Source organism: Varanus komodoensis, unplaced genomic scaffold (assembly GCF_004798865.1).
Source record: "Varanus komodoensis strain SLA01 unplaced genomic scaffold, ASM479886v1 scaffold84, whole genome shotgun sequence".
NCBI lineage: Eukaryota > Metazoa > Chordata > Lepidosauria > Squamata > Varanidae > Varanus > Varanus komodoensis.
In genome coordinates, this window is record NW_025336531.1 from 149,476 (window position 1) to 269,428 (window position 119,953).

Sequence of the window (119,953 nt, forward strand, 5' to 3'; positions counted from 1 at the left end):
TAGAGCAGAGACTGCTGCCTTTCTTTCCATGTTGTGCTCATTTTCATCAAATCCAGACTACAGAATTGCCTAAACGGATCCAGTTTGGTGCAGTGGTTAAGAGTGTGGGGCTGAGACTCAGGGGATCTGGGTTCTTGTCCCTGCTCAGCCATGGAGCTCACTGGGTGACTTCTGGTCAGGCACAGACTCTCAGCCCAACCTTCCTCACAGGACTGTTGTTGTGAGGATGAGATTAAACAGAGGAAGAAAACTAAGCTGCCTTGAGTTCCTTGAAAAAAGATGGGATATAAATATACTAAATAACACGCCACCTTCACCTGGCTTTCTTGGAGTGTGCCTGACTCTTCAGAGACCTGCCCAAGTGAGTGCTCCTGGGCCACTTCCCTTGGGCCTGGCACCTGCTGTAGGCAGCGATGCCCCGGCTAGAGGAAGAGTAGGCGCACTGGCCACCCACATCTGAATGGAGTGCCAGAGGCCTTCCTCCAAGCTGGCCCGGGCCCCGTGCCTTGAGGCAAAGAGGGCTCCAGCAGGGAGCCATGTCTAAGCCTGGGGCACGGTAATGTAAGGGCGCACCACGTGCTTGGCTGGGTGGGTGGGTGTGGTGAGGGCCCCTTGGCTCTGTGGTCCTCTTTCTGCAGTGCACCGTTCCTTGCATGACCCATGTGGCCAGATCCTGAGGGGTGCACAGTTCCTCTCAGCCTCAGGGGTTTTCACTAGGCTAGAGAAAGGTGAATAGAAGTGAGCGGACGACAGGGACTCCTTGCTCTTTGTGCTCAAAAGACTGAACGCCTTGGGCACATTAAAGACTCACACGTTCGCTTGGGTATAACAAGCTTTCAGAGACAGGAATCCGCTGTGCAGATGGTTATTTTGAAAAATGTTGCTTTAGTGTAACTGGGGGGAAAGGGCAGTAGCTGAAATAAAGGCTTTTTGCCCACAAGTGCTTCCCCTCCTGCTGCCTCTCTTGACTCTTTCTGCCAGAGGTTTTTTTTTTTTTAATCAAATGTTCTCTGTCCTTTTAAATTACTATATTGTTGTTGCATTTTCACTGCTAGGAAAGGGGAAATTGTAAGATTTTTTGGCTCAAGGACCAAAACAACTGGCTTTGAGTACTATGATGTACCTTGAGAGGGGAAGGGTGCAAGGAAGGCATCATTTGCTGCTCTGCCTCGGGCAACAAAATGTTTCGGGAGCAGCCCTGGACATGGCTAGAGAGACTTCTGGAGCAGGAAAGAGTAGTTGAGATTTGAGGTAGTGAAACAGCTGGGCATACAGGTAAATCTGCAGATGGGAAACATGTTCAGGATTATGTCAGAATGTGTAATCCTAAACACATTTACATAGAAATAAATCATAATGAGCTAAATGGAATGTATCTCCAGGTAAATATTTGTACGACTGGAGTGCTACACCTTATTAAATTTGCACAAAACTGAAACTTGAGGTTTCCACCCAGAAGATAGTCCAATATCTGAATTTAGAGGAAAACTTGGGGATTTATAAGCTTTGGAAATTTAAAAGAAAAAAAACAAAACAATGGTAGCCATGCTGGTACACGACAAATCCAAGATCCACAGCTAGACAATACCTTTATTAGATGTTTGGACTGGTCCAAACAAGGGGATCCAATTATGTATTTTGGTACTTTTAAAAGTTGTAGAATAAGAAGATCACTAGACACTTATTGCAACATTAGCTGAAGATTTTAGCATTTCAAGAAACTGGAACCCAAAAACTATGTTGGGAGAATCCCAGAAATGATAAAAATTGTTTTTTTAAATAAAGTGAAGTGCCACCTTGGGCTGTGGCTCTCCTGGTGCCTCACCTGGTTACAGAACAACAAAGCCCTGTCCCCCAGTCCTGTCCCCCAGTGTCTGTCCTGTGCTGCTGTGCCTGCTGATGATGGGGCAAAATGGGAAGAGCAAAGGAGGATTTACTCAGAAGTAAATCCCCTTTTGTTTAATGGGGGTGCCTTCCTAGTAATTGCACAAACCTCAGCCAAAGGGAATGGGTTATTCTAGTGTAGCGTATCTTCCCACACTCCTTCCTGCCAGTGTGTCCTGCCTGGTTTGCAAGTAAATGTTTAATGTGCCATTCAGCTGTTTGCGCAGTCCGGAAGCCCCAACCACCCCCTCTTGCTTTGGGCCTGAAAAGCAAGGAAGTGTGTGGGCACCTGCCAGGTAGGTTTTACGTGGGCACTCTTTGGGCACCTACATTTCTGTCGCAAAAGCAAGCAAGAGGTGAATTACCTTGCCTTCTGTAAAATTCAGATGATAGTAATTATTTCTAATTATGTACACATACTTACCTATGGAACTTGGCACGAGCATGAGCTGCAATCTTTTTGGTCCTATGGGCCAGCGCTGTGGATATGCCAGGTAAGCAGCACTGCCCCTGAACACAACCTCTGCTTCAAAGACCCATCTTGCCTCCTCTGTCAGGGGGTTATTTCTCCCCTGGCGCTTCTAGCCTCTAGTGCTCCCTGCAGCGTCTAGTGTCATCGCCAGGGTGGATCCATTGAAATGGAACAATAGCCAGCCTAACACACTCTGTCCCCCAGTTAATTAAACATCACTACCACCAGTCCTCCACCTAGATGTGTTTGCTGAACATACTGGGCGAGAAAGGAAAGAGGGCAGCTGCAAACGAACGCAAACAAAGGCTGCAGCAGATCCGCATGCCGCTCAGCAGCGAAAACTTGCCCTGGTGGAAAGCGAGGCGGGTTGGAAACACACGTACTGGGCTTGCAATAGGTGCGAGCAGCGCTGGAGTTGCCACACAACACTCCGTAAAATAACACTAGCTATTTGCTGCTGGCCTTCTCAACGTCCCCATGGAAATGCATTCCATAAGCAAAGGCATATTTATTTATAGCCAACTCTCACCCAAAGCAAAGACTAGGCATGTTACGCATTGCTTATGCTGGGCTGCCTTTCAAGTCCCATTGACTTTAGTGGGAGAGCTTCAAGCACACGCTTAGCTTTGCTGCAAAAATCGATGGGCCCTGAAAGGTGCTTAAAAATAGGTGGACTGTGACACTTGTGCCCCACGCCAAGCTCATTTCTAAATTAGGAAGCTCTGCAGCAGCCTTCTCAATCTGCAGCCCTTCGATGCCTATCAGCACCAACCAGCATGACCGTTGGACAGGGATGCTGGGAGTTGTGGTCCCATTCAGAGGCCTCAGGTTGGGGAAGGCAGTTCCGGATGTCCTGGATATGTAGGGATGACATAGAATAGAAAATATACTCCAAACATGCTCAGAAACACAGCCTATAGGTGTAGGAGAAAGGGAGCACAGAAATAGTAAAAAATTAGTAGCAGGAACCTTGCTATTGGAAACAGATCCTGAGCTGAGCATTGCCACAAATTAAGGCCTGCCTAAGTTAACATTGTCTGCCAGGTATCATTATGATACCTTTGGTTTACAGATTTTATTTATTTATTTATTTATTAAAACATTTCTATGCCGCCCCATTCGCCGAAGCCTCAGGGCGGCTCACAACATAAAATTAAAATACAAGAAATAACAATATAAAATAAGTTGCCCTGGCCAGATAAAATAAGCAAATAATATTAACAATTAAAATGACGCTTAAATAAAAAGGTCTTCGCCTGGCACCGAAAAACAAATAACGACAGCGCCAGGTGGACCTCTCTGGGGAGCGCAAACCAAGCCAAAAAGAGGTATGAGGCAGGGCTGGGGCATACTGGTGTGGCAGGCAAAATGTTTCTCCACAGCTAGCAGGCTCAGTGGCAACGGTCACTACCAGGCACAAATCTGAGTGGGGAGCCCCCAAGACTAGTGCAGGGGCCTCCAGAGCCCCATGTCAGTTCAGGGGGGCCCAGCCAGGTCACAAGGAGCCTGCACCACATCGTGTCCCATGCAAAGTGAGGGCCAAATGGCACAAGCTGCTGAACAGCACTGGCTTTCCCAGCATGCTTTATTTCTATCATAGAACAGGTACAGGAGGGTGGGAAATGCACCAAATTTGACCAGAGCGGCAGCAGGAACACTGGGAAAATTTATGAAGAGCAACACACATTCCTCCGCACTGCTTTTATAAACTTTCCTCCACCCCACAGGGTAAAAGATACAGCTACCTCCCTCTGTTTCCTCTGGTGGGCCTAATGATGACATGGCTCGGCTCAGGGAGACTATTCCAGGGTCCGAGGCTGAGCTTGCTTCAAGCAGGTTGCCAGTGCTTAGTAGCACATGCTCCTGACTCCAATCTGGTTCTGCCCCACAGGAAGGCAGAATCCGCCCCCCCCCCCAGCCCCCAGCCCCCAGCCCAAGGAAGAGCTAAAGCACCATCTTCTCCCAGGAACACATTGAAATCTGCCACAGGTTCTCTGGTTGTACCTAGTGCCCTGTGCATTCTCATGGTTTGCTGTGTTTTTAAATCTAGCCTTGTGTTCCTTCTTGTGGACAAACACGCATCTGCAGGCTGGGTTATCCTGGGGGAAACGGGCTCATTCTGGCCAAGGGTGTATGAGCACGTGTGCACACACGCGTGCATCTCAGCTTGTGAGCCACAGAGCCTGGGTAGTGGGAACCGAACAAGGATAGATGGCACCACCATGTGGCAATCACTGTGATTTTTTTACTTTGAAAATCACTTGCTGCACCCCAGATACTGAATCAACAAGCACTGACAATAGATTTGGGGTAACTTGCAGGAAACAAGGACACAATAAGAAATGTGACTGAGCTACAGTCAGCCCAGATTGCACAATGCTGGTCACTGGCATTTCCCCTTCAGCTACTGTAATTAACTGTATTTAAAGAGAAACGGGTTTTTTTGAAGTTGGATAAGAAGGGATGTCTGTAGTTTCCAGCATTTCATATCATATGTCTCTGGTATGAGCAACTAGCACACAGATACCCTAATAACTTGGTATCATTTTATCAATTCTTACAGATTTGAAACTCTAGTCAAGCCATGGGAAGAGGTATAAAAATAAATAGAGCATAAACACCATTAAAAACAAAACAAAAGCAGAGAAGCAGGAAGGACTGTCATCCAAAATATGTAAGATTAACAAGATGTTACAGTGCTTTCTGGCGTAGCAGCAATAAACCTTCTGACTGTGATTTTAAGAATATCTGTTGTACTAGGAGCTGTGGATTGTAAAGCAGGATTATATAATTGCTATCGAAGTTAATAATTGTGTGGGCCGCATCTGATAACAATAGACTGAAATGTGGGTATAAAAAAAACCAGACCGTTTGCTCTGAACCAGCAAGCAGACTTTGTTGAAGCAGTCTTCCACATACATAGCCAAAGTGGCTGCAGATGCTGGTCTAAATGCGAGAACAATCCAGGAGCATCCAACTGCCTGGAAGGTGTTCTGGATAAAGAGGTGGCCATTTGTGGCCATCACTTGTTACATATGGCTAGAGGTGAACAGAGACCTCTAGCATATTAAACTGAAGTAGGAAAATGTGTCTCCCTTCAAAACTCATATAATTTGGAAACATTTCTTTTGCATCTGCACTGTTTCCTCGAGTGGCAGAAGCTTTGACCGAGTGGAGTAATATCAGCAGTCACAATTTCACCATCCAGTTCCAATGAACAGCAAACTAAGTGGTAAAGATGATTCCAGGCTGTACCACTACAAACAGCAGGTGGTGTTCATCTCCAAATTTTTATCCACAGCAAAGCAACAGCAGCAACCTTGCACATAAAAAGCAAGCCTGTCAGGGAGAAAGAACTTTTTAATGCAAATACAACTGAGGAAGGGAGCAATAGAAAACAATACAACTGAAATCCCCCCATTGCAGTCTGAAGTGGAACAATCTAGCCCAGAAAATTCATTCCACTTCACCTTTCAGATTTCCAGCCTTAGGTATTCTTTGTTAGGACTCACTTTAAATTGATTATGAACAAGGAGAAATTGCTTAAGTTGAAGGGAATGCCCCGCATTCTAGAGCATGACAGCTTCTCCAAACACACTGCCTATATGCCTGCATTTTAAATTACCCCTTCTTGATGGCAGTCTGTAGACAGTGTACGGCAACCATCAAACTCAAATGTCACTTATTTTTGAAATGTTGATTGGGCAGCTCAATCCACATGTCAGTTGTCTGTGGTACCGGAAAAGAGAAAACCTCATTTAGTCTTTCATGCCACTTGTCAATGTCATTAGACACCTGCTGATTTTTTAAAATTATAGTTATGCACGTTTCCCACTCTCATATTATGCATATTCCACACACGGCTTCATAGCAATCCATACTGTGCTGTCGCAGACGTGTTCTCAATCACAGCCTCAGTCTGAGAGGGCGGAGGGATTTGCTCACACTGAAGGGAAAGCCATAACGCTTCTTCGAAGGGAGACAAAAAGATTATGCGGAACTACAAGCCAGTAAACAAGACTGAAAAATAGCAAGAAAACCCCAAACCCTTCTGTGACCTGTGCAAACACAACTTAGCTCAGAAACCTGATACTTAAACAAACACATTGAAAAGCTCCTCTTACATATGCCCTGTCCTCTTAGTTATGTCTCAGACAATGCAAGAACTAAAAGAAGAACACCTTAAAATATTTGGGCCTAGGATATTTTCAGCTTGAAAAATAGAGCAAAGCAGACAAACTCAGCAAAAAAACGCATGTCCAGAAAGACTGGGTTCAGGGAACACAATTAACACCCACACAAGGGCTGAACATGGGTTATGTGTGAGTTATCATGTTGCTTGAACCCAGTGAAGCAGCAAACCATGGTGAAGAGTTCGGCATCCACAACCCATGGTTTATTTCATGGGGTGTTTGTGATTAATAGCTGGACTGAGCAAAGCAATAGCCCACATTTCAGCAGTAACCAATGATGATTCAACCACAGCTCATATTTAAGCCCTGACTCTGAGTTATGTTGTCTAAACCCTGTCAAATCCAGGCTAAAATGAGCGAGATGCATCCTGAGCCTTAGGGCAGAGTGCATTCCTAAAATACAGTCAAGCGAATGCTCTCGCATCAGGATACATAAGATGAACCACCTTTTGAAACCACTTCCTCCTTGTATAAGGAAGTTTTTCTCTCAAGTGCCTCAACTCTGTATTGACACGATCCTGTGAATCTCAGCATCTTTCCAACATAATCTTGTCATACTAATAAAAACTCAAATCTGGATAGAGACCCCAGAAACTGACCCATGAGAGGGAGAAAACAGAGGGCTTAGGGGAAACTCCATGATTTGCAAAACCATAAAAATGGGGAGGCCAGAACCACCACAGAATGTTGGTGGTGAAGGGGTGGGAGAAGTGCCAGGAAAGTGGGGAGGTGGAATGGCGAAAGAGGGCCTGGCACACTGAACAGAAGCATTCACGCTGCCACATTTTGTTGCAGGCTCCACTGGTTTCTGAAGCAGTGTTCTAAGGTTTTCCTTTAAGACTTGCATATTAAATTGCATGAACTATGAGCCACGGGTCTCTTTAAAAAGAGAAAAACTGAAAAATGATCATGCCATAAAAAGGCTGAACAATACAATTACAATTGCATTGTAGGGAAGTAGGCACAAGGATAAACCCATGTTTAACAGCAGCACCACAAAGTGAGGGGTGGGCTAGAAATTTCAAACCAGATGCTAATCACCTGCACTGATTACAGACTCAGCCATTTAAAACAGAATATTGTCAAGAGCTGTTTGTGTTAGATCTGGAAGCCCGTGGCTTTGCGCACAGCTGCCCGTGTGGTGAGCCACCAGGCTGGAACATTTCCCAAGTCAGCAAAGGGTTCCTCGTTATGAAGGCAGCTTGCTCCCAGTTCTCACTTTAAAAAACCCCAAAAAACTCTTCAATAATCTCTCTTTCTCTTACACACACACACACGCATTCACCCACCCCTCTCTATGCAGACCAATGACTGCCTATGACTCATCGTTCTCACTCTTACTATGTAATACTTTAATCATCCTTTCACTGTGAAAAGCATTAATCCAGGATCTACAATGCTGTTCTTACATTTCAGCCTATCCCTTCCTTCAGATGAACCACTGCAGATAAGTGGCCTATTTTTGCCAACACCAGCCCCTTTATCAGCCATTTTTTGCTTGATGGATTTTCGGGAGATTGCTGGTACTCAACAATCATGATTTTAGCTGCCATCAAAAAATTAGTGATCGGATCTCTTCTCTTTATTCTGTTCCTAATCCTTTAATCTTGATAGTGCTACTGCTATCCTTTGGTCAACCAGGAACCATATTCTGTGATTTTAAAAGGACAATTTTAAGGATCCTCTCCTCCAGCATTTCAAAATGACTGGGACAATGAAGATAGGTCCTACAGATCCTGGTTACCCACTGTGGTAGCAGATTCAATTTACAGATAACTCTGAACAGTGCTTTCAAAGTTTCAAAAGAAAAATGGTTTTGTTTCTTCATATACATACTTCCAGGATTCCTGGATCCATTTCCCACTGAGCAGTTCTTATCTCACTGTATATATACTCCTACTGGTTAGCTCACCAATTCACCAGTGATTCTAATACATTAGTCATACACTCTGTGACCTAGTTACCTATTTTGTTTTAGGCATAAGATAAAATCTTGTACTGAATTGATTTCATGCATAGACATACAGGGAATATTCAGGATAGACTAAGCATCAAATACTTTTTACCTATTTAGGATTATATACATAAGCATCACCAATTAAAATGGGGCACACAGAATCTATCTATGCATGTTTTGCAGAGACTTAATTGATGTTGATACTTATTTCTGCACACCCATTACTGGAACTCCAGCCTTAGGCATAAAGGCTGTAATCCTAAACATACTTACTTGGAAATTAACACCTGTTAGTCTATGACCTTTATTTGGTGAATCAAAGCATAACAAGCAAGGGGAAGCATTCAAGATCTTGAGATCTCTTCATCAGGCGAGCACTGCAGAAATAAGCAAAGCCAGCATGGCTCCCTTTGCTTTTGATGTGACTGGGAGAATATCAAATTTACCAATTTAGCAGTGTAACCTTACAACAAAGTAAACAAATCTGAAGCTGGGCCTTTATTCTGTGAGGAATCATCCAGCTTCTAAATAAATCTACCCAAACTTCTATGAACTTTCTTTAACTGTCACCCAAAATAGGAAACCAGTGTGATGCAGTGGTTAAGAGTGTGGGACTAGTACTCAAACGATCTGGGCTTTAGTCCCCGCTCAGCCATGGAGCTAATTAGGTGACTTTGGGCCAGTTACAGACTCTAGGTCCAATCTACCTCACAGGGTTGTTGTTGTTGTGGGGATAAGATAGAAAGCAGAAGAATGATGTAAGCTGCTTTGAGTTTGTTATTAGAAGAAAGTGGGATATAAATCTAATAAAAATTATTCCTAGCTTTATGTTAACACACTGGCTAGCTTCGCTCTACCATTACTAAGAAAGCCTGTGTGTTTTACCCACAGAATTCTAGAAGTTCAGCTTTGAACTCTGATGTTCAGCCTTCAGCATTGATACTGTTAGGATCAGCTCAAGCTGATTGTCCAAGTCAACTCAGAGTATCTTGCAGGCATGTAAGAATATTTTTTCTTTAAACCTGGGGTGAACAACCTGCCAGGGCCCCAGCACAGCCATGTGTTATTGTAACATACTTGAGATCTGAGCTACCAAAGACAGTGGCTAGCCAAGCACTTCACCTTTTGAAACAATGACCTCAATGCATTTCAAAGGCAGAGGATGAGCTACAGATATTACTAGATATCCAATATTTTTGGTGGGGCAGCAGGTTCTTATGACTGTACAATATTTCTTTCAATAAGAATTCTGTATGGGTCAAAAGCTCACTAGTGCATTTTACTGTCATCGCCTATTCAAAACCATCATCTTCACAATTTGGGACTGTGCTGTTCTTTGCAACAAATGGAGCACCAGTTCTTTTATTTGCAGCACAAATCCATTTTTCTACTCCAGACATTGTGACACCATCTGTCAGTTGCTTTAAGACAGCAATCAGAGGCATACTTGCTCCAGCATGCTTACAGGTCTCCCTGGAACACTGCAGGTCTGAATCAGAATTAAGTAATGTATTGGATTGCGCTGCAAGGTGACATTATCACACATACTTGCTCTCTGCTGAGTAAAGATGCTGCACAGTGAATAAAATCATGCCTCGGGGTGCTCACTCATATAAACAAAGCTGAATGGCATGCAGGCCCCTCTCTCTTCCCCACACTCCCAACCTCCCCAAGCAGCTTCGCAGACTCTACAGCTGTAGAAACCTCAACGATAACCTGCAGACAAATCAAATGGCGTTCAGCAACAAGGAATGGAAAACACTGGTATGCAGGGATTAGAGCACAGTAAATGCTTCAAGAGAAAGCATATGAGGAATTCAAAGAGACTAGACCAATATTTCACGCTACCTTAAGTTTAGCCAAGATCTCAGAGCATCAAGCACTGAGCCAAGACCTGAAGCCTAATTCCACACTAGATCAATTCAAAAGATGCAGGGAGAATCCGTGAGAGTACACGGGAGAGTTCTGCTTGGCTCCCGCTATATTAACCTAAAGACTAAAAACTTTTCAAAGCCGCTGCCAAGCCACGAATCCACAGGGCTTGTATGCACATCCTGCCACCTATTGACAGATCTGTGCTACACAGGATGAGAGCTTGCTTTACACTCTCCTATCCACCTTTCTGTTTAGGGACCAGCAGCCCATTTTTTAATGCCATCTCATTTAAAATAAAGTATGTTTATTTATTCTCCTGGCAGTGAATGAAGAGGACCGAAATCTTAAAGAAGCAAAGGAAAGATGTTGTGTGCAAGATGCCTGTAGGGCTTTGGCACAGCGAAGTAAAGTGCAACATGGTTTTTGCACACAGAAGGCTTAAAGGACAATTTGACTGTGTCAGTTTCCTTCATGCACAGGCTCTTGTTTATTTCGGTTCTTACCCAGGTGCAAGTGGGACAGGATTTGAAAGCAGGGAAGCCAATGTTCTCCTTTTATAGCAGAGATGAGCAACTTGTGGCACTCCAGATCTTTTCACCTACAATTCCTATCATCCTCACCATTAGCTGTGCTTGACAGCTTCATCAGCTCTGTACTACAAGCTTGAATGAAAAATTCTCCAAGCAAGGAGCACAGCTTCTTCCATCCTACCCCAGAAACCCTGCCAGACTTATCCCACAGGTGTTCCTATCCCAGGAAACTGCCATCCAGACAAGTGCTGGTCTCAGTGAGGAAGCAACTCCTTGCAACTAGAACAAGAACTGAGGAACAGGACAAGACATGCTTCCTAGCGATGGGGAAAGAAGAGGTAACCACTCTGTCTGGAAGCAAGATTTAATCAATTCATTTCTTGTAGAAGGGTGCGTGATCCACTTCTGCTCCAGAGATCATGTGGCAGGCTGACCCAGGGCAGAAGAGAGCCTGAAAGAATTGTGTTTCTTAAGTAGCACAGAGAGGCTTAAGAGAATAATAGTATCTTGTCTGAGACATGGGCCATCCTCACACATCTCTACTGTGCTTCATTTTGCATTTAAGGAACAGTACTCTAAGACAGATCTTTATCTTTCCATCCACCTCAGCGAGATAGTTTTTCAGTACTTCACATTACATTTTTGTAAGCCAGAGAGGTCACATAGAAAAAATGTTCACCTCCCAAAATGCAAACTTGAATATTTACTACATTTATACCCCACCTTTTTTCTTACAAAGAACTCCAAATCATTCCCCTCTCGCTTCCTTCAAATTTATTCCCACAACAACAACCCTGTGAGGTAGGCTGGGCTGAGAGTCTAGGACTGGCCCAAAGTTACCCAGTTGGCTTCATGGCTGAGTGGGGACTAGAACCCTGATCCCCAAGTCCCAGTTCTGTGCTCTTAACTGCTATACCACCCTGGCTCGCTCGCTCGCTCGCTCTCTCTCGCTCTCTCTCTCTCTCTCACACACACACACACACACACACACACGCGTATAAAATGTTCAACAAAAATTTCCAGGCAGGATTGGACCAAGAAGCAGTTTCCATTCTTGAGCTCCTGGAACAGAGATGCTGATCCTCTGTGGAAACAATTTTTGCTGGTTATGCAGTTCCAAAGCTGGGCCAAGAAAAATGCCTTGAAAAGCATCCAGACTACTTCTAGGAGCAACATATGCTCATCCATAAACTCTCCCAAGTTTATCAGCCTGCTGAGTTGGCTGGATAGACTCCTCCAAAACAGGATCACTTGACTGCACGACAGACCCGGATGCTGTTGTGTGCTTGTACGAAGTTGCTCCATGTTTAGGAATGGCAGAAGCACTCCAACAACTCAGACTGGCTTCTTTAGTTTGTCCATATCAAGCTGCATCCTGATCAATTGCTGTTGCTTGCGTTGCTTTATGTCCCGGTAGGCTTGGATAACTCGCTCTCTCTCCTCCTGTAAAATCCTTTGGCGAGCCAGAGATGCATGAGCGGCTTTCTGAGTGGAGGGTGCTCTACCAGAGCCCAAGAGAGACGTTAGCAGAAGCTGCCTCTGGCCAGCCTGGAACACAGGAAAGAGACTGGCTGAAGCTTGAGATGTGTGAAGAGGAAAGGAGTTATGAACTGAACCCAGAATATGACCATGAATGAGCAGAGAGTCAGCTTTAGGAAGCAGTTCTCCAATAGCCCAAACTTTGGAAACCACTTTATGTAAGCTAGGCTAACACAAGTTCATGGCCTCTCCCGAGTTTTCCTGCTCATTAATTTAAAAAAAAGAAGATAGGATGGGGCAAAGGCAGCTCACTGGTAAATTAGGAGAGAGCTAGAATACCTTGCCTTATTTACCTTGTCTTTGATGACACCTTTTCTTGGTTTTACTGTAAGGGTGGGGGGTTGCAAAGCAACTTCTCCAAATTTCACTGAATCTGAAGGAATGAGAAAGAAATAAAACTAAGTCAGATACTGCAGAGATGGAAGCCGCTCTAAAATACACCCAACTTTTGTCTATTGACTTGGTTTACACAAGTTGTCAGTTCCTGGTTAAACAATCCAGGAATCAGTGGGCTGTACAGGAACAGTGCCCTGTATAAGCCCGCTTGCCACTTTGGCTTTGAGTCCACTTGCAGAAACAAGCCAGAAATACCCTGTTCCTAGATTGTGGTTCTTGTGATGTGCTAAGCCATGTTTAACCCAGCAAGAAACCATGGTTTAAAACTCTGGGTGGTTTAACCCTGAACAGCCCACAGTGCCAGGTTCAAATGTCACAACATCAAGCCGCAACCAGGACATTTCTGGGTGGTTCTGAAAGCAGGTAAGTTGCCAAGAGCCAGCGCAGAGTCTTAGAGACATAGAATATGGCTGGAAGGGGCCAGAAGGGCACTGGGTCCAACCCCTTGCTCAGTGCGGGATTCCAAGTTAAACCATCCCTCTCAGATGCATACTTACTTGCAATCATAAACAAACCATTTTTGTTACCCACGGGTTGTGTGAAATGAGCTTCTACATCCCATAAACCAAACAGACTATCCTGCCCAAAGTCTAGTCTAGAACGCAACCGTTTTATTGTAGCATGGGCCAATTTTATTGTAAAGACAGAACCAGCTCCATCCTTTGCATTATCACCACCATGCATTGCATAAATGTTACTAATACTGCCAAGCTTCATTTCAACTGGCACCATTCTAAATCACAGGATTCAGCACAATGTGAGTATACCACATAAGAGCTTCTTCTTTAGCTGGGATTGTTACTTCATAGATTTAAGAACAGTGGCACTAATTTCAGAAAAGCAGCAGAAACCAGCACCCAACTGCTTCCTTCTTATAGAAACAGGAGAAAATTTGGTTAGAGGCAACTACTTGGTTTGCTAGGAATTTTTGAAAATGAAGACACTGTCATTTCCGGAACCCTGAGACTGTTGGAAGCTGTAGTCTAGCACTTCTGGGGGGCACCAGGTTGGGGACAGCTGGTCAAACCCATCCTCCACAGTGACATACTAGAGCAGTTGCTCAACACCAAAGGGTGCCTCTGGGCTTCCAATCTTACACAGAACTAGTGATGAAAAACAGTTGCATTCCCCCACCCTGGTGCATTTGTTCTAATACTCCCAAGTTAGGTTAGTGGGGGCGGGGTGATAAAAAAGTAACAAAATCCTAAGTAATGATTTTGTTAAAATATTTGCTGAACAGAGTAGATAAGCCTACTCAGTAATGGCAAGTCAGCTAAATCACATGGTCAGAAGTTGCTGTGTGCTAGAATTTTGACAGGTTTATTTGTAATTGTTCTAATAGAGCAGTTATTAAGGAATTACAGTGGTTAATTGCTAGCAGGATCAATTCAAGGTGCTGGTTATCCTATTTAAATCCTTAACTGGCTGGGAGGTCTAAATACCTGAACTGTATCATCCTCCCAATGAATTGGGATAACTTGGGAGAAACCCTTATCCAAGTACCATTTATGGGAGAAATAATGTTATGTATTTACAACAGAAAAGGTCTCCTAGGCGGTGGCACCCTGGCTTTCGACTACCCTCCCAAGGGAGAGATGATTGGCATCTGCCTGGCCTTGACACTAATCAAAATGATCCTGTTGAGCATGGCACTTTAAAACTTTTAAATACTGTTAACTAATTTGCTTGGTGGCAGAATCATTTTTGTGTGTCTCCACAGAGGTCCACCTGGTGCCAACACTGCCATCTTTTTGGCATCAGGTTCAAACTGCCCTCTACTCTTAGTCATTTAATGACATAGGATAGGCAATCTGTTTTAGGTTGAATTTAGACCTGTTTCATCAGGTCAAATTCTTTGAAATTGTTCTGGATATTTAAAATGTTAAATTTTGCATACTGGAATTTTACACTGTGTTTTAGTATATCCATTTTTATTACTGTACTGTTGTGAACTGCCCAGAGCTTCAGTTATAGGGTTTTACAGAAATAAAATTAACAGCAACAACACCTCCTCTTGCCACTTCAACCTTGTTTACTGCACTGCATTTCCATTTGTTGTGCTCTTTGTACCACCCTGGGATTGCTTCTGGATGGAGGAGTTATACATTTAAAATAAACAATCCAAATATCATAAAGTATGCATCATCATATAAGCTCATGTCATCAGCCTTCTCTGGGAGCAGCACCAACAAGCAGTTTAGCAGAGCGGTGCTGACCAGTGGGCAGCCAACATCAACCCTTCTGTCTCACCTCTGAGTATCTGTCAGCAGAAGCACCTTTCCATCTTTTGGTTTTCTTCGGCTCAAGTTCATTTGCCTGTTGCACGTGACTTGCTTAACGGAAGCAGCTTGCTGCTCCGTGTGTGCAGCTGGGCCCAGTCTCCTGTGGCTGGGCGTCAACTGCGCTTGGACAAGCTCTGGCAAGAGGCCTGTAAAAAGCAGCCCTGCTGTGGGTGGCGGTGGTGACAGTAAAGCAGATGCTGTTTTGGGGAGGACCTAAGGACAAGAGGAACCCCCGAGCATCTTGATCAGTCGGGTGACACAAGAGTCCTTGGTGGGAGACTGGCATTCCCTTAAAGGGCCTAAGTATATGCTTCAAAAAGAGGGCATGGGGAGCTAATCAGTGTGGTGATGAGTCAAGAAAGAGCTGGCACCAGGAGGAGGAGAGCCAAGTCAGGTATGGGGAATATGGCCCAGACAGCCAATGGACCACAATACTTGATGGAGCCCTCTCCCTACCTGAACCTACCCAGACACTACTATCCACATGAAAGATCCTCCTCCAGCGGCCACCTCTTGGGGATGCTTGGAGGGTGGCAACAAGGGGGAAAGCCTTCTTAGTGGGGGCACCCCCAGTTACTGAATATTATCCCCCCTGAGAGCTACTTTGTCACCCTTTAGGGTCCTGGGCAAGACTGCCTTCTTTTCTGAGGCATTTAATAGCATATTAAATACTTTTACATTGATTTTGCTTTATTTTTAAAAATAGTTTTAGTTGCTTGTAATTTTGTGTACTGATGCATTTTGCGCTGATGTATACTGAAAAGTTAAATCACTGCCTCCTACCTTTCAGGAACTCCTTTTCTAGCATTGCCATTTTTTTCTCCTCTTTTTGCTTTTGGATTTTATCCAGCTTCTTCTGCTGAAATCTAGAAGGAGAATTTGGTTCAGCAAATGATATAACTGGAACTGTGTACTTCCATTTCGTGAGAAGAATGGGACCCCAAATAAAATGAAAAGATCCCCAAAGCACTTACAGTTGTGCTAGAAAGGAACCAATGTGCCATTTTATCAAGTATTCTGGAGCACATTCTGCTGGATGCAGTGGGAATTACCGCTGGCTCAACTTGTGCGGAATCAGGTAGCTTATACTTTTTAGACAGGAGGAACCTTCTACTCCCAAGCAAGTCAGGTAAGGTAGGTTGGTGAGGAAAGAGATGACCATCACAATAGCCCATCTGCTGACTCTTTGGTCTCAAGTAAGACCCACCCAAGCTTCTAGTATCTCTCTAGTATCTCAGATTTTCATAAATTCTGTCCTTCAGTTTGCTCCATATAAAAATATTGTGAATTTCAGAAACTTATAAGGAAACCAAAAAACGATAACAAGCATAAAACAAATAGTTCATATTGCATAAATGTTATCAGTTGCAGTTAATACACATGGAATTTATAAGCCTAGGAACGACAGGTATACAAGAAAATATACTGCTATCCATAGAAGTAGTTATGTATAGGTTTCAACAAAGGCAAGCCAGATATTCCTATCTTTACTCATGTACAAGAGGCATCTAAGTACTACCTTTTCAAAGGTTGAAACAGTCTTTAAATCCTCAACCCATAGAGTTATCCAGGGTGGCCAGTGTTCTAATATCAGTTGCTTGGCTATCATTTGGCAGAAAATCCATTTAGACTGACCTTGTGTTTGGTTCTAAGAAGCAGGCGGACAGTTAGGTAAAACATGTACATCTGCAAATATTAAAGAGGTTTCCAGTGCCAAATTTATCCATAGTATAAACCTCCACTCCGAAAGGATGGATCTATTGGATATTGCCAAAACATATGGGTGAGGGAAGCATACATTTTTTTCCAACAGTTAGTCAATTTAGCCAAGCCTTTACATTGAGGAGATGTTGTGGGGTCTAATATACACAGAACAGAAGCTTCTTCTGGATAAGATGAAGCTTAAGGTCCCTCAGCACTTATAAAATAGATGTGAATGCAGCATGTCATTAAATAGGCAAAACAGGGCAGTCTAATTCACTACTCTGATCTTGCTCAATCGCCGGGTATCATTTATTCACCAACACTAGCTAAGTCTTAATAAGTGCTTCAAAAAGCAGAGGAGAGTCTGAAGCAGCAAAAGCTGTAGGGCCAAAGCTGGATTCTAAAACACATTTCCACTGAATATATTACCATTTGACCATTGCAGGCAACTCCTGCATCACAAACCATGGACAATGACAGGCAGTTAGCAGCTTCCTCTGGTTGGTCCAGTGTAAAAATCTGCTTATGTGCCCAGGTCTACCATCTTACCTATTTGCTCATTAGTTCTTGCTCTTGGTTGCCAAACAGTCTCCTTGCCTGAGATGAACTCAGAAATACTGCTGAGGACGTCAAGGATTTGGCCCTAGAGGACTGGGGATGCCCAATGGCAGCACTGACTGGAAATCGTGGGAACTGCAGTCTGGAGGGTACCAGACTGTGGAATAACCAACAGAGTGTTCAAGAAGTTGCTTGTATTCACATGCATACATACTCAAGTTAAAATAAACTTTTACAGGTATTGAGAGTTTAGATTCTCTGCAATTGTTCTCTGAATAGTCTTCCACCTGTAAACCAGAGCAATTTGGATTCAATCCTCATCCACTGGGTGAAGGTTTCATGTCAAGAGTCATATTTATAGACTCCTCTATTTCCCTAAGTGAAGCGCCACAAATTAATCCATACTCAAACTTACTCTTTTTTCCTTTTGGACTTCTCTTGAATGGGCTCTTCTTTCTCAGGTTCACGCTGTAGCTGGTTTTTGGTAAGGAACTGCACGTGTTGCGTTTCCCGCTCCATCCGCCTGACATAGGAAGATGCCGTTTCCCCTGTCCGCCTTCTGAATTTTGGCACTGGTATGTCACTCTCCAGCATAGGCATCTCTTTGCTTGCTGGGAAAAAAAAGCATAAGCTAGTAACCTGATCTGACTCATCAAAAGAGAGGAGAACTCTAACTCCTTTCATTCTTCAGAACACTGTCTTTAACTGAACTTAACTCAAGCTCTGTCTCTAATGTCTCCAACACTGTTTGTTTGGACGTGGTCCAGGCTGGAAAAGCACATCAAACCAGTTTTTGTGACCTGTAGGATACAAGTGACTGTTATCTCTTGTCTAGCTCACATGGATTTCCACAGGCCAAAAATATCATAGCTGTGTAGCTAGCTGAGAAGAGTAGACAGCAATCAACTATAGGATTAAGTTACACTTGGATCCATTCACTTTCAGATTGTTAATGCCCATATTTTTTTATTTAAGAGCATCTTCTATGAAATGTTCTCTAACCCTCTGTGAAAAATAGGACAGAAGTTGTTGCTTGCAATAGACGGTCTGCAGTACAGGAGCACTCTTTGCGCTGTTACTACTTCCCCATGCCTCCCTCCCCAAGCATAATTTCAACATGGAATTGCAAAACTACACAGATATATATTATGCACATGTAACATTGTGGTAAAGGCACAATCCGTAATTCATATGTCAAAGAAACATGGCTGGGGACTGCTTTTTACCCATTTTCTTTTTCTTCTTGCTCTTAGGGTTCCTCAGTTCATCACGGCTCCTCATGATTTCTCTCAATCGATATGGAATTTCTTGCTCATTCAGGCATTTTGGTTTTGAGTTGGTTTTCTTCTTCATTTTGCTTAGAGTTAAAAAAAGGAGGGAAAGAAGTCTGGGCCATGTCCCACATTTTGTCTTAGAAATTACAACAGTTAGCATCAATTGTAACCTCAATATTTGTTTTGGTAAAATGACATAAGCACAATCTGAATCAAGTAGTGTAAAGGACCAGCTCAAGTCATGGGATTAGAGCAACCTTCCTTAACCTGTTGTCCATCAGTTCTGTTGGATTCCAACCAATATTCTCTGCACAGAAGAGAAGGTGGGAAGTAGAATATGGCATCAAGATACCACTCTTTCTTCCCAACTTAAACAGCTCTCCGTGCTGTTTGTTTTTCACAGAACTTGCAGGGGCACGTGACTAGATGGCTACTGCACATCTAGCAGCTGCATGACACACAAACATTGAAAAGGTGACACTTTTTCCCAGAGTTGGACTGCAGCAATGGTGAAAAGTCCAAATCTCTATTTTGCACTTTTTCTCTATTAGATCTGCCTCAGCGTCAGAGTAGGAGATGCAAAGACAACAATCCCAATTAAGGGACAGTCAACTACGGTGAAGTAAGTCACCTTTGCTTACTTATCACGACAATAAATTATGGGAATCATGTAGAAGTGCCTGAATCAGTTGGACTCCCAAGAAAAAAATACAGCCATAAAAACAAAGCCAACGAGTAAGGCAACCAATAAGCGATCATGAGGGCGAAGAATGCGCCTTATCAACCAAGAAGTACTCAACCGAAATCTCACATCAGCGGTAAATTTACTGGGCTGCATTAGGGAATCCATGTTCCGTCTCTGTTCGAGATCTACGGTATGAGGAGACTAACACTGGCCTACCTTGCAGGGCGGTTGTAAAGATACACGGGCAAAATGTACCGGGGGTGTTTTGAAAGTCTTGAAATGCGATAAACGGGATGGACACTGACCTGGCGCTTGGCACCACGCCCCTCCGCGAGGCAGCAGACACCGCCGCAGCCCGCTGTTTCGACTTGCCCATCCTTCCCCCGGCAGGCCGGCGGGCGCCACGTGCGATGCCCCCGCTTCCGCCCAACGCGCGCCCTCGGCCGTCAGCGCGGCGCTCCGCGCCCCGCCCTCCTCCGCTCCATCTCCCGTCTCGCCAGTTTCCCCGCCCAGAAGGCCCTTCCATTGGCTCGATCGGTCGCGTTGTCTGGCCACGCCTCTTTTGCACGGGAATCACGTCCAGCGGGACCCGCTGCGGCTATTGGATGAGGGGGATGTCAGTGCTGGTGTGCCGGAAGACGGAGAGCCGCTGCTGGGAGAGCGCGGGGGGAGATGCTTCTGGGCGCTGTGCGGAGTAGCCGCGGGCTGGTGGGGCCTCGGGGTGGCGCGGCTGCTGGGCAGGTGAGAGAGAAGGGCCTAGGGCGGCACGCGCTCGAGCAGTGAGGGTCAGGGCACGCTAGAAAAATAAAAGGAGCGCTGTTTAGCCACGTTGGAGCACAGTCTCCATCATCCTCAGCCCCTGTGGGCATGACGAGTGTTCTGTTGAGGCACATCCGGAAGGCACCCGGTTGAGGAAGGCAGCCAATGGGAGACGGTCTGGTTAGGCAAGGGGAGAAAACAGGATGGAGAACTAATCTCTTATCAGCGCTCTCTCTGCAGTGGCCGGTAGCCTCATAAGTAATGTAGCCACCCAGAGCTGGATCTTAAAAGAGCAGGGGTGGGGGAAGATATGGAAGAAAATACTCCTGAAAGAGTGAAGCACAGTACGATGGACAGTTTATATACCACGTTCAGTATTCATTATTCAGTGTAATGAATCGGTCATGTCAAATTCAGACTTACCGTGGCAAATTAAAACAATTATTTAATTTTTCCAATCTGTGACATATTTTTAAATATTTCAAAAAATAATCAAAAATCAATTTTCCAATTACTTAGCATTGTCACTATTAAACACCAAGGAGAAAGTATGAGGAATTCAACAGGACTTGTTGGGTTTTGGCTCTCTAAGAACAACTTACTGTTTACACATGGCACAGATGAGATCTGAATCCAGATCTGCCATATGTAGCTCTCTACCTTGATGCTCCCCTCCTAATTTTGAAAGCAAATGTCTGCTGAGATCTGCCAAAATCAAGATCTTGGTCCTTTTAAATGGACTTCTGACAGGCTTTTGAAGTTTAAAGTGGTTGATTGATTTAATTTGGCTTTATTGTCTCCTGTTTAGTCTCTGTTCAGTTTTCTTTTTGATGATGTTGTTGTGGTAAATTTATTTTCTTGCAAATTTTGTATTGAAATTACAAATTTCCAGAATAAGTAAATTTATTCTAGCACTGCTTAGATTCTGTGGGATTGACTAGGTATACTTGGAACAGGAGAAGAGTGTACAGAACATTTTTTCATTAGAACTGAAATATTATTCTGCTTTTGTACTTGCTAGGAGACCTTGTATCTGTTCAGGCATCCCCATGACAGTGGTACTGCAATGCCCTCGCTCCTGGACAGGTCCTGTCATTGGTTAGTTAATACACGGAGGCTTCCTGCAATATTGATAGAGAATGGACAACGTGACATCCATGGAGATGCCCAAGGCAATGGTTCACAAAATGCTCCCTCCCAAATGGACAAAGGGTCTAGTTCTGAGGAAGTGGAGGCCATCTCCCCAAAGGACAAAGATGCTCTTTTTTCCAAACCACCAACACTTCTCCCTCCCACAAATTGTTGCATGTCTGGATGCCACAACTGTGTGTGGATTGCTTATACAGAAGAACTTCTGAAATATTACCAGGATGGTGGTGATCAGGCATTAGCAGCTGTTGAGGAACACATACAAGATGAGAATATCAAAATGATCCTGAAGATGGAAATCCGATTCCGCATGAAGAAAGACTGAAACTGTTTACCTTGTGCAATTACATAACTGCTTGTGTACCCCACAACAATAAAATTCTATTTATTTCCAGTCCTTCCTCAATAAGAAGCTTCAGGCTTCTAAGTATTTATGAATTTTAGGGTTCCCCTATTGGGGGAAGACCCAACTAAGAATCCATAATATTTTAGATATTAAATATTCTAGTTTAAATTTAAACTACTGTGCTTGAAATGATGTGGTTCCTGTTCTCTATGACTTGTGAACTATGGTTTGTTTTGTTACTTGCATCATTTTGCCCTGCAATATAACTGAATCACAGTGGCCTCATGGATGGTTTTTGTTTGTTTGTTTATTTATTGGGGTAATTTTTACCCTGTCCAATACCCAGTGGGTCTCAAGATGGCTTACAGTTCAAATCCCATAAATACATAGATGCCCAAATAATACAATACAAATGATCCACGAACTGAGCATAAAGCATATTTAAAATTCAACATTAAAAGTACAGAAGAATAAAAAGGTCTTGACCTGGCACCGAAAAGCATGTAATGGTGCCAGGCAGACCTCTCTGGGGAGCACATTCCATAGCCGGGGTGCCAGGAGCAAAGAAGTCCTAGTTTCACTGGGACAGCCAAGACCAGCTTAAGTCTTTCTGTGTCACACATGTGTTCATTTTATTGTTTTCCTGATTATCTTTTGTAGAACTCACCACAGTGAAAATGGGATCTTCAAAAGATCTGCCCAGATACCGACCAGACCCAGAGCTGTGTGGGTTGAGCAAGGTTGTTGTATTATGTGCTTTCAGACCACAGCTCTGGCTTTACCCGCAAAGCCGTATAGCATTGGCTGAACCGTTAGAGATCCATTAGCCTCTTCCTCCATCAGTGTCTAAGCATAAAGGCTTAGGGGGATTAAATACAGGTCATTTCCATGCCATAGTGTGAATAATGGATGGTGGAAACATTTCTATGCTGTGATCCAGTGTGAACCTACGTCAGGACCATAGGAAGCTGCTTCAATCTGCATTCGGCCCTTTGTTCATCTAGTACACTTTTGTAACTACCTTTCCTTTTTCCCTCTGCATCATGTCTGATTGTATTACCTTTAATATCTATATAGCCATTTAAAATTTAAGGTGCTTTTATAATGATTACAAAAAGCAAAGGTGGCCATGCTTGGTCATAGGAAACATTCCAAAACCCATTCTTAGGCCACTCCTTCTATTAGGTCAACTCAGGGCAACAAAATAGTACAAAGGCTCAGAGGCAGTGCGCCTAAGTGCACAGTTGCTGAGGAACTGGGACAGGATGGTGCTGTGGTACTCAGGTCCCGCTTGAGGGATCCCGTGGGCAGCTAGTCTGGCCGCTGTGTGGACGGATTTCTAATCTCCTGGTCACAGTGGGGTTCCAACCCAAGCAGATGCTCTGTGTGCTACTTCCCAGTCATGCTCAAAAGTAAAGTCCGACGAGGATGGGATTCGAACCCACGCGTGCACAGCACAATGGATTTCTAGTCCATCGCCTTCACCACTCGGCCACCTCGCCCTTGGTCCCATCCAGCAGGGCTCTGCGTATGTTCTTTCTCCAGAACACTTCATCAGGCAAAGCCACCTTGTCTGATGAAAGGATCTGGAGAGCCCTTAAGATTGCATACTATTCTGTGACCTTCAATTGCTCTAAAAAGATAATTGCCCTAATAGTGGATTTTGGAACAATAAGGATTATGAGCTACACTTCCAGTTACTGTCTGTGTTGATTTGTTTTGACATCCGGATGTCATCTTCATAGCTAAGCATGAATTTGAATCTGGGTCTGTGTGGTATTTGGTCCAGCACTCTACCCTTACAGCACACTGGCAAAAATGACAGGTCCCTGTCCAGAAGCACTTACAATCTAAGTTTCTCAGCTTGTTTGTTTGGTTTTCCCTTCTGCAGATGGTTTATAATAAAACAAATAATGATGCTACATTGATCCAAAGCACTTATTGCTGCTTGTGGTTTTCAAAGAGAAGAAAAGATGAATTGCTTTTTTATAGCTTATGTGGGGAAGGTATGGATGGAAAGAAGATCAAGTGTGCCAACAGAGGGTAGAAATGTATACTAGAAAACCACCAGTCAGTATGAAGAAGATGGCGCTTCCTTTTTGGGAAGTTCAAAGCACTTTCTGTGGTAATTCTTTTTCTTAAGCTTTTATAACCCACTGACGTCTCGGGACGGCTTACAACAAAATACTTACAGCCGCCTGTAGAAGAGACCTGGGACAGGTTATGGAAGTGCATGCCTTTGACTATCCTCCGCTTTCTCATGAAGGGCTCACAGCTGAGAGAAGACCAGGGATGTCGGGGATGGATTTTGCACTCACTTCAGTAGTGCTGTCAATTTCCGTGCCTTACTTTTGCTCCATACAAATGAATGGCCTGTATTGACTTCTACAGAAAAAAGAAAACTTGCATCAAAAGTGGGGGAGGGTTTCCTTGCTTTGAAGGGCTGCCCAATCTAAGTCCGCTTTAAAGATAAAGAATCATCACAAGGGAAAACAGAAAGGCCTTGAAGTTGCCCACTGACTGAATAACAGACTGTGCAGGCACACGGACCACCTGGCCATAGTGTCCCCCACAATGGTAAGAGATATTTCAAAGTCGATTGTTTTTACATTTGCATCTGTAGATGTAAAAGAGCATGTGGACAGTGTATGCAGAGCTGTGCCGTCTTTTTGGGGGATCCATCAGTGCCACTCCCTAGGCTAGAAGGGCCCCCATGGTTTATTGTTTATTTGCTCATTAAATTTATATCCCATCTTTTTATTTTTTTAAAGAACTCAAAGCCACTTACATCATTCTCCTCCCCCCTCCCCCCGCCAATCTTACCCACACAACATCAACCCTGTGAGGTAGGTTGGGCTGAGAGTCTGTGACTGGCCCAAGGCCACCCAGTTGGCTCCATGGCTGAGCAGGAATGAGAACCCAGGTTGCCTGAGTCCCAGTCCCATGCTCTTAACCACTACGCCACACTGGCATTCTGTGTGTACTGGCTGAAACCCCAGTACACACAGAGATGCGGACTGAGTTAGGAGTGCTCCGTATGATAGTTGTTGAGGAAATGCCTGTTAGCATGACACACACAGAGGAGAGCCTGAGGAACTCTGGGCAGCAGTGCTGCTTCCTTTGGTTGCCAACTGAACAGGCAAAACCCATTTGGCCTGCTCCTATACCGCCAGTGGCTACATGATGGCAGGAATCAGCAGATGAAACTTTTCTCTGAATGAACAGAAGTGCGATTACCTGCTCATGCCTGCTCAACAACCTGCTGTTAAAGGAATCAGTTGACAATCCTAAGAAGGGGAAATTCATTAAAGGCAAGGTAGCTAACAATAGACTTCTTATCTGTAAAATCCATGAAACCCATTTCAAAGTGTGGTGAAAACCTGTGCAAAATGTAGCATTTCCTCTGGTCTCTTCTAGAAAAGCCACATGAAGCATCATTGTCCCCTGCCTGCCAGCCAGAACAATATCACTTACAATATCCCTTTCTAACCCACAGTTTCAAAGCTATTCAGAGACAGCCTAATCTCAGGAGACTTTAATGGAACTACCGAAGCTTCTGCTAATTACTGCTACCTAGACTTTAACAAATAGGATTAAGCCAAGCAAGTTTTATGCTAAATGAATCCAGGTTGTTCTATAAAGAAACCCCTTTCCAGTTTTGCTTTATATTTAATTTGGTGCAGTGACATAACATTGGGGTACTAAAATTTAAAACTAAAAGTAAAATCCATAGGAATGTTAAAAACAAAGAGAACACCATAAACCTTTAATCCATTATTTTATGGGATGTTCCCACAGGCAGCCTTTCATATATGAATCTCCTTACATAAATATACTTGTTGTGTAATGCGGTGCTGTGGAGCATGTGGTCCTTTAGCTTTTGGACCCCAATTCCCATCATCACTCACTAGTGACTGGGGCTGATGGAAGTTGGTATTCAGCCACATCTGGAAGCCCACAGTATCTTCTGCCCTGTTTTAAGGCTTACAGTAGGACTGAACTTCCTCATTAATAGTAATCTGAAAGTTTTGTGCTGCAGCCTCCCTTGTTCAAGATTGACCATTTTAATTCAGTAGGTTGCAATGTCCCTGTGCTAATTTTTGAATATTGCAATTCATTACTAACGGGGTCACTGCTCCAGAAATCGGCCCAAGAGTATTCAAACCTTCCAGACTGCTGTAAGGGGTACACGGTGGCATGCTGATGAAGTAACATTCTGCCTTGCGGCCACAGAAATAGTGGCAGATATTTTATCCTTTTACAAAGATGTTGTTGAAATTGTTTCCCCTACCTTGGCACCTTCAACCCTCTTCTGAATACACAGTCCAGAAACAATGTGCCTATCATTGCGGATGACACTGGATTAAAAGCAAGACTCATAATCCTATTATGAGGAGCTCCATAAATCTGGCAGCCCCTTTGAAGCCTCAAGCTGTGGCAAGCTTGAGGTACCCACACAGGACAGAGCGGTTCAAAGCAGGACACCTTTAGGATTTGGTAAGTAACGGCGTCTTTTAGTTTTTAGGTGGCCTATAGTCACCAGACTGTTTATTCCAGGTACTGCCCAGCTTCATCTGGGTCCACTAGGTGTGTTCCTTGAAATGCATATGCCACTAGAGGAGGAGTCCCCATAGGCGCAGTGGGTCGCATACTGTGTTTCATGGAAATATTTGCTCAGCTGTGCAACATCACTGGGTAGCTTTAGACAAGTCAACACCTCTCAAGCTAACCCTTTTCATCTCATTGTTAGGATGACTGAAATTGATGCCATGCTATGCATGTTTTAATTTAATAGGACTGCTCAAACTGAATTTGGGAGAACTGCTAGCAAATGATTAGGCTGCAAAAACTGAATAGCTTGTTGTTGCTTGACCATACCCATGGACATGGTGAATAACGATAAATAAATACCACTGGATACTGGAGCAGAAAAGTAGACATGAATGTTTTGATTAATTTTTCTTAATTAAAAATAGTAACGTAAATATAAGCATTTGTTTTCAATTTAATTTGAACTTGGATTTAAAAATAGCATTCTCAAAACAGCAGGAGAGCTGGCAGTCTTCTTCTTTTATAGAATATAATTCCCTGATCAGTGTGATTCTAGTGGGAAGATTTAAGATGGCTGAAGCTAGGAGTAGCAGAGGTGACCTTAGCATGAAAGGAGATACAGCAGTTCTCAGCGGGGACTGGTAATGCCAGATGAACGAAAAGGAAGTCCTTTCTCCTCCCCAGTGATAATCCTGTGAGCAAGTGTAAATATTAGCAGAGGTGTTTAAAGGGCTGAAGGATATGGAAGGGAGAAAACTGTTAATCGGATTAGCATTTATTTAAGGATTTGAATGTGGACATAAGAAATGCTATGCTGGATCAGACCAATGGTCCATTTATCCATGTCCTAGCTCAGGTGCAGAATGTCTGGCCCTCCATATGTTGCTGGATGACAACTGCCATCAGCCCTCACCATTGGCTGTACTGGCTGGGACTGAGGGGAACGGCACCTAGGGAGCCACCCCATCCTAACTGGACAGGAGCCACTTGCCAGTTATGCATTTTGCAAGACAGAGCCCTGGGTCTTCTGCTTGCATGTCTACGCCAAAGCAAATGTAGGGCTTGCCCACGGGCTCTCTGCACTGTGAGGCCTGCTGGTCCCCCTTTTTGCCCATACTGCAGCGAGCTGCCGCAGCCACAGCCACATGCGCCCAGTCACTGGAGCAGACAAAGGACTCTCTGGACAAGAGCATGCTTGCGTGCATCTGCCCTATTCGTCTTACTCCAATTTGGAGTGGTGAAAGTATATTATTATTATCATCACTATATTGCATTTCAGTCCTGCCTTTCTTCCTCTTGCAAAGATGCCAGCACAACCACTTGTGAGGTAGGTTAGGTTGAGAGTCTCTGAAGCCCAAAATCACCTAGTGGGCTTCATGGCTGAGCAGGGACTACAACCCTGCTCTCCAGAGTCCCAGTCCCGTCCTCTTAACCACTACACTACACTGGCTCTTGATACAGTATGACGGAAAAAGGCTTACAAGAAGCCATGCCTTGCCAGGGCCTAGAATAACCCCGTCCCACAATATTTCCTAGATTCCAAGCTCCTATTTAATACTGGTTCCAGGCATTGCAATTGATATACTATCATATGTTAGAAACTGGTCTTTCTGCATCAAGACTGTCCGGTTCACACACTGGCCTGAGCACAAGTGTGTAGAGCCATCACAATAAAACAAACTAAAGCAAAGGAGTGTGGAATTGTACCTCAGAAAGTCCTAACAGCCAAAATGCAACACTGGCCTGAAGTGGTGATAGTGGGAAAAGTATTCGGTGTACTAAGGGTGTCCCCTTGTCTGTGAATGAAGAGAGTTTTGGCTCTAGGTTGGTACAAAAATGAAACAAATAAGAATTCACCCCTGCATATTTGAGGTCTACAAGATGGCACACTCTAAAAAGAATTGTTAGTAAGAAAAGGAAAGATGTGCCTCCTAATCTAGAAAGCTCTTCTCTAGGGATCTCCGTTCAAGTCTGAAATAAACCCTTTGGAGATGCAGAGTCCAGCAATAGTATATTGTTCGCTGCACATTAAACTTACGCTTTATTTTTCTCTTCTTTTCTTCATAACAGATTAACCCACAGGAATCCATTTTTTTGAGGGGGACGCGGTGGCATCCCCTCACAACCATGAGTCTCGAACCTCCCAAAGCTGAGATCAAATCCGCCACCAGAGTGACTGGAGGGCCTGTCTCTCCCAGGAAAGGACCCCCCAAATTCAAGCAGAGGCAAACCAGGCAGTTCAAGAGCAAACCACCGAAGAAGGGTATCCAAGGGTGAGAAATGAATGTTTTCTTGAGGGAAGGGGGATTGATGTTGTTTTCCTCCAGAAGCAACCATAGGCCTCTTTATCCACCACTGTTATGGTCAACATCCCTACTGTTCCAGGGGTAGCTTTAAAACCAACCTTTTAGGCTCAGGGCTGTATACCCCAAGGCCAGTTGAAGAAGATACATAAACTTGCTTCATTGCTTCCTTCACACAAGTAGAATCACCTGGGAAGCAGGGAAGGAAAGTGGGACTGTCTTCTCTGAGCCCACCTCCACCGTCGTGTCCCCTGCTAGCGCTGCTTCCTTGTTGTCTGCACGTCAGGGATGAAGGCCTGTGGCAGGATCCTGGTTCTCCAGACAGTGGCCCTCTGCTAGATTTGGAACTGTGCCTCAGAGCTTCGCCTCTAAACTGTGGAGGGCGTTGATGCGGTTGTGCAGTGAAGAGGCGACAGAGGGGGTAGAGCCAGCTTAGGTCCTGTCTCTTATCCTCATGCAGTTCCAACCACGTGAGCTCTGCTTAGTCTGCAAACTGATGCCTTGGTCACTGAGTTTTGCTTTTTCTGGGCAAATTGCAGTAGCATTTCTTTCTCCTCCTTCTCACCCCATCCCCAAATGGCTCCCGGTTTCCCCAGGATATTTAGATTACTCTGAATGAAAGAATTTTCAAGGACTTGGACAAACAAAGGAGGAGAATGCGCAAAAGTAAAGGATCAAATCGTCCTGACGATCATGGTCTACAAATGGCAGATTGCCAATCTGTGGTGACGTGGCGCTGCATCTGATTCTACCAAGCAGATACAGAGCCATCATGAATGCAAGTGGCACAGGCTACTGTCCTTTTTAAGCACAACTGAACACAATGTAAGGGCATCCCCAACACAGTGTTCTTTTCCCAGGAGCTGGCAGAGCTTTCAATTTGCACCCATGAAGAACAGAATATTTTCCTAAAAGTCAGCATGTCAGCCTGCTGTATGAATCAATCAGTTGCTCAGGAAGGCTCCATCATGCTTGTAATATTCATTTCTGCCAAAAAAATTACCTACTTAGAAAATTTCCCTGACAAGCAGTAGATGGGCTCACTCTCCAAGGGTGAGTGTACTCATTTGCTTCTATGAGCACCACAGAAGCTACTGACTGCAGCCACTCTTAGCCATGTGCTTCTCATCATGGTCTCTTCCAAAGCCATGGAGAAGCTCATTCCTTTTTCATAAGGAAGTCCCTTTCCTGCACCCAAGCGCAGAAATGGAGCACCTCTCAGCAACGTGACACCAGCTGTACCAAGGAATCCCAGGAAAACTGCTGGCATAAAAACCTCCTTAGGCGGCATTTCTGATGTACATGACCTACTTCTACAAAAAGTGTCCATAGGATTGGGCCGGAAGTTTCTGCCCATATCTGTACACACAGGAAGATTGTTTCAGGTCAATGTGCATCTTCTAAGCCCCTGCCTCAGGGGAAACAACAGCCATACCTCAAGGAAGGGTCAAGGACCCCAGGTTCAATTCCTGGCATCTCTAGGGAGGGGTGTGCAAAACCTTGGAGCGTCCCCACCAGACTGTCAGTAGACGATACACAGCTAGATAGACCAATGACCAGATTCTGCACAAGGAAGCTTCCCGTGGGTCTACAATGCACTTTTCTTGTGTGCCGGGACTGAAGTCAATGTGCATGTAGCACAAGGGCGGCTGCAGCACTTTCTTCAGGTAGCGAAAGCACAAAAATGGCCAGTTCCGGGCCTGGTCCTAATTCTGTTACGATGCCACTGGCACTGATGGTTTCTAATTTAATTTGTGCATATGCAGATCCTCAACACATACACATAACATGTACTTTATGGAGATCATATATATTCAGTTTTGGTTTTACATCATTTGTAAATATATAGCAAGGTTAATCATTTAGTTGGGTGAGTGGGGTGGTGGTGGAGGGAGAGCTGAAACCTTTGTGCTCTATCTAATCATCTTCATCATTGTTAACACCACTATTGCACTGAGTGTTGTTAGCCACTGCAATGACAGTGCGAGTGTAGCCTTTGCATTATGTGTGGGTTGTGTCACTCAAGGAGTCTGCAGTAATTTTGCCCATTTCCCCTCAGTGAACATTCTGCTCTGCATGAAGATAATTGCAGTTTGCAGTTAACCTGAGACATACATAGTAAGCTTTTGTATGGAAAAATAACCATTCCTCTTAAGCTCAATGGAGTTCCATAAAGTGGTCGTATTTGCACATATTGGAGTAAAGACCCACAGGCAAGTGATAAAATTCAAACATTCACTAGAACATTTCCTCTCTCTCCCCCACCCCCCTTTCTTCCTCTGCAGATTTGGTGATGACATCCCTGGTATGGAAGGCTTGGGAACAGGTACCAAGGAATGCTATTTCTTTTTGTTAGCCTATGAATTCATCGCAAGAACTGAAGATCTTTGGTATAAGCAGGCTGCTCTAAGTTACCCCTAAGCCTGGTCCTGCTGTATAAGGCCTGGCTCTTTAACATTATGCCATGCCTGTCTTCATGATTGAAAGCGTTCTTAGAAACATAGAAAACAGAGCGAGTCAGAAGGGATCTCCCGGGCCATCTAGTCTGACCTCCAGCACCAGCCGGCTCCACTCACGACATGCCCACCATGTGGACGTCCAGCCTATCCTTGAAAACCCGCACCGATAGTGCCTCAACCACCTCCCGGGGAAGCCCATTCCACACCCTCGGGGTCCTGACTGTCAGGAAATGCTTCCTGGCATCCAGATGGAACCATGGCTCCCTGAGCTTTGCTCCGTTGGAGCGCATTCTGCCTTCCTCTGCAGGGGAGAACAGGTCTCTACCCATCTCCATGTGACATCTCCTCACATACCTGTATGTCACCAACAGATCCCCTCTGAGTCTCCTCCAGACTGAAGAGACCCAGTTCCCTTAGTCTCGCCTCATACCCCATCCCCTGCAAACCAGCCACCAACCTTGTGGCCCTATGCTGCACTGACTCTAACTTGGCTATATCCTTTCTGTAATGAGGGGCCCAAAACTGAACACAATACACCAGTTGCGGGCACACTAGAGTCATGTAGAGTGGTAGTAATACCTCTCTAGATCTAGAAGCCACACTTCTGGCTATGCAACCAAGGGTGGCGTTCGCCCTCTTGACAGCCGCATCACACTGCTGACTCATGTTTAGCCTGCAGTCAACCAGTACCCCGAGGTCCCTTTCACAAGTGCTGCTCTCCAGCCACTTATCACCTAACCTGTACTTATGACACCTGTTCCTATGCCCCAAGTGCAAGACATTGCACTTATCCACATTGAACGCCATCCTGTTGTCTCCTGCCCACTTCCATAGTCTGTCCAGATCCCTTTGGATCTGGAGTACCTGCTCCTCAGTTGTGGCCACTGCTCCAGTTTTAGTGTCGTCTGCAAATTTGATCAGCAGACTGTTCACCCCTTCTTCCATGTCGTTAATGAAAAGATTAAACAGGATCAGCCCCAGGACAGAGCCCTGGGGGACCCCGCTTGTCACTGGCCGCCATCCCGATGATTCCCCACTAATGGTTACCTTCTGCTTTCGGACAGTCAACCATGCCCTAATCCACTGGACAGTGCTTTGGTGTATCCCAAAACTCCTCAGTTTCTCCACCAGGATGTCATGAGGCACTTTGTCAAAGGCCTCGCTGAAATCCAGGTAAACCACATCCACTGCATCCCCTCCATCTAGCCATCGCAAAACCTTGTCATAAAATTCCACAAGGTTTGTCTGGCAGGACCTGTTTTTGCGGATGCGGTGTTGTGTGGCTGTCAGCCTTCCTTCCCTATCTAGCATCACTAGATCTCTCTCTATTATGAGCCTTTCCATTGTTTTTCCTACAATGGACATAAGGCTAACAGGTCTATAATTCCCCATGTCCTTTCTACTACGCTTTTTGAAAATTGGGACCACTGATGCCACCCTCCAGTCCTCTGGAACTTCACCCGTTCTCCACGAGGTCTCAAAAATGGAGGCCAGCGGGCGTGAGAGAACCCCTGCCAACTCTCTAAGTACTCTCGGGTGTAACCTGTCAGGGTCTGGCACCTTTGTAATGTCCAATGCCCTGAGGAGCCCCTCGACTTCAAGGGGGGTGACTCTAATCAGTGCCCCTAAGTCCCCAGCGTCATCTAATCTCCTATGCGGATATCCCCCGTCCTGCTTTGGGGAGAACACAGAGGCAAAAAAGTCATTTAGCATCTGTGCCTGTTCCCTCATATCAGGCACTGGATCTCCTTCCTCCTTATTTAGTGGTCCCACCACTTGTCTCCCCTTCCTCTTCCTATTTACATGCTGAAAGAAGCCCTTTTTGTTGCTCTTGATATTCTTGGCAAGTCTCAGCTCTTAATCAGCCTTAGCCTTGCGAAGAATCCTCCTGCAACGGTTCTCCTCCTCCCAGTATACCCTTTTGTCTATTTCCCCCAGTACCCATTTCCTACGGAGGTTCCTCTTTTGTCTAATCCCTCTAACCACCTCCTTTTGCATCCATGGCGGCACTCTCCTCTGCCTCCCCACCTTACTGACTAGAGGTATCGTCAAGGCTTGCACCTCCAAAACCTCCCTTTTGAGTGCTATCCACCCCTCCTCAACTCACTTACCTTCCAGTAACCTATTCCAGGAGACTTTCCCCAGTCTGGCCTTCAGTTGGCCAAAGTTGGCCCTCTTGAAGTCCCAGCTTTTAGTGCTCAGCCTGCTGCCTGTCCGCAGTCCCCTGATCTCAAAGCAAAGGATGGAGTGATCACTCGCATCCAGAGCTCCCCTAATCTGTACTTCATCTATCAGCTCCTCCCTATTGGTCAAGACCAAGTCAAGGATGTTTCCCCCCCCCTCGTCGCCTCTCGGACCCTCTGTGTGAAAAACGCTCCCTCAATAGCTTCTAGGAAGCGATGTGACCTGGCTGTCACCACCGAGTGAGTCTCCCAAGTAATATCCGGGAGATTGAAATCTCCCATAATTACTGTGTCTCTCCCCTGAGATATCCTTAGAATCTGGCCTGTCAGGACATCATCCAGGGTCTCAAGTTGACCTGGAGGGCGATAACATACCCCACTGTCAGGTCTCTTTCCCTGTCAAAACCCCTAAGTTTCACCCAGACTGCCTCTGCCGAATCCCCATCTGTGCTGCATTCTGTCTCACTGCATCCTATCCCTTCCCTGACGTATAAAGCCATGCCCCCACCTCTCTTTCTTGTCACTGGTAGCTCTCCGTTTGTGTCAGGCCTTTTCTCCATAGGTTTGTAAGACCTTAAAAAAAATCTGAATGACTCCTGGGGCTGAAAACTGGGGCAGGTCAAGAAGTCGGCCCACATAGACAAAGAGGCATTGGAACGACCCACACAGCTGCACCTGTCCGTATTACCATGTTTGCATTGCTACCATCTACCTTTCCTTCTTTGGCTGAACAGTATTTACAGTGGAAGCTGTGAAGAACTCACACACACGCACCCTGAATTCTCACACAGCTGAGTGTGAAAGGTGGGCTGGGCTGAACTCACAGCCCAGCACCGTACAGTGCATGCACTACACCAGAAATGGACAACCTCTTTCAGCTGAGGATCAAATTCAGTTTTTGCAGAAGCCATCTGGGGAACGCAGAGGGTCTGATTTAGTCCCAGGCCTGGGGTCCGCCCCAACCTCTGCACTACTTAATTTAGGGCATGTTTAGACAAGTTTTACAACTCCCAGTCTTCCCCAGCCAGCCATGTCTTAGCTTCCTCATCCTCAGATCTTTGCATTCCTACCACTCAGAGATCTCTTTGGATAGGTATACTAGCCAAAGAGAGAAATATGAATTTGAACCAAATTAACTGACTCGTGGAATATGTTGTGCAAATGGAAATCAGAACAGAAATGGGTGTTCAATGTTCAATTTGTTTACTTTATTTTGTCTTTTGCTATTATATTTGTAACATGCTGTCAAAGGTATTTGTTAGTAAGCTTAGATATACAAAGAACAGAATAACTTATACAGGCATATACAAAAAAAAGGTTTAAAAAGCATCCAAGCTAATTTATTTGCTGGGGAGTTCCCAGACACACAGATCTAGAACTACAAGACAAATGCCACTGTAGAGCTATTCCATCTTTCCCTCCCTAATTTTCAAAAATTTTATGGGTGAGTCAGAAGAGTTAGGGTAGGGGGCTTAAATATGAAAGATTATATCCTACAGATAAAATTCCATGAATGAAGCAGGGCAACTGCAGAATAAAAACTAGTTTCCTTACAACCCAAGATCCGTGTTACAAAAGAAGAATCTCTGCTCAGGGCTTCACAGCGACTACACAGCCTTTTCTGCCCGTGCCAAAGTACTGCTTTGGTCATGGGAAAGTACAGCAACCAAGTATGCACTGGGTGGCAGACCCGCTGCAGTCAAGTGGCCGTCCCTCTGAACAACGCTGCCTAGGGCTTGCCTAGAATTAGCTGTTTCTGATTATAATCTACCAGGTTGCTGGCTCTAACCTTTGGGGCAGATTCCAGCTCAGCAGCACAATGACTTTTGGCAATAAGCATATGTGGATTGTTCTGAGGCTGGCCCATGTTCGATCGATCCTTCAGTCTTTTCTTTCTTTCTTCCTTTCTTTCTTTCAGATATCACTGTAATCTGCCCCTGGGAAGCCTTCAGCCACCTGGAGCTTCATGAGCTGGCACAATACGGTATCATTTAAGCATACAAAGGCCAGAAATGGGTCTGCACGCATACACCTTCCCTTCAGCAGCAGGACAGCTTCTGTGACCTTCCCTTTATCATTGTTTCGAGCTCTGCACATCAACTCTCCCAGCTATCACCAGCTCTTGGCTCCCAGCCATTTATAAACCCAAATGAATAAACATTAGGTTTGACTTCATGCTATAGCACTTACGATTAACTTTCCCCCTTGTAGTAAAACTTTGCAAAAACACATCTATAAGCCTGAGAAATTATATCTTTACATGGGCAGTAGTTTCTGCATTTTACTGTGACCTTCTCACTCTTTATCTGTGTCCTGGATGATGAAAAGTTTAAAGCAGTAGATGATCTCAAACAATGAAAGCTATTGTAAGATTCCTTATTAAGATAAAATGTATAAGTGGGAGGGTGGGAAAGAAAAGGGAGAGAGACTGTAGTTGCAACAGGAAACATTTAAGATTCAGGGGATGATAGGATTGGAATGCTGAAGTGGAAAGCAGTAACATTAAACATTAAGAGGGAATAGTTTCCATCGCTTCAAGGAGTTTTTGAAGTAGGTTGGCGAGATCTTCACAAATGTGGCAGAGTTAAGTGTGTCTTTCTAGGACACATATGGACTAGATGATATCTTGAGATTTTATCTGGCTCTCTTTTTTCAAATTCAGCTACTTTCCAGCAGAGTGATAGTATAACCCTAGAGATGTTTACTCAGAAATACATCCCACTGGGACTTATTTCTAGGTACATGAATCTAAATTTTTCTCCTTCGCACAAATGTTATGTCAACATAAACTGAGGTTTAGTGACTAATCCCAGCTAACATGCAGTACTCTTCTGATGTGTTCAACATTCCCATCCTTCAGTGCCAAAGGAAGCCCAAGAAGAGAATCAGTGCTTCTCTGTGCACCCCTTCCTTGCCTTCTCACACTGTTTTCTGTGTAATTTACTTCAAAACTACAGTCAGCTCTAACAAATGCACCTTTCAGTGGCATGTCACTACCAGTAAATGGATACTACTGTGCACCAAGAGTTAATGATCAGAGTGGCTAGAATATGAAACTGAAATGGCTCAGGGAGCAGAGTCCGGTGCGACAATGTATAATTAATGAAAAGCAAAAGGCTCTCATTAAATCAACGAGAACATTCCCATACCCTAATTCATCACTTATAGCCAAAGTGCTGGCAGGTAACTTTTCATACACAAAGAGTTTGTCCCCCAAGAGTCAAGGAATGGCACTCCACTAAAGTAAACTACAAGTTGTTGCATGAATTGAATAAAATGCAATGAGGAAAGAAAGTATGCCAAGAGATAACAAGTAAGCTTGTGTGTGTAATATGGATACAGCTCTTCAGTGCCTCCATACCAGTACAACAGTCTGTCTCAACATGCTATGGTAAAATAAAAAAATAATAATAATACGAAATAAAAAGTATCTGTCAAAAGGCATCCTCCAAAGCCCACTAGAATATAGATGTTTTCACTGCCCACTGAAAGGCAAGCAGGGATACAGATAGGCAGTTTTTCTTTGAGAGGGTGTCTCATAAGCTTTGCTCCAACAGCAGAGAAATGTAAGTTGGAGAAAAATTTCCATCAACAGACCAGTTTACATGATCAAAAAGCCCACTGTGCCTTACTTAAGCCATGTGGGTTGTGATCCTGACAGGCCATGCTGCAACACCTCCCTCTTTTTTCTAATCCTGCTTAAAAGCACGGGAGAGGTGGCACTGATGGAACAGGATACAGTTGGAGTGGAGCTGGGAAATGAGCCCCAGCAAAGGACAGTGAGGAGAATAATAGAGGGCGCAGCATAAACTATCAAATTTTCCAGTGCAAAGAGACCCTTTTCCCCTAACAAAATGCACATCCTACCCTGGGGATTAACTAATCTTAAGATAAAAGGGGGTTTATAACACTTTGAATGTACTGTCTTCAGAAGATCATGAATAAAATCCCCTTTGTCTCTGGTGATGGGAGAGTAAATACATTTGTTCCCTCCCACTGTCATGCAGAGTCCTAGCAAAGGCAATACCTGCTAGGAGCTTAGTGGCCAGTAATAAGCTCCCTACTTCCACTGCAATCAGAATCACACAAGAGAACCCAATCACTCCTGCATGATTATGGAGCCATCTGCTCAGCTGGGGAACACAGCCTCCAAGATAGATGGTGCTTGGAGCCACGAACTCCTCTAGCTTCAGGGCACCAAAGCCGCACTGGGAATTTGATATCGTGCCATTTTCCAGTGGATCCAGGCAGCAGGAAGCTGGAACACCACAGGCTTGCACGCCTGGAGAACTGCAGTTAAAATACCTGCAAGTTAACAAGAGGAAACATAATTTCATTCACTCGTGCAGCACAAAGATCCTGTCTCCTTGTTAAGGTTCTTCCAAAATCCACTTCTTTCTCCACACATACAGATGGAAAGCTCCTATACAAAGAATAATATTTTGGGTAGTAAGGCAATTCCACGCATGGATCCCCTAACGGCAACGAGACCTGTGCATGTGAAAGGAAAACCTCCCATCCTGCACCTGAACCGGCATGCACAGTGGTCCTTACACGACTGAGTCTGTGCATACATTGCCTAGTGGAGGGTCAGCACAGTCAGCTTCGACAGTGCCTGTCAGGACTCACGCCCACAATAGGTTTTGCAAGTGGGAACTGAGGTATGATAGCTGTGCATCACCAAGCAGCTCAAGCCAAAGCAGGGGACCGCAGGAGGCCAGGTACACCCGCCAAGGTGGCAGCCTCTTTTTAAAAAACATCTCAGAGCACTTCATGCGCTGCCTCCTGAGTCGCTGGTATGACCAACACAAGACTAATGCTCCTTGGGATGGCTACCCACTGTCTTGCCCTCAACCCAGGAAAGGCCAGGACTGGCAACACTAACCACATTCATGTTCTTTCTGAACATGGTTGATGTTTATGTTCTTTCTGCCACTTATCTATTCAGTGAGTACTCACATGCGGATGCTATGTGGAGCTGTTAAACCTGTAGGTGAAAATGGGTCATTCTTATCTATGACTAAAGATGAGAATAAACCAATAAAGCAAGTTAGGATCCACTCAGACTTCTTAAAAGTAAGGACAGTAACACCACGATAATCTATTATAAAGAAAAAAGCTATTAAAGAAAACAATATTGGCTGGTACCATATAAAAAATTTCCCCGGTATTGGGTTTTTCTTGCACATGTTAGCCCCAATTCAGAGAAAGGAGTGAAGCTTACATCATCATCATCATCACAAGTAATTATTCTAATTATTTTAGTAGCTTATTTTCTGGTTTGAGTCCTCTCATGAAGATTCTGGTAGGAAATGAAATTAATCAGGCTCTCATCAATCTAAAAGAAGAGTTAGCAAGAAGATATATGGTTAATGGCAGTGGGTAGTCCCAAAACTGGTGAGCTATGATAGTATGATTTGCATCACCAAGGCGGCCTGGTTTTGAACTGACTAATTTGCGCAGAACAATGGAATGTTTCCACTACAGGCTATTGCTGCAACCATACATGGGATGGCTAAAACAACCACAGATGTGTTTATTCTCAATTGTAATGATGATGATAACTAATTCATTTATGTAATGACATCAATGTGATGATTTACTGCAGGATGGGGCAACTTTAGGTCCTCCAGATGTTGCAGCCTACAACTCACATCAATCTTAGCCAGCATAGCCTATGGTGAGGTATGAGAGTTGTGGACCAAAACATATGGAGGGCCATCCCTGCTTTACATAGTAATGGAAGGGAATGTGCAGATCTTCACAACAATCAACATTTCAACACTTTGGGAGGTCCAGGGTGAATATTTTGCACACTTAGACTGAAGAAAGTCCTACAGTTCTCAACTTTCCCTAGCCAACATTGCTAGCATGCATAGCAAAGCACATGCATAGCATTACACAACAAAGGTAGATGAATAGCCTAGTTCTAGCTTAGGAATAAGTTTCAGTGTGACATATACTCTAGCAAGCAGTAGATCCAAGTCTTTGAACATACCTTGCTGACAAAGAAGTTGAGGGCTACTGGGATGTCAGGGAGGGATGGAAGCTGCAACCATCCCGTTTACCACTTTTGGACTTGCAACTCTTCCCCTTAGCTACTTGTTCCCTAGCCAGCCAGAGACATCTGGAATAAAGCACTACTTCCTGGAAATTATTTTAAATTAGTCATAGATCTCTTTTGGAACCCACCCAAATTCTATCCCCTACTGCTGCTTGGTGGTGACCTATTTGGAAACACAGATCTCTTGCCATCTTGTGCAGTATTTGCAGTGTTACAGCTACACAGTCATCATACTTAATTACTTAAATTAAGTTCAACTGTTAAGTGGTCATGAGTTTGCTTCTATAACATTTCATCTGTATTGATAAGGACAATCTTATGCAAGTGTCGAGAAAAAAATAACCCTAGACATCCTACCATAGCTGGCTGGGGCATGCTGGGAATTGTAGGCCTTTTTTCCATTAAACTTTTTATAGAATTGTTCCCTTTGTAAATTCCCTTTGTAAATCCCTTTGTAAATACTGTTTGGCCCAAAAGCATTTTCATATTCAGCCTGTAACTCTAAGGTTCTGGCTCTACAAAACCAAATAAAAGTCTTGTTTTGATAACTAAAGACACCAGAGAAATAGCATTCAGTAGTATGTTTGGAGAATGGGGCCTTGGGCAGTGTTAGCATGGTCAGAACTTACTGAATTATCACCATTTCAAATTTATATTCGGATATCTGTAATTAATGTCAATATTAATGTCAATACAGTAATGTCAATACAGAGATATCTTCATTCTCTCATTCTTCCTAGTTGATCATAGAACGAGGCAAGATGTATATTCAAAGTAGGTTTATACTCACAAATTTGTTTTCCAGTCTAGGTAAGATTCCACGCCACAGCACTGAAGGCCTGCCTGAATTTCATCCATAATAAATTGGAGATCTGGGTCATCCTGGTACCGTAGCACTGCCACCATGAGAGAATCTTGCAAGGAGGCCTTGATCTGGTGTTGTACAGAAACGAGGACGATTCCTCCCAGAGCTTCTAGGATCACAAAGGTGATGATTCCGCCAGTAAACAGCTTAAGGAGACAGGTGTTCTCAAAGAGGGCACCCGTACAGCCTAACAGAGCCATAGTACTCGCTGCTAGACCCGCCAACACAAAAAAGAGCATTGGGTCGCTGCCCAAGTAAGTTATCCGCTCACTTGTCAGTGATTCCTTGTCAGAGAGACCCCAGATTCCTATGGCCAAAATGAGCGATCCTGTAATGCAGAACGTCAGATTCCAGATAAATGTCAAATATTTAATACTGCAGCTAAGTGAGTCTAGAGGGTGATGGGAAGACTTGCGGAAGTGCCATTGTCCTTTCTGATTCCCAGGGCAGCCAGTTTCTTTTCCTCTAATCAGACTTTGATGAGAACCTTGTGCATTCGATGGACAAAATGCATCCAGTCTGTCTGTCTGATCAATGGGAGAGAACCAGGAATTGTAGATTGAGTGTCAGAGACAGGGAACAAAATAAAAGGAAGGTACAATATAACTGATCTCTTGAAAATCTCTGACATGAGGGTAGGCCAGAGAACAATGCACAGAGCAGAGGACAACTTACAACTTTTTCAACATATGAAAATGGCAATATTCTTATGTTATGGCTCAGCTATTGTAATATCATTCATTCCTTTGTGACTCATACATAACACTCAGCCATGGACTGGATTATCAGATTCTATTGATGCGATGTGTGAATGCAGTTGTGCTAAAAAATACTATGGCTTGATAGTCACAAAAAAACTCAGAAAGAGAATAAATCATTTGTTATTGAGTTATGAACTCTGGGTTATTTAAAACATGGGTTGTTTTTATTTGTAAACCCAGAATTGTGGGTTGCTGTAGCAGGCTACAGAGCCAGCAGAAAAGAGCAGTAAGAATGCACAGCCGCTGTACATGCTGTACAAGGAGGAAACAATCAATCCAGGTATTCTGAAAGCAAGTCACAATAGGGTAACAAACCAAGGGTAAAATAAACCATGGCTACTTTTCTGTACAAAGATCTGTGCATGTACATAGCGGTGACAGATGTGATGTATGCTAAAAATATCTCTGTTACAGGTGAAAACTGGAAAACTAAGAAAACTCCTTGGCAACCTAGAAAGGAAGCCAATTTTATAAGAGACAGGACCTCCACTGATCTAAAGCTACCAGTCTTGACACTGGATGGTGGTAGAGTCCAAAGAGGAAAAAACAGTGTGAGAAGTATAGGAAGGCACTTATTTTAAATATTTGTACCCCACCTCTCAATCATGGTTTTCAAGGTGGCTTGTAATTAAAGTGAATTAAAAAATTAAAATAAACTTTAAGATAAAAACAGCAGCAAGATTAAAGGAAACTGTTAAAAGCCTAGAGGAAGAATAGGATATTCAACCCTGTTGACATGAAATATATATGAGCTGAGCAGTGAAGTGGTTTTACTGGAACAATTTGAAATAGGTAATTTTCCACTGCTCTAAACTAATAGATCTCCTTTTTTGCTTGTTTACTTTAGTTACATTCCAAAAACAAAACTTAAAAACCCCTACGTCTTGTTAATTGTGCATGTTATGAAATATCTTGATTTTTTCCAACAGCCAAAAGTAGTTCAATTGAAATATTTGGCATGGGTGTTTGTGTGTGTGGCACAATTTGATTGAACAGTGTGATTTAAAGGTAATGTTTAAACAAATCCAAAGCCTTTCCTGAACATTGCTTTGATACCTTTCTCTTGCCTTACTTAGATGTTAATAGTATAATTCTATTTGTGTTTACTCAGAAGTAAGTCCAACATAACTCACTGGAGCTTACTCTCCATAGTATTTCTGCCTTGGATTGTGACCTAAGGGGGAAAAAATGAAAACTGTCATACTCAGCTTGATGTGCCTGAAGAGCTGTGTACATGATATACATTGTAATGGCCGCCCTGCGAGTATGTTGCTAATAGGTGGCTTTTAAACAAATTTAATGAATAAAAATAATAAATGATATATGTGCTTCCTAGGGATAGATGCCTGAAAAAAGTTTAACAACACATTATATCCAACTAAGGTGCCCAAGTTAACTAAATTCAGAAATGTTCCATCCCATATCACTACTGAGAAGTCAAGGTCAAGAAGCAAAATTATGGAGAATACTGATGGAAAGGGCAAAGTGTATGTGATAAACTGAAACGGGAAAAAGTGAACTTAGAAACAAAACCAAACAATTCAAATTTTGATTATTACCTTTGATAGCAAAGCCCTGGTTTCATCTTCTCCCATCTTGGCAGCTTGGAAGGACAGCCCCTGCAAGAAGGTATTTTAAAAGGTGCTAACTTTCTGTTTCCCAGGCCGTAGTGTGAGTCATCTGAAATAATTCTGCACTTCCCTTAGCTAACCAAGCAGGAAGGCTACTGACGTCATACAGGGGAGGGGAGTCTCTGGACAGACCCCTACAGTCATACTTGTATCATGTGAGAAATCACATTCCGTGGCTTAAGAAGTATAGCTTTGCCTTGCTTGCTGTGAGCCTATCCAATAAGCCGTTTCACAATGACACACAACTGTATGCATTTCATAGCTATATGTAATTCTAAGAGTTACAAATGTATGGGATGGCGGCACAGGATAGCTTAATGCAACAGACAAAATAACAAGATGAAGAACTGATTTATCTTACTCCAACTATGTCCTTAGTTGGACAGAAATCTAGCTGCTGTTGAACAAGAGGCACATTAAATATAGGACTGGTATTTTACATTAGAAGAGTGTACATTACTTCACCACGGTAGTCCCATGACTGAATTGTGATCTAGGTCTCTGAGACAGGGGTCCAAAGCCCAACTCAGCATTGAATTTGCTGAGCGACTACTCCCCTTCTGTAAAACAGAAATACTGGAGACCTACAACCCTACTATATGAAGAAAAACATTGCATAAATCTCCTTAATTATGCCCTAATAATTAAACTGTGCCTTGAATATGAAATGCCTCTCTCCAAGGGTACACTACATTACTAGCAAGCAAGATCAGTCTTCCAAAAGCCTCTGCTTTATCAGCAGGATGGCACACTCCAGGAGATTGTGAGGCAATGGATATAATCCATTCTGATTGGCTATCATTGTTCTGGCATGTTAGGTACTAGTGATGACTTCTGGGACATTTGTCTCAATGGTTCAAAAAGCATCTGCAGACATGCCCAAAAGTATACGGGGCTGCTCTCAGGTAAGCTACCTACATGAATGCAAAACTGTTATCCTAGCCACATTTGGAAGCACTATTGAAACCAGTCAGATTATGGTACAAGTATAATTTAACAGGGGGCTTGGCTAGATCAAAACCAAATGTTGAGGTTCACCAGGCTGGTTGATAAGAACACAGCAGTTTGATTCAGACAGTATGAAATGCTCCAAAGGATGGTTTGGAGAAATAGAAAAGGCTTCATGATTTCCAGCCACCTCTTTCCTAAACTTATTCCCTCCTCATTTTGCCAACCATAATCATTGATGTATTGCTTACCGTAGCTTTTCAGTGGGCTTGTAGACCATAGTTCGAGAGATAATCCTGGTTCATGCTAACTATAGTTTATTCAAATTAGATGACAGTGCAAATTATGGTTAGAGAATCAGGAAAGGGAAGAATAAATTGTTTCAATAAAAATGAGGGCAGAGAAAAAGAAGGGACTGCACAAGCCAATCAGATGCATTCAATCCTCCAAACTACACTGTGGAGAATCAAGAGTCTAATATCTGAATTTAGCTACTCCTGTGGAAGAAGTGAGAGCAATGTGATCAGCATCATGTCTGATTGCTTTTAGCATCCCTAAGGTGGGAGTCTTAGGGTGGCATCTTATGTTCAATTTGGACTCTATCCAATGTAGGTCTAACTTATGTCCCTGCTTTGAGTAGGGATAACATTGGATGCAACCTCTAGCATAAACTTTATTGAATTTACTGGGGCTCCCTTATAATACATATATCAGCCTTCACTAGAATATTGAATCTAGTGACAAAATCAACATTGTACAAAGCAAATAATTCCAGAATTTCCTAAAGAGTGACACATTTACATATTGGTTTCACCCATGCCATACCAAATAACCCAAATATAAAATAATTCTACCTGTACCAATCTTAGTTTAATCTTCTAAGACTGCAAAAAACATTTAGAAGAGAAAACAGAGCTGCTATTTCCAGTAAAAATATTTCTCAGTCTGCAGTGAACTTCTAGGGCAGTGGTGGCAAACCTATGCCACGCATGCCACAGCAGGCACGCAGAGCCCTCTCAGTCGGCAGGCGAGCCAAGTCGCCCCAGTATCACCCCAGCAGCTGAGCATCGGATAACAGCGCACATAGGGGCCATGCGCATGCTCAGAAAGGAGTAGTGGCTCCAGGGGATGACGTCACTAGACGCAACTCATTAGCTGCGACTCATCCAAGCTCTTGCATGGCCGGTCTGCGCGCAGCTAAGGATATATATATTTGCTTGGACGGGATGTGAGTGGTCTTTTCTAAACTAAACGTCAGTTTTCAGGTTTTATTGCAGTGTTGGCACGTTGCAATGAATAAGTGGGTTTACGGTTGCAGTTTGGGCACTCGGTCTCTAAAAAGTTCAACATCATTGGGTTAGGGTGAGAAAAAAGAAGTGTCCTGGCATAATTTTGAGGATTGGAATGAGTTTAGAATTGACAGAAATGAAGAGCAGTGCAGAAAAAGCTACTATGGAAAGGCTTTTTCAAAATCGCCAACTTTACAATGGAACTTTCACCCTTTGTTAGGGTTAGGGCAGGCACCAGGGTGGGGTAAGGGTTTGAAAAACCAGGTATCTTGGCATGATTTCGATGGTTGGAATGTGTTCAGCATGGGCAGAAATGTTTTGCTTTGCAGAAAAAGCTACTGAACGAAGGCACTTTCAAAATCGCCCTCTTTTGAATGGTATTTTACCCCTAAATTAGGGTTAGGAGTGTGCACAAGGGTAGGGTTGGGGTTAGAAAAACCAGGTGTCCTGGCATGATTTTGATGGTTGGAATGTGTTTAGAATGGGCAGAAATGATGAGCTGTGCGGAAAAAGCTACTCAAGGACAGCCTTTTCAAAATTGCCCTCTTTCAGTGGAACTTCAGCCCTATATTAGGGTTAGGGGTGTGCAGCAGGGTAGGGTTAGGGTTACAAAAGCGAGGTGTCCTGGCATGATTGTGATGGCTGGAATGTGCTTTGAAAGTGCAGAAATGATGACCTGTGCGGAAACAGCTACTCAAGGGAGGCTTTTGCAAAATCGCCCTCTTTTCTATGGAACTTTAGTCCTATATTAGGTTTAGGGGTGTGTACCAGGGTAGGGTTAGGTTTAAAAAAATGAGGTGTATTGGTATTGTTTTCAAGGATGGAATATGCTTTGAATGGGCAGAAAAGATTACTTGTGCAGAAAAAGCTACTCAAAGAAAGCTTTTTCAAATTCGTGTGTTTTGAATGGTTTTTTACCCCTATCTTAGGGTTAAGGGCGTGCATCAGGGTAGGGTTAGGGTTAGAAAAACGAGGTGTCTTGGCATGATTTTGATGGTTGTAATGTGGTTAGAATGGGCAGAAATGATCTGTTGTGCAGAAAAAGCTACTCAAGAAAGGCTTTTTCAAAATTGCAGTATTTTAAATGGTACTTTAGCCCTATACAGTAATTCCCCCGAAATTCCTGGGGTTTATGTTCCTACAGCACATGGGAATTGTGAAAAACTGCGAATTTGGTGCCGGCAATGGGCACCAGCCGCCAAGGCGGTGCAGGCGGGAGGCGCGAGCCGGGTTGGGCTGGGTGGTGGGCGTACCTGCGTGGTGGGGTAGGGGTAGGGGCAGGCACACGCAGAGATTGTTTTCTCCAAACAAGTCCAAACTCGGAGGAAACAATCTCCTTGCGAGTAATCCGCTGCATGGTGAGGCACCAGCTTACTCGCAAGGAGATTGGCTTGGATTCGCTTGGAGAAAAATCCCGTGAAAGACTGAAGCCGTGAACGCTGAACTGCGATTTCATGGGGGTATACAGTTTTAGGGTTAGGGATGTGCACCAGGGTAGGGTTAGGGTTAGAAAAATGAAGTGTCTTGGCATTGTTTTGATGGTTGGTATGTGTTTAGAATGGGTAAAAAGGATGAGATCTCCAAAAAAGCTACTCAAGGGAGGCTTTTTCAAAATCGCATAATTTTCAATTGAAATTTAGGCCTCTGTTAGGGTTAGGGGAGTGCACCAGGGTAGGGTCAGGCCAGTGGTGGTGAACCTATGGCACGCGTGCCAAATCATTTACGCAAAGCCCCCTCTGTTGGTATGCGAGCCAAGTCACCCCAGCAGCGGAGCAGCGGATAACAGCACACATAAGGTCCATGCGCATGCTTGGAAATGAGTAGTGGTGCCAGGCAATGACGTCACAAGCCGCGACTCATTAGCTGCAACTCGTCCAAGCTTTTGCATGGCCGGTCAGTGCACTGCCAAGGATATATATATATATATATATATATATATATATATTTGTTTGGACTGGCTATGAATTGTTTGTTCTAAACTAAAACCTCAGTACAGTAAAACCTTGGATTGAGGGCATAATTCGTTCCAGAAACATTCTTGTAATCCAAACCACTTGTATATCAAAGCGAATTTCCCCATAAGGTTCAATGTAAATCAAGTTAATCCAAGGGTCCTCAAACTATGGCCTGCGGGCCAGATCCGGCCCACCGTGCCCATTTATTCGGCCTGCGATAGAGGTTTCTCCATGCAAATCTGAAATGATCTCCTTGCAAGGAAGCCAGTGCCTTGCCATGCACGTGCCCAGAGGCAGCTTGCTTGCAGGGAGATCGTTTTCTCCAAGCAAGTCCAAAAAGATCTCTGCACACACCCGCCCCTGCCCCGCCACGTGCACACCATAAGATCCTTCCATGTCCAGGCACCAAGGTTGTCGAAACCTGATGCTTTGACACTGATGGCTGAGCCCCTGCCACGCTCCATCTCACCCTATTGTATCCAGTATGGAAAGAACTGCTCTGGCTGCCTCTCTGAGAGAGGATATGTGCCTGGAAAGGAAACATACCAGGAGGTGGGAAAGGGAGGAAGCTTTGGTTGTCCACCTGCACCAACTCCTATCGGCACCATAGCCTTCTTCCCTCCTTGTCACCTTTTGTAGGTGTCTGAAAATAGCTGCCTAGGTAAAATGCATGGGGTGAGATGTGGTAGAGATGGAAATCGCTGCCCTTGCTCCAGCCATTAGATGCATGTAAGCCTCCATGAATATAGGATTGGTGTGAGGAGTACTGTGACAGTCCATATGCCTTTCTAGATAGCCATAAGATAGGGTGGAGTCCCAGCTCCAACCTTGGAAAAGTTGGGCCTATGAGCTTGGAGTGCCCTTCTTCCACCCTCACAGATACACAGTTCTTTCTACACTAAATGCACCTCCAAAACCGCAACTTTGGAGACAGTGCTGGTGGGTCATCCCAGGGGGCAGAGATGTGAGGAAGGAGGCTTTGTTGGAACCCAAGGAATTCTGGTACAGGTAGTTCTCAGGTTACGGATGAGTTCCGTTCCTGGGAATGTCCTTAAGTTGAATTTGTATGTCAGTTGGATTACATGAGTAAGCCAAATGTTTGTCTTAGTACAGGTGCATAAGTATTACCTTTCTGTGCATATAAAACACTTAACATTTCCATATTCACTAAAACATCTCAACACAATACAGCACTGTAATAAGGATAACAATAAAATAGCTATAGGTAGTGAAAAGTGAGAGAGAAAATCTGTATGTGTGTAGATGTACAGGATTGTAAAAAATAAAGAAAAGAATCCGTTCTTAAAACAGTTTAGAATCTAAACTTTAGAACATTCTTGAAGTAACATTAAGGCTGACATTAACTGGTGATGATGGAGGTAGACCTGCTGCTGGAGAATTATTTATTTATTTAAAACACTTCTATGCTGCCCCCATCGCAACAAAGCCTCGGGGCAGCTCACAAGAATCAGGTTTTGATTGTGTTGCTGCAGGCAGGGGGTTACCACTGGAGTCGCTTTCTTGGAATAGGCCTCATGGGTCATTTGTACAGCCATTTTCTCTCTTACCATAAATGGCCTTGTGGCAGCGGTGGGCCTGGTTCCAAGGGCACATGCTACAGAAAAAGCAAGGGAACTACACACTTTACACATGCTCCAAAACACACTGGCTTGGGTACACCAGAGCCAACACCGTGGAACAAAAAGCCGTGAATACTGTATCTCTAGGAAACTAGGCTGCCACTGATGATGTGTTTCCAAATGCGTTGCATAGTTTTTATTTATTTATTTAAACCATTTCTATGCCGCCCCATTCGCAAAAAGCCTCGGGGCAGCTTCCCTAGAAATAGCTATATTTAACTTTAATAAATAACTACCTCCAGAGAGAAGTTATGGATATCACTAGGGAACTACATGGTCACTGATGATGTGTCACCAAACAGGTCATGCAACTCCCTAGAGATATTCACAGCTTTTCTTTAGAGAAATTCATATAGGGTTTATGGCAGTCCAAGCATTCATAAATATGGGTTGCTCATAACCTAGACATTTGTAACCTGGGAACTACCTGTAGTTCAGCCCTTCCTTGTGAGTAGGGGCAAACATTATAGCTAAAAGCAGCCATCTGTCCTTTGGAGGTCAGGAGAAGTACTGCACTTGACTAGATGCTCATAAGCATCTGAGTTTAGAGGATTGCAAGCGTCCACTTTAGATGATGGGGGGAAATGGAATAAAAATGCATTCAACCCATGAACCCCCTTACATGTCAAAGGCCTGCTTGAATGAAAAAGATTTCCCTGCAGTCAAAAGTCAGCAAAGAGGAACACCACAGGAAACTCCACAGCCTGAGGAGGTGGTAGGCCTTTTATGCTGGCCTCCAGGTCCTCCAGCTGCACTGCATAATTGTTCCTCAGCTGTTTCCTGCAAGCACCTGCAAAGGTGTTCCTGGTTCTGCAGGCACTTGCAGGGCCACTACGGCCCTAATCCTGAGAACAAGTATCCTATCAGTCAATGTGCCTGAAATTTAATCCCATGTTTAAACCACCTGTTTACACCACCTGCCACTTCCTCATTGATCTGCACTTTTGTTACTAGGATGAGAATGATAGTAGAGGCTGGCTGGCAGAGCAGTTCCTAGAGTGGCTGTGCCTTCCAGGGGAGTCTATGGTAGTCCCCCCTCCTCTGAAGTAGGGCAGACAGCTGAATTTGGCCATCTAGCTCTTTTGTAAAGTGAGCGGAGCTCAGAGCAGGCCTGATTTCTGGCAGCTACCCTCCCAAGCAGGCGATTTGCACACAAAAAAGATTGCCTAGTGCAAGGATTACTCCCCTTCAGCGGCCCAGATCCAGGCCTGGCTCAGATAAACCACCGCTTTCACACTTTTTCCACTCTGCGCAGGATGCCAGAAATCTGTCAGTATTGGAGGGTTACAGACATCGCTTTAGCACTGCACCCTTAAGATGCAATCACACTTGGAGCTGTAGGGCTTTTTCTGTCTAAATATGCATAATACTACATCCTTAATATATTTTTATATAATGAAGGCCCGCAAAGAAAACTCCAAGCTGCCAGTGGATTCCACCTATACTTTTGTAAGCTAGAGGGTGGGGGGAAATGTATTGCTTTCTGTCAAAATCAGATGCCTATCAGATGTACTTTTCCTTTGAATTTGGTGAATGAAGGGAAGCTATTATCCGCCGGTTTCGTGAGAAACTTCTTTCTTTTTGAGGGAGCAAGCCCCTTCACACCCTACGTGCGAGAGACCTTCGGCCCGCCAGAGCCGCGCTCTGGCCAGGCGGAGCGATCCGGAGGAAAGAGGCGGCGCCGGAGGAAGCGCCCTGCTCGCGGCCGGATCGTTTCTGCCCGGAACCTTGCTGCCTCTCTTCGCGTTACCGGGCGGGAGCGGTGACGCGGCAGTATTGGCGGCGCACGAGCGGCAGAGAGGGCGGCGCCACTGGAGCCGGGGCAGGACGTGGGCCGGGAGCGGCTGCGAGGACATGGCGGAGACCATTGTAAGTTGGGCTGGGGAGCGAGGGAGGGGAGGGCTGTGGGGCTCCCCCGCCTCCGGAGTGAGGCCTGTGAGGGGAGGAGAGGCGCCCCTTTCCCTTGCGAGTGTGTCGCTTTATTGCTCCCTCCCGAGTCTTTGTCATGGTGAGGGAGGCGGGGAGTCTAGACCGGCCCCCGCTTTAGCGCTCCCCACTTTATCTCTTCTACGTCCCATTCGGCTTTTGTATCTCCTTCAAATGCCTCACCTTGGCGCTGACACGTCCGCCTTAGGTGGCTTTTGTCTGAGCTTATTTTCCATGCAGGTTTTAGGGAGGAGGAGCAGGAGGAAAGAAGCGATGTCTTCAAGTCTTCAGGAGACGGATAGCCTTAAGAGGGCCAACCTCGTTTCACCTTGTTTTTCCTGTGAAAGGGGAAGTTAGCACTTAAGGCTACTTGCGCCCCCCCTTCCCCCGAGAGTTAATATACTGCTTTTCTACTCCATTTTCATCGGAGTGGGAAATACTACCTCTGCTGAAAAGACAGGAGTCTGCAAACTTATACCGGTTTAACAATAATTCCTTTTCCTCGGGGAATAGTGAAAACTGTAGTTTGTGAAGAGAGGGGCTGGGGGCGTCTAACGATCATCATGTCACCAAACTACAACTCCCAGGATTCTTTAGGGAAAACCCATATAATTTAACCTAGCCTAAAATCGATAAAAACTTTTGGTGTGGATATGCCCTAGTCTCAGTACTTTATCTGTTTCACCCCGCTCTTGGGACAGGGTATATTGTTGTTATTACATTGCATTTATATTTTGCCTTTTTTCCTCTAGTGAAAAGTGCAAGGTGGCTTACATAACTCCATTTTATCTTCATAATGACAACCCTGTGAGGTTGGTTAGGTTGAGAGTGAGTGATTGGCCCAAAGGCACCCAGTGAGCTTCATGATTGGGTGGGACTAGAACCAGGCTCTCACAGGTTCCCAGTCCAACACCTTAACCACCATATTGGTTCTACAGGGCAGGCAGTGGGCAAACGGGACATCTGATAATTTGAGTAAAAGCTCATTGTGACTTTTAACAACTCCATTTAATTTTTATTGACTTGAGTATTAGTCTCTTAGAATCTAGGTTCAGTTTTAGTACTATTTATAAAGATGGCTGTGTTGATAGGACATTTTTATGTCCTATCAACAAGCTATTATGTCTTGCTTGTGTACCAGGGTGAGTAACACAAATGCAAAATAGGGATCCAAGACATCTGGGTGAAGAAACTTAGGTTTTTTCTTCAGAGCCATAATGAAGAGGGGAGAAACTTGGCCCTGTTTTTATATACAGTGAGAAGGTTGAGCTAAGGGAGGAACCTAGAGGTATCAAGGATTGAATATGAAACCTACTCTGTTGAAAGTTTGAGCTCTGTTGCTTGAACCATGACATCTTCCCCTTTGATCCCACCAGCATTTGGAAGATGTTTGAAGAATATGTGCTTATGTGCTGTAAGAGCTATGAAAAAGCCATTTCTATTACTACATTACATTTCTATACTGCCAGTAACTGAAGCTCTCTTGAGTGGTTCATAACATTTTAAGTCATTCATCCAGATTTCAAGTAGGCCTGACTATGCTTAGCTTCCAGGGTTAAGCACTTCAAGCTATATTGAAACCTAGAGGCTGAATTACATTATAGTGAGACCCCATGGCTTTCCAGAGTGCACACAGTATATACAACTTAATACCACACAGGTGTGAATGCAATTGTGGTTTCTTCAGATTGGAGCAGGCTGGTGGGTAGTACAAAAATGAGTATTGATAATGAGGATGCCAACACTGTTTTGTGCTGTTACCTCTGTTACTAATTTATTTTGCTTTAGATTTGTATTCATGTTGTTTTTAGAGTCATTTTCATTTTTACTTGTAAACCACCTTTAGAATTCTTTTCTATGAGGTGGCATATAAATACTGAAAAATAAACATGAACCAATAAGTTATTGAATTGTTATGTATTAGTATCGAAAATGCTCCATGGTGTATTTTCTTAACAGTCTCTGATCCTATGCAGTCAGGTAAGTATGATTTAACATAGAATTGGACAGAACATGTTTTAGAAGTTTATAAAAGTTTAGCTTCCCATCGCTGATGTTAACAAATTGTTGGCACTCTTATCTTTGAGACCATGTTGACCAGATGTGCTTGGGGTGACATGTTGATAATGTTTGTCAGCTATGACAATACAAGGAGCAGGGCCTCTGTTTGGAGTAATTGTGACATACAGTCATAGTTTCTGAAACTGAAAGCTAAGCTGTGGTATGACTTAAATATAGTTCTAGTCAAACCTGTTTTTGATAGAGTTGGATCAGCCACTTTGAAAATGTAAGCACTGCCCTTTAACCTGATTTAAATGTAGATGATTATGTGGTATTCTTTGTGATGATCATGCATGCACTTGTTTTCTTTTATTAGTAGGGCATACTCAGAATATTTTTTACTTTTTAAGATTGTCCAATAACCATAGTTCTCTAGGTGGCATACAAATAAAATAATTTTCAGTAGAGGAGTAAGAATTGTAAGAATGACTGACAGATAAATAGTGTTTAAGAAATTCTCTTGCTTAGCTGCTTCTCTGAATATTTTAGCAAACAGGGTTGTTTTACTGCTTGTAAAGGTTTCAAACACATGTCATAGTTGCAAGATTCTGGCTGCAGCTGACATCTAATTTGGCAAGTTACCTGCTGGTTGTATCAGTGCTTTGAGACTTCTGCTGAGGCAGCAGCTAGAAACTATCTGCCCATCCACATCTGGAAATTGCAACTGCTCAATTTTCTTTTCACCTATGCAGCAAGCATTTTAAATGGGACTGTCTTCTAAGAGACATTTGCTGTCTTCAATCACTTTGTGATTTTTACCCTGATAGAGGAGATCTTCAATTGGAAAAGAATAAACCTGTAATGGAGGAAAACCAACAGACATTGGGAAGAGTTGAGTCATGCTTAGGAGATAAAGATGAAAATGTTTCCAATTGCCCAAATGTAGAATGGGAGGAAATAGGCCATGAACATAATAGTGCAACATGATAGCTGTCAAAGAGGCCTGAAGTGTGATAGGAGAAGATAATGCATGCCCAAGACATTTGGGGAGGAACACGCTCTATGGATATTTCTATAGATAGGCTAGGGAGCCTGCAAGCAAAGATGGGAGAGTTGAAGTGCCTGGTTTAAACCTAGATATAGTGGGTATTACAGAAACCTGCTGAAAGAAGAGCCAGTGGAACGTGGTCACATCTGTATTTAAACTTTATGAGAAGGGCAGGGAAGAGTGTACTGGAGGAAATGTTGCTTTGCACATAAAAGAAGGCATACTTTTAAGCAGACTAGAAAACCTAAAACCAAGCAGACTTTTCCACAGAGTTACTGTGGATAGCAACAGCTAGCTCCAAATTAATTTAGTGCTAGTCTCCAAAACTAATTTAATACTAAGAACATGCTGCTGTTCCTGGAACCAGAATGCTGACCTTGAACAGAAAATGAAATCAGGGAGGCCTCAGAACAGGAAAGTATAGTCATAATGGGTGACTTCACTTAACCTCCACCTTGGTTGGATTAATGTATGTTCCAGGAACAACAAAAAAGTAAAATTTCTCAATGCCCTAAACAATTGTGCCTTAAAACAGCAGCCATGGAACTGACCAGAGGATCCTGAGTGGTGCTGCTCAGGACATAGTATCAGATGTAAATGTTTTTGAACCAATTAGAAACAGTGACCACAGTGCAGTTAGTTGTAATATATATTTAAGTAGAAAATTGCTAAGCAAGACCAAAGCAATAATTGTGTTTGAAAGGAAACTTCTCTAAAATGAGAAACATTTTTAAGAGATTAAAACAGGGAGGCAAGAGGGTGAAATTCCTTCAGAATGTTTGGAGGTTACTCAGAACCACACTAATAGCAGCTCAGCTATTAGGATACTGCTGATTAGGAAAGGCAGCGCCAAGTCAAAGAGGTTGCAAGCAATAGTTAAGAAAGGTCAAAAAAGCCATTAAAAAAAGGTTGCCCAAGAAGCATAAGGAGATGTGAACAGATGATAAAAGATACAAAAAATGTTCTGGTGACAGTAACATTTAGAGTTGTTCACATTTGTGCCAGATGTGAAATCTGGGCAGAACTTTTATTAGTACATTTCTGTAACACTTCTCTGCTTGTTTTTCCCCACTGCAGGTGTACTTGAATGTTGCAATAACAGCTTTAGAGTGCTAGACCTTTTTGCATACCGCAGAAATGGAAGACAAGTTAATTACTGATTCAAGGCCAAGCTCACCTTTCTAGAAAGGGTTATCATTAGCTGCTGTTTGTCAGAGTAAATAGCTGTCTTTATTTTTCCATTTCAGAAGATGCTCTACTGTTTTATAGCCCACTGGACTGGTGTGGTTTAACTCATTCTATTGCAGATGGAAGCCCATTTTTTAATTAAAACAAGAGATGCTGGCAGTTAATGATGCAACCTGATGCAATTATTTATACTGCCTGAAAATTCATGAGTTTTTGTGACGAGTTATATGTAATCTTTTTGTCTGTAATTTGTAAACACAGAGGTTCAGTCAGGAAAATGGACTTTAAGTACTCCAAACGTGTATATCAAATCTTCCATAGTTTAAAAACAATCATTGAAGTTAGGTTATATGTGGTTCATAATTCCACTTCTCCTCCTATCAGTTCTATTGAACTTTTTTTATTTTTTTAAACTAAGGCTATTTTAATATCAAGTTTTACAGATTGTGATTATATTGGTTTGGTTCCATGAATTCCAGCGCCAGTCCTCCGTTTCATATTTTTGTCTCAAAAGCTGGAATGTGATGAGTTGTGGCAATTTCTTTTGTCTTACATTCTTTAAAATACTTGCAAATCCCAACAGATAATCCGTGTCCAATCACCAGAGGGAGTGAAACGTATCACAGCAACAAAACGGGAAACTGCTGCAACATTTCTGAAAAAGGTATTGTGGCTTGGCATTCTTCGATGTTCTTCAAGGAAAGCAACTTCCTGTTAGTCAAAACACAACTGGTTTGTGAATCTCTCCAGAATTTGGTTGGATTTACAAATATTAACTCTGTAAATTAAATACGGCAATGATGGCATAACATAATTAGAATGCAGCGGTTATAGCTGTGCAATGCAGCACACATTAGGCAGGATAGTAATCTCTGCAAAATTAAAGTGAGACTCAATTTTGTTATCTGACTCCTTCATCCAACCCTAACACTAACTTATTCTGACATGTCACAAATGTTCTTTCTGTCAGAGGGATATTTTAAATTTTGAAGGGGAAAGGTTAGGGTGACACCTGGCATGCACAAGTCACACAAGAAATGTGCGACTGATTGGTGCTGAGGGATTAGTAAGACTGGTTTGAATAGCCAGAATGCAAAATAAGGATTGTAGTACAACTGTAGTTGTGACGATTTGTACCTTTTCCATAATTATGCAAGAAACAGATTTCTAATACAACTTAAGGTTGCAGTCATGTGCATCTGTCTTAAAAATTGAATTCTGCTGAATTCAGTGGCACATGCTTCAGATCTAGCATTATTTAGGAGTTTATTATTGTTATGTTTATTGGATACCTTTTTTTTACTTAAAATTGCTGTGCAGCATAAAACAAATAGCAATACTTCCATTTTTAATACACTAAGATAAAGCAAATGCACAATTTAAACATAAAAGCAGTCTAAAGTTAGAATGATAGCATATCCTAAAATTAATAGAACAGTAATGAAAAATAGAAGTAACTCAATTTCTCATATGCAGGACCCCACAACAGCCAACCTTAGAATAAAAAGGAGGGCCTTCCTATTGATAGGAATCCAATTGTCAGTGCCGTTAGCAACTACAGTTTTAGCTTTAGTGAGTCCACAGAGTTATAGAAAGTCTCACCCTTCTTCTGAATCTGGAGGTGTGTCAGGACTCTCCTTTATGCCATTTTGTCATCAGAATCATAGAATTGCAGTGGCTCCTCTTGATTTTGCACTGATCCAATAATCTTGCAGGGACATCTTGCTGCCTTTTGAGTATCTGCAATATTGCAGTGAGAATGAGTTCTCTCTTCTCATCAGAGGAGGGCTGAGGCTCAGCTGCCACAATTTCCATTGGCATTGACATTAGCATAAAGTTGGAAGAACCTGTCTTAGGGAGCAGAGGTAGGATCATGGTGACAATACATTTTGGCTGATTCTCAAGGCCAGCTAACAGTAGCTGACCTCTGTCAATATAAGAAGTTGCTTTTATGGAAGGTGGCCAGATTAATCTGTGTTGAGAGTGAATTCCATGAAGTGCTGCTCATGCTGAGCTCCATTCTTCAAAATAGAATTACTGATTAGGGCAACTGTTCAATTTGGCAGCTCTAATGAGCTTCTATATGGATTTGGGTGTTTTCAAATAAGGGTGGACCATGTGATTCCATGCTTTCTGTTTCTGGAAGTATGAATTGTTCCCACGGTGGACTTAGTTATGGTGAACTGCTGGAATTGACAGTAACATGCAAGTCTAAGGAAGGTACTTGCTGAATTGGCAAGATCCATTCATGCAAAATCTTGTCGTTTCCATGTATTGTCTTGTAGATTCTTTGAGAACACATTTCTGATCACTTGCACTTTCATGTACTTAGCTACATCTACATGAAATATTTACATTGTACATTCCATATAGTCCTTAAGAGTTTATCCTTACAGCAAAAGTTCCAGGTGTTATCTCCTCTTTTCTAGGTTGCAAAAGAATTTGGCTTCAGAAATAATGGTTTTTCTGTGTACATCAATAGAAACAGGACTGGTGAGATCACATCATCTCCCAATAAGTCACTCAACTTGTTAAAAATCAAGTAAGTACTCACCAAAAGACATGGAACCATTTTTAGACTAATGTAGGTTCTGCTTCTGTTTTGGAAATCCTACCTATCATTTTACAACAGTCTCTGTTTGATAAGGGAATAGAAATATTTACTTCACTATCCTATGTGTTGTTATCTATCGTATTTATGTCTGTGTGTACAGTTGAAGAAGAGTGTGTTGGTTTTTGATGTTACAGAATATAGTTAGCAGCCAGATACACTAGCTTACATATTCCATACTTTGAAACTGGTTGGCCACAAAAATCTCTTCAATCCATTCTGTGTTGTTGGAACATTGTAAGATAACTTGTCATTTCAGAGCTACAGGCAGTCCCTGGGTTATGAATGTCTGGGTTACGAACAACCCATACATATGAATGAACTGCCAGAAAGCATGTCAATTTAAAAATTCAAATAAAAGACCTACTACATGAAATTGTCATCATGACAGAGGAAGGCCTCAAAGCAGGCCTTCCTGCTCTACCTATCCTGAAAGGGAAATATCTCCAGCATTGTCTTGCTGCAAAGAGGAGGCCTGGGTGGGTAGAGAGGCTAGAGATATTAACATTTTTCCACTTTTGCAGAGTTTCTGTGTCCCTAAACCGGTCAAATGTAGAGGGCCAATATGTGACCCAACTTAACATACAAAATTCAACTTAAACACGAATTTCCATTTTATCGGGAATGCAATTCATTCGAACCCAGAGTCTGCCTGTATTAGTAATTCCAAAATTGCTTGACATCACTTGATTAGTGTACACTGCTGACAAGAAGTCATGGACTAGCCAGCAGAGCAACTTCTGGAAGCAGATGTGGGGAGCAACAGCAGAAAAGGCTCTCTAGAAGAAACTTTCCAGAAAGTCTTTTTAATTGCTCTGAGGTGTTGTTCATTTTATTTTGTCCTTTTTTAGTAGGTTGCTTTTTTCTTAAAAAGCCTCCTTGGTTAAAGTTCTTTTTATGTTTTAAGTGCAGCTGTAGGAAGAGCTATTAATTGTTTAGCTTTTTGTGTAGGAGGACAGTAGCAGTATTGGACAAACAAATCGATTTGGGGAGCAACTTATTTAAAACTCAAACTATTAAATCCAGCTCACAACACACATGTGGCCACATAAAGTTATCTTGAACCCCAGTCCCCTCACTACCACTGCATTCCCCTCAATTTCACACCTACTGATTTCCTTTCTGCTGCTGTTTCTCTTTTCTCGTGATCCTGCTTCCAGGTTGACTACTTCCTTACATTTGTAGTGGTGGTGAAATTACAATCTCAGTGGAGGTTGTTGGGGGATGAGAGAGGCTTCCTCCCATCATTAAGACCTAGTACTAATTGGACAGTGAGAGAACCTTTGATTTAATATCTGCAGAAACATTTCTAGTCTTGGTGGTTCAGAACTGAAGTATCATTCAGATATTCTTGGTGATGACATCTGGTGCTCAGATTGAAGCAGCAGGAGTGCATATCTCTGGGGTGACTATGTTTTAAAGATTTTTTTCTTGGTTGTAATTCTGTTGTGATATATTTCTGCCATATATTTTAAAGAGAGCAATCCTGTGCTCTGTTAGCGGAGCCTCCAGTATTGGAGGCTTTACTCCTTCCTGTGCTGTGCAAGTGAAAGCCGGAAAGACAGACATTTCTAGTATTTTTTGTCCATCCACGGGAGGAAAAAAAACACCCATTACCCCTTTTGCTTTGAAAAGCATATAAAGAGAAATATGTTATTGCCTTCTGTTAAGAATGGGTAGGTTTAAATAAAGTTTAATTTATTTAGGAAATTGAACACATAAACTCTTCAACATAGTTCTATGACAGCTTACATTAAAAAATAGAGCAACGTAATAAATTCTACAATAACATAGAGCAAAATACAGGAAAATCAGCTTCCACACAAGAAACTGGGCCAGACCAAAAAAATTTAAGTATGCTAATATTGAGATACTTGAGTATTTGAGAGCAACAGGAAGAGAATGATAAAAAGCTGCCTTGAGTTCTTTAAGGAAAAGAAAAAAAGGGGTTGATATAAATCTAATAAATAACCCAGCTACAGAGGCAGTTGGTCCATTGGATGATGGCTGAGTTAAAGGAACTGTTAAAGGATAAGGTGATCCTAGAGAAATTGAATTACCTATTTTTCGCTCTATAAGACGCACCTGACCGTAAGACGCACCTAGTTTTTAGAGGAGGAAAACAAGAAAAAAAATATTCTGAATCAAATGGTTTACTAAACTATTTAATGAACTATAACAGAATACAGTAATACTGTATTTCAACCTTGTAAAGTGAACAGCAGTCAACAGTGGCATTAAGAACCATCATCACTGTCATTAACAAAAGAGAGACTTTAAAGTTCGAGTACTCTTCTAGTTTTCGTTGAACACTAGAGTCAGAATTTATGAAGCTCTCTTGCTCACAATCACTGACATCACTTCCTTAGTAGTGGAATTATTGAAGGAATCCACAATCTACACCAGTTATACAAGAGCTGCTGCAGACAATTCAATAACAAATCTAAAAAAGCCAGTAATGTCCACACTGCCCTACTAGTAAATAATAGAAAAAAACTTCTGACAAAAAAATGAGATATTGTACGGTAAATCAAACGCACAGCGGACTAAGTAGCCTTTGAAGAATAAACTTCATACACGAAGGTAATGCTGTTCAAATATCCACTGATCCTAAAAAAAATGTGTCTGATCAACTAACAGATAACTGATGCATGGAAAGCTTCCTGATAATCACGGGCATATTCCCCATCACTTTCCCATGGGCTTCATTAAAAGACGGGTTGCCATTTGAAAACACACACCGACCTGTGATTAACAGCTCTCACCTGCGCCGGAGGAGGGGGGCGGAGCAGGGCGCGCCGAGTGCATGCCAACCAGGTGGTGCCACGTGGGGCTGGCAGCGTGCCGGCGGTGGTCTTCTGGCCAGCGCGGCGGCAGGTCTTGCCAGGTGGTGGGGGTGAGCAGTCCGTCTCTCCGTGCAGCCGGTGGGTTAAAGGCTGTGGCTCCTCCTCCTCCGCACGCCTCCCCCTGAGCGGCACGGCTCTCACTTGCGCCGGGGGGGGGGGCGGAGCAGGGCGCTCTGAGCGCGTGCCGGCCAGGTGGTGCCATGTGGTGCAGGCAGCCGGCAGCATCCCGGGCACACACACATTCGCTCTATAAGACGCACAGACATTTCCCCTTAGTTTTGAGGGGGGAAAAGTGCGTCTTATAGAGCGAAAAATATGGTAATTCTTTTCATCTCTACGCTGCAGAAGATATAGCATGAGATGCTTGTGCCTGAACTGATATTTTCAGGAAGAGAGTCTGAGGCACATAGTGATGGCAAAAGATGAATTTCGCAACCTTATTAACAAATTGAAAGTCAATGAATTAACAGGCCCAGGTAATATGCAGGAGTTCACAAAGAACTGAAAGGTGGAATGATGATCTAAAAAAGATATTTTACATGCCATTAAGATCTGTCATTGTCAAACATAATGTCAATTGCTAAAAATACATACAGGGAGGTTTGGGAAATTATTATCTGTTCTAGGTTTATTGTTAGAGTGTTGGACTGGGAATCTGGGAGATACTGGTTTTAGTTCCCATTTGGCCATAAAGCTGTCTGGGCAGCTAGGGGCATTCACTCACTCTCAGCCTAGCCTATTTCACAGGGTTGTTGTTAGGAGGCATAATTGGGAAAGGAATTGAAAATAAAATGACCAATGTCATGCTCCCTTATACATATCCATGTTGCAACCATGCTCGGAATTCTGTGTGCAGTTCTGGTTACTGCACTTTTAAAAAGATGCTGTAGAATCAGTAAAAAGTTCTGAAAAGAGCTAACTAAAAGGGACTGGCGCAATGCTCTTTGAGGAAAGCTTACATCATCTCAGATTTTTTTGTTTCGAAAAATGATAAGTAAGGGGGTAGCATATAGAAGAGGGGCCTTCTCAGTAGTTGTGGCCCACTTATGAAACAGTCTTGCAAAAAGCAGTTCACCTGGTGCCTTCATTACAGTCTTTTTGATGAAACTACTTTATTCTTTGTCAAAAATGACGTTATTTTCTAGACTTGTTAACAATTTAATATTGATAATTTTAAAGGTGGTTTGTTTTTATAGTATTGCTGTTTAAATCTGTACTGTTTTATATTATTATCCCTCAGCTGTATACTGATTTCCTTTCTGAATATTGTTATGTGTTTATTTTTATTGTTATGTTTTTATTTTATTGTAATCAGCTTAGAGAGCCCCAGGGCTAATACAGTGGAATATAAGTTTAATAAAATAAATAAAGAAATAGACAGACATGATAGAAGTGTAGATAATCATGTATGGTGTAAAAAAAGTGGACATGAAGACATTTTTCTCTTTGTCTCATGTACTTGAATCCAAACTCATCCCATGAAGCTGCTTGGTGGGAGATTCATGGCAGATATGTCTTTACACAGCATGTGATGAAACTGTGGAATTCAGTTCCACAAGATAAAGTGATGGCCACCAATTTGGATAGCTTTAAAAGGGAGTTGGACAAATTCATGGGGATCGGGCCATCAGTGGTTACTAGTCAGAATGATTGGAGTATGTCACTTTCAACCAAGAATGCGTCTGCCTACAGATAAATTGTTGGAATGCTTCTAAGGAATATCTTCTTTCTGATACCAAAGAGAAGAAACTAGAACCAATTGCAACTCTTTTTGCAGTCTGGAACTCCAGATAGTCTTTTTTTTCAATTCTCTACCTGTGATGAAATGAAGGACTATGAAGGCAATTTATCATTTTATTTATTTAAAATATTGATATACTACTATTCTCCAAAGTGCCATAGCAAATTGTTGCAATTAAAGTAATAATACGTGTTAAAATGAAATGGGACAGGGCAGCGGGTAATTATCAAAGGCTGACTGAAACAAATATAAACATTTGTCTGTGAAAAGTCCACAGCGGGGAGGATATTCCATCTTCTATTCAACAGGAGTTCTATTTGGGAGCAGATGACTTGTTGGCTTCACTGTCAGTTTTTGGTGTTACTTTGTGAGGGGGGTAGTTAGCTTTGGGGGAATAGGTTACTTATCAGCCCCCTGGTGAATCAGGCATCCCTCCATCTGCTGATCTTGGCAGCATGCCAATAATTCTAAAAGAAGAGGTAGGGGAAGGTGCTGTTCAATGCTGGAGACTAGAAACTCTACCTTCTTTCCTTGACATCTCTCTTCTTCCTATCAGAATGGGTGGCAGAGATGGGGAGAGGGGAAAGTTTGAATTACATCACAGTGTTGACTCTAAGAGAAATGTGTCTTTAAAAAGTGCCAGCATTATTTGACAAAAAATGAAGCAAAGAAAGAAAATTCTTGAAGGCTACAGTCCTTTTCCTAGTTACCTGGAAGTGAGCTACACAGAATACATACCCCAAAAACCTTCAAGTTATGGGGTAGCATAGAAATGGAATGAAATAAATACAGGTGGACTTACTGCTGAGTAAACATAAAGAGGATTTCTCTAACTGGAACAGACTAATGCTTGGAATCAGAAGTCCCTTGGGCAGAATGCTGCTTGCAGGCACTGGAGGAAAGGGGTCACTTCTTTCTGCTACTGTCTGAAAAGCATCAGAGAGAGTGGTATGGAAAATGTACTGAGGGCATCAAGGGGAAGGGAGAATTGGAAAACAAAAGGGGCCAGATGGCCTACTCTTGATTCAACCCAAGATAAAGTGATTGTGCTGTTACTAATTTTGTAGAGTGAGCAGAGTGCCTCTATGTACTTACAAATTGAAAACTCAGACATTTAGATGTAATAATTAATTATGGAAGTGATATTCATCCTGTAATAGATCGATCATACTTTGTCTTCTTTTGTAGACATGGAGATATGCTGTTTCTTTTTCCATCGAGCCCAGCAGCCTCTTCTTCTGAGAACATGGATACCTCAGTTTCCCAAGGAGTGCGTCAGTTGGGTGTTCCCCAGGTGGTAGAAGATGAAATTGACCAATATCTAATAAAACAAGATGGGAAGATTTACAGAAACAGAGACCAGCAACTGTAAATATTCTTGTGCTTTGTATTTGGACTCTGAGAATTGTTGTGCAATTAATTTTCTGATACATTTTCCCTTATATATGGGGCTTTGTTATTTATGCCCGCCTTAATTCTAGATAGATAGAAAATATGTGCATATTAACATAATGAATGTAAAAATACGTGGTTTATGTTGCAGCTGTCCTTTTTTCTTTGTCCTGGGGGTAAAGTATCCCATTGAAGGGTGTGGGATTAGGGGAGATCTGGGCATGCTTCAAGGTTCCTTGGAGGGGGACAGGACTGAGGCAAGGATTTTTTAAATTAAATGAAGAGAATTGCTCATTTGACAACCTGTACAGGTAGTAAAAAGGTAGGGACCTCTCTAAGAACGTCAAGCTCATAGTTTGAAAACAGTTGTGATAGAGCATCTACCTCTGTCTCTCATACAGTCCATGCTGTAAAGTAGTAGGTTGGAATGCAGAGGTTGTGTGACTTACAAATAATTAATAATCATCTTCTAAAATTCTCATTAAAAATGCAGTCACAGAAGGATTTGTCAACCTACAGCTAAAAACAAAAAGCAACAACTAATAGCCTCTCTGATTTTACCTGCCAATGAAGGAATCTGATTAGCACTGGAAATTAAAAGTTTATTTGGTCCCAAGCCACTTATGGCTTTGTAGCTTGAAATAACATCTCGTCATGTATTGGCCAATGTTAAGCATATCCCAAAATAGGTTTAAAATAATAGAATAGTAGAGTTGGAAGGGGCCATGAAGGCCATTGGGTCCAGCCACCTGCTGTTTCAGGACACCAGTTTACACCCTCTCACTCAGATGGCTGTCCAGTTTCTTTTTGAATGGCTCTAGTGTGGGAGAGCCCTTGACCTCTCCAGGCAACTGGTTCCATTGTCATTTTACTCTGACAGTGAGGAGCTTGTTCCTTATTGGCTGTCCATTTGTTTTCATCTGGTATCTTAGTACAGCAACTTGGCTTATGTGTCTAGAAGTAATAGGCTTAAATAACTGCAGCAAAATTTAAATTTCAGCTCTTACTTGAGCCAAATGGAAATTGACCATGACGGCCAGGTGACACAGTGCAGGTTTGGTTAGCTGTTAGTACAGCTCAGACAGAATGCAAATGCCATTCTCATGAATCCAGCTGTTCCTCAAAAACAGGTGCTTGCCTCACTTACATATTCAGTGAGAAATCCAGTGCATCCTGAACTTATGGACAGATGGATTTCTCCCCACTGAATTCAGAAAAATGATTAACAGATCACATGTAATAACAGGTATCCTTTAATTCCAGTTGTGCAGATATAGCCAGTTGCCTTTGACCAAAAGTATTCATATTTTGAGGTGACTAGATTTGCTGGTAGATTTCAGTGATGCCTTAGAGTGGCTTTGCATGTTTCTGTATGTAAGGCACTAAAAACAATAAATCCCAATTACAGAAAGGCTAAAGGTATACCTAGTTGTAGGGACAATGGAAAGGTTTATATCAAAGAAACGTGGAAGTGAAATTTAGTGAATAGAGCAGCAGGCACCATGATTCTGGAGATTTTGCCTGTTTTTTGTCTTCTGAATCTTTGTGCCTCTTCTTATCCTTTGACTTGAAATAGCTGCATACCTGCAGAGATGTAGCAAGTTTTAATGTGTCTCAGGTTGAGATTCTGACACAGAGTTGCTTTTGATAATCATATATTCACATGCTGGAACCTTTAAAGAAACTTGAAACATACAAATCTCATGAGGTATAAGGAAAACATCCTAGGGTTTGGCATGTGTCTGGGGAAGTTGTTTTGTGACCACCTGATGGCTACTTGTTCACTGTAACAATCAGTTTCGAGATTAGACCTCCTATTAGTAGTGACTCTCAAAAGACTCTGATTTAATCTTTTAAAATGTATCGTTAATCTTAAAATTTAATAGCTTCACTTTGCCCCTTCATATGGCTTTTCATGTATAGGAATCTTTGCTTCAGTGAATATCAAAAAGCCGAAGCCTTTGAATAGTGAAGTATTGTTAGACTCTTCAAAACAGCAGTTTAGTTTTAAAAGCTGTGCTTATGAAACCTTCAAAAGCAAAACTTCATACTCCTTTTTTCAAGTTAACTTTTACTACATATATTCCAAGAAGATAAAGCTATTATGTTGTTGCTAAGATCAGTAACAAATGAAGACAGAAACCAACAGTGGGATGGATGTGGGGGGCGGGGGGAGATTGCGAGCAGGCTATTTAAGAAAATAAAGTTTTATTACATTATGCACTGCCTCTTATATTCCTTATGCTTAGGTAGTTGGTATTGGAAAAATGCTGCACTGGTCTTTCTTCTATAAGTAACCACCCATCTGTATCCCCCACCCCACAACAACAACAGCCTCCTCCACCAACCTCCTGCTGTGTGAATTCAACAGCTGGTATAATTATGATATCAGATATCCAGGGTAAATTTAAAACTAGTTGGCATAGTAATTTAACTAGCAGATTTAGGCTTTACCAACAGACATATTAATTTCTGTTAAGTTTGATTTTTTTATAAGATCAGATTTACTGGTGATTTGATGACAGATATTTTTCCAGGTTCCACATTTATTAATTTTGAAAAATTGTATAAAACAAAGTGTCTTTCTATTGCTGCTAGTGAATGTGGCTGCTCACTTTTGTTTGTCTTCATACAGTTGTCGACATGGCCCACTGGGTAAATGTGTGCACTGTGTACCACTAGAGGTAAGAATTTAAACTGAGAGTCTTATGGTGAACACTTGTTATAATGTTTTCCTTATGTATATGGAAATGGAAGCAATTTAGAATGTTCTTGAAATGTTAATATGTTCTGTCTGTTCTGATAATTGGTAGAGAAAGTAAACAAATCCCTTGGATATATCTGACTGGGCAGTATCTGAATTTCTCAGGGGTCTGGCATTTTGTTTTTCAGCAGTCATTTGAACAAGTTTTGGACAAATATATATGCATTTTGTATCTCCCACTTGCACTGTGGATCTCCTGCCCTTTTTAGAGCTGCATCTCAAAGCCACTTATTGTGTATTCTTATATTCTGGATAGCTTTTATGAAAGACTTTGTGCAGTAAGGATCATCTGATGGTCCTTGTCAGATGTGCAGATTCTTCAGATAACCTGTGCCAGAGTTCTCCAGCTATGTTTGATTAGTTAGCCTTTAGCTCTGCCAGTTAAAAGAAGAATATTATACCCATGAGACAGGTTGGGTTTCTAAAGCTGTTTTGAGCTAAGCTTCAACTCCATACTGTGCAAGGAGGAGCAGAAAAAGGGCCCACTATTACTGTCAAGGTAGTAACTGCTGTGGAAAAAGAACACAAAGCTTCCTAATTGTTTCCACATTGAATGCCAGCAAAAAGTTCAGACTAAAACATCCATTTGTTCAGTGATCAATGTATTATCAAGCAGGTGTCTGACCTGGTTTTCCTTTGTGTATGTGGGGTTTTGGCAGCCTTTTGATGAGGATTATTTAAACCATCTGGAACCTCCTGTGAAGCATATGTCATTCCATGCCTACATCAGGAAACTGACCGGAGGTGCAGACAAGTAAGAAACTTACAGTTTCTGCAGGGGAATCTCATTATAGATGATAACATAAAACGTGAAAATGGGAAGACTATTTATAGGGGAAAACTAATTCATTTCAAGTTACTAATAGTAAGATGGTATCTTTGAAGCCAGCTTTGCAGATTGGAGGAAAGATTGAGAGCATAATTGTAACTTTTCTCCCTTGAACAGTAGAGCCTAATCCTTCCCAGCTCCCCAAACCCGGGCCCAGAGATTAAGGCAGTTGGCAGCATTTTGTGAAAGGGGTAGCCTGTATTTAAGCTAAGGTGTTGTCATCTCCTCCGTATATTGGAAAACCAAAAGCCTCTCCTTTATTATAGTAGCCTGGAAGTATAATTCTTCTCCCACATTACATTACAAGAATGTGCTAAACACACTTCCACATATGTATGTAGCTTTTTGTTTCCGTTCCATAGCCAAGATGTATTCAAAAAAAGTCTGTGAACAATGGATCACATGAAAAATCTTACTGTCTTCATGTTCTGCGCGTGTGCACGCATGTGTGTAAAGTTTTAGTTGATGTTGCTCTTCCGCATTAACTAAGGCTCTTTCACTGCCATATCCAGGTTACTCTTTGCAGAAGTATCAAATAGACAGTTAACCCCAATTTAAAAGAGAAGCAGGCAGACTCATAGATTCCTCTCCTACTTTTGGCCCCAATTTTTGTGCTGTGAGCTGGGGCACACACTAGAACCCCTCAGCCTGATGAAATATTCTGGTGTGATATCTGTCAATATCGGAACTACTAATCTATATTTTGGAAATACCAAGATACTTAACATGTTCATCTTTTGTGTTTAGGGGGAAGTTTGTTGCCCTTGAAAACATTAGCTGCAAGATTAAATCTGGATGCGAAGGACATCCTCCATGGCCAGAAGGCATTTGTACCAAATGCCAGCCAAGTGCAATCACACTCAACAGGCAGGTAAGATGAGCACCAGCCACTAATGGAGACCCACTGTTCAAGACAACAGAGACATTTTTTATCTCTGCCATTTCCATCTGGAAGTGAATGCCCCTCTTGTGTTTATCCATCACAACGAGATACCTTGGGTTAATTAACTTTCAGAGCCAGTGCATGCTGGCTACCATTTTGAATAAGGCCGAACTGACAGCTGCCATAGCTTGGCATGTTGTGTGAGCCCAGGCTGAGGATGAGGGAACTGTGTGCAAGTTAAATTACAATCTCATAAACTATAGTCTGTTTTAGCATAACACACGGGTAGTTTAACTTTCAGAAGCTCCACCTCCTCAATTTGCATGATAGCACAAACTATGGAAACCCATGGTGGCTGACTGGCTTATAGATTGGATTCTCATAGCACAACAACTCATACTCAAGTTTCTGTATGGACTGAGTTTGGGTTGCTGTCAAATGCTGGATGGTTTTGTTGTGTGAACCCAGCTGTACTAACAAACCATAGTTTGTTTATTGTTAACCCACACTTTACAGTCCAGCAACAAAGGGTTCTCTCAGTGGATGGTTTGTGATTAACAAATGATGGTTTGTTAGTGTGTCTGGGTTTATACAACATAACAGCCCACAGTTCAGTGACAACACACATTCAATGTAGCATACAGGTTGTTTTGTTGTCTGAACCTAGATATTTTATCTGAATCTGCATAAATAATGGTTAATCTTAACTATTGGTCAGGCCAAAAGTAAGTAAATTGGTGTCCTCCTGATGGTTTGTAATAATGCCTTTCATAAGCCCTAGCCAGCATGGCCAGTGGCCTGATGCTATGGAAGTGGTGGTCCAATTATCTGAAGGCCACTATGTTGTCTACTTTAGGTTTGTTTAGGTAAGCAAACTGTCTTCAGGCTGTAGTTTACAATCCTGGGCATTCAGATGTTTTGGCCTACAACTCTTATAAAGCCTTAGCTAGCATACCCACTGGTGAGGGATTCTGGTAGTTGTAGGCCAAAATACCTGGAGGGCCACAATATCCCCACTCTTGGCATAACCCACAGTTAATACAAATCACAGTTCCAGGTTGAACATAACAATACACCATGGATAATTTAAAAAGCTTCTAATCGAGTCCATGTGGCTAGGCTGGAGGGATGGAGGGAGCAATACATACCTGAAGCTCATGCATACAATACTTAAGTATAGCTTAGAGTTATTTATCAACCAGTCCACTGCTTTGGATTGTGCGGTATTATGGCTGGTGGGAAAATCTGTATTTAAAGAAAGTCAGAATAGTAAGAGGAAATTGGGCAAAGCCTTGTGGACATAACCCTCAATGCCCTCCAAGTCCCCTTGCCCTTCCACACTTACTGTTATTTATTTTAAATTGGAGGCTGAGTGTGCTCCAAAGCTAAGTACTGGCTTCTTGTTCCATTTTTATTTCCCCAGAATGCCTCTGAGTCCCATGTGGGCCAGAGAGATTCTCAGAAAATAAAAACTGGCGGGTGCCAGCAGGCCAGTGCTTCTCTTTGGAGTGTGCCCAGCCTTCCAGGATAAAGAAAAAGGAAGGAAAAGGTAAGTTGGGGGTGGCAGAGAGTATCCTGGGAAGAGATTTCAGAGTGACTGTCAGAATGCCCATATCTTGGACTGGGCAGCAGGAAGGAAGGGATGTACATGTGAATGTGGTTTAATTGCAGCCCAGAGTGCTTGATGTAGAGCTGCATCCTGTGTGCTTTAACCCTTCGTCCCCATTCTTGGCGTGATCTGGATACACTGTCATACAGGGCAGAAAAAGCCGCCTGATGGAAATGCATGGCACCGCTTTTTGCTATGGAAGATGCAGATTCAAGAGGGCTAGTCATAACTACATTGTGGGTTGAAGTTCCCGTACCACTCATGCTTTGGTCTCAATTGGATTCTTCTTTGCACCCTACCCCAAGCAATTTGCACTGCAGCAAGAGGGCCAATTGAAATGAAAGAAGCTTCTTTTTGCAATGCAAAATCCAGGTGTGAGACCTTCAGTTGGGATCACAGTGAAGTCCCCCTTCCCTTTGCTGTGGTTGTGGTTCAGACAGAGGGCTTTTCTAACTAGTTCTCCCTTTGAAAGAGTGGCTGTTTTTTCTGAGGAGGATTGCTTATGCTAAATGAGCAGGAAGGATGGAAAGAGAGGGGTGTGTGTGTGAGAGAGATCTTTCTTTTAAAGTGGGTAGTCTTGTCAGAGAAAAAAACAGCGGCCTTATACTTTAGGGTTTAAGACCCCATCTCTGTCTTGTCTTTGTACTCATAGGCCTGGACAAGTAACTTTTCACACCAGCTTGCCTTCTTGTGAAATATGTGCCTGTTGGAACAGAAAACTGACTTTAAAGCTCATACCCTGCTCTCTATCTTGTCCTTGTACTCAGATGCATGGGCAAGTTACTTGTCTTCTAGACTTAGGTATTTGTCTTTTTCTGCGAAAGATGGTCTGCTATAAGGTCCGCCTGGCGCCATCGTTATTTGTTTTTCGGCGCCAGGCTAAGACCTTTTTATTTAAAGCTTATTTTAATTGTTAAATTATTTGTATTTATAGGTTTTTAAATTTTTAGCCGAGATGCACCGGGGGTTTTAAATAATTTTTTATTGTTATATTGTTATTTATTTATGTATTTTGTTTCTGTTGTGAGCCGCCCCGAGACTTCGTTGCGATGGGGGCAGCATAAAAATGTTTTAAATAAATAAATAAATAAATAAATAAATAAATAAATAATAGTATATTATGATTGGCTACACCCTCACAGCCACCATTTTTGTGAAGATCCATAAACCCTAAAAGGTTCTGGGCTTATGCTGTGAGGGGAAAGAGGTTAGAGCCTGAGAGAAACGGTTGAGTTGGGTGGCAAGCCCGAATCCATGCTGCTTTCATGACTGATTTAAACGTTATTTGATTCTTATCAGGGATGCCACTTGATACTATTATTTTTATTTCAAATGGCAGAAATACAGGCATGTGGATAACATCATGTTTGAGAATCACACAATTGCTGATCGCTTCTTGGACTTTTGGAGAAAAACAGGAAACCAGCATTTTGGATATTTATATGGGCGGTATACAGAGCACAAAGACATCCCTCTGGGTATCCGAGCTGAGGTTGCTGCCATCTATGAACCTCCACAGGTAACAAATTCTCTGTTCGAAAATGTCTTGATTTGCTTTATTTGGAAAAGTTCTTGGAATTAGTGCTTTCTGATACTGGAGTAAAATAATCAGTGTAATGCATTCTGTATCATTCTCTTCTGTGGTGGTGAAACCTCACCATAAACAGCTGATATGTCACCTGAGGAATGAGAGACTGCAACTTAATTGAAGCTTTACCCAAAGCATGTTTACATGGAAGTGAGTTTGCACCCCATCCTTCACTCAGTTGCCACTGCTGCAAATAGTAGACTATTTTTCTTTCTGGCAGAAGCTTCTGTCAAGATAGCTACTGCTGGAACAAATAAGTGAGATTCTTTATAAGATAGTCAAAATAGTAGGTGATGCAACAGATTGAGAATGAGGGAAGGCATTGTAGTAGTTTCTCCCCCTTCTGCCTCCCAGACAGAGCACAAGGTGGCAGTAAAGGTAAGAAACAGAGGCTGTGATCCTATCCTATGTTGGAGTAAGCCTCCTAGAAATCAGTGGGACTTAATTCTTAATTAAATATGCAAGAACAGTGGCTACAAGCCTCTAGCAATTTGTGGTGTTAATGCAAGCTACTCATAGGAAAGCTGGAAGTGTAACATTGCTTTCAGTTTCATTTCTGTCTTTATCTGAATTTGTCTATCACCTCAAGGAGGGTGAAGGGTAGTTCATAAATATGAGAAAAGAAATACAAATTCAAATACAGAGTATTGCAATTGAAATGTAAGCATTAAATACTATCAAATTAAATTTGGACAAGTTTGAGAGATCCCCCCATTTTTTATTTTTATAGGTAAAAGAAAAAAACAAAGAAAAAGATACTAAGGAACCCTACACAAAAATCACATGTAGCGCTAAGTGTGGGAAATTACACAAAAAGTCAATAATTATAACTACAGTTTTGACTTAAAGCTTTTTTTTTATAACAACCAAGTATTAACATGGGTATCAAGTAAATAATAATTCTCCATAAAACATATCCACAAACCCACCAGCAATTAATAATTGATTTTTTCCTTTTTTCACCAGATTAAAAATATAATGAAAAGTTAAATTCATAAATCAATTATATTAATTGGATCATTATATACATAATACTTAATAGTAACTCTTTCAATTGCTGAATAACGAATATATAATAGGCTTTTCATTTAACATAAAATTCTTTAACTGGTCTATATATAGCTGATTAGTAAATGTATCAGTTAACGTCATCCTTACATAAATTCTTTTTTTTTACTCTGAATTGTTAAGTAAAATGTATATAGCAAGCTTTCCATTTATCATTAAATTTTTTGGCTAGTCTTCTATTTATATAGCTGGTTAATTTTGTCATTACTACATATTCCGCTAATTTATTTTTCCAATATTCACTAGTTGGGCAGTCTTCTGCTTTCCATTTTGTTGCAAGTATAACTTTAGCTGCTGTTATATATCTAAATAATTCTTCCATGTTTCTTGGAAGAGTTTCTGGTACAACAGTATATTCAGTAGCATATTCTTAACATTAATAGGAAAATTAATGTTCAGAATTCTCTGTATTTCAGCATGTATTTCTTTCCCTTTTATTAACCTTACAGCACATATACTACATATGGAAAAAGGTCCTATCCACTTTCTTCCATTTCTAGCACTTTCCATTATAATTCTTTTCCATTTTCTCAATATCTTTTGGAGTAATATACCAGTGAAAGAACATCTTTTACCAATTTTCTCTTGGTGCTTGACAAGCTGTAAATTTTATATCTTTCATCCAGAAGGTTTCCCATTGGTGGAAGGATATTTATTCCTCAAAGTTCTGCATCCATATTTTAACTTGTTCAGTTTCAGTATCATATTGTAGTAATTACTTGTAAATCCATCCTAATAAGTGATCCTTTTGCTGCAAAATCAACTTTTCAAATTCTGTCAGGGCTCTTATGGCACATATTCTTGTTTGAATTTCCCTTTTCAGTCTTTAAACCAATTGAAAATAGAGAGCCATTCTATCTTTTTTCCTTTATCTTTTAGGTTTTTGCCAAGGCTTAATTTCTTCTTGTTAATCATATCTCCATATGTTATAACATCATTGCTTTTTCTTAGATGTTTATCACAGTATGCTTCTATTAGAGAAATCAGAAGAGAAACTGAAGGACTAACGCTTCTTAAAGAATGCCAAATTCTTATTAAACCATTGAGAGGGGATTTTTTTTTCATTGAGACTGTTAAGCTGAATTTAGATAGTTAACAAGAATCTCAATTTTTCTTGATATTCTGATGGGGCTTGACTGTCTTACTTACGATTGTTTCAGATTTGCAACTAAGCAGCAATGAGATGATATACAAGTGACTTTTGCATCTTCCTCTTATGTTTGTTACGTAACTTACAGAGCCAGAGAGTCATGCTTATAACCACTGGGGAGATGGTATGAATTGCCGTTGCACAAATTATACAAGAAGCATCAAAAGTAGAAGTGTATCTTTCACCTAACCCACGGGTGGTCATACTACTGCCCGGAGGCCGGATCTGGTCCACCATGCCCATTTGGACCCGCCGCGCACTTGCGCGCTGCCCACCTTGCCCCGCCTGCGGGGAGGCAGTGGTTTGTTCACTCGGAGAAAACGATCTCCAAGCGAGCAAGCTGCTGCCTCATGCGCCCACCTTGCAGCGCGTGCCCACCTCAGCGGACCCGTGCCTGCACACATTGCCCCCGCCCCCTTGCCAGCGCGCACGCACTGCCAGCACTACCTTTCCGGCCTGTGCCCAGCACCGGCACCCTTCAACTGGCCCCCTGGTGAAAATGTTTGAGGACCTCTGATCTAATTAGCCCCTTCCACTGCTTAATTGTAATATCTGAAGCTCCTTCAGGGTCCCTAAATTAGTGGTTTTCTTTATGACATTCCACAGTGGATGTTACTGTTTTGATCTTTAAACTGCTTGAACCTGAGAGCCCTCTCTTCTCATCTCTTGAGAGCTGCATTTAGTGGATGCCCAAAAGGGTATGCTCATGAGAGAAAACTTTCCGTTCCTTGAAGTCATTAATGTATGAAGGAGAAGTAGTTTGTGTTAAAGTTGACTTTTACAATATATCCCCCTAAACCCCCATGATACAGTATTTCTATTATCTTTCAATTCCATTATCTTCGATATCCTATTGTGTTAATTTATGTGTGATCAGGGAAACGATTGTAGGGGTGGTATATGGATAGGGAGATGAAGAAGGCAGGCCTACAATGAGATAATGAATGCCTTGTCCTTCTCTTCTTTGGCCTCTTCTCAGCAGGCTTTGCATCCCCCTCCCCACCACAATGGGGGACAATGAAAGAAGAGACTAGGCTCAGTGAGATTGCAGTGAGAGAACACAGTCACAATCACTCAGCGCTCAGTTTCCTTCATCCAAGATGACAGTTCTCTCCTGAGTCAGATGTACGAGAAGCATTCAATGTATTCTCGGTATCAGCATGAAGAAAAAGGAATAATAAATTGAAATAATTTGTATTTTTCAATGTAATCCCCCATAACTTCAATACACTTATTACATCTAGAAATTAACTTTTCAATTCCCTGTAAAAAATACCCTTCCTCCTTGTCTAAAAAATGTGTGTTAATTGCCGTCTTGAGCTCTTCATCGTTGGAAAATCGCTTTCCACAAAGATCTTTTTTTAAATTTAGGAACAGGTGGTAGTCACTGGGGGCCATGTCTGGACTATAGGGTGGGTGGTTTATTTCTTCAAAACCACAGTCTCGCACAACAGCTTTCGAAACACATGCCGTGTGAACGGGCATGTTGTCGTGAAGAAGCAACACACCTGCGGTCAGTTTTCTCCACCTTTTTTCTTGCAGAGTGGTTGTGTAAGATGCTGCGTTTATGGTTTCACTTTTTTTGTGTACTCGATCAATAAAACTCCCTTTGAGTCCCAAAACACTGTGGCCATGATTTTTCCGGCCGATGGAGTGACTTTGAATTTCTTCAAAGAGTCAGCACATTTTTATGCCACTGCATGGACTCCTGCTTACTTTCAGGGTCATAGTGATGAACCCAAGTTTCATCTCCAGTAACAATCCGGTCGAAAATACTCGATGGATCTTTACCACAGAGCTCTAAAAACTCCCTACAGCACTCAACTCGCACTTGTTTCTGAGGCGCCATGAGCATTCGCAGCACTCATCTTGCACAGACCTTTGAAAGGTTAAGATGGTCATGAAAAATAATAAATATGGTACCAACGGATAGGTTTGTCATCTCTGCTAACATTTTGATTTTTATTCAGGCATCTTCCAATACAAGTTTCTTAATTTTTTTCACATTTTCTTTCGTAGTGGCAGTAACCGGCCTGCCCAAGCAAGGGCCGTCTTCAATGCTTTCTCTGCCCCTTTTAAATTCACTGGACCACTTTTGAACAGTAGATAATAAAGGTGCAGATTCCTGGTAAATGGCCGCTATCTCTTCATGAATGATTTTTTGACTTTTTCCTTGTTTTGTAAGGAACTTAATCACAGCGTGGTGCTCGATTTTCTTCAACATTGTCCCGTCAGTCATCATGGTTGTCTTTCACTGAGAATTACTGGGAAACTAATGATCACACTTCTTTGAAATTTTGCATGTATACCCTCAGGTAGTGTCATTAGCTAATGAAATAATTAAATTACCCACATCAATAGCAAATCAACCTGATACCGAGAATACATTGAACGCCCCTCGTACTTATTAGCTTATATGTGTATTGGCCTAAATCTCTCCAGCAACTCTGATCTGGTGATAGTAGTTAGGTTAACTGAATTGTGTCACCCACAGTAAATCTATAGTGTCAGTTTTGGAGTAACCTCTCATTGCAGGTTGGAATGTACCTAGCGCATGATTTGCTGCCCAGCCTATGCTTTATGCCATGACATGTAAACAGCCTCTATGTCAGGGGTCTCAAACTCGCAGCCCGCGGGCCAATTGCGGCCTATGGGACGATATTTTGTGGCCCACACTTGATATCAAAGTTTAGTGATAGTGCGGCCCGCGCGTTTTTCTCACATGCACCTGCATGAGTCGTTACCCTAATGTTCCCTCTAAGCTGCGAGCCGGGACGGGTGGGGCATGGCGGAGGGGCCCTGCAGCCTTCAAAGCGCCTCCGGCAGCGACGCAGGATGAGCAGCCCACCACCACCGTGGTGGTGGAATACTTGGTACGGCCCAGCCTCACCCAGACTCTACTTCCAGCGGCCCCCAGGTAAGCTGAGTTTGAGACCCCTGTTCTATGTGGTGGTGAAAATACTTGTCTACTCTGCACAACTGTTATACAGGTTACAGAGAATATGTCTGGGAATGCATGGAATACTTGAAATATCCTAAATAATTGCTATATATTATATAAGCAAAGTGTGTGAGCTTTTTCAAGCAGCTCAGGTTTGCTCAGCTCATATTCCTAATAGCAGGATATAGCCTGGATCTTAGGTAAATATATCTTTATGGTATGCATTTCCAAATAACCTTATGCTATACATTTCCACATTCATACTTGGAAATTTTAAATGTAGCAAAGTTTAAAATAGTTCTGTATGTTTCTGGGAAGCATGGTATAAAAAGATGTAGCTATGAGCTTATGGCTGACTGGAATTGTGTGAAGCCATAAATCATATTGGCTGTATGTAATTGACACCTGCAAATAACCTATGCAATGCCGGTTGTGCATGGTGCACTAACACATTATTGGGTTCTCCATAGCTAATTCTCCACCTCTTTCCCAACTCAGTCCTCTAGCTGGTACCCCAGACTTCTCCATGGAGAACATAACTATCACCCTTTTGCCACTCTGGCTGCTATTTTTATTTATTTATTTATTTATTTTGCTGCTACTTTTTTGTTTTTGGAGCCTCAAAAAGGTGGAGCTGGGGTCATTTTTTAAATGTTTTCAGCCATAGAAAAGTGCACAATTCTGTTCATAATGTTTAAGCTGCTGCTTCTCTGCCTCTTCCTTAGACTTTTGCAGACTGCCCAGTATGTGCAGTCTTGCCTGGTCAGTTGCCTTGTCTGTTACAGAGCCCTGAAGTGGAGAAGTAAAGTACATGGAAATGAACCAGGTGCACATGCATGTAGGCAAACCTGCACATATTTGTTAAGAACCACTTGTCAAGATTAAACTGAAAGTCATTGTAAAGGGAAAAATGGCAAAAGCAGGGTGCACCAAAAGCTGTGATGATGACACAATATAACCCCCTTAGCAATGTAATTGTCTTGTTTTGAAGTGTTGAACTGACAGTTCACAGTGCTCTCTGCCTTTTCAGTAGTTCCCCAAGTCTTCAGCTGCATCCAGAAAAGGAATATTCACTATTCTATGCACTTTTCCAAATTCCTTTTTAGAATACTTTCTGCTGCAGTTATGCCAGTTCTTTTTAAATAAATAAATATTCCTGAGAAGATGGCTGAATGGGATGGAGGGTATGAATACTGGGGTTGAAAAAATAATTTAAAGGAGGTTTCTGACCAGTAAAGTCACTCTTTAAAGTACTGCTTAAGCATTGACAGAGAGGCTGTCACTAGTGGTGGCACAGGTGCGATGATGAAAAGGGAGGATATTTTTGCTGTTCTTGCTGAAAGGCTCACTAGCCAGTCTCCATAAGCCAAGATGAAATTGCTTTCCTGGGTTCAGATGACACAGCAATTGATTGTGGATCAAACAACACCTAGAACGAATCATGGGTTGTCACCGTGGTTTGTTGTTAAAAGTAAGCTTGTGTTTAGTACCCATGATGGATTATGTCATGCAAATCCAGTCAATAAGTCACTAGGTGGCACTAGTCACCAAGTTCCTTATCTACAACATAAAGCTGAATATCATTGAAATGAATGTTAAGGAAAACTACAACTTTAGACTTTACTGTAATCATTACAGTGGAAAATGTTATATAGATCTAGAGCTTTATAGATGAGACTAAGAAAGGATTGAGAAGTCTGTTTGACAAGTGATCCATAAACTTTAGCTTGGCTTACTAGGTGAAACCATTATTTAGGACTGACTCCAGCCCCACCCTTTCTGGAATCTTGTGACATTTTCAGAAAACTTAGAGAAGAGTATTTGACCCTCATGTTGGACTTAGCAAAAGTTGCGAGCAGCAGCTCACAGGCTGCCTGCTTCAGAAGTCCAGTGGGAATTTTAAAAAGTTGATCTTTTCTTCCTCTGCATCAGAGATGGACCACTAGGAAGCAAAAAGATCTGAAGGACCACAACTTCCATCAGCCCTTGTCTGCGTAGCTAGTGGTAAGAGATGATGGGATTTGTAGGCCAAAACATCTGAAAACCAACAGGTTTTCCCTCTCTACATTACATAAAATGATGAGGAGGTGGTGAGAAGGGGACACAAGTAGTTTCCTTTGTTATCAGTTCTACGTCTCTGTGGTTGTTGGAAGCTGAGGCTCCTCCTTCAAGCATTCAAAAGCTACAGACCACTTCCCTTGCAGTGTGTTTTTTATTGACCCAAAAGCATAAATCACCCATAATGAATCTCGGAGCACAAAGTGGTTTGCTGAGCCCAATCTAGTATTTGCCTTTAAGAAGGGCCCTTCTGCAAGTGAGCACACCTCCTCTCCATGTGCTGATCCTTTAATTGGGCTGCCCTCTTGACCCCATGACATGAGCTGGCCTTCATCCAATAAACTCCCATGTTCAAGGTCCCCTCCTGCTTACTGTATATCTGGAATATTCCCATCAGCTGCCTCCTCCCCTGAGGGGTCTGGCCTTGGGATAAGCACCTCTGCTTCTTTCATCTCCTGTCTTGGCATGGCCCATGGTGTCTAGTCTCCTCCCTTTCTGTTCCACATTCTGATTCAGATTCTTCTGGTCCAGCCAGCATTCCTGGAGAACAAATGTCCAAAGCCACCATCCTTCTCACTCCCAACAGGTGTTGCCTCCTACATAAAGCAGTTAGGAAGGGAGCCAAAGAATGCCTCCTCCTGCTCTCTCCTTCTCTCCCGTTGGAGAAAAGAACAATTTCTTGTTTTTGCTGTTGGGATTTTGCAAGAGGCACTGTTGGTGTTTCCTGGAAAAGCCCAACTTGCAGAACAGACACCTCCTTTCTTTTCTTTCTTGTTCTTGGAGGAAGTGAAAGGTGGTTATTGGCCTTTTGCAGAAAGTTCCAGCAGCAACTTGCCACTGCTTCCTTGAAAAACTGAATAGGAAAGGAAGGAGACTATCTCTTTTCTTCAAGCTGAAGAAATGGAGATGTGGTATTTTACAGAAAACCACAATAAGTCACTGTGGTCATCTTGCAAAAGCCAATTTGTAGGGAAGAGAGCAGCACCTTTTCCTTCCTAGAGTGGTCAACTGTTGTCTGGGACCGGCTGTTTCAGATGTATTACTTGAGTTCAACTACAGTGGTTGTCGTTCAGTTTCTGGATCTGTTGGTGTTGACTTTCAAATCCCTAAATTGGTTGGGCCCTGTCTTCATGAAATTTCACCTTCAGTGCTCCTGCCTGATTGTTAAAATCATCTTCAGAGGCTCTTTCTGTGAGTGTTGCCACTCAGAATAGAGCTTTCTTTATAGTGGTCACCTGTCTGTAGAATGGCCTTCCCAGGATGATTCACCTGGTGTCTTCACAGTGTTGGTTTTCTGTTTCATGTTTTCCCAGCCTTTTAAAATATTTTAGTCATTTAGTCAGCCTGTTGTTTAAGTGTTAGTATTTCACTCCCTGCAGTATGCTTTTAACTCTTATAACTGATGGTCATGTTAGGTTTTGTATTAATATTTTATGCTGTTTTGGCATTTTAGCTTTATATTATTGCTTCCAAAGGGGATTTCATTGGCTTATTGTGTTATGTTTTTAGTTGTACAACACCTGATTTATTAGATGTTTAATAAATATAATAAATCATAACTGTTTGATATGTCAGTTCATTTGTCTGATTGTAACTTTAATTGCACCATTTTCCTCCATATAGTTTTAATAGACTTAAGGAAAAAAACAAGTATTTAGGCCAAGATTTTTTCAGAGTATGTATTAGTGTATCAGTCTGCGATCCCTCTTAATTTGAGAGAAGTGGATAACCTATTGTCTTGGGATCTCTTTTGGTCTCTCTCTCTCCCCCCCACCCCCCGAAAAAGTCATCCCAACACAGAATGGCTTTGGAAATATTGATGGAGAGCTGCTAGTGAAATGTGTGAGAGAAACTCCTGCAGGTTTTGCCCACTATGTTCGCTATTAGTTGGCTGATATTTGCTTATACAAAAAATGTATGCATGTTAGTAGGTGACTGCTAAGTGTTTTAGTTTCTGTTATATTGCAAAATAAACTTGCATTGGTTCCCTTAAATCCTCTGCACACCATGATATAAGTGTTGATGCTTTTAATCTCTTGCCAATGTATGCATTTTGATACTGTTTAATGGCATGTGCGTAGAAATCACCATGCAGCAGTGCTGGAAGATTTGTCATCTATTTTCTTGCCTCCTATCTGACTTAGCAGAGTTACTCTTAAGCCTCATAGTCCAAGATAAATATAAAATGTCTACAGCTTCCTTGAGATTTGGGATTGACAAACTGTCACCAGAACTTTAACAGTAAAAACTACTGAGTTTGGGATGGATGCAAGTTGTATTCCTGTGATTGTAAGAGACACTGTGTTCCTTGGCATTCTTGCAATCCTTCAGCATCTCCTCTGGTTTTGCCAAATAGAGATATCATCATCATCATCATCATCATCATCTAAGAACTTGATTGAGTTCAACTGTATTGAACTGTACACCTGAGCTGGGATGCTAACTTACTTAATGCATCTGTTTCTCCTATGAGAATTAAAGTTGCAGTGGTGTAAAACAGTTGAAATTACTAATCACAGCTAGATGTAAGTTCATTCTTTGCAAAAGAGAAAAGAGCAGGCAGGTGGAAAGACAGCTTCTTCCCAGTGTAGCCAGGGCCTGATCTATATATGCAGCAGAATGTCATGGTGGTATTCTGAGGAAGTAGAAGGGATGGTATCATTTAATAATGTAGGTGCAGCATAACATTTTAAACATTCCCCTGCATTTTTTTAAACAGAAGACTCTAAAACCACATCAGCAGGTTGGTCTTACCCCATATTAAGTTAATTATTTATTTGCAGGTGTTTTTTACATAGGAAACCAATCAAAGGAAGCTACCTCTGCCCATGTTTTCTGAAATGGTTATCTCATTCTGCCACATTCATATATTATGATAACAAATGAAGCTATTACCCCTCATTTTTCAGTCCACATACCTAGAGTAAAACTTTGCTCTTCAAAGCATGTTCTTACATTCTGTAGTCCAGAGAGCCATCCCAAAACTGGTGTACCCCAGACATGTTGCACTGCATACCTTATACTCCCATCTAGCATGGCCATGTTGACTGGGGACAGGGGAAGATGAAAGCCCAACTTTTTTGGAGCAGACTGGGTTAGGGAAGGCTGAACCAGTGAGAAACCTGAACACTCTCAAAATTAATTCCTGAGCATTTGCCAATATTCTATGCTTCAGTATGATGCAACATTTGGACATGATAGTTGCTTAAATATGAAAGTGCTTGTGACTGTTTTAATAACATGTGAAAATACATTAATATATGATAATGTTTTTTGGTGTTATATTTTACAAGAGAAGTTTGATTTTTCATTATAACTACTAAATGAGAATAAAAACCTTTGTTATAATCAGGGCTTTTTTTGTCATAGAACGCACCGGAACAGCGTTCCAGCACCTTTTTTTCAATGGATTTTACAAAGTGATTTTGAACATTAACATAGTGCCTGCAGGCTGCTATTTGTCTGCTATCTGCTATCTGATAGTGAGAGAGAACTGCTTGGGACGCTACTCCCTGCTCGGCTTGGGATTGGTGTGTGTGCTTACTGCCGGCGCATGAGTTCCGGCACTTTTTTTTTTTTTTTACAAAAAAAGCACTGGTTATACTTATATCATTCCCTTGGTTAGTATAAAATTATTGGGAAGAAAAGAGACTTTTTCTGTTTTCAGTTTTATATGCCATAAGTTAAGGACAAAATAGAAGATAATGGGAGAGCTTGAAATAGGAAGGATGGACTATTGGGGGGTGGGGTAAATAAGAGGCAAATAGGCAAAAATGTGGACGTCATTTTGCTTAATTTAAAGTTGATTGACATCTGCCATACTTTTATGTTGAGCCATCTTAAATCGATTCCTACGAGCCCTGTATTGTTAGAACTGCAATACATAATGACTAAAATAAAACTGGCAATGTTTTAAGACTATAATTGGCAAGTCAGAAAAAATATATATGTGGTTTGTAATGGCTTTTATACTGTCTAATTTCTGCACTAAATCCTTGCAGTAAAGGATTTCAACACTAGTGGGAAGTGTAAGGTTCCTGACTCATTTCAGTAGGACAGCAGAGCACATTGGTATTTCTGAATAATTATTAAATAGATGCAATAGTTAATAGCCACCTTGCATAGTGTAATCATAATGGATTGGAGAGTGCATCATGAAAATTTCCATTCTTCTGACATGGCTCATTATTGATTGCTGAAAATTGCAATGTTGTTTCCCAGGATACTAATTATCCATGCCTGCTTACAAACTGTTAACTGATGCCTTTCTTTCTTTCTTTCTTTTTTTAAAGATTGGTACACAGAACAGTCTGGAGCTCCTGGAAGACTCAAAAGCAGAGATTGTGGATGAGATTGCTGCTAAGCTTGGCCTGAGGAAGGTATCAAAACATGATTGGACCAGCATATCTGGCAAAATCCTCTGTGTTGAGATGGAAGGTGTCTTATTGGGTGCTTGCTAAATCACAGGTGGCCAGTGTTTGGGATCTAGCTGATTAGAGTGTAATGACAGTAGCTTTGGGGCATTCAGGATGGGTTGGAGATTTGTGGCCTGTGCAGCCCTTCTAGTAATTTTGACTAATCATGAACCAAAATGGAAATGGTTTATAGGAAGCAACTTTCTTGCAAGTCAGTGGATGCCATACACTCTTTCAGTTCTTCTGCCCCATTTTTGTTCAGTTCTTTGCATGTGTGAGCTTTTCAAGGCACATTTCACAAAATAGAGTTTGACTTAAATATTCAGACCTATCAAACCAACAGCATTGTGCTCTGGTGTAGTTAAGACATAAAAATTTGTCCAATGGCACAAAGAAAATATAAATTGTTCACATTCACAAATCTTTTTGAATTCCTCATTCTGCTGCTTATCAGGTTTGCTTATCAGGAGTGACTAATTTCTGATGGTCATATGCTACCTCCAGAATCAGAGGCAATATACTTGCGTACATCAGTTACACTCATGTCCTGCCCTTGATTTCCTGTGGGGAACTGGTTGACCACTGTATGAACAGAATGCTGGAGTGGACGGACCCTTGGTCTAATTCAGCACAGGTCATCCTGTCAGCTATTTGTTATGAGAGCACACGAAATAGTAAACATTACTGAAAAACTGCCTCTGCTATGCTTTTCTGTCTGAGAAAACTTGGATAGAACAGATTTGAATCCTCATGTTTCCTTATTGGAAACTGTCATTAATTTAATATATGCTTTAATGCTGGAACCGTCTTCATGCAGATGCCTTTCAGATCCTCACGTGTTTTTATCTACATGAAGGCATTGCTTGTGTTGCCAAAACAAAGGAAAAAAAATAGATTTTTTTTCCTCTAAAGGTTGAATACATTGACAATCTCAGGGCAATGAGTCACATAGTGCAGAACATTATATTAGTCTGCCCTCACTTGGCACTTCCAGATGTGCTGGATGTCAACTTCTGTTATCCCTAATCAGATGGCAGTTCGTGTTGGGGGGGATGATGGGACTTGTCCAATCTGGAGGGTGCCAGGTGGGGATAGTCTGGTTTATGTAGACATATGTGCCTAAGGCACAGAACATTTGGTTTTGTTAAAATATAGTCTATCTTTAATTCTAGCTAAGGCTGTTTTGCTATACAAATGGCCACTAGTCACTTCATAACTGCAGTGCACACTTGCATTATCTTGTTGCAAGCATAACAGCATTTTCTGTACCAGCACTGGATGCTTGCAGGTTGAGCTAAATATAGGAGAGTATTTGAATATGCATCTACTTTTCGGAAATGTTTGGGGAGAATTATTTTAGCATGATCAAATGGCATTCTGCAAGGATGAGATTTGATTAGGAAAATGTTCACTTATAGATTAACTAGCATTGTAATGTAAGATCTTGAGAGCAGTTTTGTGGACTGCTCTAGACAGTGTGAACAGACTTGTCTTTTTATAGGCAGTGGGAGATGGGGGAACTCTGCAGTCCATAAAGCTGCAGGTTTCACCAGCTGGCTCTGCAAATGTGCAAATTGTATTCAAATGAGTTCAGCAGAGCTAGGGGAATAATTTCCTTCGGGCTGGTATTGAGCAGGCTTTCTCAAAGAAATTCATGTAGCCAAGAACATTTTGTACCACTGGGGAAAGGGCAACATTTAAAAAATGAGGCAGAAAAGTGAAAACAAGCATTGTGTTTCAAGGTTGGCTGGATATTCACGGATCTGGTGTCAGAGGATACCCGGAAGGGGACTGTCCGGTACAGCCGGAACAAGGTAGGAAGTAAGCTTTTTTAGTGCTTGCCATCATGAATTTCCTATTTTATTTTATTTTTGTTTCATATATGCAGTCTTTGCCAGACAAACTGCTTCTGGGAAATTAAGCCTTGTGATTAAATAGGATTGGGCATGTGCGCCCCCCTTAAACTTTCCCTGCAGCCACCAAAGGGATGCATTTGGGGTGCTGTGGAATTACTGATACTCTCAACCAGAATGGCTTTTGGTTGTTGCCAGTACAGCCATAAGCTTCTGCATAAGCAAGTGGTAGCTCCAACAACCTCCTCTCTCTTTCTCCACCCTTTCTCTGTACAAAAAATGGTACCACCGATTCTGCCACTATTCTATGTTGCTCTCCTCTCCTTCATTCGCGCCCCATGTTACATGTGGCTGCAGTGTCTACCACCATTGGTTTTGGGTTGCTGGGCTTGGCTCCTCAGTTACTCAAAGCTGCTTTTCCTTTCTCCTTTATTATCCCTACCCCCCAGAGGATTGCTGCTTTTCCACAGTTGTTGTTTTTTTTAAAGTACATTTTACAAACTAACGAAAAGTGAAAAATGGTGGCATTTTTTTCTCACAGAAAACCTGTGAGAGACACTATACCATAGAGCTGTTTTTGTTTGTTTGTTTGTTTGTTTGTTTATTTGGAATTTTTTGTAGGCCGTCCCATTCGCATAAGCCTCGGCACAGCTTCCAACATCATAAATAAATACATATATAAATATATACATATAAAATCTGGAAACATCCTGGCTCAGTATTTAAAACCAATAAATAAAAGCAATAAAAGCAAATAACGATGGTGCCAGGCGGACCTCTCTGGGGAGCACATTCCATAAGTGGGGCGCTACCGCAGAGAAAGCCCTCCTCCAGGTACTCACCCTCCTAATATCTTTCACGGAGGGTTCCTGGAGAAGGGCCTCTGCCGCTGATCTCAAGGGGCAGGAGGGCAAATATGGACGCAGGCATTCCTTTAGATATCCAGGTCCCAAGCCGTTAAGGGCTTTATAGGTGATAACCAGCACCTTGAATTGGGCCCAGACTTCAATGGGGAAGCCAGTGAAGCTGGTAGAGGACTGGGATTATGTGAGAATAACGCCCAGTCCCCGTCAGCAACCTGGCAGCTCTATTTTGCACCATCTGAAGTATCTGGACCGTCTTCAAGGGCAGCCCCACATAGAGCACGTTACAGAAGTCCAATCGGGAAGTAACCAATGCATGTGTCACTGTCGCCAGGCAATCTTATAGGAATATTGGAGGATTTCTTGGAGTCTCCAAAGTGACTAGATTACCAAGGATGTGGACAAAGTATTGGGAATGATGAAACAAAGTGGAATTGAAGAGAAACAAAAGGGAAATAGTACAACAGTAAAAGTAAATAAATCATTGGAAGGGTTCCTCCTGTACCCACCCACCCCCCCGCCAGCTTCTATCCTCTTGCCCTAGCCCTGCCACCTTTGGACATGTACAACCCACAGCTAGTTGTCCAACATTAACAGTACCCCCTATCCAAATGAAGTTGCTCACCCCTGCTGTTGTGAATGTGTCTTTATCATAATTCATGAGACCATGGTAAATTTAGAGAAGCCATGAATTGTTTGTGATAGAGTTTTGTATACGGTTGGCATGTGGAGTGGTTATCAAATCCTTTTAGATGCCTATATACCTGGCAAAAGTGTACTACAAAGTTATGACACTTTATTATCCTTTTTCTTAAGGAGGTTTTCTCTAATTTAGTTTTTCTTAAAAAAAGAAGAAGAAGAAGAACCTTGTGGGTTTGTGAACAGCTTGACAGCCCTTTGTAACTTGTTCTGGTGTCCGGTTAAAACTATGGAAGTGCTTCTGTATACCTTCCTTAATTTTTCAGTGTGGGTGTGGCCACACAAAAGAAGGCCTTTATGCTTGTTTCTCTCTAGCATGTATCTGGAAGCAGTGTTCCTCTCTGCTTTCTGCAGGCTAATGTCCGTTAGCTTGTTATCTATCATTCTGCATTCTATATTTTGAACCCTCTATCCTGTTCACTCTCCTACACTTTTGCAATTTTATATTGAAGTCTTCCAACTAGATGCTATTCTATGTCCACAACTGAAAAACATAGATGAGTTGTTTCTTTCATCCACTTCAACCACGATTAAATTAGAGATTCAGCCAAAGTCTAAAACCGCCACCATTCTACCAAGGAAGTACGTCCCATTGCATTCTTCTTTTTATAGATGAAGCGCACACTGGTGAAATTAACCTTTTCTGGGAAAGTCATTGACTAGTTTCTCCCTTGGCTCTAGTTTTGCCACCTTACATCTAACAGATGTGAGCAGGCAGGCAGTATGAAGATCTGAGACCATATGTGGCATTTGGAATACTTCCCCCACTCCTGCTTATGGACTCTCGGTAGATTCCAGACAATCTAAACTTCCATGAAGGTTTAAAACAGTAAATGTTGTCATGCTTTTAGAAAGAGGTCATAAGCCTTAGACCTAAAAGTTCAACCAACAGAAGACAAATACATAGACCTGATTTATTTGTCATTTTAAGCATCTCATTTCTGAGCCTGATTTCCCCATTATGCTAGTGATTGCTTGCTGAAACTAAAACTTCACATTAAAGCACAGAAGTTGGTTACATAGTCTTGTAAGTGACTGTTCAAACCCCCTTAATCTGATGCTTCCACTGCTCTGTCAGGAAATTATAAAGATGTGCAGATAACATCATTGGACTGCAATGTAAACTAGTGGCTTGTGAAAATGTGCTGTCAGTGTCATTGTTCTGTCATGATTTTTCAATTTGGTTGCCTGTGTTGGACCTTGAATTTACCAATCCATGCTTCATTTTAGAAAGTACTACAGGTTCCTGAGGTGAGACTCATTACAAGGGATCTTTCTCTTACCAGTCTCATCTTATCACCCTCTTTAGGATGCGTATTTCCTAAGTGCAGAAGAGTGCATTACAGCTGGGCATTTTCAGAATCAGCAGCCAAACATATGCCGCCTGTCTCCAGATGGTCACTTTGGATCCAAATTTGTCACTGTTGTGGCTACAGGTAAACATAAAATAAAATTGCAGGCATTTTTCAGTTGCCCAAAGAATTTTTCTAAGAATAAAAAAGAATTTTCAGATACTGAGACCAGTCATATCATCAGGACATATTGAAGCCATTACTTGGCTTGCATACAACTGACAACAAATGGTTAACAAACTGTGGCTTGTATAGGAATGTATGAACATTCTGGCTCCTCACAATTTTCTCACTTCCAGTTATTAAACCACCCAGGGTTGTTTAGCAAGATAGAAGTGGGTAAGAGCATGCTTACAAGCCTCCAAACAAACCAGGGATAACAAACCATGGAGTGTCTAATAGTCTGAACTGGGTCAGTGATTTATTTCAAATGTCCCAGCTGCTTCCTGTGCCTTTCTTGCATTCTCTCCTATTTCTGGTTTTTGTAACAATGTTCGGCAAATGGTGGTTAGCACTAACTGGGTATTGGAGCTGTTAGTATGTAATGGTGTCATTCAACAGCAAGGCATGGGCTGATTAATTGATGCATCATTTACAGGTATGTTCAGTTTTCAGCAGCAACGCACTCTTGTCCTTTAAGTAAGTTGTAATTAGTGTGATTTCTGAACCTGGACATCTAGGATTGTTCATAGGTTTAACAGCCCAAATTTGGTCTAAGAATGCACCATGGATTTACTTTGGGTTGTTTAAATCACAATCAACTCAAATAGACTGTTCTCATGTAGTCACAACTTACTCATTTAGAACAAACATACTTAACAAACTCCCAGCCCATGACTGGCTGTTCAATAGGTTGTGTTGCATGACATCTAAGCAGAGAATGCTGAGTTATTAGAGGCTAAACTACCCAGTGATTAATCCAACAATAAACCATGGGTTAATGGCTGTGTTGTTCAGACCTTAATAACCCAATAATCTGGGTTTGGATGTCACACTGCACAACCTAGAAAAAGCTAATTGTGGGTTAGGACTGCATGAGAGACAGTGCTCCCATGACAGCACAACAAGTGATCCATTTTTAAATGGATTGCCCTTACATCCAAGCTAGGTCACTGTGTCCAGGATCACACATGATGCTAACACCTTACATGAATGGGGCATTTGCGAGTTGTTGCAAGCCAGAAGAGGCTTGTGCAGTACACACTGGTGGAAATTTGGATTAATTAAGTTGGAATTGCTTTTGAATGCCTCTAATGTGCAAACCAGATCATTGTCTCAAACTATAATTAGAAACCATGGTTTGTATGGGTTTACAAATTGTGACTTGGAGATAATTTAGATGTAATGGCAAAATTCATTTATGGAAACCAGGAAAGGAAGAGGGAAGTCAGCATGTGGCTGCAGAGAAAGGGAATACACAAGCCCAGATTACATTCCTCTTACTCCTAATTATGGTTTGGAGTTACAGGAATGTGGCATCTCAGCTGAGCCTATGAAAGCTAAAGCAATGAGGTATGATTATATTTTAATAACTTTGGCTTTGAACTGCCTACAGAGGCTAGATGAGGAGAAACTGTCAAATGATAAACCAGCTGCTGGCTTGTTGCTGAAAATTTATGGTCAGAGGCCATGAAAGTGGATCATTGGTGCAAACTGTTCAACACTTTGACAAAGATGAAATTCTTTTGGGTCTTCACTTAAAGAAGGAAACCCCAAAAGAATACACAGCAGCAAAATCACTCCTAATGTAATATGATTACAATTTGTTCTTCACAAAATCCTTTTTGGATCTAGTGTACTTAATACTAGGATAAATTCTTTTGCAACCTTCAAGTTGAAAATAACACTGAGGCTTGGATCCTAAGTCGTTCCTCCATTCTCATAAGAGAAGAGAATAGTTTTGGCCGAATCTCGCTCTGGAGCTCCTCTACCCAGTATCCTGCATCGTTCCTAACCCTGCATGAATAGATTTTTGGGTATGCACAGAGCAGTAGAGGAAAGGGAGAAGCCCATTCTGTGAACAAATCTCTGTTCCATTCTCAGAAGGAAAAGATAACAAGCTTATAACTTTAACTTTTTAAATGCATTTCTGGTTAGTAGCTGAATCTTTCCTACATCTTATGCTTGCATCTTGGTTTCTATCAACACTGCATTTCATTCACCTTCTTAGTGTTTCCTTTTGGATATCATAGAAAGTGAACATGTTTATGGAATTGAAAATTGAATGTGACTTGCCACTCAAGTGGAAACTTGATATCTCCGTGGCTTGCTTATGGTCCTTCACTGAGCAGTTTTTGTTGCTGCTGCTGTTTTTTATTTCTATACCACTCATAGCTGAAGCTCTCTGGGCTGTTCATGACAACTGGGCAGTTATGGTAGTTGGCTTTTGTGCTCTCCTTGGGAATTCTCTAAGAAGTTTCTGAACCAGAATTTGAACCAATCAGTTTGCTGTGGTTGCTGACATAATGTCCAATCTTCATGGCATCTGAATTAGGGATATTCAGATGCCATGCACAAAATATTTTGTGCACGTTAGGAAGTTTAAAGAGAAATTGCAAGCAGAGGAAGGTAGGTGGGAGTAAAGAGAAATACTCTGATTTCCTTGCTTCCTTCATCTTTCTGCTGAAGCCCTGTCATACTCAACTTTGTCTTACCTGTTTCCCTCACCGTGTGAGTTGAAGGATGTCTATTGCTACATGGGACCTGGAAAGTACAGGGTTTTTTAGTGTGGAATGAAATGAAGGGTCACATCTCTCTCGTATTGCATGTTTTCCTTTTAGGGCCAATTTGCAACACCTTTTTCAGTTCATGAAGCGTAGATTACATAACGTACATGTTTAAACAATGCTGACTTGAGTTACTTAATGGCTGCCAATGACTGAGTGAAAAATATTACTCAGCTTGTAGATTTGACAGTTGCTGCGCAATGTTTGCAATATTTTCTTACTTATTTAATAGATGTAAACACTTTCCCATAATTAAAATATAACTAAGCATTTAGAAGAAATTTAAATAGTTTATCTAACATGTTAAAACATTAAAAGACTATAACACCATAATAGAAACAACCTGGACAGCATGCTTGGGAAGGCCTGGATCAAGAAATGAGCCTTCAACCAGGATTTAATGCATGTTACCATCAGTGCCTCCCAAGTACTGTGGGGAGACCATGCCATAAAGTGGATGCCACCATGGAGAAGGCCTGCTTCTGGTTGCTGTGTTATAGGGTCTACAGATTGTGAAATAACTAGCAAGAATATGTTTTATTATCTTAATGGTCTGTTTTTGGGAAAGCATTTTATCAGATAAGCTGGTCCTGAGCTGTCTGGGGCTTTATATGTCAAAAATATGAGACAGCACATATCTATGTGCTCATGGGTTAGCTATACGTTGCAAATATATACTGTGAAGTCTGAGGGTTCTGAGTAATAGAAGCTGTCTTCACAGAAGGAAGATGAAATCACTCCCTCTGAAAGACTTTGTACTTGGTTCATTAGCAAATAGGTAGCCAGCACAGTTGCTTCAGCACTGGTGTAACATGTGCACAGCCAGGTGCTCCATTCGGCATCCTGGCTGCCACATTCTGCACCTGCTACAGCTTTTAGATGAGGCATGAGGGTAGCCCCTGCAGTGGGCAGGTGTGTTCCCTGTCCAAGAAAAGGAGTTGCTGACTTACCAGTCTGAATTTGTAGTAGGCACTCCTTGCAACAAATGCCATTTGGACCTCTGATGACAAGGATGCATCCAAGAGCAACTCCAAACTTTGTGCCTGATCTTTCTGAGGAGTGCAACCCCATCCAGAATGGTCATTTTCAGAAAAAGTTATGTAACCCATAGAATTTTGCTTTGCAAAAAAAAAGTTGGCCCCTAAAAACTAATGTATAAAATTAACATATAGCCGTTTGTCCATAGTATGTGAAATTAAAAGTGATTTTGTCATCTACCTCTGGGGAGAGCTTCAGTTACAGAAAATCCCCAGAGTTTGCAGTAGATATTTGCAAGATGTGGCCACCACATGAATATGTGCTGGGGACGTAAAATTTGAAGTTCAAGCTGTCACTCTGTACTGAGGTCAGTCTTTTGTGTCCAAGCAACATCTTATATGCTTTAGGATTTTTATTAAAGTAATGAATAAAGCATGGATTTGTAACATTTTATATGAAATACTGAGATAGTTCAGTTTGTATTTCTGCCTTATCCTGAGCAGCAAGCATTGACTTTCCTGAGGGCTTTACAGCATGTTTCTATAAATCATGCTCCTGTCTGATTGGCGTTGCCCTACAACTTAAATTCATTAAAATGTAGATTGCGAGTTACAGATTGTTCAGCTGACAGAGATAGGAGACAGTAGTTAGGCTGACTGAGTTTGCATGTATTTGCTTGCCCTTTAATTTCTGTGAGCATTTGCTGAACTGAGAATGGAAGCTGGAGGCTAGAAAATTGCCTTTTGGAACACTTCATTCCAGTCAACATTTCCTGTGTTAAATCACGCTCTTGTGTGAGTCTTTAAATACTTGCATTCCATTATGCGTATAAATTAGATGTATCTCTATTATTTACAATATTAAAATATCATAACTTCCTCTTATATCTCCAGTCTTTGAAAATGGCATCCTTTTCCTATTTGCAGGTGCTCAGTTTTCTTTGACATCTTATCTATAACATGTAACTGACTGATGCTTAAGCTAGTCAAATTAACAGCACTGCTTGTTTCACTTGTACAGAGTCATCTGCAGAGAGTCACTAATTTAATTTATGTCATGTTTGTCCCTGAAGTTGATGCTGCAAATTTGAATAGTAGAAATAGACCCCCTCCTACTTGGTACAATGAGGTAAATATAAGAAGGGTGGAAATGAGAGGAGAAAGCCTGCTCAGTGGAAACTTCCCTGAATAAGTAATGCTGTCCCCAGTGAGGCCCACCTGGCACCATCCCTGGCATCTTGTCAGTACTGGGTGTGCTACCATTTATTCCCAGGCATTTGATGAAATGCTTAATGTATCTGTCAAATTGTTTATGGCTGTTATTGATATTTGTTCTGAGAGGTAGTTGTCCCCGAGGGTATGGAACGGGCTTCCACGGGAGGTCATTGAGGCCCCATCAGTGAGGGTGTTCAAAGATAGGCTGGACATGCACATGGTGGGCATGTCGTGAGCGGAGCCGGCTGGAGCCGGGGGTCAGACTAGATGGCCCGGGAGTCCCCTTCTGACTCGCTCTGTTTCTGTGTTGTATTTTAATAATTATTACAACTGTTTTACATTTTGTATGTTTTAATTCTGTAGTAAGTTACCTTGAGTCTTGTTTTTAGAGACTCATCTTAGAAATTTAATAAATAATGCTAATGGTCAGTCCTGTTACCTTTTCTCAGAGTTAATCCAGGATACCTGCTCACTTGTGCTTTCTGTCAATCATTGTTTGCTTTGGAGGCCAATATTATGTTTGTTTGTTTGATGGATTGTGTGTGTATATATACAAAACAGCTTCCAACCATTCCTTGAAGTAACTTGGCATTTGTTCCTTTGCTTAGCTACATTAAGGAAACTATTAAACAGTGTTGTGCTGTTCAAAAATGTTTGTAAATTTCAATCTGATTTGGGTGAGGGCATGCTGAAGAGGTAGCAGAGGAAGCATTGGAACTGATTACAGTGTATATAGGGTTCAGTCCTGTATTCAAAGAAAGCTGTATACCACAATATAAAAGTCACAAGGAATAGTGTGACAGCTGCTATTTAGTACTGTGGCAGTGGCAGAAGCCCAATAAAATTTCTATAAAAAATTGTAAGGAAGAAAGTATATGTGGCCTGCATGTTATATCCAGGGATTTGTTTGATTTTTTTTCTTAATCTCCTTTATCAGGGTTGATCCTTTGGGAAGTACTGTATTCAGCTTTGATATATTTAAGCCAAAGCAAATTCTGAAGAAGACTGTATTTGAGATAGAAGCAGAGATTCCTATTAAAATAATCTGTGTGAAATAAATATAACTGAATAACTGTAAATATATCTGTGAAATGATCTATTAAATAATCTTATAACAATTTTAGGTTTGTGTCCACATATCTTGTCCCTGCTTAAAGGTATCTTCTTATTTTCTAGGGGGTCCTGATAACCAAGTCCACTTTGAGGGCTACCAGGTATCCAACCAGTGCATGGCTCTAGTACGTGATGAGTGCTTGTTACCATGCCGTGATGCTCCGGAACTTGGCTATGCAAAAGAATCCAGCAGTGAACAATATGTGCCTGATGTGTTCTATAAGGCAAGTATTGATAACTTTCATTTGCATTGGCAAATGTCCCTCCCCATCTCAGAGAATAGCAGTAAAAAAGGGTGTGGTTTACTCTGTGTTTATCCATGTGGGAATTTAAAAAAATAAAATAAAAAGCTATGAGCTAACACTTACCACATATTTAAGGGCCAGAGTTTCCCTTTCTCCCAGCAAAGATGAAGTAGCTTCATCTAGAAGGGCCTGAGTAATTGTTGAAAACATAGACAAAAGATTTCTTTAGCCCAAGCTAGCTATCAAAACAAAAGCTGTATTTTCAGTTTTACTCTCCCCCTCTGGATTAAGGTTGTACAACCTCTTGCTCTTTATCTCACCTCATTTTTCTGCCCTGGCTTTGGAGAGAATCTACCTGGCCTACCACACACGTGTCTTAGATGTCACCACTGAGCAGACTCCTGCCTCCACTGACACATTTGGCTTGTATCACTCATCGTGACACATTTCAGTGTTGGGCTGCCTAGTTCTGGAGAGTTTGTGAGCCAGGAATCCTAACAATGAATTTAGCGCTGCCAAAGCACTGCTGTTGTTTTCGCTGCTGTCCCTGTCACAACTCTGATGAAACCTGTCAATTTGGAAACAGAGAAGGTTGTCAGGGTGGTGTCACAGTTAACTCGGTAACTGAAGACAAATTGAAGCATGTATACTTGCATGCACAGCCTGCAAATATTATTTTGGCAATATATATGGAAATGCACATCTGCAGTACTTTCCTGTATAAGCTCAATTTTCCCTATCCTAGAAGTGCTCCTATCATTCCCCAGACCTTGCCTAGCTTCAGTATGAAGTATGTGGTGCACTACTTTGTGCTTCCTAGCAAGCCCTATGAATTAATGATACCACTTGTGTTTGGTAGTGGCTGTCACTCCTCAGTTGACTTTTAATCCCTACCTAATGTTTTCTTTTTCCTTTGCCCAATTACATTCAGGTGAGATGTTCAGTGAAGCAAAATGATACAGCAAGAAAAGCTGCAGGTTTCTGACAGCCATTGAGAATAGTTTTTGTTGCCTTGAATATGTTTATAAGATGCCTGTAGAGCAAAATCAGTTGCTGTAGAATGCATATTAACTACATGGGAAACAAGGATTTTGAGAGCCCCAATTCAGAGGGTGAGAAGCATTGTTCATGGAGGGCAGGGGACCAAGTGAAGGTCTATGAGTAGAAAACTATGCAAGAAAAGGATTAGAAGATTAAATTCCAGAAAGGATACAGACAATTGCTTTGTTTTTTTACTACAATTAATCAGCATTTTTCTTGCTGTGTTATGAAAATTTCCAGTATGTTAGGCTCACATGTTGTGGTTCAAAGAACAGAAAATTGCAGATATTTTCTCAGTACTTTCCATGTGTTTGTGTGTGCATATGCTTTCCAAAGTAGAAAAGGTAAAGCAGACTTTTCAGCGATAATGTATTATTTAGAATAATGCTTCTGTGTTCTCTCAATAAAAACCCACCCCAATATATTAATATTTGAATAGCTGTAATTAGTATGCACTGCTGACATTAATAATATGTTCTTGATGGTGCAGCAGAAGTCATGTTATTCTAGAATTGGAGATTACAGAAGTTTCAGCAGTCAAACTCATATTTAAATTTGAGACCACTGAGAAGAAGCCCAGTACTATCCACACCTTTGTTTCTCTGAACACTTTCTTGGTCTATTAAGAATTAACTAGAAACAAAACTGGTGACATTATTAGGTAAACCTTTACATGCTGCAGATATCAGCCCAATGCATGTAAAAGGACACACCTTTGACCTGGACAGGAGGGTGGTGATCTGCAAGTGTAGGGGTTGGCATTAACTCCTTTGACATGGTCAGATCATTTCCTTCTGAAGTTAGACTTCCAGCCCCTTTTTCCCTCTGCAAACATGGGGGACCCATGGACCCATTAGGATGGTCTTCCCCCAGAGACTAAGGGATCAGGGTGGTTTTCAGAGTGCTCTGGGGGGTTATCTGGCTTTTATGGCTGGCACTACTGTTGAAGCCCAAGTCACCCTCTGGAAAACAGCAGCTGGCACAATTGCACCTAAGCACCCTCTCCGCTCGGCCAGAGCCCGACCAGCACCCTGGTGTACAACTGGGCTGAGGCGATGAAGCAAGAGAGGAGGTAGCTAGATCTTGGATGGAAGAGAACGTGCAGTGAGTCTGCCCAAACACAGCTTAAAGCTCATTATTGAGCCTATTGTGTGGTGGTGAGGGTGGCAAAGCAATACTCGTTTACTACTAGCAGTGCGTCTTCTCTATGTCAGCTAGTTGAACTTTTCCAAGTGATTCATGATTTGGACAACTAAGCTAGGTTATAGAACACTCCATAGCATGATGTGACAAATTTGCTGGACACTTTGAAGATAAAGTCACAACAAATCTGAGCTACTTAGTTGAGGGGGTTTTTTTTAGTGTTTCTAACGTTTGCTTTTGTTGTATTGTTGTATAGTAGGTATATCCGTTTTTATTGTTGTATATTTGGTTTTGAAGTGTAAACCACCCAGAGAGCCCTGTAGATTATTGGAGTGGTATAAAAATGTAATAGCACATAAATATAAATATGTTTATAACCTGAGATTTGTAATTACCGTTTCAGACAAGTACTGTGAACTCATGAACTGTTTTGGCACCTATGATAATTCTGTGCATTTAAGGTTGCAGTTTTCTTTCCTCCCATGCTTTACATGGGCTTGTTAAATCCTTGGAGAACATAGTAAATTCTATATTGAAGTCCTGTTTGGGTCTTGAATAATGTAAAAGGCCTGACATTCGAAAATTCTTTATCACTAATTATGGGAGTGCAAACCTCTGAAAGCATTATCAAGACATTGGCTTGATACTGGAGCATTATTGGTAGATGTTGGTCTTCTGGGAATATAAAGCATGTTAAACAATGTAAAACCTCACTTGCCCAGTACCATCTTATTTTATTAGGCATGTGATAACTTGGGTGGTACTTTGGTTCCAATAACATGGGGGAGCATTATTGTCTATGGCATTGTGACTTTTGTGTTTAAATAGTCGGCGGATTCACAGGGGGCCACCAAAAGGGAGTAGCAACAATGTATAGAAAATAAATAAATAAAAGGAAAGTATCTAGAGGTTCTGTGAAAAATTGCTTTTGGTTTTGAAGCCCATCCAATACATTCTGAGCTTTTCACTCTTGTCATAAAAGACAAATTATCTTCCTTTGTCTGTGCTTGATTCCCTGCTTTCACATTGGAAATGCATAATACTGAATCATCCGTTCTTGGAGATGGAGGAACTTGGTCAGGGTTACAGATATAGATAAAGGAGACTGCTGTCATACTGTGCTTGTTCTTAACATGTATAGAAGTGAATGAGCTATTTAGACTAAATTATTTATTGGGGTAAGAGGTTTTCAAAGTTTGGTCTCTTGGCAGCCTTATACTATCAACTAGCACAACTACTTGTCTACAAAATAAGGAAAGATTTGCATTGGAGAAGCTTAGAGAGTAGTATACAGGGATAGCACTCACATAAAAGAGCTTTTAGAAATTTGTTGGATATACCCCAAGAAGTCAGTGTTTGTGTAATGTGAAATACATTTATCTCACCATGTTAGCAGAAGTTTAAAAATAGAAGAAGCTATTGAACCCCTGTGTTGTCTAGCTGGGTAGGAGAACAGATGCTCTTTAAACTCCTGCAGTCAGAGAAAAGGTGATGTATGTAAAATTAAAGAGACTTGATGTAGCAGTGCTTATATAAAGTTTGCTCACTGGTCAACACATGTAGTCCTGGTATGGCTGCACAAATAGAAGCCCATATCAGAATCAAAGCCACAAAGCTGAGAAAAATTGAGAGCATTACTTGCTTCAGGGCCTCACTGAGTGAAAAGGGAAAATAACAGCTCTCTTCCCTTTCTGTCCCTGTGAGTTTGTGTCAGTGTGTATTTGTGGGACTGGGCTGGAGGCTGTTGCACCCGTGACAGAATGTTTGAGCCATTGCTGGTTCCCATGGGAACACGCATGACTCATCCATGTTTTAAATATCACAAAAACAGGAAAACCAATAGCACCAGGTTTGCTCCAACTTTATGAATCCAGGCATATTTCTCAGGCCTCTGGCAAGGCAAACCTTTATGTCTTTACCACTTTCTTTATTTTGGCCTTTAAAAAACCAAGCAGACTGTTAATGGCATTTGAAGCCTGAAATCCATCTGATATAAAGAGCTGGAGCTTTAACCTAGTGTGAAAATTAGGAATTTTTAGAACCAGAATGAAAGTACTTTGTTTTAAATAGTTGTTTTCATTATAGTAAATCAACCCCATGAGTAAGTTTCTGGAACAGAAAGACCATTTCATTATCACAGTCAGATGGCCTTTATATAACAATCATGTTACCAGCAACCTTTAAAAATTCTCTTTTTGTTTGGGTAGGTACAGGCAGGGTAACTGTGACCATCTAAAACCAAGAATAGTTTATTAGGTTAATATTTTAAATAGAAAAACAACTAATTTCATACTGTTCAAGAATTTCCTATTTCTACCAGTCTTTTGTGTTTCCCTCTTATTTAAGCTTGGAATGGATCTTGCCCTTGTGAGAGTGATAGATTAAGGGAATATCCAGATTATATAGTGGCCTGTGTTCATTTATAGCATTCTGTCAAGTTTATGTCAGAGGCAGGTTCACATGACACGCTAAGCCATCCTGTGAATAAGCCGTCAATGTGGGTTGCTTGCAGAATAACCCAAGATGTACCTGACAGATGATTGGCTGCACCACAGCTTGTTTTCTCCTTCCTTCCCCTAGTCTTTCAACCAGTATCAATGTTCTGAGCAGGACCCCTCCCCATTCCAACTGCTCCCCTTTTTTGTTCAATATGTGTTAAAAAATATTCAGACATTCAAAATCACACCATTGAGGTTGGATTGTTTTGTTTTTATTGGTTCAGAAAATTACATAAATATGTCTATAATTTTTTTAATGGTATTTTTTTGGTCTTTCACAAGTGTGCTCTTAGGCTCCAATATATGTAGTCTTGCCTAGTCAATCTCTTTATATGTTCCATCTGGCAAAGGGATTAAAGTAGGTAGATAACTTGAAATTGACAAGCTGAGAGTGCACATAAACCAAATTGCACAGCTTTGTCAGGAGCCAGCTTGGCAGATGGATCCTGACACCTTTGTGCAAATAAGCTTGTATGTAGTTTTGTTTTGTCAGTTCCCATGTATGCTGCTTACTTTGCTTCCCCCTTCCTTTGACAGCTGAATCATACAAGAAAAATTATGAGGCAAAACTGCACATATTGGACTGTTGCAAAATAATGGCCAAAACAAAAAATTACAAACACACTTGCACAATTTTTGGGGGACCATTGTTTTAAAGAGTAGTAAACCTGTGACAGTCACTTCAAAGTGTTGCTTGGCCATGGATGCATGAGTGGGCAGTCCCTGGTAGAAACAAAGGTGAAATCATGAAAGCAGCACAGGATTTTTTTTCTCTTGTCAAGCAGCTTGCTAGCATATCCCTGCAACCCATTAAAATGGTTATTTTTTAAGGTTTTCAGAGGTAAAAGAACCTCTGTGACAGGCAAATGTTCCTTAACCCACATATAGCATTGCATTAAATTATCTGTGAATTTTAGTTGTCCCTTCCAAAATATATTGGCGTTAGTTATCATAGCATAGTTGGATGAAGTCATTGGAAGTTGTGAGTATTGAACACCTCTAAAATCTGGCATATATGTTCATTTGCAATTTATGTTTATGGTGAGCAATTCTCTATTTTTGTGTTTTTGGGTGTTACATACACCACCTCTTCTTTCTGAAGCAGCATGTAGCTAGTCTGCCAAGTTTGACTTTCCATTATCTAGCTGTCATCTTATTGGGCACCCCTGTGAGTCTCCGGCTGTGTTGTACTCTTGAAGTTGGTTGCTGCACTGCAGGACTCCAGCTCCAGACTTATTTCATGGATGTCTCAACATTCCATCAAATGCAGCATGCCAAAAAAGAAAATAAAAAAAATCTAAAAATCTGAATTTTATGGATCCTTTGAAGCATTCAGAGTTGCTGAGGTTTAGTGCTTTTCCAGAACTCTGTTCCCTTGTTGACTTTAGAAAAATACCTATGATCTTAGTACCAATGCAAAGATGTCATCTTTTGCAGTGAGTTATGTTTTTATTGATGGTCTTATGTCTAGGAAATTGCTTTGGGTTGGTAAAAGATGAAAGACACTTGATGACACTTGCGCTACAAAAGGACCTTTGCCCTTGCAGAGTTTTTTAAAGCTAAAAACTGGATAAGGTTTTTGCATTTGGGCTATTGCTTCAGGCTCATACAGAATGCTTGCTTGAAGAATTGCCAGCTACTAGATTTTAGTTTCAGCACAAATCTGGTATATAAATTTTCATCCTGTTAAGTTATTCCAGTAGTAATACTGGAGGCCCAGGCACTTTTATTAAGAGCTCCTCAGCATTGCTGAGTTATGAGTGCTTAATATGTAAAGACCCTTTTATTCAGTCTAGGGATAAATTGAGAATGGAGATGCTCTGTTGATGTTCCCCAGGGGAAGGGACATGAGGTGCCAAGCACAAAGCTTCATTGCGAGAATCATTAGAGTACTCAGAGTTCCTGTGGTTCAGCAAATGCTATAGTGCTACTCAACCCTTTTACAAAGCAGTACAGAGTTCTTTATGCGAGGTCACTGATGGATCTAGCTTTTGCCAAGTACCTGCCTTGAAAGCTCTCATCAACCTTTTCAGTACCCACTGTGCCTAAAAAATCTACTTTCTAGATCCAACTAACCTTTGATTGAATTACTGATTGCTATAAACAGCTGTTCCCCCCCACTCCCCACACACTTTCTCTGTCTCCAGTCTAAAAATCCTTTGTAGTCTCTGTTACTTTCCTGTCTATTCACTCTTTGTCATTCAGCTTTTAAGTGGAAACTGAAAAACTACCCAATACTTGACAACCAGTTAGCTCAGTACAAGAATAAGAGTATTATATTCTTTGTGTTTGTTCTCAGTTCAGCATGCCTTGCAATAGAAAGACCTTGCTGTCTACTCTGTATTGCTCATTGGTACATGCATATCTATCAGGGTCAGGTATAGGCAACTCTGTCAGCCTTGAAAGAGCCTGGATGGTGGTGGTGGTGGTTGTGATGATACAGTTCTGCCTTTTTCTTGAAAAGGACTCGGCTCAGCTTACCTGGCACTCACCTTCTCCATTTTCTCCTCAGAAAAGCAAACCTGTGGAGGGAGGTTGAGCTGAGAGTGGGTGACCGTCCCAAAGTCATCCAGTGAACTTCATGGCTAAATGGAAACTAGAACCCAGACCTCCTTAGTCCCAGTGTGACACTTTAACCACTACTCCACACAGGATAATATCTGAAACAGTTTTGCAGTTTTGTCCCTTGTACCAAGTTGCATGTTAGTGCAACATGGGATAGGTTGATTTACTTCCAGAAGTTGATTTTTGCTGCATCTTGCATTCAATTCACTTAAAAAATTACTTTTTGAACATGTATAAGGAGCCCATTTTTGCTGCCACAGGCACCTGCCCTTTCCCCTGCATACATTCTACTACTGGCAGGCAAGCCCTGCCAAGCTTCCTTGAGAACCAGAGTTAAGCAACTGCATAAACTGCTTCTAGAACTTTCTTATCCCTGCCTAGGTGGCGCTTGCCTTGTCAAACCATTTGCAAGAAAATACCAGCCTTGAAGTAAAGTCCTGGGGCCTACTGCTCTATCTGGAGGTCGTTAAAACTTCTCCAAGCCCCAGCAACATTTCTGCAACACAATCCTGCTTAAAAACTAAAACTGGCTGGGGTTTAGCTCTATATACTGCTAGTGGGTACATACATATGTGCTCTTTAGTATTTGTAACAGGCTTAGTGGCTAACAGTGTAGGCCTTTGCATGGCAACTCAGAAGTAAGTAACTGAATTTGAGAACTAATTGAACTAACTGAATTTGATAGGACTTACTCTGAGGTAAGTATGTACTGGCTTATAACCTCAGCATACTTCCAGATGGACAGTTCATAGTGCTATCTATTGGATGGCATTATGTAGCAATTCTGCTTTTTTTTCCTTAACAGATTTTTTGCGGTAAGGTAGATGGAAGAAGTGGTGAGAAAACATGAGAGGGTTAAAAATAGAAGACAACATCTGGGCCCCCATAAGCTTCCATGAATCAGGCAGTATGATGGCATCATAAAACCTTGTCTGAAAACACTCTTAGTCTCTTACAAACGAGTATCCAGGAACCTTTCTGCTAATGCAAAAGGTTGAAAATAATTTATTTAAAGCAATGAAAATTGTGATGTATGTGTGTTATTTACATTCTAGATTGAGTGTTTTAGAATCCACTTTGCATTTATTTTATTCCTCTTCTTAACCATGACAGCCATTAATTGTATATAAATAAAAGCTAACATTGCCATGTAGCCACACAACCCACATGCCATTTCCAGCAGGTTGTTTTAAGTGGTGAGTTTTTTCCTTCCTAATCTAGGCTGAATTTGGTTCAGATTTTTGTTTATTAGTCAAGTCTTCCAGCTTGTAACACTTTTGAGTTTTAATATTCCCTGTCAAAATCTTAGTAGTAGTTGGTCCCAGTTTTATGTTCTTTCTCAACTTGGTTAATCTAGTTTTGCTTTTCATTCAGGAGCTGGGCAGAATGGTATTTTAATTTAAGCTAAAAATCGCACCGCAGTGGGCTGCAACAGTGACACAGGCAAATTCAGTGCAGAGAAAAGAAATAAAATAGCAAGCATAATATTATGATATTAATCCTGACAATGCATAATCAGCATATTAAATGCATTGCCCCAGGATGTTGTGATGACAACTAGCTTATTTTCAAAAGTGGAATAATGAAGTCATATATAGTAATAAAGCAAATATATATAGTAATAAAATATTAATCTGTAGTATTTAAGAAATAAAAAATGAAAATGTGTTCAAAAATGAAAGGTGACAAGGCCTACCTATGGGCTCACAATTTAATATAATTCAGTTTAAACAGAGATCCAGAATAGGTCTATTGATATTAGCCATTATAGCAGAATAACATTTTTAATTAATGCTGCCGAAGAAAACAGCGCAATGACTATCACTGTCATGTCCAGTCTGTGAGCTACCAAAGGCATTTGTCTATTGTAGGTTGAATGCTGGGAAAGATGTTCTGATCCAACAGATGGGGACAGGGTTTATCTTGCATCCTTAGATAAAAGCAAGTTTTGTTGCTTTTGTTTAGTCTTTGAATTTTAATTAATTTTATTACAGAAGGTGTACTCTCCTATGTATTTTGGACTGCTTTTTTTCCTCCTCCCTCATCAGTAGTCTTAACTGCATGAGACTTAAGGCCAGAGTTTTTCAAGAGTGTTCATCACAGACCTGTCCTGGACTTGGAGAGATTTCTTGTCTTGGCTTGTTGGGAGGAGGATATTCTTCTGTAGCAGCTGTCTGCTATCATACACTTCTTTTTCAGATGTGCTGAAACCCTCATTATTTTCTAAATTCATCTATTTTGTTTGATTACTGTAAATTATCTTGGGACAAATTGATGAAGGATGGTATAAAATCTCTTAAATAAAGTAAAAATAATGGAGGAAAATGGAAAGAGCAACAGTCAGGCAAATTCCTTCTGTTCATAGGAAATTTTCAAACATCTATACACTCTTTAAGAAGACACAAGCTTTTTCATTGCAGTAGGAGGCAAGGACATAAAATGCAAAGACAGATGAATCTCGCCGTGCAACATGAACTGCACCCCTTTGCAAATACTTAATCCTGGACCATATTTAGTACAGCTTGTGTGTGGTATAAAGGTTCTCTGTTCCAGTGGAAGAAAAAGTAGCCTTGTTGGTTTGCTCATCTCTTAAATTTCACAGCAAATTGTGCTGACCAGATAAGTTCTGAGTAGCTTTATTTAATTATTTATTAGAATTCTAATCCTCCCCATATGTACACAAAGGACAACAGTCTCATGTACCTGTTCAGACTACCCTCCTGTAGTACTTAGATGCAAAAATCGCTTCATACCATTTGGAATCAGATATGTGTGGTTCTGTTTTCAGGTCAAAATGTATTTTAAGAACATGCTAATTGCATCTGAATTTTCTTCCTCTCCTATTATGTTTGTTTCTTTTGCTGCTTGAGTTTTGTCCAGCTCTCAACTTCTCCATGCTGTCCTATACATGGAGCCACTTCTGGTCAGGCAAACCAAATGGTATTCTAATTGAAGGCATTCTTTTCCCTTACAGGCTCCTAGCCTGACATTTGCATTTAATGATTGTCTTTGTAAAAAGTGTGTTGGGGAGGATCATGGATGCCTTCCTGATTTTGAGGGACGGGTTGACAAGATATTACTTGCAGTGTGGAGAAGGAAACTTCTAAGAACAAAATTAGTGAATATCTGTAGGCTTTAGTAACTTTTTAAAGGGGGCATTTAACATGGAAATCTCTAGCGAGAAAGATGAAAGTGAACAGCTGCTGTAAAAGAAATTCTGCATATTAGAACCTAATTGGATTAGCAGATTAATTCTGGATGGGCTAATTACATGGGTGACGTGGCAAGTTCTTTCTTGAGTGGGCAAGTCTGCAGGTTGGTTTCACTGGATTTGATTTTGCTTTTTTTGCAGTTTTGTTAAGATTAAGGGTATGCCTGCACAATGGCCACTTAAGAGCTGCCGGATGTAGTGGATAACTAGAAGCATGAGGAGTGTTGTTAGGAAAGGCACATGCTGCTTTTTCCCATGCCACCATTCTTAATGAGGGGATCAGCATGAGATGAAATCCTGTGGAGGATGACCCTGTATAAATTCATCTGATTCCCCAAATAAGTGCTGTAAAGACATGGCCATAAAAAGAAATTGGCCTTTAAGCCACAGAATCCCCTCAGGAAAGGGCGGTGGGGGGTGGGGGGAGACCCTTCTATTACTGCTGCTGTAGCTCAGCATATCTAAAGGCACAAGCCCTGGCTTGTTACTGCAGACATTGCTGTACCAAATAGGCTGGTTTCTGTGAGAAATGAGAAGTGTCTAAGAGAATTTCCCTGTAATCAGCATTTCTTCAAAGTATGCCTGTGGGCAGGGCTACTGGCGTATGTTTTAGCTAGGTATCTGATCGGACGTGCCATGGATTTTCCTTCAGAGGGGAGAGGTCAGTGATGATAATACACTGTGTGTTTCCAGGTTTATCTAAACCAGGAGTGGGCAACTTTTGGCCTGCCAAGTATTTTGGCCTACAACTCCCATGTTCCCTCAGCATAAGCTATGCTCACAAGGGCTGATGGGAATTTTAGGCCAAAATATTTGGAGGGCCATGAATTGCCCTCCCCTGTTCTAGACAGTTGCATCTTTCCTTTGAAGCCCACAGGTGATAGATTGGTCAACTTGCAAACAAGCCTGAATGATAAAACCTGCAGTATTTATAATTATTTGGGGGATTTCTAATTTTAGCAGATGTAGCCCCTCAATTTTAGAATTAGGTAAAATTTTGCTGAACCACTAAATATATCATTACAGTTGAATATGAAAAATTCATATTCTGCCCAAAAGCTGGAGGCACTCATGAGTTTGAAGAAGTTGTACCCTTCATAAATTTTTATCAGAATGTGCATGAAGTTGAGAGGAGCCTTCAGCATCAGTGAATACTAAGGGAAAAATGAGATTTGAACCTACATCCTTCAGATTTTCAAACATAATTAGACATGTAAGAGAAATTAATTTCAGAATTTTACCCAGTTTACAACTTCTGGCTGAACTTACACTTTCAGTGTTCAACAACAAGTTGGAAAATGCACATTGAAATTATACATTTGAAAAATGCACACAGATACACTTGAACAATGAAGAATGTGTACATTTCAAAGATGTGTACAGTTTATGTTTTCATTTAAAAATATGCATAGGTTTTCATTGCAAAACAAGAAAAAACAACGCTTGCAGTCTGATACAAACTCAGGTTAAACCAGCTTTAAGATAGAATAGGAGGACTTCAAGAAGCTCAAGTTTTGCTGATTCGCACGTCCATAATTTACTTGACTACTTCCCGGAGTGCTGATTAGCAGTGCTTCTCCGAAGTATGCATCTTATGGCTTCACTTTCCTCTTTGACCACTTGTATAATGTGTGTGTGTTCTCTTGTTCTCCTGGTAGTAAATCAAACATGCAGATTGGCAAGAGTGTCTAAGTCCATGTCCTTGGGATCTGCCTCATTGCCACATTTGCTTTTGAAAGCTTAGTGAATGTAAACGTTTATGTAAGCTCTCTGATTGGAAATTACAAATGTATAATTTATATAGGCCTGAGTGAATGATTTATATCCTGTTAAGTGGTGATTTAGGTGGAAAATACAACCCCCACTTGCAGAATCTTTAATGAAAAGTGTCTGCTTTTATGAATTTATCTCTGAAGTAGAGTTTGAGCTCAGCATGTTTGACATAAATCAGGTCTAATTGTCATGTTGTGATTAATGAACATATGCTAGCCATTCCCCCCACTCCCTAATTAAACTTGCATTTAGTTCATGTGACAAAATGAAACAAGTTGTGCAAGAGATTCTGTATGGAGATTCTTTTCTAGGCCTGGATGGGGTCACTGGGGAGGTAGATGTGGGGTTGGGTGGACTCTGGGGGATGATGGAGGACAGGAGAACCTGGAGGAATGTTGACCATGGGGTCATGATGAGTCGGACACAACTTTGCGACTCAACAACAGCAATAACAGTTACTGTTTTCTGCCCATTTATGCCGCAGAACATTAAGAATTAAAACTAAATTGAATACTTAGAAGTTTTGAGTGAAAAGGGTAATGATGAGCCGGTGTAGTATGGTGGTTAGAGTAATGGACTGAGACTCAGGAGATCTGAGTTCTAATCCCTACTCAGCCATGGAGCTAATGGGGTGACTTTGGTTTAGTCACAGAATCTTGGCCCACCCTACCAGACAGGGTTGTTGTCGTAAGGATAAGATTGAGAGAAGGAGTATTATGTAAGCTGCCTTGAGTTCTTGGGGAAGAAAAAAAGTGGGATATAAATTTAATAAATAAACAATGTGTCATAATGACTTCTGGGTTAAGTGTGAAGGCAACCCACCCAATGTTGTGCTGCTAGATGGCCTTTTCTTCTTGCTACTTGGCCTTGGACTAGATGCTTAGTTTATCTCTGGACCTTATAAAGGATACACTGACACTATTGTGCCTGTTGAGGGGATTGACAAGCATCACACAGGGTATGGCAGCCATATCCATGTGGCCTAGAGTCTCCACTGCTTTTAGAATGGTGAGTCTGTCTCTGCTTCAGGCTAGGTGACTGAAGTGTAGCCCTTGCCAAGCTGCAGAGGGAAGAGGCATTTTCACATTGGACACCACAGGGAGTTCCTTTTATTGAAGGGTACCTCATGTTCCAATTGTGTGTAAATTTCTTTGCCTGCCCCTTACAGTTTGCAGGGTCATAGTAAAGTCTAACCTGCAGTCCCATTGCTTCAAAAAGATATGTGTTCACCTCTCCTCTATTCTGTAAGCATAAAGGGAGAAATTTCCCAGTGACCTCAAATTCTCAGCCATAGTGCATTTGACACAGTTTTCCTGTTGACCAAGGACCAAACTAGATCTAAACAATTGTGTTTTGCATTGGGCCTATTATAACTAGAAAATGGGCATGCTGATGAGATGAGGGGAACCTTTTCCATGTCCAGTAACTTTGGGTGCTTTTCTTCAAGGCTTGATCACTTCCTTGGGCTGAGCCCTGAGAAAAGTTCCCAAAGTAAAGCGCTGTGAGGAGATAAGCCGGGAAGAACTTAGGTCTGGCCCACACATTATGCTAAATATAACACCTTTCCCCTTCTTTCTATGTGTGAGTGGGGCAGACACATGTACTATAAATATGGCCTTCTCTATCACATATAGTGTGGCTTGAAGAGAATGCATGCTAGCCATGAGTAATGTGAGCTAAATTCTAACTTTCAGCTAAGTATTGGAATACTACAGGTACCAAACAATCTGTACATCTGTGGGAGGATCCCATGTATATATAAAGTATGTGAAAGACAGTACAATCAGTTGTACAGTGGGGGATGGAATGAGCCTTCAGTGGCCACTTTGTAAATGTGAAGCAGCAGGTGCTTGCAGCCTCTAAAGCATCCATGCGCTTTTATATGGAAGGCTGTAAAAATTGCTACTGTGATCACAGAAATGGCTCCACGTTATTTCAGTGTGTGGCCTGGTTCATGCTGACATTTCTCGATGCTGTCACATATACCAGGAGGAATTGACTGGAAAGGAAGAAGCACTTGGGTTGCATTTGTGTAAACCACTGTAACACAGGCTAGCATCCGGACAGTGTCATCTGAAGTCAGAGATGGATCACTGCCCTAGATGGATTATCTTTGTGATACCATGCATGGTCAACTTAAATATGGCTTACTATCATTTCTGCTTTTTGGGTGGTGATCTAGTTATTCACAGGTAAAGCTCTTTTTATATTGACATAACTTTTTACCCTGTTTTCTATAGATGATTCTGTTGTGTGGATGAACTGATCTCTGTTTTGGGTAGTCTGTTTTTTAAAAAAAATGGAATCTTTGTGACTTACTAGGATTTGGCCAGTGGCCCACGGGTAACCTCTGTTCTATCTGTTGCCTGCTCCTGATCTACCACTCTTTAGTAATTTTCCATCAGTCATTCTGTCTAACCAATTGACTTACTGTTGTTTCAGGATATAGACAAGTTTGGGAATGAGATCACCCAGCTAGCTCGTCCGCTCCCTGTTGAGTACTTAATCATAGATGTAAGTATCTAGTGTGCTTATCTTTTACTTTTGTAGAAGGAAACAAAAATGGGCACTGTTCATCCCAGGGCTGAACTGGGAATTCTTCCTTTGTTCTTTACTTTGCCTCCCTCTTCCTTATTAGAAACCTAAATATTAGCAAGCAGTTCATAACTTGTTGGTTGTATTTTTCTTTTGAGCCACCAGTGGTGATGCGAAATCTCAGGAAAGCATTCAACTTTCTTGTTAGATACTGCTCAAAGCATATTACTGCTCTTATGAAATTATGTTTATCCATTAGATAAGTAGAAACTGCTACACCCCACAGAGATGATGGTGATTACATCACCAGGAGCTTGTTAGCAAGTGTCTCCTGTACCTTTCAGAAGAGTGATTAAGCAGTCTGCTGCATACAGTGACTGAGTCAGATGTGGCATGCCCACTGCCACCAGCAGGGCCTTCAGCTTGCATAGGGGAGCACAGCTGCCTCCATTCCTCATGAAAATGCACTCGTTCCTTGTAGAAGGATGTGTGCATGGATGCTTTCTCCCTGTGTGCCTAGTATCTGATGCTCCTTGTTCCTAAACATTGCTACAGTCCTTGGATTTAGTACTGCAATGGAAGGAGGGAAGCATTTTACGGAAGGGTAGAAGGTAGCGAAGAGATGATTCAATAGTTCAAGATAGGATGGTAGTAGTTATGGCATTGGTTAGTAGCAGCCTGTACTATAGCTTGTAGGCATTCACTTGTTCCCTCTTCTTGTCTGTGTGTTTTGTTGCTGCCCAGAGTTGAGTTTGTGCTGCAGCCATTTAACATTTGAATCTTGCAGTGTGCTATTGCATTTTGTAGCAATGGTGGTTATTGTGTAGAGCCTGCAGAATTCCTGTTCCAATTGACAGCTCAGAAACACATTTATTTCCCAAACAGCAAAGGCATCTCGTTTGGAATACCTGGGGTATAATTAAGATGAAAACAGATTGACGGAACATGTACTTAGGAAGTGTTTGAAAAAAGATAAAACTGAATTTCTGAAGCTTTTCTCTACAATTCTTCTGGGACTTTTTATTATTTTTCTCTTATAACCTGAGCTATTTCTGCACCTCTGGTGTTGGTTACAAATTGCGCTGATTGAAAAGCCTTTTGTTACTCAGTTTTCCTGCTCCATAGAATCTCAGTTGAGATATGACAACTCTTCACTTTCAAATACAATAGCCTGTAATATTAATCTGCCTTTGGCAACTCGTGAGAGATCAACAACTATGGTCTTCTCTCTCTTGAAGGAATAGGAATGTAAAAGTCAGAAGCTTTTCAAAGCTCACATTAGCAAAGTTTACAAGCCCTCCAGAAAATGTCTTTGCCTTACTTGTGTTATAATAATGCTTCCTAAGGCATACTCTGTTATTTCGTTGGGGAATGGCAAGGGAAGCTTGAACTCATGAAGGTTTCAACCTTAGTAATATTGGCGATGCCTATACCAGGAGACATGCCTACTCCTGATATGTCTGTGCAAGCTTCCTTATTCCTGAATAAGCCAAGCTGTTTGAAAGAAATTTCCTTGTCGTGATTGGCTTGTTTAATCATACATCCCGATATCTCCTTGGGGAAGGAGGTGGGAGTAAGATGAAATGTGTGTAAATGTGAAACCCTTGGAGCTTCACTTCATAATCTCACTTTTTAACCTTCCCAGCTGGGTCACTGAATCATTGAACTATTGGAGGCACTCAGCTGAAGCCTATATCTGCTGCACATCTGGCCTTTACCTTATTTCTTGCAATACCTGAGTTATGCCAGTTGTTATCTGAATCTTTTCCTTTTTCTTTTAAGATTACTACCACTTTCCCCAAAGATCCAGTTTACACATTTTCTATTTCTCAAAATCCATTCCCTATTGAGAATCGTGATGTGCTGGGAGAAACTCAGGTAAAGTGTTGAATTTTAATTGGGGAGGGGAGGCTCTAAATAATAGAGTTGACTTCCATTTTAGAATGTAAAGATCATAAGTCATTGTACAAACAATGGAGTGGTAACAGGTGAAAAGTCTAAAAAGCTTTTCTTTTTGTCACCTTTTCAGTTCTTCTACAAAATTTGTGTGTTGAAGAATCAGTTCTGAGGGGGGAAATTATGCATAATCATATAAAGTATTGCTGCAACTGTGAAGGATGGGCATCAAAATTGAGAGCAAAGCCTTCAGCAATGACTGCAAAAAAACCACTTTTTTTCCAAAGGGGTGTCACATTTGTCTCCCAGCAATAGTTCTTCCCAGTGCACATACATGTTAGCATGTGTGTGGACCGTCAGCTTCATTGTTGCTTCTTACTGCTTGAATAAAAGAATATTTGCATTATATGACTAAAGAGAAGCATGAACCTTGTGAAGACAAGGCCATGCTTGGGAGGGGAAGAAAGAGAGAATGCCAGGTCTGACTTGCCTTTTTTGTTTCTGCTTCCTCATATTGAGTGTATGCCAGTAGAGATGTTGATGACCTGCTGGGCCGAGAAACAATTGGCTTTTTACTCCAGTTACCCTGGCAACTTGTGTCATCCAGTAAAGGCCTTAAACCTTTGTTCAAAAAATGGATGCAAATGATAAGCACTGGATAATTCCCTTTGTAACCTCTTCTAACCCATATGTGAATCTCTTTTGATGAGGAACGCTAAATTAGGTACCCACAAGAGCAACCCTTTTCTGAGCTCCCCTAGGTTCTCTGTGCCACAGTGCGAACGCAAAATTCAGTGCAGAAAGGAACTGCAAGTCTATTTTGGTTAGGATGAGACTGTCATAAGTATGTGAAAAGCCAGCACCATTTTTCCAGTGCATTACCTACATTTTTTTCTGAATTGGCACTTGCTTGGTAGAAGCCAGACTATATCAATCATTTGTTCACTCCAGACTCTAAAAATGTTGATGTTATTTCATATCCTGTTGCTGGCCTGACTACAACAGAATATATTCAATTGATGCCTGTCTTGGAAATATATTGCAGTAGAACTTCATTAATGGGTGTGATTCAGGGTGTCTAAAAGATATGGGTAGTTAATAGTACTTTCCATACTGGCAAAGGACAAATGATGTTGGGCTTTGGCTGATGTGGGTATAATTAACCTTTCTGGGGACATAAGAATACCAAAATATTTATTGTCTTAATGATCTTTACAGGACTTTCACAGTCTGGCTACATATTTGTCCCAGAACACCTCCTCTGTGTTCCTTGACATCATCTCTGATTTCCATCTGCTCCTGTTCTTGGTCACAAATGAAGTGATGCCTTTAAGGGTACGTAATGAGAAGGAAGTTAATCTCGAGACTGACATAAAAGCTTGCAGAGGAGGAGGTGCTAAGCACTCCTGGCTTCCAAATGAAAGATCTTGCATTCCTGTAGGGAAGACTAACCTTGAGTTAGTTTGGCAGTGCTTTTTCTCATACACCAGTGTCTGATCTGCTTTTCAATGTTGGTATCATAGATGCTCAATAGATGTTAGATTTGGCCATTTCAGCTGAGCCTTTGTATCATTTGAAGCAGTGAGATGGAAGTGTTTGCACTAGTATTTCCTCAAATTAGTTGGATCCAGCTTGGATGCAGCATCAACAACTGGAAGTGTTTTTCAGTTCTCTGAATCAGGCATTCCTGTTGTACACAATTACAAGATCCATCACCCGGTCACCAAGGCCAATAACTTCCTGTGTTTGCATCTCCCCTCACACCTATGTCCCCTTTTATTGGCTTGACAGCAAGAGCTCTGATTATAACATCTGTAACTTTTTTGGTCTATTAAAAACTGCATGCCAAGAAGAAAAAAAATGCAACCAAGCCATGTGTTTACTAGATTGTTTGAGAATTGCAAATAACATATGCAGAACAGCTGGGCTGCCAGTAGACAGCTGGAGATCAGGGCCAATCAGATTTACTGCACATTACCTTGATATCTGGTTGTGTAGTTTCCCTTTACCTGGTATTTGTAGTGTGAAGAAAAGCATAAACCCAAAAGGAAAAAAAGCATGTGTCATTTTCATTGTTTTTGGTTTCTCTAAGTCAGATTTATTTATTTATTTGCATATTTATATGCCACCTATAACTGCCAGAACAGCCTCCCTAGGCGGCTCACACAATAAAACAACATAAAAATGCTTTGTTGTTGTTGTTAGTCACGAAGTCGTGTCCGACCCATCGCAACCCCATGGACAACATTCCTCCAGGCCTTCCTGTCCTTCACCATCCCCTGGAGTCCACTTAAGCTCACGCCAACTGCTTCAGTGACTCCATCCAGCCACCTCATCCTCTGCCGTCCCCTTCTTCTTTTGCCATCTATTGTTCCCAGCATTAGACTCTTCTCCAGGGAGTCCTTCCTTCTCACTAGGTGGCCAAAGTATTTGAGTTTTCATCTTCAGGATCTGGCCTTCTAAAGAACAGTCAGGGTTGATTGCCTCTAGGACTGACTGGTTTGCAGTTTCTGAATTGGGATTAAGTATTAGTGGAGGCTAGATAGTGCTATAGTGGTTACAGTGTTGTACTAGGAACCTGGGAGATCCAAGTTCTAACCCTCAACTTGGCCTGAAACCTAGTGGGTGATTTTGGGCCAGTAACTTACTCTGAGCCTAATGTACCTCACAGGGTCATTGGGAGAATAAAATGGAATGCAGGGGGTCTACATTAGCCGCTTTGGGTTCCTCCTTTATTTCATTTGTATACCACCCAATTGCTGAGGAAAGAAGGTGGGTATAAAGGTAATAATTGTAATGATGGGCACATAATATATATTTGTTCCCAGGGTCTCGTGAGTGTAGACATTGCACATTTCCGTCCAGCATATTTCTGGACTTGCCTCTAGTGCCCTCTGCTGTCTGAAGCAAAGTAATCTTAGTACAATTGTCCAATTTGCAACAAATGGAAGACAGCAGCAGTACCTTGCATATATAAGAAGGCACTGTCTACTGCCACTCATATGTTCTTGCTCTTACATCCATCTGGAGTGCTCTCCTTGGCTGTTTGGAAGAGTTGTGGTGGCAGCTCCTTTTGCAAAAAATGACTGCTTGGAACCACAGTGCTGTAGTGTACCTGGCCAGTAGCCCTTCAAGGTGGACACAGAAACACATGCAGCCACCCTGGCCCTGCAGGGTATTTCTGGGTTCAAAACCATGGTGAGGGGCGTGTTGGATGTATGTGCAGCGTTACGCTGCTGCTGGACCATTAAGCTGGAAGCGGGAGAGAAAACAAGTCTGAACTGTCACTATGCTGTTTTTGGAGGATGGAAACTGAAGGGGATCTGAGCGGCCACTCGGGGCTTTCAGGCAGCTTGAAATAGTGTGGGTACAGTGGAGCCTGGTCACTGGATTCTAAGTTGTTATTCATGAGACTTCCTTACTACAAAGTGGCTAATCATGTTACTAAGTACTGCTGTTGGGTGGTGGTGACAGCAGCTCTAGAGGGAAGGGATTCTTCTAGAATATAGTGGCACATATCCTAAACATCAATATGTCATCTCTTTCAGGATAGCATCAGCTTGTTGCTGGAGGCAGTAAGGACTCGGAATGAGGACCTTGCACAGACTTGGAAGAAATCTGAGCAGTGGGCTACCATCGAACAGCTTTGTAGTATGTCTTGTGCCTTTTCCCATCGATGCTGAGATTAAACGTGTCATTTCAGGGATGCTAGAGAGCTTTGGCATATTTTCCTCAGAATGTCTAGTGAAAGAATTTGGATTTTAAGTTAGTCACTTAAGGAGATAGCTTAGTTAGGAGGGTGGGGAGGGACAAATGCTTTTCCAGTAACAGCAGTTTACCAGGCCAGAGAAAGAAAAAATGGTGAAACCCTTTGCTGCACAAAGTATCCCACAATACAGAGATAACAAAATGAACTGAACTAGCTTAGGGGCAAACAAGCAACACACAGATTTTAGAGTTTGTGGGTTTGGGCAGGCCTGTAAAGAGGAAGGGGAAATGTGGCTGTTTATACAGAGGAACATCTCTGTTAACTGGAGCAGGCCACTATTTTCTGTGATATTACCAGGGGAGAATTCTGCCTGGAGTTGCCCTCGCCCTCTCCTGATTCCTGTAATTTCTTTCCTCAGGCACAGTTGGTGTTCAGCTACCAGGACTCCAAGAATATGGTGCCATGGGTGGCTCGGCGCATGCAGCAACCTCTTCCATGTGGGCCTGCCAACACTGCACCTTCATGAACCAGCCGGGCACAGATCATTGCGAGATGTGTAGCTTACCACGTAGCTAGGCCCCGTGTGGCTTGGCATTTGGGGCGGCCATTACAGACCAACTGGCAGAAATACAGAGGCAAACCCTTAGCCAGGCGGGGCTGTTCTTCCTCCTGGGATGATGCACCATGAGGGGCAGGGCAGGACGGGCAAGGGGTGGGCGTGACCCTTATGACGAGCACTCAGTGCCGTTTAGTGGGTGGCCACTTGCAGCTGGAACTGGATATCCCAGTGGGAGAAGATGACACAGGCCCTCTGCCCATTGCTGCTGCCTTGTCTTTTCTTTGCTCTCAACACTGCAGAAAGCCAGAAAGTCATGTTTCCCTTGAACTGCAGTCACAAGTGTGGCTCGTCAGCTCCCTGGGCACATGGCAGTGTGGCCATGCCTCCCTGTTCGCTTGCATGCCACAAGCTTTCCCCAGCCTTAAGCCAGTCTGCGTGGCTAGGCCGCAGTGCTGAAAGGATGATTTGGTCCCCAGGCCTAGCTTACCAAATGTTGCTCTCTTGGCATGTCTTGCGTTTAATCCCAGAGCCACTGAGTCACTGGTGACTGAGCTACCCTAAATCTGCCCTCTAATGATAGCTTCCAAATTGAGTGACCTGCAATGACAGAACTTACAGTGGTTTTAGAGCCACAGGCTAAGTCCCACAGTGCCTTGGCACTCGAAACAGGAGGAGAGCATCCTTTTCAGCTTGGTAGGGGTGATGGCTTGTTGAGCCATTTCCTGTCCAACTCAGCCATAATGACAGCCAGTCAGAGAGCTGTTCCTCGGTGCTTCTCATCTAGGGCCAGGCAACAGAGAGGATTGTTCTTCCCCAGATGAGTTAGTAGGGAGCAGATGGATTCCTGGTCTGGAAGCAGAAACCATCTTGGCCACATAATCCTGGCTGTGTCTGGGTTGGGCATGCAGTTGCTTGCCCCAAGTTTCCATACACTATGTTCTCTTTGCTGTTCCCTGGTGTTTGCAGTTGTGAGCAGGCAACACTGGCAAGTACATTCCTGATGCCTATTACTGACTTGAATATCACCCCAGCAGGCCAAAGCCAAATGGGTTGGCATCCTGGAGCTTTGCCTTGCTCAAGGCATATGCAACTGAGACACCAGAAAATCTCTCACCTCAAAAACACTGTTCTGCCTTCTGCTCACATAACCACTTCTGAGTAGTGCCTTTGGGCCCGTTACTTCTTCTGATTCCTTTCATATTTGTACCCCAAAAAGTTCGGCATCTCTGCCAGCAGTGCTATATGTTAGAGCACATTTGGTTCTTCTTGCTGTAGTGGCTTAGCCTGTTATCACCCAGGCAAATTCATTATAGAGAAATAAGACATTCATGACATTGATGGAGTTATGTGGACAGAGGGCAACCTATTTCAAACCTTCCACAGTATATCTATTTAGATGGTCACCACAACAAATTGTTCCCCCACGCCAGCTACCAGTTTTCATTATGGGCATGTCAGCCTGGCTCCCAGACAGCTGCCATGAGGGATGTAATCTCCGCCATGGCTGAAACATTGGGCTTTGTCCGTCAAGTGCTTGAAAACACTTCATCTGGCCCTAGTTGTTGCCGACAGGAGTTGTGACTCTTATTTCCTGGGTTTGCGTTTTGACTGGATTCTAGCTCACCGGGCTGTAGCCGCTCTTGCTATTCCTCTTCATTCTATGGATTGCAGAGGTGTGTGTTTGGTTTGGACTCGAGTTAACTGAGTAACAGCCCTGCAAATAAAAATCTATTAAAAGCATATGAAGTAGCAGCTTCTGATCTGTTTGTTATTTCTCTACCTTGCCCCTGTTGTTTGCTTCTCTCACATGTTGAACGTGTGCTACTCTTGGGTTACAGGTCTGTCTTCAGACAAAATATTGAATGTTCTTTGGGTTGGATGGCATATGATGATCCAGCTTCCTTACTTCAAATGCCATTAGGCAGAGTCCATACCTCCCCTTTAAAATGCTTGCTACATTAATTAGTTGATTTAGAAGGGCAGCAAATTTCAGCAGTACTTCTAGCTGAAGATCGTAACATTTTGCAGGTGTAGAGAAATACCTGGTATTTCTGCGAAAAGTTTTAGTATCTCTTCAGGACTCTGGCAAGTGAGCAGTTTACCTTTACCTAGATTTGTATGATGCTGCTATGAGTTACAGCTTAAAAGCTCATGCTAATGGTAGTGTAGCAAGAGCTTAGAAAGACTCCTCTAAAAACATTTTGCAGCCAAACGTTTCTTGGTCTCACATGCTTTTGTTGCCCACATACTTTTTCATATTCATTTATAAATTGTAAAAGATTGTGTTTCTTTGTAAAGCACTCTCACTTTTCAGGTCACCTTATCATTCATTAGCCCCCAGGCAATAAGTGAACACATCAATTTGCTACCTTTGCAAGACAACAAGAGTATTTCCTGCTAGCCACCTAAGATTGGCACAGAGCCTCCAAATTCTGTTCTTTCCCTTTATCTGTTTTCCCAGTTCTTGTGACATTTGGGATCAGCTCACAACAGAAACAGGTGAAAATGTTGCTGTTACCTTCCACCATACCAGATTTATGATAAGGGCCACAATGAATCAGTACAGTGAAATAATCCTCACAGGCAGCATTCTTGGGTTCTTTTGCCCACACATTTTTGGGAGTTTTTCTTTGAATTATGGAAGAGCTCAGTCATCTTTCTAAAATACAGGTTAAAGAAATAGATGTTTTTTTGCAAGCAAACTTGTGAGACAGGCAATGAGAGTAATCCTTCCTAGCATATGCAAGACAATATATATATGTATATATTCAGCAAAATCAAGCTGAAAAGGCTTTCCTGAACTGTTGCTTCAGGCTACAGATTGAAAATTGTATTTTTCAATTATTTCTATTAAAACAGCACACCACCTCTCTGATATGTTAGTCTTGTGAGTGCAGAAAGAAGAATGGTTAGCCTTCTGATCTTTCAGTTTTCAAGTGAGTGTGTGTGAATTCACAGGGGAAAATTCAAATGTGCAACACATAATTAACAACCTTAAAGTTGTTGAATGTGTTGTTTAGCTTTTAAGCAGGTGTTAATCTGTGGATTGTATTCAGTGTTAGTCCTGTTCAGAATAGACTCATTGAAATGGATAGGGCTTAAGTTAGTAATGACTAAGGAAAAGCTGATTCATTTCAGTGGCTTGCAAGAGCAGGCAGTGTTTGATGGGAAACTGCCCTGAATACCATCACAAAAATGGGCACACTACAGATGAAAGCACTGGCCTGCAGCCACCTGCCATCTTCATTTTTTAAGAATGTCTCTAGACCCCTCATGTGAATCTGAGGCACTCATGGGAAAAGAAGACGGGAGCAACTAGGGGTCTTCATGCTGCTGTATAGCAAACTTCCTGGGAAGCTTCAATACCTGCAAGGCCCTTTGGTGTTTGTGAGTTGTTGCCTTTGCTGTGTGTGTGTGTGGGAATCCTCCCTTCTTTAAAGTAAAAGAAGTAAAATTCCCCCTGCCCCAAGCGGTGAGGTATTGCTTTTGCCATTACTTATTACCAGTGCCTGCTTTCTAGGACAATGTGTGTCAAGGCTCCTGTGCTTCAAGATTGCAGTCTTTGATAGGGAACAGTTTTGACACTGGCAGTACCCTAGTAATAATGTATACCCAGAAATTTAAGCCAGGGGTGGAAAATTTCTGGTCCTCCAGATGCTGTATTGCATGCAGTTCCCATCAATCCTCACCACTGTCTATGTGAGCTAGGGCTGATTGGGAGTTGTAGGCTAAAACATTTGAAGGGTATTAAATTACCCACCCTTGTTTTAAACCATCTTGTCTCCCTCACAATACAGCACTGCCATATGGCAAATAAGGAAATGCTGTAATGGGCATGGCCAGACACACAACACTCAGTTCCCAAAATGTATACTGGTGAGACTAAAAGAAGTTGTCCGAGAGTATAATACAGCAGTGGGGTGTGAGCTTAATATTCTTTTAAGCCTAAATAAAAATGGTGCTAGAAGGTAGCACTTTGCAGCTTAGTAGCCTCTGATTTTAAAAAGTAATTTCCAGAAGGCTTCAGAAATCTTTTTTTAAAAAACAGGAGGGGAAGGTGCCAAGAGACATTTCTGCAGGGACATCGTGTCCATGAACAACACAATGGAAGCCCAATGCTAGAATTTAATCTGTCATTTGGACCAGCAGATACTGTCAAAAGGACTGGCATGTGCCCCTATATGGCTTGCTGCTATGAGGTGCACTGCATCAGCTGAGAAGTCTGTTGTTTTGCAATAGTCTTGAGGGAACATGTGCCCCCAAAAAGGCAGCCAGCCCACTTGGTATGGTTGTTTGCTAGCCAGAAATGTGCGTAAGAGAGGCAAATCAGAACAGCTTTCCTTCTTCCTTCCTAAAGAAGTCAGTGTTGGGAAGGGTAGTTTTCTTGTTTTAGCCCTTAGCAAAGAGTGCCCAGATCGGCAGTGGGGACTGAATTTCTTAGCTTTTTTTAGTCCAAATAGGGAGAAGAGTTCCTGTGTCCTGAATTGTAGTCTTGAGTTCTTTGGGAGGTGCCCTGTTGTCCTGCAAGCATCCACCCCTCCCCTCCGAAGGGAATGAACTACAGCTTGGAGGTTTCTCCATAAGCCATATGGATCTGTTTGTAATTAGAAGACGGCTGTGTGGCTTGGCAGAATTCCAGAACACCATGTTATAAGGCGAAATAGAAAGGCAGATCTTGGCCAGAGAGAGCAGAAAAGCCGAGACTTGAAAGCACAGCAGCCGCAAGAGACTTGAAAGCACAGCAACTTCAAGATCGCCACTCAGCAGGTAGGAAAGCATTAAAAAAAAAAACCTTTCTCTTGCAAATTTAAACCTAGTTCTGAGCATCTAGAGCTACTTTGGAAGTCCTTGCACTTGTCCAAAGAGGTTGCAGTATTTGAGGGGTACCATTTGCTACTGAACTGATCCAAGAGGGGGCTGATAATGAAATGTCCTTCCTGCATTGCTTGCTCAGATGAGGCAACACTTCCCAATTTGCTGGGACGGGACCATGACCTGTAAGTGGATACCATTTCAAAGTAGGTTGCTGAGCCTACAGGAACCAGACAGTCCCTTTTTTCACTTCGATATGAAGAGCTTGTGACCATCCCTTTTGGGAGAAAGCCCACGTGGGTGCTGTCTGGGGACAGGTAGAGGCAAGGAGAGGGCTGGGTGGCAGAGAGATCCTACTGGGAGGGGGAGGCTCCCTAACTAACATTTCCTCCTCTCCACCTTCCAGAAAGGCACCATGAGGCAGATCTTCTCCCTGCTGCTTTTTGTAGCTGTCAGCTGTGCTGCTAAACCCAAGCGGCAGCAGGCAACTTCAGAGTGGGACTACAGATCGGAAGGTAATATGTCAGCAATTGCTGTGCGCCTCTCCAGAAAGGGGACTGATATTCTGGGAAGCTTGTGCCTTGCTCTGTGTGTGTGTGTGTGTGTGTGTGTGTGTGTGTGTGTGTGTGTGTGTCATAGCATATCAGGTCCGACATACACCTAAGAAGCTAAGATTCATGGTTGTTGTCTAGCTATTCATCCCGCATGAGAGAATGAAAAGATACACTTGGCTTTTAGCTTGGCTCATCATAAAGCCCATTTTTCATGATGGCTGCTGGAATGAGCTACAGACAACACACCCATATCCTCACATTTTGTTTACTGCTGTGAACACATAATCGTCACCCTTCTTTTTCC

The 119,953-nt window shown here is 41.9% G+C and overlaps 5 protein-coding genes and 1 non-coding gene across 8 annotated transcripts; 3 read left to right on the forward strand and 3 right to left on the reverse strand.

Annotated features, from left to right (window-relative positions):
• Nucleotides 1-5,231: 5,231 nt before the first annotated feature.
• CCDC137 (coiled-coil domain containing 137) lies at nucleotides 5,232-19,767 on the reverse strand. Its single transcript, XM_044416920.1, has 6 exons — nucleotides 19,655-19,767; nucleotides 18,617-18,747; nucleotides 17,806-18,001; nucleotides 15,912-15,994; nucleotides 12,744-12,823; nucleotides 5,232-12,459 (listed from the first exon to the last, which is right to left on the reverse strand). Exons 1-6 carry the CDS (start codon nucleotides 19,723-19,725, stop codon nucleotides 12,247-12,249), a joined length of 774 nt encoding a protein of 257 aa, XP_044272855.1. The 5' UTR covers nucleotides 19,726-19,767; the 3' UTR covers nucleotides 5,232-12,246.
• A 233-nt stretch (nucleotides 19,768-20,000) lies between these two features.
• OXLD1 (oxidoreductase like domain containing 1) lies at nucleotides 20,001-24,297 on the forward strand. Of its 2 annotated transcripts, none has more exons than XM_044416927.1 (2): nucleotides 20,001-20,090; nucleotides 21,130-21,651. In XM_044416927.1, the coding sequence occupies exons 1-2, from the start codon at nucleotides 20,022-20,024 to the stop codon at nucleotides 21,580-21,582; spliced, it is 522 nt and encodes a 173-aa protein (XP_044272862.1). In that variant the 5' UTR covers nucleotides 20,001-20,021; the 3' UTR covers nucleotides 21,583-21,651. The 2 variants fall into 2 exon arrangements, 1 of the variants encoding a protein (XP_044272862.1); XR_006413449.1 differs by lacking the exon at nucleotides 21,130-21,651 and adding an exon at nucleotides 22,264-24,297 and having other exon boundaries at nucleotides 20,029-20,090.
• Nucleotides 23,024-23,105, reverse strand: TRNAS-AGA. Its single transcript has one exon. It is a non-coding gene; the product is annotated as a tRNA-Ser (tRNA).
• Nucleotides 24,298-24,559: 262 nt separating the features above from the next.
• On the forward strand, nucleotides 24,560-36,856 carry PDE6G (phosphodiesterase 6G). Of its 2 annotated transcripts, none has more exons than XM_044416929.1 (4): nucleotides 24,560-26,100; nucleotides 28,225-28,427; nucleotides 30,743-30,783; nucleotides 35,018-36,856. In XM_044416929.1, the coding sequence occupies exons 2-4, from the start codon at nucleotides 28,282-28,284 to the stop codon at nucleotides 35,092-35,094; spliced, it is 264 nt and encodes an 87-aa protein (XP_044272864.1). In that variant the 5' UTR covers nucleotides 24,560-26,100; nucleotides 28,225-28,281; the 3' UTR covers nucleotides 35,095-36,856. The 2 variants fall into 2 exon arrangements, with proteins under 2 accessions (XP_044272864.1, XP_044272865.1); XM_044416930.1 differs by lacking the exon at nucleotides 24,560-26,100 and adding an exon at nucleotides 27,468-27,481.
• Nucleotides 36,856-42,461, reverse strand: TSPAN10 (tetraspanin 10). Its single transcript, XM_044416926.1, has 3 exons — nucleotides 42,349-42,461; nucleotides 39,954-40,555; nucleotides 36,856-37,404 (listed from the first exon to the last, which is right to left on the reverse strand). The coding sequence occupies exons 1-3, from the start codon at nucleotides 42,382-42,384 to the stop codon at nucleotides 37,035-37,037; spliced, it is 1,008 nt and encodes a 335-aa protein (XP_044272861.1). The 5' UTR covers nucleotides 42,385-42,461; the 3' UTR covers nucleotides 36,856-37,034.
• Nucleotides 42,462-50,006: 7,545 nt separating this feature from the next.
• On the forward strand, nucleotides 50,007-116,023 carry NPLOC4 (NPL4 homolog, ubiquitin recognition factor). The gene is made up of 17 exons (XM_044456413.1): nucleotides 50,007-50,121; nucleotides 54,999-55,079; nucleotides 56,845-56,957; nucleotides 62,802-62,981; nucleotides 65,641-65,689; nucleotides 66,429-66,523; nucleotides 67,346-67,469; nucleotides 70,430-70,609; nucleotides 82,188-82,274; nucleotides 84,053-84,124; nucleotides 87,035-87,161; nucleotides 93,172-93,332; nucleotides 108,027-108,098; nucleotides 109,902-109,997; nucleotides 111,234-111,350; nucleotides 113,564-113,666; nucleotides 114,143-116,023. The coding sequence occupies exons 1-17, from the start codon at nucleotides 50,107-50,109 to the stop codon at nucleotides 114,298-114,300; spliced, it is 1,830 nt and encodes a 609-aa protein (XP_044312348.1). The 5' UTR covers nucleotides 50,007-50,106; the 3' UTR covers nucleotides 114,301-116,023.
• Nucleotides 116,024-119,953: the final 3,930 nt, after the last annotated feature.

Bases quoted from the DNA above. Each gene is read 5' to 3' on its own strand.
- OXLD1 (XM_044416927.1), top strand. From the start codon at position 20,022: ATGCTTCTGGGCGCTGTGCGGAGTAGCCGCGGGCTGGTGGGGCCTCGG. The intron at 20,091-21,129 runs GTGAGAGAGAAG...TGTACTTGCTAG, and splicing joins GTGGCGCGGCTGCTGGGCAG to GAGACCTTGTATCTGTTCAG.
- NPLOC4 (XM_044456413.1), top strand. The intron at 108,099-109,901 runs GTAAGTATCTAG...TTTTCTTTTAAG, and splicing joins TTGAGTACTTAATCATAGAT to ATTACTACCACTTTCCCCAA. The intron at 109,998-111,233 runs GTAAAGTGTTGA...TGATCTTTACAG, and splicing joins ATGTGCTGGGAGAAACTCAG to GACTTTCACAGTCTGGCTAC.
- TSPAN10 (XM_044416926.1), bottom strand. From the start codon at position 42,384: ATGGGAGAAGATGAAACCAGGGCTTTGCTATCAAAG. The intron at 40,556-42,348 runs GTAATAATCAAA...CCCATTGATCAG, and splicing joins CCAGGGCTTTGCTATCAAAG to ACAGACAGACTGGATGCATT. The intron at 37,405-39,953 runs GTGAGTATAAAC...GTTAACTTGCAG, and splicing joins CTAGACTGGAAAACAAATTT to GTATTTTAACTGCAGTTCTC.
- CCDC137 (XM_044416920.1), bottom strand. From the start codon at position 19,725: ATGGGCAAGTCGAAACAGCGGGCTGCGGCGGTGTCTGCTGCCTCGCGG. The intron at 18,748-19,654 runs GTCAGTGTCCAT...TTTAACTCTAAG, and splicing joins GGCGTGGTGCCAAGCGCCAG to CAAAATGAAGAAGAAAACCA. The intron at 12,824-15,911 runs GTAGGAGGCAGT...TCATTCCTTCAG, and splicing joins AGAAAAGGAGTTCCTGAAAG to ATTCAGTGAAATTTGGAGAA.
- PDE6G (XM_044416929.1), top strand. From the start codon at position 28,282: ATGAGTCTCGAACCTCCCAAAGCTGAGATCAAATCCGCCACCAGAGTG. The intron at 28,428-30,742 runs GTGAGAAATGAA...CTTCCTCTGCAG, and splicing joins CCGAAGAAGGGTATCCAAGG to ATTTGGTGATGACATCCCTG. The intron at 30,784-35,017 runs GTACCAAGGAAT...TCTTTCTTTCAG, and splicing joins TATGGAAGGCTTGGGAACAG to ATATCACTGTAATCTGCCCC.